Genomic DNA, 144,179 nt, shown 5'->3' on the forward strand with positions numbered 1-144,179 from the left:
GGACCATCTTTAGTCATCATCATTCTCTTCGTTTTCAAGTTTTCTTAGCTGAGAAAGTGACCAGAAACCATGATGATATCTTTAAAAGAATATTTCAAAGGGAAGGAGTGGAAAAGATAGTGTGTAAGGACTCATAGCATGAATTACTAGAAGACATCATGTACATAAAATACAGGGCTGGGTCTTGCATCTCTAGATGCTCCACTCCTTGAGCCTGTTTCAGTTACCCTCTTTGACATCCTGAGTTGAGCGTCTGCCCTCTGGTGGTCAGTGCGTATCATAGTGACTGGTTGTTCTGGTCGTTCTGCTGTAATGGTAATTTAGGCTTTTATTATATAGACTAGAGGCCCGGTGCACAAAAATTTGTGCACTCGGGGGGGTGAGGGGGGTCCCTCAGCCCGGCCTGTGCCCTCTCGCAGTCTGGGACCCCTCGGGAGATAACGACCTGCTGGCTTAGGCCTGCTCCCGGGTGGCAGAGGGCAGGCCCAATCCCTAGGTGCAGCCCCTGGTCGGGCTCAGAGCAGGGATGATTGGGGAGTTGGGGCACCGCCCCCTGTCATGAACAGAGCAGGGCGGATGGGGAGGTTGCGATGCCACCCTCAGTCACGCTCAGTGTAGGGCTGATTGGGGGGTTGGGGCACGGCCCCCTCTCACACTCAAGGCAGGGTCGATGGGGAGGTTGCAGCGCCACTCCCTGTCAGGCACAGAGCAGGGCTGATCAGGGGTTTGGGGCACCGCCACTCTCACTCTCAGGGCAGGGCCGATGGGGAAGTTATGGCTCTACCCCATCATACACAGAGCAGGGCCGATCAGGGGGTTAGGGTGCTGCCCCCTGTCACACACAGAGCAGGGCGGATAGAGAGGTTGTGGCCCCGCTCCCTGTCACACACAGAGCCGCAGGGCGATCGGGGGGTTTGGGCGCTGCCCCCTGTCACACTGTTCCTGATGCCAGGAGGCCTCTCATCTCTGCTGATCCCAGTGCTGGGAGGCATATTACCCTTTTACTATATAGGATAGAGGCCTGGTGCATGGGTGGGTGCCAGCTGGTTTGCCCTGAAGGGTGTCCTGGATCAGGGTGGGGGTCCCCACTGGGGTGCCTGGACAGCCTGGATGAGGGGATGATGGCTGTTTGCAGCTGGTCACACCCCCTTCAGGGTGGGGGTCCCCACTGGGGTGCCTGGCCAGTCTGGGTGAGGGACTGAGGGCTGTTTTCAGGCTGGTGGGTGACTGAAGCTCCCAACTGCTCCTTTTTTTCTTTTTTTTTTTATTCTGGGCCAGCTTTAGCTTTGAGGCTTGGCTCCAGCTCTTAGGCCTCCGCTGCTGAAAGCAGGTTTCTGGCCTTTGTTTACCTTCTGTATTTGAAACAATGTTGCGATCCTGCTGGCTGAAGCCTGGTGGACTAAAGCAGGTTTCTGGGCTTTTGTTTAGCTTCTATATTTGTAACATAGTTGCTTAGAGTTGCAGCTTAGAGGCCGGCAGCGGCAATTGAGCGGGGAACGTTGGAGTCCTCTGTCACTGAAGCAAGCAAGCTTCATGTTAGTTTCAAGCTGCCTGGCTGCCAGCCGCCATCTTGGCTGGCAGTTAATTTGTATATTGCCCTGATTAGCCAATGGGAAGGGTAGCAGTCATACACTAGTTACCATGTTTCTCTTTTATTAGATAGGATTAGAGGTTCCATGCATGAAAATTCATGTAAGAGTTGCCCTTCCTTTCCCTGGCTAGCAGCACCAGCTTCCCTCCAGCACTGGCTTCCCTCAATCACCTGGGACCCAGGCTTCTCTCCTCCAGCTACCAGCAGGCACCCAGGACCCGGGCTGCTTCCCTCAGGCTGCCTGCTGTCTCCTGGGACCCTGGTTGGCTTCCCTTTGGCCCTGGCTTTGTCAGGAAAGACATCCAGAATGCTGTCCGAAAGATGTCCAGTCTAATTAGCATATTACCCTTTTATTATTATAGACTCGAGGCCTGGTGCATGAAAATTTGTGCAATCTGATGGGGGGATTCCCCAGCCCGGCCTGCACCCTCTCACAGTCCGGGAACCCTCAGGGGATGTTCTACTGAAGACTTAGCCACAGTCTGGCCTCCCTCTGCAGGAGGTGACCAGGCAAGCCGATCAGGGGATGGCGGCGCCCTCATCATCCCATCACCACCCCCATCACCCTGCCACTGTCGCTGCTGCCGCCATTGGTAGCCTATCTCTGCAGGAGGTGACTGGGCAGGCGATCAGGGGATGTCACTGCCCCCATCACACCACCGCTACCACCGCTGGTGGTCTCCCTCTGTGTGAGGTGACCAGGCTGATCAGGGGAAGGTTCCACCCCCATCACCCTGCCGCTGCTGCTGATGGCATACCTCTGTGGGAGATGACCTGGAGGCTGATCCGGGGATGGCGCTGGCTGGCATGGCCCCGCCCCCATCACATCTCCACCACCATTGGTCCCTGCTGCCTTCCCCTCCCCCATTGCTATCCCCTCCCTCTGCCCACTTGCATGGCCTTGGCTGGCCTGGCACCGCCTGCTCGTCAGCCCTGCCCACCACTGACTGGTTGTTCAGCCATTTGGTCAATTTGCATATAACACTTTTATTATATAGGATGTTATTTCAGGTCTGCTACAAAGAATCATGAGGAGGAAGAATTAACTTGTTCTATATATGCTGGACAGCCACTTGGTAGCAATGCTGTACCAAGAATGTAGGCTTCTATTAGCAAGAATATTCTGCCATATGACTTTATTTAAAAAAAAAATCTTTATAGTTGAAAGTATTACATATGTCCCCTTTGTTCCCCCTCATTGACCTCTTCTAGCTCACCCCCACCCCCACCCCCACCCCAGGCCTCCATCACCCTATTGTCTGTGTCCATAGGTTATGCATATATTCTTGCAAGTTCTTTGGTTGGTCTCTCCCCACTCACCCAGAGACATAGAAGAATGCCAGATGACTTTTAAAGGTATTTTGGTTTCTATTCATGTTCCCACATTAAAAAAAAAAAAAAATTCTCCAGGCCAAATTCTAGTTCTACAGTACTGAGAGGTAAAAAAAAAAAAAAAAAAAAAAATATTATGGCAAAGACAAATGCAAAAAAGAATTCCTCACACTGTAATTGAGAATATTTAGTTCCCTTTCTTTATATTCCATAACAAAACCTTCAGTGGGAGGAAATAGTACTGGAAAAGCAGCTATGAATTTGTCTTCTGGATTATTCTTGCAATAAAGAGCAGTGAATCTTCAGCATGTTCTTTATTTTTACTTAATTATTATTTCTGTTCTTTTTCTCTTTTTCCATTTCTTTTTAAAGTACCCAAATAAGTGAGTGGTAATTTTTAAGATTCATGTCTGTGAAACTGCAATATTATCAGCTAAATGCAATCAATTTCACAGTTAATAGTACACTAATTAGCATTTCAGTATATTAAACATATTCTTAGAACATTTCTTAATGCTGTGAGGCCAGAAAATTAGGAAAGTACTTGGCTGTTCAGTGAACTGTTAATGTCTCTCCTTAAAGTACACAGATCCTGAAAAATGGAGCCTGAAGCTTCATATGTAAAAATATGGAAGAAATGTTATGTTTCTGTAAGTGGAAAGAGCAATGTAAGTATAATGGAGGTAAGGCATCTTTTTTTACAAAAATCCTCACCTGAGGATATGTTTTTATTGATTTGAGAGAGGGGAAGGGAGAGAGAAACATCCATGTGAGAGAAGTACGGATCAGTTGCCTCTCATTCATGCCCTGTCTGGGGAGCGAACCCAAAACCTAGGTCCTGCTCTGATCAGAAACAGAACCCACAACTTTTTGTACACTGGATCATACTCCAATCTACCAAGCCACCCAGCTAGGACAGGCAAAGCATCCATTTTTAAATACAATCCAATTTTATAAAATTGAACTTGGCACAATACAAAAGATACTAAACTTGTCATTAACCTTCTTTATATTTGGCATTCCAGAATTTACTCATCAGAATGAGCTTTGAATATTCTTGTTTTCAGTTTCAGTATCTTCAAAAATGTAATAATCTTTATGTCAACTATTAAAACAGAATTTACTATAAAAATATAAATAAATATTGTGAGTGTATAATGATTTTATATAAAATTAATTTTAGGAATTAGATTTTCTTCTAAGAAAAATATTACAGGCTGGGAATATGTAACAAGACTTGTGAAATTGAAAAGCAAGTTTTGTTGGGAACAATTACACAAAAAATTAGTGATGTGTAAAAAATATATCACTTTCCAAGCTTTCATAGTCGAAAGAATTATCTAATTTTGAAACCAGGAAGTAATAAATTTTAATTAAATATTCTAAATTTAGTACCAGTAAACTGTTTTCATAAAAGTCATGATAAGCCTTTGGAAAGAGTCCTTGATATATGATTTTAAAAATCACAATAAAACAATAAGGCCATAAGAATGACATCTGAAGAATAGAATATTCATATATTGTTCTGATTTTGTAGAAAAATCAAAGAATTTTATATAAAAAATTGGCTCTTGGAGAAAATTGTAGCAAGCCAATTCCATTCTATATTTAGAGAGGTGAATTCCAAATCAATAACTAATCTTTATAGAAGTAATAGAAAGTATTGGATCATCAAAAACAATGCATAATTGAGCATTTCTATATCTCCAATAAGTCTAAACTTTTAAAAATATTCTACCTGATTAATAAAATGTGCTTTTTTAAAAACAAGAAATTAAACAATAAAGTCATGGTTACATAAGTACATATCTTCCCAAAATATGGAACATTTCCTAAGCAATGCTATTATATACACAAATAGGTTTCTTTCTTAATTTTCTTCTTTTATAGTCAGATACAATATATTTGTGTCCAATACATAATTTAATTCTAAGTGGCATTTTGAATCTTAAAGAATGCCTATTAACAATTTAGATCAATTTTGAAATTGAAATTTTTCATCAAATTTATTAGACTAACCTTTGGCAAATAATGTGTATGTGCCATTGTAAATGGAAAATGTATTTTAAGATATTCTTTTTATTAATTTTTAGAGAGAAGGGGAGAAAAAGAGAGAAAGAGAGAGAGAGAGAGAGAGAGAGAGAGAGAGAGAGAGAGAGAGAGGGAGAGAGACATTGATATGAGAGCAAACATCCATCAGCTGTCTCCTACACATCCCTTACTGGGGATTGAGCCTGCAACCAGGGCCTGTGCCCGGATCAGGAATGGAGTGGTAAGTGCTTTTAGTGTGCAACTTGTATAAAGTGGAGAATAAACTTTCTAGAAATTCCTTCCTTATATCATTCTAAGTTATACATGGTCACAGTAGAAACTATTGAGAGGACTTGTTTATGCCAAACATGAAAAAATTGCCTGGTGCACTCTAGAATGTTCTCTCTCTATGACTCTCTGGTGAGAAGCTATTTTCTCTACTGTTGGTCCTGCTAATCAAAAGCAGTTATACCTTCTCTGGAAGCTTGGTTTTAGACACACTGAGGCAAAATATAATATTTTCCCACAGATGAACCCACAAACTCCAATTCCCACTTGTACTTCAGCTATTGTATATGAATAACTTCTCAGATTGGTTGGATGGTAACTCATACTGGGATACTTTCTGATTCTTCCCTTCCTCAGTGTCTCCTTCAGTTTTATGAATTAATCCATACAGTAAACCTCATATTATATAACACTCCTATTGATTATGATTCTTTTCTCCTGGTGAAACCTGATAAACACACCAAGAGGTAAATGCCATTATTGTCATTATTTTGCAAATGGAGAAACTAGGAGCAAAGATAACCAAGTGATAGAGCCAGAATTCAAACTCAAGTAATCTTGCAAATGGAAGTCTGCAATTCAACATGAGTCTGTTAAAAGACAGGTCACACTATGGAAAGGGAAGTGTGGTAACTGTGTGTAAAATGACATGGCCAATTTAAGTCCTAGTTTTACTACTAATTAGTAAGACCTAAACCCATTTAGCTATTTCTAGTATTATTTCTCTCATCTGTATAATAATTGGAGGGAGAGTAATTAGGTGATCTTTAATATTTCCTTCATCTTAAAAATCCCATAAATGTACTTCTCCAGCCTAGTACAATTTATTCCAAAAATTGCACCTCTTTCCACAGTAATTTCTAAGGGTTACTGGTATCTAGAGAGACTTGGGTATACGGACTCTGAAGTCACAGTTGAATCCAGACTTTACTACATGTGTGTGGTAGGCAGAATAATGATCACCACTGATGTGCTTTTCTAATTCTTGTGTATATGCTCTATGGTAAAATGAACTTTGTTTATGTGATTAAGTTAAAGATCTTGATATGAGAAGATGATCCCCGTTTATCCAAAGGAGCCCAGTGAAATGAAAGGGGACTTGATGAGAGAAAGAGGGAGGCAGGACACTGAGCATCCAGATCAGAAAAGGAAATGTGATGAAGTAAGCACAGGTAGGAGTGATGCAAGGTCAAGAGCCAAGGAATGTAAGCAGCCTGTGAAAGCTGCAAAAGAGAAGGAAATAGTTCTCTACGAAAGACCCTGGAAGCCCTAATGACCCATTTTATAGACTCTGACTTCCAAAATTTTAAGATAATAAATTTGTATTGTTTTAAGGTGTTAAGTTTGTGGTGATTTGTTATTGCTGCAATAGAAAGCTAATACAATGTCTAACATGATACTGCCCTATGACTCATTTGGGACCTTCTTCTCTTTTCTGTCTATACATTTCCCCCAAGTTATTGCACCAACTATAACTATCAATTCCATTTATATGAAGTTAAACTCCCCCCAGATCTTATTTTTACTGAATTTAACCTCATATATACAACTATCTAATTTATATCTCATCTTTAATGTCTAAGACACAAGTTAAATTTTATATGGCCCAAATTCTCTCTCAGGCCTCCTTGGGTCAGAAAATGAAACTGCTGTCTTCTCCATTGTTCAAGACAGATAGTTGGAAATTATCCATAATTCTACTCTTTCCAAACATCCAATAGCTAACTGAATTACCAAGTTCTATAATGTTATCTCCAAAATGTCTTCTTTTCATATTCCTATGATAAGCTATAATTATTTGTTACCTAAATTATCACAGCAGCCTCCTAACAGATTTCCTTGCTTCCTCCCTTGTTCCACTCTGATCCATTCCTGATATAGTGCCCTAAGTGACCTTTATTAATTTTTAATGTTATGCCAGCTTATGGCACAGCTATGCTTAAAATTACCAATGGCTTTCTATGGTGTTAAAATAAACCCACATCCCTTACCTGGTATATCTGGATCTATTCTAATTATCTTACCTTTTTTTTCATACCACTCCATTCTCAAGCATCATACTGTAGACACACTGGCCTTCTTTATGTCTCTGGAACACAATACATTTATTCCTACTTAGGGTCCTTGTGTTGCTCTTTCTCTATTGAAAGGACATTTCACCTATTCTGAAAATGTAGCTTTTTTCTTTTTAGTCATTCATTTATTAGCTTACATATTCTTCTTTCATACATATGGAAATTTATAATTTCATTTAGGTTCATTGACTATTGAAGGGCTATGCTCTTTGCTGGTGACTTCCCTTCTATTTCTTTAGACAAACATTTATAACACTGTTGTTGTTTTTGTTTTTATTTGTGTGTGGGTTTTTTGTTTTCTACTAGCAAACAGCCCTTAGCATCTTCTCTGAGTTGGGTTTTGTTTATCCAAGTGAAATATATTCCTGAAGATTGAACATGTCTGAAAATAGTCCTTACTTTAGGAATAGAGCAAACAAATCAACATTTTCTAGATCTCAATATCCATATTTTCTCTCCCAAAGATATTCTACTCTCCTGTTGCCTCTCCCCCAAATATTAACCACTATCTGGTATTTCCTTTGTATACTATCTTAATTGTCCATCTCACCCTCATTCTGTTACAATAACAAGCTCCAGGAAGTAAGGCCATTGTCCTTCTGTTCTGTTCTCTGTGCTTAGTGCAGTGCCTAGAATATTAAGTATTTGTTAATTAAATGTATATTTCAATTTAGATGGTGATTAAACCTCCCATGATTCAAGTTGCATCAGAATTTTCACCTGAGAGAGGATGAGAAAGCTATTTTGCCTGCAGGTGGCTGACTAAAAACCTTGGAGAGACGGGGTCCAATAGTTTTCTCAGTAATTAAGTCTTCAGCCAAGCTTTATAGAAATTGTGTACAATCTCTAAAGGGAGAAGAAGGTGCATGAAGTAAATGAATAAATTATTTTGTGTGGGTGTGTAGGGAAGGGGAGTCAATTGTAACCTGTGAAGCAAAGAGGCAAAACAATGTTAATTTGGTGTGCAATTTAACATAAAAGTGGGAATAGACATTCTCCTTGTGTCTAAGTTGAAAAACTTGGTAAGGTGAGCATTTTAATAGTTGCTCTTTTGGTAAAATCTGGAGAAATCATATTTGCAGTGATTGCCAGCATTGACACTGATGAGCACTTCTAAGAGCAGAGTGCAGCTTTATCTGACGGTCATGTTGTGAGGAGCAAGGAAGTACAGGTGAAAGGGGACAAGACGGTCACATATATGAGTATGTAGATAGAAGGCTGAATGATCAACTGAAATGCATTGATGTGCCAGCAGGTTTTAAAATGGTATCTAACTCTCTGATATCTGCTCTTGATTTCAATGCCTGTAGATGAAGGGCATAATAGTTCCTTTTCCTTGATGCCATCACTCTAAATTCCAAGCATTATTGTGCAGTGTGATAATTTATATTTCAGTATTGAAGATGTTTGAATAGATGAAAGGAGTTAATTGTTGATTCTTATTAATTTTCTGCCTCTGCAGGATGCTTTTATGCTCTACGTAAATGATTGACTTGCATAATTGCATGCATGTCTAAGTGCTTTTTTTTGAGAGATGACATCAGTGAGTGTATTTTAGATTGTCTTTAATTTTTTTTCAGATAGTTTCTTATATATAATTAATTCTGTTTATGCTAAACAAAAGTGAGTCAATTTTATGCTAAGTCTTATGACATTTTATTTATTTTGTATACTATCTCAATTGTCTATCTCACCCTCACTCTGTTACACTATATACTGCCATAAAGCATTTCTAATGTCTGGGTATCTAGACATTTTCATCATCATTTTATTTGGGGGGGAGATAATGCATTATTCTATACACTCATCAATCTAACCATCCACCTACCAACCCACCCATTTATTCATCCATAATTTTTGGAGAATTCCCTTTGTAGCAGACACTGAGGTTTTCCCTAGTGATACCAATTATGAATAACATATGGTCTCTTCATTAGAAAGGTCAGCGGCAGTAGAAATGTGAGACAAACAAATCAATAACTTGAAAACAATATGATAATCATTACAACTATATTATATACACAGTATATCACCAAGTGCTCTTGCTTTTACTAATGCTTGTAAAGCTTTATACAAAATGTGGTGCCCTTGATGTTAGATGTTAATCAGAGATTCTGGAAGACTAGGGCATATTAAATAATTAAAAGAAAGTAAAACAGAAAGTTCAATTTATGTTTATTAAAATGGTCATTAACATTTGCCAACAAAAATGGAAGTTTATTATCTTGCACAACACTATTGTAAGGGTTCATGAGATATGCCTTACTCTCTAAGACCATTATAATGAGAAAGAGAAAGTAAGGCAAGATTCATCTAATGGAGGGAAAGAGATTGAAAAAAATGTGACACTAAAATATATATTAAAAAGGAAATACAACTGAATATAGATGAACTCTATAAGTAATGAGAAAAATGATAGCTTTCCAGCTTAATTTACTTTGGCAAACACTTGCATGTATGCAATGGGAATATAATCTAAACACCTTATTAGAATATGTGTCTCTTTGCTTTAGCTTGCTCTATCATACCAATAGATATATAATGCTTTCAAGAGTAATTTGTGTTTTGCTAGCTGTTTCCAAGAAAACTGAAGGAAGAAATATATTAGCCAAAGTACATAGAATATGACTCTTAAAAAATTATACTCATATTTAGGAGACCCACACTGATAATTTACATTACTAATGTCTATCAATATCATATGTGGTGAAAGCAAATGAAATGATTTCTACAGCAAGTTATAAATAATAATTAAATAAATTTTGTCAGATGTATCACATCACATTAGAAAATAGTTAAGGTATTTATGCAAATTGAAAAATTGTGTGATTATGAACATTAGCCATATTGATAATATAGTTAAAATTACATTATGATCTTCATGTTATTTAAAATGGAAAGGAACTAATAAAATATTCTATTTCATTACTCATTAGGAAAATAAATCTTAATAAAACAATGTAAAAATACATTATACAAAAATTGATTTAAATATTCATGTACATGAAATTCAACTATACGGAGATACTGATTCACTTGCCACGACAGAGGCAGCCTTCAAGATTAACACACTAGCCCAACCGGTGTGGCTCAGTGGTTGAGCATCAACCTGTGAATCTGGGGGTCATGGTTTGATTCCAAGTCAGGGCATAGGCCTGGGTTTCAGCTCAATTCCCAGTGGGGGCATGTAGGAGGCAGCCAATCAGTGATTATCTCTCATCATTGATGTTTCTATCTTTATCACTCTCTCCCTTACTCTAAAATTCATAAAAATAATGACAGTACATCTGGATGTTGACAGTTTTTCATCTCAACTACATGTGGGCTGGGACTAACTTTGCCCTAGAAACCTCCATGCAATGGTATTGTGTCTCAAGTCAGTATAGACAACCTTCTTTCTTGGTATGCCCCATTTCAGAAATTTTTAACTCTTTCTTGCTAACTCCCACCCATTGAAGCTACCTCAGTTTGTCAGAGTTTTCAGTAATAACATTAAAGCTTAAAAGGAAGTTGATCTTCAGCATCCTCTGAGACAGCTCCCTGGCCCCTGTGAAAATCTGCTCATCTCCTCAGTGAACTGCTCTGCACAGACTGGGTGATAGTTGGTAAATTCACAAGAGGTTCTGATACTCCTTTTCCTTAGGGCTACTATGGCAACTACTGTTTACCGTTGCAAGATTAAAAGTTGCTTTACAGAAAACTAGTTTAAAAATTCCAGTGGAGCTTTGTCCACATAAACCAAAACCCATCTGGAAGCATCTTTGGAAAAAAAATTGTTTTATCTGTGATTCAAGCTACATATAGAAGATATAATTATTTCATATTTCATATAATCTTAAAAACCCATATATGAAGTTTGCTTTTTTCCTATGAAATAATAGACATAAATTAATAAAAAAACACATTGGTTTATGCAAAATTGACTCTCCAATAGTAGTAAAAATTTTATGATTCACAAGTTTAATCAAAATTTATAATTAAATTCTTCTTTGAAGTTAGTACATTGCATAACTGAAATATCTACATGAGATAAAGCTGATATATCACATTGTTCCTGAGTATTTTATACTTTACATTATACACTGATACTTTCATGGGTTAAATTTATTCTGACCTGTGATTACTGCCTTTACCTAAGCCAGTCACCCTCAGTTTTACATCAGTTGAGACCCCAGGCATCTCTATATATAAAAGCCTAACTGATCATTATGACTGAATGACCAGAATGATGGATTGACTGGTTTCTATGACACCCACTGACCACCAGGGGTCATATGCTCAATGCAGAAGCTGCCCCCTGGTGGTCAGTGCACTCCCACAGCAGGAGCGCCACTCAGCTGACCAACCAGTCCCGGCAGCCCACCAGCCTGGAGGCTGCCACTCACTCCCTCAGTAGTTCTGTAGGTCCAATCTCTGGAGAACGGGGCCAGGAACTGATGGACCAGTGCCATCCGCACTACCCCGACAGTCCTGCTGGACTCCTGGAAGTCAGCCTCAAGCACTGTGACCACTTCCCCACCCTATAAAAGTGGCCACCAGGTGGCTCCCGACACCCATCAGGAACGTCAGCAGGATGGATCCATCCCAGTCTGGCACAGCATCCCACCACCCGCCCAGAAGGCCAATCATGTCCCAGCCTCCCCAACCCCACTGGGGACCCCACCCATGCACAGATTCATGCACCAGGCCTCTAGTGATTAAATAATCACTAAAAATTTTGTGTGGAACATTAAGCCATGGTTTTCAAACTCCAAAAACATCTTTCTTCACTCTGCTTTGTCATACTGGTACTGGAGTCTGCAAGTGCTATATCTTCTTCGTCAGTTGGCTCTCTTTTAGGGTTTGCCAGTCCAGGGCAGGGGCTGAGATTTTGAAGGCTGGAAAAATGAAGGAGGATTTTCTCCCTCTTCATGTCTTCTGTGGCCACTGTCACTGCCAGAGCAAAAATGCTTCCCCCTGACAATGGTCTGTCCCACCATCCAGCTCCTTTCCCCGCCTACAGAGCCGGTGACCTTGTCTCCTTGAACTCCCCAGCTGGGCAGTGGTGCCACTTAGAGGCCTAATTCCCAGCACTGCTGGCCCCTTTCTCCAAGCTCCAGAGACAGCGACACAGAGCCCCTTCCCTGAAGTCTGATTCCCAACTCTACAGGGTCTGTTCTCTAGACTTTTAGTTTCCAATAACAACCTCAACTCCTCTGCTCTCCCAGACCTGTGGGAAATTGCTGCTTTTTTACTAACACTGTAAATTCAGTTTTCCCCTCTGGTCTTAAGTTTTCCATCTTCTGCCTAATAAATTCCTATTATTATATTCTCTTAATTGAAATACCTATTGTGGTTTATTTCTCCCTTGCTGAATCCTGAGCAATAAGAAAATACCTTTAGCTGTAAGTCTCATTAATATCTATATACCCTACCACAGTGAAAGCCAAACTTTGCAAAAAGTAGGAAGTCATGTGGTTAGACATAAATTAGTCGTGAGATACTTTCATAAAACCTTTCATATAAATCAAGTGGTGATGAAGAGGAAATATTCTTAAACAACTTTAACTTTTTTCTGTTTAAATCAGTGGTTCTCAAACTTCTGGCCCTTTAAATACAGTTCCTCATGTTGTGACCCAACCATAAAATTATTTTCGTTGCTACTTCATAACTGTAATGTTGCTACTGTTATGAATCGTAATGTAAATATCTGATACGCAGGATGATTTAGGCGACCCCTGTGAAAGGGTCGTTTGACCGCCAAAGGGGTAGTGACCCACAGGTTAAGAACTGTTGGTTTAAATGGACTATCTGTTTTCTTACTTTGCCCTCTCTTCTTTGGGAAGCATTGTGCAAATTATTTCAAAAATGGCAGTAGCTTGTTTATTAATATTTTATTGAGAAAACTAACACTTGTCAAGTTAACAAGATCTTATCATTTAGGATTACATGCAAAAATAGAATAATTTTTAATTCTAGTTTATAAATTGAAAAAGTTTTTTCTCCTATTTTAAGGTCAGTAACGGCAAGTGTCTTGTGAAATTTTAAAAAGTTTAATTCAATCCATAATTGTAATGGAACCCAGCATTTTCCTGATTATATTCACTTAACATTCAAATAAGCCACACAGATTGAATTAGAAAGAATTCAGCAATACCAATCAAGGTTTTTCTGTTTAATAACAAGAAGATATTATTGAGTGTGAATGATGACACTCAACAGTAATCACCTGCTAAGTATGAGGCAACAATTCCTGCCTTAATTATTAAAAACACATTAAACAAACAACAAAAAAACACTTTAGTGCCTGACTTGCATTTTTACTATGATAGACAATAAAGATAAAGAAGTAAATATTTTTTGCCAATGAGAAGTTTAAAATATAGTCAGAAGGACAAAAACATATAAATGTATTAAAGACAACAATATTATAGTAAAAATTGTAATGACAATGGTTACCAAAAAGCTTAATAAAATTTAGAGAATGGGTAAGGAGTGATAGAAGATAAAGACAAATAATTGAAATAGAATATATGCTGAAATATATATTGTATTACATTTTGTCCATAAAAATTCCCAAGGAAAAACTACTGAAAGATGTTAGAAGTGATAAAAATAAAAACTTGGAAACAAATTGAAAAGAGAATTATGAGATATAAAGGATAGTAAACAGTGTGAATTAATGGCAAAGAGTATATTAAAATCAAGAGAACCACGACCAATGAGAATATGACTTTGGAAAGTTTATGAATCCTATAACATCTCAAATTGAGCTAGAACCTAATAATGAAAAATACCTGGTGGCAATTTTGGTATGTTCAAATTAAAAGTTTAAAATTAATGTGCAGCATAGAAATAAAATCTCTAAAGAAATGTTAATTGAAGAGAAAACGATTGATAAATTGGAATTTTCCCTCAGTTTTTGTTAAAAAATTAAGAGATGTAGGGAAACACTGATTATACATATAAATTGTCAATACAGATATATTAAATTACAAAATTATTATTTTCTATATGGCTCATTTTTTCTAGTCAAACTATATAAGTATACAAGAGGTTGATGTGATGACTTAAAAAAAATCAAGCTCAAATATATAATATTACATCTAAATTTCTATATTTATACTTTCCACAGTTTAATATATAGGATATGATGAGACTCATAGTGAGCACAGAAATAAGCACAAATTATGTGTATGTATATGTATATATACATACATATGTATATATACTATTATGTAAACAGGTATATATAATATGCACATGTGTATATATTATGTATACACACAGACACTATATTATATACATATATGCACAAACACACATAATGTCAGCTCTAAGAAAAGATTAAAACAAAAAGAGATGACAAGAACATGGCAGAGTAATGGAATGGAAAGGCTAGACAATCCAGGTTAGTTGTTTTGCAAATAAACACATAACTTATTTCAGATATTTCTGGCACCAGAATGTAAAAATAATTCTCTTTATTTAAGACAAATATATTTAAATAAATAGACCTATAAAATGTGGCTTTAATATAGTTATCAATTTTTATTCAGATAATATCTTACATTCTTATTTTTTAGTCAATTAAATTATATTGTAAATTATACAGAAAGAAAATTTAAAATTAGAGTAATTTAGGAATGATAAATTTTTTCTTATTATTATTTTTAATATTACTTCTAAGTAAACTTTAAACTATCAAATTGAGTTTTTGTTTTGTTTGTTTTTTTGCTTATAAAAGTAATTGCAGTCCTATTTTCAATCTATTGCCAAAGACAAAAAAATTTTAGGTCAACTTTTTTATAGTTTCATTACCAAACTAGAGGCCCAGTGCATGAAAGGCGTGCACAGGTAGGATCCCTGGGCATAGCAGGTGATCGGGGCTGATATGTGGGGTGACCAGCTGGCACCCGGCTTGGCCAGACTGGAGGCAGCTATTGTGTTGAGCATCTGACCCCTGGTGGTCAGTACACATCATAGTGACTGGTTGTCCCACCGGTCATTCTGCTGTTCGGTTGATTTGCATATTAGGCTTTTATTATATAGGACTAGGCGCCAGGTACACAAAATTTGTGCACTGGGTGTGTGGGGGGGGTGTCCCTCAGCCCAGCCTGCCCCCTCTCACATACTGGGAGCCCTCAGGCGTTGACCCCCATCACCCTCCAATCGCAGGATCGGCCCCTTGCCCAGGCCTGACGCCTCTGACAGAGGTGTCAGGCCTGGGCAGGGGACCCTCATTTCCCCCCATCACTGGTTCTGCCCCCAGCCCAGGCCTGATGCCTCTGGCCCAGGTATCAGGCCTGGGCAGGGGACCCCCAGACCCCTCCGATTGCTGGCTCTACCCCTTGCCCAGGCCTGATGCCTCGGCCAGAGTCGTAGACCCCCATCACCCTCTGATCGCCTGATAAGCCCCTTGCCCAGGCCTGACCCCTCGCCAGAGGTGTCAGGCTTGGACAGGGGACCCCCATATCCCCCTGATCACTGGCTCTGACCCCCGCCCAGGCCTGAGGCCTCTGGCCCAGGAATCATGCCTGGGCAGGGGACCTCCAGCTCCCTCTGATCGCTTGCTCCACCCCCCCCCCAAAGCCTAACGCCTCTGAGCCAGGCTTCAGGCCTGGGCAAGGGGACCATCATATCCCTCCAATCCCCAGCTCCGCCCCCCACCCAGGCCTGATGCCTCGGCCAGAGGAGTTGACCCTCATCACCCTCCGATCACCAGTCACCGGATCGGCCCCTTGACCAGGCCTGAGGCCTCCGGCAGAGGTGTCAGGACTGGATAGGGGATCCCCAGCTCCCCTCAGTTGCAGACTCCGCCCCTGCCCAGGCCTAACGCCTCTGGCAGAAGCGTTAGGCCTGGGCAGGGGACCCCCAGCTCCCCGCAATCTCCCGCTCTGCCCCTGCCCAGGCCTAACGCCTCTGGCCGAGGCATTAGTCCTGGGCAGGGGACCCCCAGCTCCCTGTGGTTGCAGGCTCTGCCCCTGCCCAAGCCTAAGGCCTCTGGCTGAGGCGTCCAGCCCGGGCAGCGGGGACCCATAGCGGCAGCAGCGCTGCGATCACCCACTCTGCCCCTGCCCAGGCCTAATGCCTCTGGCTGAGGCGTCCGGCTCAGGCAGTGGGGACCCGCAGCTTCAGCGGCCCCGCGATCGTGGGCTCCGCTTTAGGCCCTGGCAAGGGACCCCTAGCTCCCAGAACTGCCAACTTCGACCGTGCCCAGCTCCCATCGCTGGCTCCACCCCTACTTCCTGCTATCACTGGCCAGGGAGGCAAAGGCACCTGATTCTCCGCCTTTGCCCTGCCCCCCAGCTCTTAGCTCCCCGCTGGGTTTCCGATCACTGTCAGTGGCAGGGGGCTTCTTCCTGCTTTCCCTTTTGCCTCCTTGCATTGTGCCTACATATGCAAATTAGCTGCCATCTTTGTTGGCAGTTAACTGCCATCTTAATTGGGAATTAATTTGCATATAGCCATGATTAGCCAATGAAAAGGGTTGCACCGTACGCCAATTACCAGTTTTCTCTTTTATTAGTGTAGATTACCAATAATTTATCACTAACTCACCATTTTTAATATTTTCTCTTTTTTTATGTCCCTGATTCTATTATGATCACCAGATTATTTATTCACTTGATTCTTAGATTCACTTGTTGATAGATGCATGTTTGTTGTTCATAATTTGTATCTTTACCTTTTTCTTCTTCTTCCTCTTCTTAAAGGATACCTTTCAGCATATCATATAATCCTGGTTTGGTGGTGATGAACTCCTTTAGCTTTTCCTTATCTGTGAAGCTCTTTATCTGACCTTCAGTTCTGAATGATAGCTTTGCTGGAAAAAGTAATCTTGGTTGTAGGTTCTTGGTATTCATCACTTTGAATATATCTTGCCCTTCCCTTCTGGCCTGCAAAGTTTCTGTTGAGAAATCAGCTGGCAGTCGTATGGGTATTCCCTTGTAGGTAACTGAGTTTCTTTCTCTTGCTGCTTTTAAGATTCTCTCTTTGTCTTTTGCTCTTGGCATTTTAATGATGATGTGTCTTGGTGTGGTCCTCTTTGGATTCCTTTTTGTTTGGGGTTCTCTGCGCTTCCTCGACCTGTAAGTCTATTTCTTTCACCAGGTGGGGGAAGTTTTCTGTCATTATTTCTTCAAATAGGTTTTCAATATCTTGGTCTCTCTCATCTTCTGGCACCCCTATAATTCTGATGTTGGTACGCTTGAAGCTGTCCCAGAGGCTCCTTACACTATCTTCGTATTTTCGGATTCTTTTTCATTTTGCTTTTCGTGTTGGGTGTTTTTTGCTTCTTCGCATTTCCAATCTTTGCCTTGATTCTTGTGCTCCTCTGGTCTGCTGTCGTGAGTCTGTATAGTATTCGTTATTTCAGTCCGTGTATGCTTAATTTCTAGTTGGTTCTTTATCATAACATCGAGGGTCTCATTAGATTTCTTGAGGATCTCACTACATTTATCAGCGGCTTCTAGACAGTTCTTAAGAGACCTTAAAAGTGTGGTTCTGAACTCAATATCCTCCATTGACAGTTTTGTCCTTTTTCTTTGTCTCCGCATTTTTTATGCCTTCTTGGTGCACCCCCTAGTGGTCTTTGTGCACAGTCTTGTTGTAGTTAAGCCTTGATTGTTGTCGGCAATACCGGGGGTGATTTGACCTCCAGGCTAACTGGCTATGAGAGTCAGTATTTTCTTATTAGAAATAAAAAAAAGCTGGCCTAAAATATGTTATCTTGGGCAACAGAATGACAAATTGGTCTGCAAGTAATTATCTTTTTAATTTATTTTTATTTAATTTATTGGAGTGACATTGGTTAACACAATTACATAGGTTTCAGGCATACAATTCTATAATACATCATCTGTATATTGTATTGTGTGTTCACAGCCCCAAGTCAAGTCTCCTTCCCATCACTCTTCATTCCCCCTTTACCCTCTTCTACTTCCCCCTACCATCACTTTTCCCTGACAATTACCATACTGTTGTCTGTGTCTGGCATATTATATTATAGGCATAGAAATTTCTGATATCCTGAGTTGATACAGAAATAATGTATGAAACTCTGGATAAATAAAGTGAAAGTATGTCACTTATACAATTTTAATATAAATGGTTTCAGTCAAGCTTAGGAGTATTAGTAGGTAATATAGAATAGCAAGCAGGGGATTGAAAATAAAAGTATATGCTTTATACATTAGTTACAGAGTTAACCATAATGTCATTTTTTATATATAATTAATCTTTCAAATATTATTCTGAATAAAAATGAATATATGGTAGTTACATAAAACAGAAACTTTATATTGAACAAATAATACTACCCCTTCCAAATACAGATTTTATTCATCCACTTATAAGTTCCAAAAAAAGTAAATCCTAGCATTTGGACATGTAAATATGATTTCAAGTTAAGAATAAAGCAAATGATATTCATAAAGAACAGTGGCTGTCTTTAGGATAGAGAGAGGGGATTTTATTGGGGAGATTATTGAAAGTCCTTTGTAATCCTGGGAATATGCTCTTTCTGGACAAAGCCAAAGGCTACCACCAGTATTTATAATTATTTCTAATCATTTTTGCATTATATTTATGTATGTTATATAAGTTTTAAGGAAGAAAAATAAAGTTTTTATTATATTCTCTGCACAAATGTTGAACAGAATTGTTTCACAGCAAAGCCAAGGCTTTTCTACTAAGGCTTTTATGATCTATTCAAGTTTTGGAACATATACTCAAGTCAAACTCCAGACATCTTCTTCAGGATATACAGAGGAGAGTATATGGACTGAGAAAACATTAATGGAATTTGATGCCAAAGCTCAGGTAGAACTCCTAAAAATAATGTTAATATGATGTTAATGTAAGCATAATTTTTTGTATGCAAGTTTATCTATACTTTAAAATGTATATAACTTCATAAAATATGTTTTAAATGATCATTTAGATGTCTCAGAATGTCAGAAAGAGCAGTGATTTATATTTTAGAAATGCTGATATTAAGCTATTCTACTTGGTATTGTTTGACTGAAGACAACAAAAAAATAAAACTGTTTCCTGAAGGCAATTACAGACTATATCACAATAAATATGCTGTTGTTCTTCCCTTTTATAAAACTATGCAGAAAAGTGAGAACACAGCTTATCTAAATTGTGAAACTATGTCCTTGGGCATAGGCCTATATTTTTTTTTTGTTGCATTTAATAGAGAAAATTTTAATCCATGTGACATACTTAATTTATCAAGATGTTAGAAAAATGTTTCTGGTCCAGCCAACGTGGCTCAGTGATTGAGTGTCAACCTATGAACAGGAGATTATGTTCAATTCCCTGTCAGGGCACATGCCTGGCTTACAGGTTCTATCTCTAGTATGGGGCTTGCAGGAGGCAATCAATGATTCATTGATGTTTCTATCTCTCCTCTCTTTCTCTCAAAAAAAAATTTTTTTTAAATATTTCTGAAAAAAAAATTAAAGTTTTTGCTTTATATATCTCCACGATGTATTCTGGTTTATAAGTGGTTACAATCAAAGAAATAATAATAATAATATAAAGCCAATACATGTTGTAAAGAGTTTAAAGTGTTCCAATAGGCTTCTTGATTAGGTGTAACTGAGCATAGCAATAGTCAATTATGAAAACAGTGCAACCAGAACTACCTCTTCCCCAGTTATTAAAGACTCAGCCATGCAGTTTATTGAGAAAAGTCAGCATAGTGATTTGAATGGATATAAATTATTTGCAAATCTTCCATATGTGCATCTGTGTGTGTATCACACTCACTATATTTCAGATTTTAGAAAAACATTCATATTATTTCTCAACCCTAAAAATTTTGTCTCAAGCATAACATTCATTAGTAGGGAAAAGTAATTGAATTGACTTAAATTATTTTATGAAATTTAAATGCTGTTTATGACAAATTGCTCTCGACAAAGGAAATACTATTTATACCTCAAATCTTGTCTAATTTATTGATTGATAAGATTTAAATGTGATATTTCCCTTAGAAAATTCCTTTTTTTAAATATTTTAAAACCTAAAATTTCTATTATTATTTTTTATTCAGGAAAAATAACCTAATAACAATTTCATAACTATTACGAGGTCATATTTTAACCACTTGACTTTTAAATTTAATTGTACACATTGTGATTATATGTTTCATATTTTATTTGATAGTTTATGTTGTTTAGTAAAATAAAAGCATTACATAGATGCTTCTGGTTGCTTTCAACCAGCATTTTAAAAAACAAAATATTCATACTTCTTCCATCTATTTAAACCTTATATTTCTTTATATATGCCTTCATTTGACAAATTTTGAAATTATTAGTAGTTCTTTCATGTACTATTGAATGAACACGCATACCAGGTGTACCAGTTAATAATGTGGATTTTTTTCAATAGTAGGAGTTACACATATGTTGATATATATACGATTTGATATGTATGCCATTGTGTTGTATTGACAACAAGCTTCAAAACTTCATATGTCAAATTTTCTGAAGGTGTTAACATCATAGACATTTTTACATTTAAAAATGTTAAATTTTGTGCCTTATTATAAAAGAGCATTTGCGGAAAGTTTTAATTCATTACTTTATTTTGAAGAAAAGTGCTGCTGAAAGTTATCGTATACTTCAGGAAGCTTATGGTGAACATGCTCCATCTCAAGATGCTTGTGAACACTGGTTTAAACACTTTAAACGTTATGATTTCGATGTGAAAGATAAAGAATGTCCAGGTCAACTGAAAAAATTTGAAGACCAACAATTACAAGTATTATTGGATGAAGATGCATGTCAAAGTCAAAAACAACTTGCAGAAAAATTAAACGTTGCTCAGCACACAATTTCTGATCATTTACAAGCAACGGGAAATATTTTAAAGGAAGGAAAGTGGGTGCCACATCAACTGAACAAAAGACAAATGGAAAACCGAAAAGTCATCTGTAAAACGTTGCTTCAATGGCATGAAAGAGAAAGTCTTTTTTTGCATCGAATTGCGACTGGTGATGAAAAGTGGATTTATTTTGAGAATCCCAAATGCACAAAATCATGGGTTGATCCAGGTCAACCATCAACATTGACTGCAAGGCCAAATAGCTTAGGAAAGAAGACAATGCTCTGCATTTGGTGGGATCAGGAAGGTGTGGTGTATGATGAGCTTCTAAAACCAGGTGAAACCACTAATTCTGATCATTACCAACAACAAATAATCAATTTGAATCATGTTTTGATTGTAAAATGACCAGAATGGGCTAGAAGACGCAGCACAGTAATTTTGCTTCATGATACGCACCATCACACACTTCAAAACCAGTTAAAGACACATTAAAAGATCTTGCCTGGGAAGTATTAACCCCCCAGCTGTATTCACCAGACCTTGCTCCTTCAGATTACCACTTGTTCTGATCTATGGCACACACATTTTCTGAAGAAGTAGAAAATTGGGTTTCTGAATGGTTTGCCTCAAAACAAGAAAAGTTCTATTGGGTCAGTATCCACAAATTACCTGAAAGATGGGGGAAATGTGTAGGTAGTGATGGACATTACTTTGAATGAAGCACTTTTGATGTTTCTCTTGAAATTATTGTGTTACCTTTGATTACAAAATCGGCATTATTAACTGGTACAATTGTCAATGTTCATTAGTAATTGTTATTTGGAACAGTTTATCATACTTATGAAATAAGTTTATCATACTTATGAAATAAATATTCTTTAAATTCTGTCATAATATGAATATGTTCTAAGTTACATTGGCTCTGTATTAATCATGAAATGAATGAAGTTTCTGAATAACTAACTCTAGATATGATAATACAAGAGAATATTGGTTTAATAGAAATCTTTGAAAATGGAAGTTCAAATAAAATCTATGTGAGTCACACATATGGAGCTGTGTGTATGGAGTTCACCAAACTCCACAATATAGGGTGAATATTAAGCTAAGTGGACCTCCATGCTTCCCTGATAACTTCATCTCAACATTCTTTGTCATCACTAAATGTTGCAAGTTACTACTAGAGGAATATGGAAATAGTTAATAGATAATTATAATAATTACTTTAATATTATTGGATTTAGTAATCACATATTATTCTTACATTAATAATGGTTATACAGTTGTAATCTGTTAAGTGTAGATTGAAAACCAGGGTATTTCTGGGTGTGGAGATAATGAGAGAGGAAATCAGGATGGATGTATTAAAAAGCCAGTGATTTCTATAGTTTGATTACTGTAGTAAACTAGTAAATGGCATTGATGAAGAGAGGAAAGAGGTCTATCACTAGGCAGAAACAGTGAGATGAGACGCTTGGGTGAGAGAGACTGAACAATGCTATATGTTACGGGTAACAAATTTCTTTTTAGGACACTGAGATAGAGGATTTCTACTTCTTAGCAAGATAATTGAAATTCTGGACTTGTGGGCATGGATGTCTGCTTTTTATCCCCTGGATTGTTGGTAGACTCCATAAATATATAGGCACAAGACAGTCTAACAACCAATCTTAAGTGGTCAAAAGCAAAGACATACATTCATAAGGAAAACTTAATACTGTGAAACACAGAGAACAAGCTTAAAAAATGAAGAATACACAAAAATTAAAGAGTAATAACTTGTATGAATATATGCATAACCTATGGACACAGACAATAGGGTGGTAAAGGTGGGGGGTGGGTTGGAGAGGGCTAGAAAGGGTCAAAGGGGACATATGTAATACTCGATCCCCAGTGAAGGGAGTGCAGAAGGCAGCTCATCAGTGATACTCTTTCATCATTGATGTTTCTATCTCTCTCTTCTCCTCCCTTCCTCTCTGAAATCAATAAACATATATTTAAAAAATAACTTAAAAAAATAAAGATATATATTAGACTTGTTCCAGAAGAATAGGTACATATTGAAACAAAGAATTTATGTATGTAAAAGAACAAACTAGAGAACATAAAAATTAGATACCCAATTCATAAATTTATGTGTAAATTTATAAAATTATCAAAATCACTCATCAGCCTAATAGATAAAGCTGATGTGAAGATATCAGCGGTTCTCAACCTGTGGGTCGTGACCCCTATGGGGGTTGAACGACCCTTTCACAGGGGTCACCTAAGACCATCGGAAAACACATACATAATTACATATTTTTTTTGTGATTAATCACCCTGCTTTAATTATGTTTAATTTGTAACAATGAAATTGGGGGTCACCACAACATGAGGAACTATATTAAAGCGTCGTGGCATTAGGAAGGTTGAGAACCACTGGGTTAGATGAAGGAAAAGCCTGAGAAAGCAGCACAAAAGAAAGCATAGAAGAAGAAAAAGAAAAGGTTTTAAAGAAGAGGTAAGAGACAAATATTTGGCATCTCTGAAGATGCCCAATAATTAGCTTGCCTTTTCTCTACCTCTCAGTATGAAACAATTTAGAAATAAAATAAGGACTAAAATATATGAAGGACAAATTGTCACTGTTTTTGTTGATAATATCTGGATTGTGTATGGAGTTTTATGTTCAGGTTGCTATTGATTTGAGAACATCAATCAGACAACTTAATCTGCCCAGTGGCCATCTCCTGTAAACACAACTTTTTTGACAGTTTATGGTATGGCCATGAGTATCAGAGAACATATGGTATTTTCTGTGGGCAAATTAGATGCCAAGTAGAAAAAAGAGAGATAATGGTCTTTTTCCAAAATTCACAAAACAAGTAAGTTACTTTTGAGAGAAGCGATGAAAGCATCCAATCACTTTCTAAAAATGCAGTTTCTTCAACATGTAAATATGTATCAACATTTTTAAAAAACATTTTTCCCAATCAACATATACTAGATGTTTAAAAATAGTGGCATCTATCCTATAAGAGCTCCAGAAGAGACAATATAGAGACTAGATGAAAAATAATATTTGAGTAAGTAATAGTCAAGTATATTTAGGCTCCAAAGGAAAAAAAATATAAGCATACCTTGCAGATATTCTGGGTTTGGTTCCAGACCACCACAATAAAGCAGATATCATGATAAAGAAAGTCACACTTTTTAGAAAATTTCCCAGTGCATATAAAGGTTTTGTTTGCACAATACTGTATAGTCTATTAAGTGTGAAAGGCACTAGGTCTAAAACAACAATGTATGTACATTAATTTAAAAAAATACTTGATTGCTAAAAATATTAACCATCATCTGAACCTTCACAAAGTTGTAATCTTCTGGTTGGTAAAGGGTCTTGCTTCAATGTTGGTGGGTGCTGAATGATCAGAGTGGTGGTTGCTAAAGATGGGGTGGCTGTGACAATTTCAAAAATAAGACAATAATGAAATTTGTAACATTAATAGATCTTCATTTCATGAATGACTTGTTGAAAGTATGTGATGCTGTTTGATAGCATTTTACCATAATACAACTTATTTCAAATCCTGCCACAGTTTTATCAAATAAGTTTATTTGATATTTTAAATCCTTTGTTGTCATTTCAACAGTCTTTGCAGCATCTTCGTCAGGAGTAGACTCCATCTCAAGAAACCATTTTCTTTGCTCACCCATAAGAAGCAACTTCTCTTCCATTCAGTTATAACATGAGATTGCAGAAATTCAGTCACATCTTCAGGCTCCACTTTTCATTTTAGTTTTCTTGATATTTTCATAAAATCTGAATTTTCTTCCTCCACTAAAGTCTTGAGTCACCCAAACTCATCCATGAGGGCTGGAATCAACTTCTTCCAAAGTCTTGTTAATGTTAATATTTTGACCTCATCCCATGAACCGTGAATGTTCTTAATGGCATCTAGAATGGTGAATCCTTTCTAGAGCTTTTCAATTTATTTTGCCCAGATCCATCAGAGGAATCATTATCTATGGCAGGTCTAAGCTTGTGAAATATATTTTCTAAATAATAAGGTTTGAAAGTCAAAATTACTCCTTGATCCATGGACTGCAGAATGGATGTTTTGTTAGGCATGAAAACAACATTAATCTAGTTGTATATCTCCATCAGAGCTTTTGTGCAACCTAATTTTTTTTTTAAGGAGTAGGCTTCAACAATGGGCTTAAAATATTCAGTGAACCACGTTATAAACTGATGTGCTGTCACCCAGGCTTTGTTGTTCCATTTAGAGAGTACAGGCAAAGTAGATTTCATTCTTAAGAACCCTAGGATTTTTCAAATGGTAAATGAGCATTGGCTTCAACTGCAAGTCCCCAAATTCATTAGCCCCTAACAAGGGAGTCCGTCAGCTTGTCGTTTGAAGCCAGGTTTTGGCTTCTCTCTAGCTCTAAAAGTCCTCTATGGCATCTTCTTCCAATATAAGGCTGTTTTGTCTCATTGAAAATCTGTCCTTAAGTGACACCACATTAATTAACTAGCTTAGTAGTTCTTCTGAATAATTTGTTGTAGCATCTATTTCGGAACTTGTTGCTTTACTGACACTTTTATGTTATATGGAGATGGCTTCTTTCCTTAAACCTCATGAAGCAACCCTCTAGCATGAAACTCTTCTTCGGCAGCTTTCTTACCTCTCTCGGGCTTGATAGAATTGAAGAGAATTAGTACCATGCTCTGAGTTTAAGAGAATGTTGCGGTTTGATCTTCTATCCAGACCACTGAAACTTCCTTCATATCAGCAATAAGGTTGTTTTGCTTTCTAACCAGTCGTGTGTTCAATAGGGTAGCACTTTTAATTTCCTTTAAGGACTTTTTCTTTGCATTGGCAACTTGGTTAATAGTTTGGCATAAGGTGCCTAGATTTGGCCCTATGTAACCTTTTGACATGCCTTCCTCACTTAGCCTAATTATTTCTAGCTGTGATTTAAAGTAAGAGACTGTCTTTTACTTGAACATTTAGAGGCCATTGTAGGGTTACTAAATGGCCAAATCTTAACATTGTTGTGTTTTAGGGAATAAGGATGTCCAAGGAGAGAAAAAGAAAGAGAGATGGGGGAGTAGCAGGTCAGTGGAGTTGTCAGAACAAACACACTATTTATTAACTTTGCCATCTTATATGGGTATGGTCTGTGGGACCCCAAAACAATTACAATAGTAACATCAAAGATCACTGATCACAGATAATCATAACAAATATAACAATAATGAAATAGTTTAAAATGTTGCTAGAATTACCAAAATGTGACACAGATACACAAAGTGAGCAAATACTGTTAAAAATACGGTACCAATAGATTTGCTTGACACAGGATTGCCATAAACCTTTAAAATACAGTATCTTTGAAGCACAATAAAGTGAAGCAGGGAAGATGAAGCATGACTACACTGAAGGTATATGCAAATACACATCCACATGCTTGTACATATGATATACAATCACATATACTCCTGCCATATGCACATATACACACATACATGTATATACCTATACTGCATGACAATTCAATATCAGGTCATCAAGAAAAAAAACCAAAGTACTAATATTACCAGAGAAATTAATGTGGGGGAAGACTGCCTAAAATATATGACAACAGACTTCATTATCAAGTAATGGCATGATAGAAGAATGGAATAACATCTTCAAAGTTCTGAGGGGAGATAATGTTGAGCATAGACAGCTAAAACTAAAAAAAAGGAGAAAAAAAAGAAAAAGTCCTCACTGTAATATGAGGATAAAATGATGGTACTTTTATAGAAACTGGTAATCAAAGAGAATGTGATCTGCAATCCTTATTTGGAAAAATTATTAGAAAATATTCTCCAGCAAAAGAGAAAAATGACCAAAGTCATAAAAAGCTATCTATTGAGCATCTTCTCAAATGCACTATTAGAATGGAAAAGTTCATAGTTTTTCAAAATGATGTGAACTTGAAGTTTGCAGAACATTTTACTACCTTGGTCTCTATATTTCTGGGAGTATAAATTGCCTTATTAACAAATTTAAATTAAATTTTCTGCTGTCAAGGTCACATTTTCTCTCATAAATAGGATTGTGTTCATTCTACATCATTGTAGTTAGATTAATGAATTTTTCTTAGTACTAAGTATTAAAAAGTGTAAAAGAAAGTATATTAAGAAATAAAAATTCACATTCTAAATAAGATATTTCTTAACATCTGATAAATAAGCCATCAATGTATAGTAGGCAACATTTAATAATATAGAGTGCGTGTTTTTCTTGCTCTGGAACATATTCATAAAATAGTTTCACACCTATTTATATTTTATTAATATTGCATTGGGAACCAATATCACACAATGGTTATGGCATTGTTTTAATGATAGGCATATCTGAGTTTAACTTAAATTTTCACCTTGGGAAAGTAATTTAACCTTATTGAGTTCAATGCTTTCTACTCAGAAAGTTATTTCCTGAGCATCAACTCTAATATACATCGCCAATTTTATACCAATTTCACTATACTTTACCCTACTTTTTTTTTCTGGTTAATAATTATCACTATTAAACACTTTAATACATACTTATTATGTTATTTTTAGTCTGTCTTCCCACTAGAATGTAAATTCCATAGAGTTGTGGGCATTTTCATACTCATTTCTGTATCCCAGGAACAATCAGTGGCTGAAGCATAGAAACCACTCACTAATTATTTAGTAAAAGAATGAATGAATGCATAGATGTATAAATGGCCTTAAAAGGGGTTTTGAGAAATTGTTTTCACCTGTTCTTAGTTAGAAATTACATCTGCAACAAGCACACAATGTTGATAATTTCTTATTGTAGCACTTTAAAACTAATCCTCCAGACAGTAAACACAGTACATCTGAATGGTGATATTACATGTTTTACCTAATATGACCTCATGACACAGGGTATGGGGTAGAAAGCAATTATAATATACTTTTACTTTGTAGAAACTGATTCTTAGAAAGGTAGATAGGTATGTGCGTAAGTGTGTGTGTGCGTGTGTGTATAGATAGATACAGGCGTTGATAAATATATAGAGATTCAGGAAGAGTTGGGCCCAGAACTGAATACTAAGACTCTTGATTTTTAACACTGCTTAATTTGTGAAAATAGAAATATTAGATAAGTTTTCCAGGCAGCAGCTGAAGTCAAAGCAGGAAGGGCATTACCTTAATTACACCACTGGTCTGACTGGTAGAGACCAGTAGTGACTATGAGCTATTGGTTATGCCATTTCCCAAGCCATCTGTGTACTAATGAGGGTGATGATGCCAGGGCCAAGCTAATGGTAATCAGAGTTCTGCAAGTAATAGCATTTTGGAATGATCTTTAGGATAGAGTTATTCACAGAATATGCAAATTGAAAAATACTTAATTAGCATTCTCAAATTTTCCTTTCTTCCTCTAATCAGTCAGCATCATTGTTCCCTCTTGAATATTAACATACACTTCTTGCATTTTTTTTCCCAAAAACAACTCCAAAAGAAAATTATCTTTAGGGTTCTTAATTATGGAAGGATTTTACTTTTTTTTTTGTGATTGCACAAATGACACCAACAGGGCAAACACTCCAAAGCAACTGCTTTCAAGCAGCATGTCAGAAGATTTAGGGCGAATGCGTTTGATAATGAAAGATTTTCTAATTTACAAATCATTTGCTAAATTGACAATCTCTAGGAGGTTTGCTATTATTGCTGCTCTTCTCTCCATGTCTTAGTTTTTTGGGTTTTGTGTTTTTTTTTGTTTTTTTTTTAGCAATTAACCTTGTTTTGTAAATTTAAAGGTAAAAGTCAATCTGTAAGTTCCTCATGCTTCTACTATTGGAGGCAGGGAGGAAAGGTTTAGGGGGATTTTTAAATATTGGATTCCTGCACAAAAACAAAAGAGACTTGTTTTGTCTGGAATCTTAAGATAAATTCCAGAAATCTAAAAATTATCATAATAATTTTATTACAATAAATGTATGACCAATATTTAGTCCTGTGTTAAATAGAATCAAAAAAAGAAATAGAAGGCATTGGATATAAAGACTATAAGCAATAGTATTTAACCTGTCCATTAAATACATTGAATAGAGTCTCATAATAATTAGAGTCATTTTATATAAAGGGGATTATTTAAATTTTTAATTTACATTTCAAAGTTCAAATTAATTTTTACTGAAATGAATAATATCAATGATAGCATAAAATTACATTTTGGCTGTAAGCCATGGAAACTTTTTCAGGCCATGAAAGAAACATTTAGCAAAGAGCATTGACTGAAAGAAATACAGAAATAACCCATTTGGGAAGCAAAATTGTTTACATGTACAATTATTTGTAAAATCATGCCCTCTCTTTTGCAATTTAAGTCATTACATATAATCAGGGAAACGTTTGATTAGCTTTTTAAACATTGCTTATAGCTTTTTAAACATTCAGCAACTTATATTAATGTCATCTTTCATTCAAACTAAACTATTTCTCTCTGTAGCTTTCCCCTAGAGGGTGTCCATGCCCTCTTCCCAGTTTTTCTGGTATTAGCAATTGTTTTTATCAGTCACCATCAGAATATGATGCATTTCTTGTTCATTTTTTTTCCCCTTTAATATTGCTATTTCAGCCTTACTCCATGGATCCTAAAGTTAAAAAGTACTTTGTAGTAAATTTGTTTCTTAAAGCAGTGTGACACTTTGAAATGTGAATGTTCTGATTTTTAAGTAACTTAATTTTCTTATACTCTTCAGAATGTAGTTCTTTAATGTCATACTTTGACAGAGATTTAAGAAATATACTTTAAACTATTCTTGGTTGCTTTTCTATAATAAAATAATCATATTCTTCTTTATTCAAATCTATCATGGTACACCGCAAATATTCCCTCTCTATTAGTTCTGTAAAATAAGTTTCATAAAAGTCTTTATTTTCTATATTTGGGGATATTAGTATATTTTTTCAAGTTTATTTTAGAGTTTTTGGCTTATAATAAAAATTAAATTTTAAGCAATAGTGAATATGCTCATGCTAAATAAGTCATATACTATTTCATTCAAGGATGTTTCATACTATTCTATGCAAGGATATATGCGTTCTATAACCTTGATTTTCTAGTTAATGTTTCACTTTTAAATATTCTCAGTCTATCATTATCTCCCTCAACATTGTCCACATTAAGGAAATCATTGCCATACTATAATATTAGACTTCATTCTATCATAATGAATATGCTTGTCAACATTAATAATCATCTCATACAACTTTAGAAAGAAGAATTACCAGCAGAAAATATTTCTTAGTTTTCAAACTTGTTTTTATATTTGACACATTTGTGACAATGTATAAGAAAGTTTGAATCTATCCTCCAGTAGATTATCTGTAGAATCTGCAGTGGATATTGCTGACCTTGGAAAACTGGTTAAGAACAAAGAGAAACTAGTGATTATTGATGTAAGCATGACCTGTCATCAGATATATGAATGACATACCTAGCTGATACCATTGCCTGCCACAGGATAGGTTCCCTGTGCTCCTTAGAGGTTTGTTTTCAAACTCCTCCCGACTAAAATTTACATTGTTAGCCCTGTATCCACACGTCTACGAGAGCGCTTCAGAGAAGACGCACAGGGCAAATAATTGCTCCATGCAGTTTGTTGGATGCATCAGAAAAGTCCATTCAATGCATCTGCTCCCTTTTCCTTTTGCCCTGTGTAGTGGTATTTGGTTTGATTTATATAAGAAATAAATTATTTTCTGTGCTTCTGTTTAGGCTTATCATTGATTCTGCTTATTTAGTAAATTCATTTGAAGATTAATGAGGGAATCTTTGCAGCTTCATAGGAATAAGAAATATCTAGAAATATCTAGTTATAACTCATTAAGGGTTATACAGTACTTAAGGAATTTTATACTGAGCCACTTTACTTACACACACACACATACACACACACACACACACAAATTAAAACAATGACTGAAAATTGTTTGCTAATCTTATGGTAAGCTTTTCCATGAATGCTGCCATGTATTAATGGTGACTGACACTATAAAGAGTCCAGTTATATTAAAAGGCATTCTTTTATTCTGTTGCCTCATTTATAACACTTTGAAAGGCCTTATTAGTACAGATGGAGTAACCTTAATGTCTTATAAATTACAACTTTTAAATTCCCATAATTATATGATAAAAAAACTGAAATAGATTTTTAGGTACTTAACAGATACAAAAAATTATATTGACATAAATTATTGAATTTCACATTATGAAAGATGCTAACATTTAACCAAATAAATGTTGTCATAGATTTTGACAATAAAAAAAAATATTTAGGCCACCTGGAATGAGAATTACACGTTTAAATATTGAGGGGTTTTTTAAAAATATATTTTTATTGATTTTAGAGAGGAAGAGAGAGAGATAGAGAGATAAAAACATCAATGATGAGAAAGAATCACTGATCAGCTGCCTCCTGCACGCCCCCTACTGGGGATCAAGCCCGCAACCCAGGCATATGCCCTTGGCCAGAATCAAATCTGGGACCCTTCAGTCCGCAGGCCAACGCTCTATCCACTGAGCCAAACCAGCTAGTGCTAAATTTTGAGTTTTTAAATTGCAGTCATAAAAATAATATAACTAGTGCTGAAAGATCTATTATATTTAATAATAGTATGCCTTTCTTAGTTAAGATAGTGTTATTTATAAAAATTATATAATAATTCCAGATAATTTCAAACTTGAACAACTGAAGTAAATCAATGTATTTATGTTAAATTAATAAATAAATATACACTGAGTGGCCAGGTTATTATGACCAACCAGATTATTATGACCACTCCATCAGTACTTCGTTGGGCCACCTTTTGCCTTCAATACTGCGCTATTCTTCTTGGCACTGACTCCACGAGATGTCGAAAGGTGATGCGAGGAATCTGACACCATGCCTGATGAATAGCACTGTCCAGTTCTGTGAGATTTGATGGTTGTTGAATCAGCTGCCTGATGGCTCTTTTAACTTCATCCCACAGATGCTCAATTAGATTGAGATTTGGTGATTGTGGGGGTCACCTAAGCAAGGTAAAGTTTCCCTCATGTTCTTGAAACTACTCCTGCACAATATGAGCACCATGGCATGGCACATTGTCTTGTTGGAAGAAGCCATCTCCATTGGGATATGCCATCAACATGATAGGATGAACTTGATCAGCAACAATACTTAGGTATGTTGTGCTATTCAGACGTTTATAATGGTCTGGCCCTCTAGCAACTTCAGTGTAAAATTATAGCTAATTTGCCTACAAATGTCAGATGGTCATAATAATCTGGCCACTCAGTGTATTTTAATAGGTACACACACAGAGATTTTTTGGCGATTTTTTTTTCCATGAACTCTCAAACAATTTTGATTTTTCTTAAAAAGGCAAATTACTTGAAGTTTTCCCAGAAATAATCAGCAAAATCTACATATAGGGCCCATGTATACATACATTTCAAATAGCTTCCTAGATGATTTTCTTTTGTACATTGTAAGTTTGAAAATGACTTCATTGAGTTATTTCTGTGTTCTTTATAAAGGGTGGGCCAAAAGTAGTTTTATAGTTGTTCATATGGAAAATAATGCAATCCTATATAATAAAGAGGTAATATGAAAATTGACCATCACGCCCTCACACAAGATGGCCACCCCATGTGGTCACAAGATGACCGCCACAAGATGGCCGGCAGGGGAGGGCAGTTGTGGGCAATCAGGCCAGCAGGGGAGGGCAGTTGAGGGTGACTAGGCTGGCAGGGGAGGACAGTTGGGGGCAATCGGGCCTACAGGGGAGCAGTTAGGTCAGGGGTGGGCAAACTTTTTGACTTGAGGGCCACAATGGGTTCTTAAACTGGACTGGAGGGCCAGAACAAAAGCATGGATGGAGTGTTTGTGTGAACTAATATAAATTCAAAGTAAACATCATTACATAAAAGGGTACAGTCTTTTTTTTTTAAATTTTATTCATTTCAAACAGGCCGGATCTGGCCCGCGGGCAGTAGTTTGCCCACGGCTGAGTTAGGCATTGATCAGGCTGGGAGTGGAGTGGCTAGGGTCAATCAGGCATGCAGGCAGGCGAGCGGTTGGGAGCCAGCATTTCCGCATTGTGAGAGGGATCCCAGATTGGAGAGGATGCAGACTGGGCTGAGGGACACCCCCCCACCCCCCCCCCCTGCACAAATTTTGTGCACTGGGCCTCTAGTAATAGATAAATAATAATACAAGAATAAACTGTTTCAAGTACTCACTACCATAAACCTACTTTTGCCCCACCCTGTATTCTTTTAATTGTCACATATATGTACTTACATTGAAATAGGTTTGATTTACATAAAAGTAAATTAAATTATGATTTCATTCATTAATCAGAAACAATTAGAACAGTTGGTATGTATTAGTTGTATAACTGAGCTCAATGCTCTACATATATTATCTATATTAATAAGGAGCTAATATGCTAATGGTCGATTAGCATATTAGCCGGGGCATTGCTCTGGAGATGGGGCAGAAGTGGGGAGGCGCCCAGAGGAGGCGGGGCCATCTCATCCCTGGAAGGTCAGGGGTGAGAGCCCATAGCGCCCCCCTCACCAGTCCTTCGCCACCCACTGCTCGCACTCTGAGTGCTGCGCAGCTCCCCTGCCAGGGGAAGGAGCACAGCGCAGCAGGTGGGAAGCTTCCACACTCTCCTCTAGCAGAGCCATCACATTTTTCCAGAGACAGGGTGGAAGCAAGGAAGCGCCCAGAGAAAGCAGGACCAGCCAGAGGCAACTCGAGGGACTGAGGGCGGGGCTTGAAGCAGCCAGAGAAGACCAGAGGGTTTGGGCCAGGTGCGCTGGAGCTCTCCAAGGCAGGGCTACAGGTGGGTGGGCCGTGCTGCACGATTTTGAATCTCACACTGGGCTCCTAGTCTTTAATAACCACAAAAAATTGTAAAAGCTAAAGGGGTTTACAAACAAAGCCCATGGACACATGGAAATACAGGGTGACCTCAAATAAAAGCTAAACGTATTTTCTATTTCCTAAATCCTTAATATAAAATTAATTTTCAAATGCCCTCTCTTCCAGTATCACATAACACACTACAGTGTACCTTTTTTCAATTTAATTTCTTCTTTGAATATTTTTTATTAATGTGAGATTTTCTTCTCTATAACCCCCATAACTTCTTGATTATAACATAATTAATTTCATAAATTATGCATCAGTTTGGATCATTCAATAAAGCAGACACCAAGATGATATTAGACATGTACAATATTTAATGAAATAATTTTCTTTGAAAAACAAAAAGGAGGGGGCAAATAATTAGGCAGGAAATACCTTTAGACAGTATTGGGAGGAAGGAAGAAAGGAAAGAAGGAAGGAAGGAAGGAAGGAAGGAAGGAAGGAAGGAAGGAAGGAAGGAAGGAAGGAAGGAAGGAAAGGAAGGAAGGAAAAATAGTAAGATTACCTTACTCTGTAGTGCAACTCTGTGCAACTTATTTCTAGGCACATGGAGAGCGCCCCCCCCCCCCAAGATTTCCCATCAGATAATTCCCACATTCAGCAGGAATAGCCTAGTTCTATTAATCCCACCATGATTATTCATTGGCTGGGTGTATCCAATGAATGGGAGCCAAATGTATTTTCTATTTCTCAGATTCTTAATATAAAATTACATTAACGGGAGACTATAGCCTAAGCATGAACATTGTAGTGGATCCAAATGTACAATAGATAGTTGAAGGCTATGTGCCAACTACCCGCCTCACAGCTGGTTCCCTCGATGAGAAGGATGAGTGGTACACCTCCATGACCTCATATGTTCTGAAAGATTCTTCACTACATTACACTTTGACATACTCAAGTGTATAAACAAACTTGTATGTCTTTTGCACTTTCGGAGCCTACTAAATAAATATCAGGGATAGCTTTGGCAAATATATATATATATATATATATATATATATATATATATATATATATATATATATATATTCAAATACATATTTATTTATAGAAAGAAGATTTGAAATAGAAATATTGTTTTACTTATGTAAGGCAGACTCAATTTTAAAATCACATAAGGAATAAACTAAATTAAACATAAATAATCAGGAAATAGAAGAAAATATTACTAAGTATTGATTTAAAAAGAAAGAAGGGAATCTAAAAAATATATTTTATACATAAAATGGCTCAATTTCTCATTCTGTTATTCATTAGAATTGGAGAATAAATTTTAAAAGATTCTTGATTATTAAGATTATTGGTGTGTTTTTCCATCAAGAATAAGGAAATAAATACAATATATAGTCACCTCTAAAGAAAATCATCACTTTTTTAAAAAGGATACATATCTCCTCAATGCAATTACACTATCTAATTTTTACCATATGAATTAAGTTTCAAATGATTATAATAAATACTGAAACAGTATTCATATTATGAAAAACACTAGAGATGTGGATAAAACATTGTTGGGATAACTGAAATTTTTCATGAACCAACAGGTTCTAGAACAATGTTCTATAGCCCAAACCACTGCTAATTTCTTCCTTTGTTACTTCTTCATTTTATGTTTGACATGTTCAAAAAATATGTTGACACATGACTAGCTCATAGCAGTAGGTAAACAAAATGAGGTTATAAAGTTTCTCTAAGTTAATAAAACTCAATAAAAAATACTCAAGTAGCCAGGAGTGAAACCATTATTCTGTTAATCTGAGCATTATATCAAATTTAAAAAATTAAGCACCATTAAGTTCCAAATTTTTTAAGTATAACAACATATCTCAAAAACATAATCTAAAATGTTAATGTGCATGTATAAAATCTTACATATACATGTATTGCCAAAAACATTGATTGGCATCCATTGAAGTTCATAAAGTTGCTGGCAATATTATAAATGATAATTACAAAATAATTTAAGTAGTTTTTAAAAAATACAATTGAAGTAATTTAGGAAAAAATAATCCTATGGAGAATTGAAACTTGAAATTGAGAGGAGTTAGAAACAGGATTAGCTAGACAAGGTCAAGGGCAAAAGAAGGAAGAAATCTGGATGTGAATTGGAGCCAGCTAAAACCACCGGAATGCAGGTCTTGCAGAAAAACAGAATGCACAAGACAAGAATGCTTATATTGCACATGCATAGGTTATGAGAGATGGGGAGCAAGAGGAAAAAGAAGAGGGGGAATACCAGGTGGATTTTAAAATTGTTGCTGGACAAAAAAAATGATAGAGGAACCAATCAAAAAAGTGACCAGGTAGACAAAGAACAGACTTGGTAAATATAAACACCTAGACCAGTAAGCTTCGGTGAAAACCCATTCTTGGGCACCCTCCCCATAAGGGGAGTTTGTATCCACTTACAATAAATGTCCTCACTTTTACTTAAATCTTCTGGTCTGTGATTTTCTACTTCAACTTCATGAGGCATGATCTGGGAAGAACATCGGCTTGTCGTTTTGGTATCAAAATCATTTAAACTAAAATCTAATCTAATAAAAGAGAAACATGCAAATTGACTGCACCTCCACTATGCCCCAAGCCACACCCACCAGCCAATCAGAGTGACTGTATGCAAATTAACCCAACCCAGATGGCATCCAGCAGCCACAGAGCTGGAGCAAGCAGGAGGCTTGGTAGCCCCGGCAACAGAGGAAGCCAAGTTTCCCGCCTGCCCTGGCTGGCTATGGCCTCCACTCAAGGCTACAAAGTTTTAATTATATAAGATAAATAAATCCCAGATACCTGCTTCCAGCCAGCCTCCACTGGGAGCTTGGGTGGTTGAGGGCCGTGGCCAGCCTGCAAACAGCCATCAGCCCCTCACCCAGGATGGCCACACTTTCATGGGGTGAGGGTCCCTGCTGGAGAGCTTGGCCAGCCTGCAAACAGACATTAGCCCCTCACCCAGACCGGCCAGACACCCCAGCAGGACCCCCCACCCTGAAAGGGGTGTGGCCAGCCTGCAAACAGCCATCAGCCCCTCACCCAGGCTGGCCAGGCACCCCAGTGGGGACCCCTCTCCCTAAAGAGGGTGTGGCCAGCCTGAAAACGGCCCTCAGCCCTTCACCCAGGCTGGCCAGGCAACCCAGCAGGACCCCCACCCTGATCCGGGACACCCTTCAGGGCAAACCAGCTGGCCCAGACCCAAGCACCAGGCCTCTATCCTATATAATAAAAGGGTAATATATAAATTGATCCTAACAGCAGAATGACTGGGAATGACTGGTCACTATGACACACACTGACCACCAAGGGACAGATGCTCAATGCAGGAGCTGCCCCCTGGTGGTCAGTGTGCTCCCACAGGGGGAGCTCTGCTCAGCCACAAGCCAGGCTGATGGCTGCCAGTACAGCAGTGGTGGTGGGAGCCTCTCCTGCCTCAGCAGTGCTAAGGATGTCCACCTGCAGCTTAGGTCTGCTCCCTGCTGGCAAGTGGACATCCCCCGAGGGCTGCCGGGTTGCCAGAGGGATGTCTGACTGCCAGCTTAGGCCCAATCCCCCAGGGAGCAGGCCTAAGCCATCAGGTGGTCATTCCCCAAGTGGTCCCAGACTGGGAGAGGGCACAGGCCCGGCGACGGGACCCCCTTGAGTGCACAAATTTTTGTGCACCAGGCCTCTAGTAATATATAAATTTACATAAATGTTAATATTCACTTAGCTATGGTATATGGAAATGAGCAACAAACCTTATTATATATTCTGTTGTTTAGTTTATCTAGAACAGAACTAAGATGCATTTTAACTTAAAAGAAAAATAAATTATATTTTTTGTAGAATAGTGGAGAAGAATGTCATTCTATAAATTATCTTCCTATTAATTTTAGACTTAATAAATCATAACCTTAATAAATCATAGCTATGGTCTGAACTAGAATCCATCTTATAACAATGGTAATCATGTGTATCTTGAAACAAGTTTACTATACTAACAAGATCTGAACCCTTGCCTGTTTCATATTTTTTTTTCACATGACCTATACAATAACAATATTGCTTTCTGTATACTTAAAAAATAATGCATTCTGTATACTTTAAAAAAATATTGCATTCTGTATACTTTAAAAAATTAATGAGAACATTGCCTATTTCTCCTACTTCAGAAAATGCAGAAATTCCCAGAAGAGAAAAGAAGTAAACTTGGTATTTATATTTGTTTTATAGTGTCTATGTAACTACTGGTAACTCTTCAAGAGCATCTCTACCTAGTTTATTTTTCTAGCCCTGGAAATTATATACATATGTATATATAATTTTCTTAGTATAACACCAATAAGAATGTATATATATTTTGATTCTAAATGTTGAGAACCAATAGTGCTACAGGCAGAGGTCTTAGCTCATGAAAGTCTACAGAGAAAGAGTGACCCTCCCTTCCTATACTTTTTTGTTCTAGTTAATACCTCAATTGATTGGAGGATACCCTGAGGGCCAACCACATTGAAGAGGGCAATCTGCTTTCATTCCAAGGTCTTTTGATTCAAATGCTAAACTTTTCCAGAAACACCTTCATGGACACACCCATAAATAATGTTTAACAACTTATCTGGATATCCTGTGATCTAGTTGACATATAAAATTACCCATGACAGGAAGAATGGGACAAAGGCATGGGGAAATTTATTTTTTCTCAAGCTTCTTTGAGAATGACTTGCAAAAATCAAACATGATAGCTGAAATTAACAAAAGTAGTAAACTTCTTAAAAGTTATATTCCACATTTTTGCAAACATAGAAGAGGATTACACTACAAATGCATCTTAACTAACTCTAACTAAAATGAAGATAATGTGGGCTAAACATTATTACAATGCAATGTTTTGGAATTACTCCAAAAGGAAAAATAAAATGGGGGATTATTATACCAAATAAATGCTGCCAATAAAATATTTGTGGACCAAAGGAGAAACATGGTAACCTGACAAGCTCAGGGAAGGCCTGCATGGCAGTCTTGCAAAGTCAAAGACCCAAAGTACCCATGAAGGATGGTCTTAAATTAAACTTTAACTAAAAGCAGTTATGGTGGGTAGTCACTTCCAAGGCCAGTATCTTCTCCGACAAGGTCAATCTTTACCTTAACCAAGCCTATTGTCTTTTTTCATCTACTATAGCATATTGTTGAAATGTCAGGGAACCTTGTAACTTCCCTTTTTTCTGGACCCCTCAGGGCACAACCAATGCAGCTTGGCTTCAGGGGGGAGACCACAAATTCCCTCATTGTTATTGTTATCTTATTAATGGTTAATAATGTGTCTATCATTTTACTTTATATCCAATCCCAGAGATGTCCCCGGCTTTGCTTTCTCCTGCCTCTCTATCACCAATGGGTTTCATGTAACCCACTATGTCTTCTCCTTTGATTGTAATATATAAAAGAAGGTGAAAAATTGCCATTCTCTGGAGCATTACCCCAATATGTTGAGATTCTGCTTCTTGGCAATTGTCAACAGTTTGGTTCAAATAAACTCACAAAAATTCTTCCAGGTTTGAATATTTTTTAAGTTAACATAGTGAAAGAAAAAAATGTTTGAAGAAAGCAAGCAAACGGTATCTACTTTATCAGGGAAGAGAAGGTTGGGAATTAATTGCTTAAATGTAGGGACCCGACAAGAAGGAAACATATAAATATGTGAGGTAGGAAGTTAGACCTGAGTGGCTGGAGTGGGGCCTGCCCTGGGGTCCTGAACAGGGGTGGGACCAACATTGCCTTCAGACCGCCTCTCTATGGGTGGCCCAGCAGCCAGCAGAGCACCAGTGTTCAGAACCAGCTAGTTCTTGGCACAAGCTCAGAGGAAAAGGACATGACATGAATATGACCTCACTAGGGCCCTGGACTAATTAAAATAAGACCTGCATTGCAGTTTTGACCCCTCTCCCTCCTTTGGGTTTTTCTGTATGCATTTTGAGTAAGGTCATATGCAGAAGAAATATAGTTATATAACCCTTTTCTGTCAGTCATCCCTGAATGTAAATGAAAGTCTCCACCCAGAAAATCTCTCATTTAAACCATATAGCCCAGGAGGTCAGACCATTGTCTCTCTTGACTGGCCAGCTCCTCACTCGGAGTATATCTTCATTAAATCCCACTTTAATTTATTTGCATTTTCGTTGATCTTAAAATCTTTTCTGTGTTGACTAGAAGAACTGAGGCCCCAGTTGGTAACCCCAATGGGTAAAAATATGTCTCAGCAAATGAAATTTCAGAATACTTCCAAAAGGGAGAGCATATTGAAACCAAATTTTTGGACTGGAACCCGGATTCTTTGTCCGCCAGAATCAAAGAATGAGTTCACGGACAGAAATTGGTATAGCAAAGATGGAGATTAATTGAGGAACAAGTACAGAGTCCCATGTGGGGAGAGGGAAGAGTCCCACAGAACTGACTCCCATGTAAGGAGGGGGAAAAGGGTCCCATTGGGTTCCCTTTCCCTATGGCTTATATAGGCTGCAGATCCTGGTGCCTGATATCCCCTCTCACTGATCAATATTCTCCTTCGAGTTGGTTACTATAGTAACTCCTGGGCTCAAAGGTTGAACCTCACATGAGACATGTGAGGTTCTCTCCCCTCCTTCCCCATTGTTCCCCTATTTCCTCTGGGCTTTCTTCTCTTTATTTTGTAAATATAGATCTTTCCTGGCTACTTCCAGTTCCCTTGTCTTATGGAGATGTAACTGCACCTGGCTTCCTTGTTTTATGGAAATGTACCTTCTCCCAGTCTGCAGCCCCTCCCTGCGCTTTTACATGGACCCCAATTCTAAAAACCCTAAGCCTGCCTATATCCCCTTAAAATTCCTGCTTCAATATGAAAATAGCAAGGTAGATGGAAACTTGTTTGAGCACCAGTTAGAATTCAATCTGCATTTCCACATTTTCTCCCTGCAGCCTGCTCCCTTACCATACTGGAAGATAGAGAAAATATCTTCTCTTATCTAGCTAAATAGACAGACTTTATATGTTGTGAGAGAACAGAGAAGGATGGAGGTAATGGAAGAACAATTGATTAAAAGTCAGAATGAAGTAATGATACTCTCCCAACTTGCATGGCCTACTCTGTAAATTTCCAGAGCACTGACAGCCAAGCTTGTACTCTCAGGCAGGAGCACATACTCATGCTTTTATATCATTGTTAAACTTTATTGATAAAACAGAACAGCATATTAAATGGTAAGCCAAAACTAGAGAGAATTGTTTGGGGACATGTTAACACTGTGAAAAAAGTTATTTCAGATATTTCAAACTACAGAAGATGTCATTTTGGAGGGAGTTCTTTTTGATAGGTCCTCCCTTCCCCCAGCTGGTGGGCCGAGTATGACATAACCTGCAGCCCAGAAATACCTGAGTGAGTAACCAGGTACCTTATATGGACTATACATTGGACCACCAATCCACACCTGCCAAATACCCTAAGCCCTTGTCCTATATGGACAATACAGTAAGCCACCAATCAGCGTGCGCCGAGTACACTAAGCCCCCCACCCCTTCCCATTCCGCCCCTCAAAAGGCATGCCCACCCCTGCACGTGTTGCTGTCCTCCCCTTGCGAGACAGCCCGGCAGGAGCTTCTCCTCTAATAAAGCCTGTAGTCCTGGTTTAAGCCTCCGTCTGATCTTTCACTTTTGTGCATTGATTTATTCACTTATTAATTTAAACAACACTTCCTGTTACAGAAGACCAAAGAAATACCAAGCACGCTTTCTAGGGAAAGGGAGAGACCCCGTTTATTAACACTAGTGGACTCTGGGAATAATTTCCAAACCAGAGTGAAGAAACATGCAGAGAGCCTGTCTATATATATATCCCACTGGGGTCTGTCTTGCAGATATGCCCCCTGCCCCCTTCGTGGCCCTGCAGGAGGGCCCCCAGGTGTCAGGCCACATCCCATGGTCTGTCCTGGCACCAGCATAACAACCTTCCCCCCCCCCCCCCCCCCGGGGCAGTGCATTGTTCACAGTTCCATGGCCTCTGCATTTAGATAACGAGTTCTGGAGGACCAGTTTCCTCCTCATTCCCCCACCTTGTCCCACAAGCTTCTTTTAGCCTTGTGGAGCAACGAATCTGCAGAGGGTGTTTCTGGTATCCAGGTGTTCGGTCCTGCAACCTTGAGAGCGGTTGGGTGGTCAGGATGACCGTATGTGGTCCCCTCCAGGTAGGAGTCAGCCTTTGGGTGGTCTTTACCCAAACAGAGTCACCAGGTTGGAATGCAGAACGTCTCGGACGTGCTTCTGGATTGCTTTCTGGGTAGACGGTAAAGCATGTAAGAACTTGAGTAAAAATTAGTTATGGATTTCAGCCTTTACCCACCAGAATCTGTAAGGGCCCCACTGGTTTCCAGGGCAGCCTTCCGGGCCGCTTCACCTGCGGCCCGGTTCCCTCTTGCCTCTGTGGAGTCCCCATACCCTGCAACAGCACTCTGCACGTGAGCTGTTGCAATTGCATACCCACCATCAGCACAAATTGTCACTGATTCTTCTCTTGCCCACCAGAGAGCCTGAATAAGGGCAATCAACTCAGCCTTCTGTGCTGAAATCTGCAGGCAAGCGCCTGAGATCAGATGGTTCGGTACAAAGCAACCACCACCGCCGCCGCATACCTGATTCCTCCCTGGACAGAACTGCTCCTGTCCATGAATAGTACCTCATCTGGTGATGCCAGTGGGGTGTCAGTGAGGCCCAGGTGGGCTGTCTTTACAAAGTCATCGACCTCCAAACAGTTATGTAGAGGTTCCTCAGGGTCATCCTCAGGAAGGAGGCTGGTAGCAGAAGAGCCTGAAACTGGATGACTGAGCATTTCACATCCAGCGCCCCACTGTGCTCCCGAGCAAAGCTTTGACCGCATAGATGTAGCCACTACTGCCCGGAGGCAAGCAAGCTAACGGAATGCAACAGGGTTGAGTCTCTTGGACAAGTAGGCTACTGGTCTTTACCAAGGCACAAGACTTTGGCCGAGGACCCCTTTGGCTACGCCCCTTGTCTCACATACACATCTGGTATTGCCAGTTGGCCCAGCATCTTGCTCCGCTCATGTCTGTCTTACTGCCTAATATATTACCTCAATGATCCTGGCTCTGAATTCTTTCAGGGAAAATGGGCGTTGAAATTCTCTTCTGTAATTACTTCCATGCTTAGATTGGTCAGAAGTTTCTCTCAGAGCCAAGAGATCCTTGCTGTCTGTCAGAGGGATGGTGAGGCCTGGGCACAGAAGGAGGTGGGCTTGTGACCTGGCAGAGACAAACTGTAGAAATTAGAATAGTAAGAGTCATAACATCCTTGTCTCTCTGGAGCCATGTCCATTAAGACGCAGGCATCTTCTAAGTATATTATACAGTTTTCTGCAGGCCACTGTCAGGGCTGTGAGTGGCAGCTGGTTCCTCTTTCCAGCCACAAACACAATCTGTCCAATTCCCTGAAATGTATTCTGGCACAGGAGAAAGTTGCTTCGCTGTACACAGGTAGCTTAACCCCTATACAACTGGGCTTGGACCTCAGCCTAGCAAACTGCAGTCTACAAGTTCAATATGCAGCCTCTGGTCCTCCCAACCCAATGGGGGTCTCGGCCAGTTCCTCAGTCAGACTTATCCTCTCTTGGAGAATCTCAAAGTCCTGAAGGCTCCCTTCCAGGTCCAGGGAGGGTGCCTTTCCTTTGCCCTTTTGTTAACCCTGTTTACTAGTTACAGGGTCCTGCCATAAGCTGCCAGTCCAAAACAGTCAGAGCTGCAGTTAGAAACAGCCCTGCATATTACAAAGTGCTCCTGTGGCAGTGGGTTGGGTACCAGGCCCCTGCCTTCATACCCATCCCCTGTGGCAGAGCAGCGATCAAGCCTCTACCAAGGGAGTGCACTAGAAGGGGATATCAGCCCCTCGTCTGCTAACAGCAACAGGTACCAAACCCTTTCAGTATATTTGACCAGATTCATTCCCAGCCACTTTTACAGATTCCAGGGCCCGTTGTGTTCTTTTAACCAGCAAGCCAAATGAAACTGGCCTGTATTATTTCCTATTGTGAGTTAGAGGAAGACAATTCCTATGGAGGAAAATGACTCTTAGTCAGCCTGGAAAAGAAGGCAGAGGATGACAAGGGTGCAGGGAAATTTTACTAAAAGCCTGGAGGGTCTCCTGAAAGAAAAGATCCTTAATTCAACACAGGCAGTGGGCAGGGCCTGTAAAATCTCTCCGCTCTGCGGAGCTGTGAGCCCCGCCCCTGAAAGTCCCAGTCAGACAAGAAAAGCCACAAATACCTTTAAATCTACCCCAGAATTACAAAAGTTCAACCTAACACAGCAAAATCACAGAGCAAACCAAAGTCCCTAGTACACAAACATAGACAGAAATTCTTACTAAGTAGGCTGATTCCTCCCGTGATAGAGAGCAAATGTCTCTGAGAAAACTAACTCAACAGTGCCACTTGAGACTTTTGCAGACCATCATGGGTTCAGCCTTCAGCAAATCAAACGTTTTAACCAGATGAGCAAACAGAAAATCAAAGTAGCTTTCGCTTTCACACAGACCAGTTAATCAGCAGATAATTATGCCAAGACAGACAAACATCCGTACTCACACTCTCTCAGACTAACCCACACTGGAAGTGAGCAGATAATGCCTAACTCCCCAGATGGGCATAGGGGCACTCCCAGGACCCATGCCCCAGACCAGAATTCTCGACAAACACTCGGTGAGAACCTACCGGAGGAGTTAAGGCTGTATCCAGCCCCCCTTCTCGGTAGCAAATTGGCTAGTCCCACACAAAAACAAACTGAAGAGTGAACCCATAATTCCTTAATCAAATCTGAATTCACTCACCTCCGGAGTCCTGACTCCTGATTAGCTGACAAAGTCCTATGACTTCTGGGGAGGTGATCAAGCTCCCCCTTCTACTTACTTGGAGTAGGCCTGACTGACTGGAGCCCCTACCTTACAGATTCTGTCAACAGGTCCAAAGATGTCCATCCACTTTCTCCAGATGCTGGCCGGGTCCTGGGCTGAGGTCCGGGAGCACCTGGAGTTCCCCCCGGTTCAATTATGCTAAAATCAGCAGTGCACACCTCCCAGAGGCCTATCCCGCACCCCTGGGCCCCAAACCCTGTCCACTCACCAGAGGCTAAACAAAGCCAAAATGCGGTTAGCTTCTCGGTCAGGGGACCATATGTTGCAGAAGACCAAAGAAATACCAAGCACACTTCCTACAGAAAGGGAGGGGCCCCATTTATTAACACTAGTGGACTCCGGGAATAATTTCCAAATCAGAGTGAAGAAATATGCAGAGAGTCTGTCTATATATATATCCCGCTGGGGTCTTTGTCTTACAGATATGCCCCCTGCCCCCTTCATGGCCCTGCAGGAAGGCCCCCAGGCGTCAGGTCACATCCCATGGTCTGTCCTGGCACCAGCATAACAACCTTCCCCCCCCCCCCCAGGGCATTGCATTGTGCACAGTTCCATGGCCTCTGCATTTAGATAACAAGTTCTGCAAGACCAGTTTCCTCCTCATTACCTTCACCTATTTTTCAGACATAATTATTCTTGCTTTTAGAATTGGAACCTAATGATGTATTATAATGAAGAATCATATAGCATTTTATATAAAATGCAGTTGGAGCACAGATCTTCTTAGATAGTCAGGGACTCTATGTCTTGGAATTTGGTGAATATAAATTCTACCCTCAAGCCAGTTAGGAGTAGGAGATAATGTAAATTAAATGCGAATTAATAAATGAGAGGAAAGGTGGGTTTGCTTCTTCAACCAATGTAGATAAAACTGAACATTTTATTATCACAGGATTCAAGTCCTTTCAGATTTATTATCAAATGGACAACCTCATTAATTATTAAGAACCAATTTTTGTTAAGGATAGGCCCACTGTTTCATTAGAGAAACCAAAGTGCAAAGCCTAAGTGCAGTTAGAAATTGAGTTCAGATAAAAAGCTCTGGATGAAAAATAGGGTAGCTTAAAAAGGGCTCTAATCAAAGTCTGACTGTCAAGCTATAGCTAGATATGTGGGAGGGTAGAGTTCTGAGACTAGTAGAAGTGTCTTGGTGTATTCTATAACAGGTTAGAACTAGCTCAAGAAATCTTTACTGAGGAAATGGGAGTATATAACCTATATTACCTAGCTAATATTGCTGCACTCAAATGTCCACTCAATTTGTTCAGTCCATATATTTCTCCGTGATATTGAGAGGGTAAACTTGAAATGCAGGCAGATAGGCAGGGGTCCAGTGGAAACAAAGGCAGGTGGAACATAGGCAGGGGCAGACATGGCAGTTTGAGCAGCTTAACCACAGGATCCAACCAAGCAGAAATAATAAAATGCTTCTGGACTCAAAGTGGGAGGCATGGGAAACCAAGGGAGGGCCTGCAACAATAAGGTGCACTGACACATAGAAATACAGAAAGTTGAGAGGACTCTCATAGCCAGTTAGCCTGGAGGTCAAATCACCCCCGGTATTGCCGACAACAATCAAGGCTTAACTACAACAAGACTGCGCACAAAGACCACTAGGGGGTGCACCAAACAGGCATAAGAAATGCGGAGACAAAGAAACAGGACAAAACTGTCAATGGAGGATATTGAGTTCAGAACCACACTTTTAAGGTCTCTTAAGAACTGTCTAGAAGCCGCCGATAAATGTAGTGAGATCCTCAAGAAATCTAATGAGACCTTCGATGTTATGATAAAGAACCAACTAGAAATTAAGCATACACGGACTGAAATAATGAATACTATACAGACTCCCAACAGCAGACCAGAGGAGCGCAAGAATCAAGGCAAAGATTTGAAATGCGAAGAAGCAAAAAACACCCAACACGAAAAACAAAATGAAAAAAGAATCCGAAAATACGAAGATAGTGTAAGGAGCCTCTGGGACAGCTTCAAGCGTACCAACATCAGAATTATAGGGGTGCCAGAAGATGAGAGGGAGCAAGACATTGAAAACCTATTTGAAGAAATAATGACAGAAAACTTCCCCTACCTGGTGAAAGAAATAGACTTACAGGTCCAGGAAGCGCAGAGAACCCCAAACCAAAGGAATCCAAAGAGGACCACATCAAGACACATCATAATTAAAATGCCAAGAGCAAAAGACAAAGAGAGAATCTTAAAAGCAGCAAGAGAAAGAAACTCAGTTACCTACAAGGGAATACCCATATGACTGTCAGCTGATTTCTCAACAGAAACTTTGCAGGCCAAAAGGGAATGGCAAGAAATATTCAAAGTGATGAATACCAAGAACCTACAACCAAGATTACTTTTTCCAGCAAAGCTATCATTCAGAACTGAAGGTCAGATAAAGAGCTTCACAGATAAGGAAAAGCTAAAGGAGTTCATCACCACCAAACCAGTATTATATGAAATGCTGAAAGGTATCCTTTAAGAAGAGGAAGAAGAAGAAAAAGGTAAAGATACAAATTATGAACAACAAACATGCATCTATCAACAAGTGAATCTAAGAATCAAGTGAATAAATAATCTGGTGATCATAATAGAATCAGGGACATAGAAAAGGAATGGACTGACTATTCTTGGGGGGGAAAGGGGTGTGGAAGATGCAGGAAGAGACTGGACAAATATCGTGCACCTATGGATGAGGACAGTGGGTGGGGAGTGAGGGCGGAGGGTGGGGCGGGAACTGGGAGGAGGGGAGTTATGGGGGGGAAAAAGAGGAACAAATGTAATAATCTGAACAATAAAGATTTAATTAAAAAATAATAAGAGATATGGAAAGAGACTTAAGTATAATTATATGGCTTTAACCCCTATTCATTTACTGTAACCTGGGTAAAGACAAAGACCATTTCAGCTTTAACTATTTTGGTATTACATTTCTTTAAGAGAATAAATGGGGAAATGTCAACCTGTAAAAAAAAAAAAAAAAAAAAAGAAAGAAAGAAAGAAAGAAATACAGAAATTTAAGCACAGGGACACAGAAAGAGCACATAGAAACAGGGAAAGTTCAGGTCTGTTGCTGGGCAAGAACAATGTGGGAATCAATCAGGTGATGATACAGGTAGACACAGAGCAGGCTTGTAGCAAACATATACCCCTGGACTACAAGGCTTTAACAGGCAGCCCATTATTGGGTCCCTCTCCTCTTACAGGGAGTCTGAATCTGCTTGTAATACATTTTCCACACTTTTGCTTAAATCCTCTGGTCCTTGGAGCTCATTCTTCCATGTCACAAGACACAACCTTGGGAAAAATACCTCGGCTCACTGTTCCGGTTATCAGTATTAAAAGTTATTGAACTTCTATATATATTTTAAGAAATATAGTCACAGAGATAAAATAAATGGTAAGAAGATATTCAGAGCCTGAATATATATTAGACTGTTTTCTATCCCTTGAGTAAATTCCCCTTTGTCATACTCTTTTCTGTCAAAATGCACTTTTTTTTTCATTTATAGCACTTTAAAAAATATTATCCTCTATTCAAATTAATTTAGTAACTCCATCCAATTATATTTCCTTTTTTTTCCATATTTAATTTTTCAATCGAATTTGTTGCATTGTAGATTGTTATATGTTATTTGTTAAATTTTTATTGTCTTTTTTCTCTAACACTTAAATTCACAAGGAAGGGACATTTTGTTTTATTCACATCTCTGTTTTATTCACATCTCTAGATAAGTGTGTGTTGAATGAAATGAGTTACAGTATTTTTTCAATGGATTGAGGGAATAAACCCTTTAATTTAAGAACCATTATTTAACATCAGTTTTTACCTGTAGAAGGCTAGTTCTATAACAATAGTGTTGTTAATATGTTTCATTTATCATTGTTTAACCAGGGTATATCAGAGACTTAGAAACATTATAGATAATATTTTCATTATAGAATGAATGAATAAGTGTTTGAAGATCTAATGTGTTTGAACATTTTTGTTAGGACTTGAAAAAAGTTATGCATTTATAAAGGACTATGAGATTTGGGGGTTCAAACCATAATGCCACAGATCATGGGGTACAAGTTGTGATGGAATGGAGAGAAGATGATTTTCTACTCCTCAACATCCAAGTTTTTGAACAGTGCAGATTTATAATATGAGAATTTAGAAGTAATGTTTTCTGACAGAGTAATCTTTTTACACTTGGCATGGTCAGAAGAAACACTGATGGGAGACTTGAATTAAGTATTGAATCTCCTCCAGAGTGAAGGTGCTGAGCTAATTATTACTAATAGGAAGGGGCAGAGGGGAAGGCCAGACCTTATAAGTATGGTCATTTGGGCAGCTTCATTAGGAAGCTGCAATTTCACACTCCCAGGGAACTATTGGCCCATTCCCTGCAGACCATTGGGAAAAGGGACTGGACAAAGGGGGAAATGCAGTAAAGTCAGGGTAACACAGGGAAGGAGCCTGTCAGTTAAAACTGGGAACAAAGATCATTTGTTAGAGGGGGCAGGGCCATGGCAAGCCCACAAAAATTTGGAAATACATAATCTGCCAGACAAATGAACTCAGTCATGGCTCTCTTGGCTTTCTGGTTCCTTTGGCTTTGCTTCTGCTCGTGTTCCCTCCACAGCCAAGTGGCCCTGTAGGCCCCACATGCAATGGACTAGTGGACTGCAGTGGGGAACACAAACTAAACCAGCCTGATTCTGGACAGGACCTGTGCTCCAACGTGGAACACAGCTCTGGACACCGACTTTGACCTTAGCCCCGAAGAAAGCAAAATGGGACATCTTCCTTGGAGGATGGCAGGAAAGGAGCCTTTGGAAACTCGAGGGTTTGATTCCACAGAAATAAAGCTTTCTACAATACCTCATCCTCCCATGGGGGTGAGAAGGCTAACCCCTATTTTGTAAAACTACTGTTTGAAATTCTCTGCTATTTAGATAGGTCCTTATTCTGTAAAGTCAACTCTGCTATTTTTCAGACCGCCCCTTATTCTGAAAAAAATAACTTTGCTTTCTAGCCTGCTTGAATAATAAGGAAGATAAACTTAGCTATCTGACTTTGTAGGCCAGAGACTAGATACTCCCATGCTCATGCCAGATGTATTGTTTAACTGAATAGAACTGTGTTATTTTCAAGGCCACAGGCTTCCAGCGAGATAACTACTAACCACTCATAGGACTGGCTCTTTAATAAAAAGAAAACTCCTGCTTGTTGCTTTGTTCAGAATTTGAAAAACTTTTTCTCTGAGCCCGCCGGTGTAATAATAATAAAGTGGAACTCCATTTCTCTAAGTGTCGCTTGGTTCTTCTCCGGTCTTCTGCAACACTATCGGTCCCCTGCCCAGGAACCAACCACACTGGCATTTTGGCCTCCGGTGAGTGGACCAGGTTTGGGGCCCGGGGGCACCGGACAGGCCTCCAGGAGGAGCACAGGCTGCTGATCTTAGCAGAATTGAACCAGAGGACTCGGCTTCTGGACCTCAGCCCAGGACCTGGCCAGAATCTGGAGAGAGTGGACAGACACTTCTGGACCTGATGACAGAATTGGTAAGGTAGGGGCCCCAGTCAGGCAGGCCCACTCCAAGTGAGTGAAAGGGGGAGCCTGATCACCTCCCCGGAAGTCATACGACTCCCTCAGGCAATTAGTCAGGAATCGGGTGGATTGTTTAAACTCTGAGTAAATGTCTGGTGAAAGTGTGTGAGTGGAAGGAAAGGGCCTGCTCTCTCTTCTCCTTTGGGTGGCTCCATGACTTTGGTTACAGAATCCGAGTGGGCCCTAACCTGTGGTTCTGCTATTCATCACATAGCATAACGGTGACTCACCCCCACTCAGAGGTGACCAGGCCCGGAGTTTATATGGGTGCACCTTAGCTAAGACGAATCTAAGCTCCCAAGAGATGCGGCCAGGTGTGCATCTGAGTGAGGATCTGTGAAAACAGGTCATCCCCTCCCTTGTCTGTCTCATGCCACCAATCATCATGGGGTCAGGTCAGAGTAAACCCACTGTTCTCAATTGCATGTTGAAAAATGTTAAAAAGGGTTTCAATGAGGATTATGGCATTAAAATGAATCCTGAAACACTGAGGAAATTGGAATGGCCAGCCTTTAGGGTTGACTGGCCATCAGAAGGCTCTTTAGATGAAACACTGGTCAGGGCAGTCTGGAATGTAGAAATTGCTCAAACCTTGCTGCCTTGGGTCCGGTTCTGCGTGTGTAAGAAGGGAAAGAGTAAGGTTTTAGTAGCAGGAATAAAGAGGCAGGGAAAAAAAAAAAAGCAGGCAGGGCAGGAGCAGGCAAAGGAAAGCAGGCAGGAGAAAAGAAGCAGGTCCCTCAGGAGGAAGCTCAGCCCCCTATTCTACAGGACTCTCCCCCACCCTAGGAAGTCCAGCCAGTTTTACCACCTCCATATGTGCCACAAGCAGCACCAAGTGCTCCCCCTGTTAGCCTGGAAGGTCCGGAAAGTCTGGAAACACTGCCCTCTTTCATCTCTCCTTAACCAGGCTCTCCAGAGACAGTTGGGTGGTGCTTGTGTTCAACCAACCAAGGGCCCAAACCACAACCGGCATGTCAGATGCCTCTTAGGGAGATTTGGGTGCCCAAGTGCTTGGCGAAGATGGGACCTTACAGGAAGGAAGGCCGGTCTATTATTATCAGCCCTTTACCACAAGTGACATTCTGAATTGGAAGCAACACACCCCAGCTTATTCTGAAAAACCTCAGGCCATGGTAGATCTCCTAGAAATGATTTTCCAGACCCAGAAGCCCACCTGGGTGGACTGCAAGTGGATCCTTTTCACACTCTTTAACACTGAGGAGCGCATGAGAGTAATGACAGAGGCTCAGAAGTGGCTCCAGACCCAGGCCCCAGCAGGGACATTAGATACAGACAGATGGGCAAGGGAGGTCCTCCCAGATGAGGAACCTGATTGGTCCCTGAACTCAGAAGACTGGAAGACCAGGTTAGAAAGATATCGGCTGGCTTCCCTCCAGGGGGTCAGGGCCAGAGCCAAGAAGCTCACCAACATGGCTAAAATTTCCGAGATTTTCCAGAAGCCCAATGAAAGTCCAGCAGCTTTCTATGAGAGACTGTGTGAGGCATACCGATCTACACCCCCTTTAACCTTGAGGCCCTGGACACTCAAACCATGGCAATGCCACTTTTTCAGGCCAAGCCCAGCCTGAAATCAGGAGAAAATTACAGAAGCTGGAAGGGTTTGCAGAAAAAAATGCTACTGAGTTGCTAGAGCTAGCAAATAAGGTTTTCATCAACCGAGACAGGGCCCATAAAAAAGGAGGAAGAGAAAGAAAATACAAAGAAGGGCCAATGTAATAGCAGCGGCTTTTAGAGGTTCAGGCCCCAGACAGCCCAGGAATACAGGTCCACTTAGACCAGCTGCTTCGGTGGGGACTCCTTAAAAGATGCCAGTCACCTTAGAACACTCCCCTCTTGCCTGTCAAAAAGCCTGGGACTAATGACTACCACCTGATGCAGGACCTGCGGGCTGTTAATGAGGCTGTTATAACCTTGCATTCGGCGCTGCCAAACCCCTACACGCTTCTAGGACTCATTCCATCAGAGGTGGAATGGTTTACATGTCTAAATCTGAAAGATGCCTTTTTCTTCCTCCAGTTTGCCCCCTTCAGTCAGCCTCTTTTCACTTTTGAGTGGGAAAACCCAACTACAGAGGCCAAGGAACAGTTCACCTGGACCAGACTGCCACAAGGATTCAACAACTCCCCTACTCTCTTTAGTGGAGCCCTAGCATCTGATCTAAGTTCCCAGGACAGGACTTAGGGTGCGTTCTAGTTCAACATGTAGATGACCTCCTACTAGCCAGTTCCACAGGAGCTCAGTGCTGGGAGGGGACGTGAGCCCTCCTGAGACAGTTAACTGAACAGGTTACAGAGTGTCCAAGAAAAAGGCACAGATTTGTCAGAAAGAAGTCAAGTATCTAGGCTTCTGAATCACCCAAGGGAAACGAAGGCTAGGGACTGAAAGAAAGCAGACAGTATGTGCCATCCCAGTCCCTAGCACCCAGTGGCAGATTTGGGAATTCCTGGGAGCAGCAGGGTTCTGTCGAATTTGGATCCCAGGGTTTTCAGACCTGGCCAAGCCTCTCAATGAAGCTTTGAAAGGGGAAGAGAAGGCAACCATTGACTGGGGTCCTGAGCAGGAGAAAGCCTTCATCACCATAAAGGAAAAGCTCACGGAGGCCCCAGCACTAGGGCTACCAGATGTGATGTGGGACTTTAACCTCTTTGTGCATGAGAACAGCGGGGTAGCCCTAGGAGTTCTAACCCAGGAGTTTGGACCTTGGCAAGACCAGTAGCCTATCTCTCCAAGCAGATTAACCCAGTTGTCTCCGGGTGGCCCCCATGGCTCAGGGCCCTTGCAGCCATGGCATTATTAGTCAAAGAAGCAGATAAGCTTACCCTAGGACAAAATTTAAGTGTAAAAGTACCTCATTCTGTTATTACCCTAATGGAAGCTAGGAGGCAGCACTGGCTAACTCATGCTCAGATGACCCAATACCAAGGGCTCTTATGTGAAAACCCAAGGGTACAACAAGAAGCAGTAAGAACTCTTAATCCTGCCACCTTTTTACCCATTGCTGAGGGGGCCCCTGAGCATGATTGCCTGGAAGTCCTAGAGGAGGTTTATTCCAGTCGGCCAGATCTAATGGATAAGCCCCTACAAAATCCAGAGTTGGTATTGTTCATAGATAGCAGCAGCTTCTTAGGTAAAGGAAAAAGATGAGCCGGATAAGCAGTGGTATCAAACTTTGAGACAATTGAGGCACAGGTCCTGCCTGAGAACTCAGTAAGGATAAGTGTGCCAACATCTACACTGACTTGTGCTATGCCTTTGCTACCCTGAATATTCATGGGGCTATATACAAGGAAAGGGGGCTCCTGATGGCCAGAGGAAAAGGAATCAAAAATCAAAATGAGATTTTAAAGTTACTAGAAGCAGTTTGGGAGCCCAAGGAAATAGCCATCATCCATTGTAAAGGTCACCAGAAAGGGAAAGGTCACCAGAAAGAAGGAAAGCAACATACTGACGCCACAGCCGAGCAGGCTGCTAAAGAGCAAGCAGCTCCAGCATGGATCATCCCGAATTACCTGAACTTCCAAAATACACTCCTCTGGAAGAGGAATGGGCTCAGCAAGAAGGGGGCAAGAGAACAAAGGAAGGCTGGTGGTTACTCCCAGATCATAGGGACTATGTCCCAGAACAGTTAGCCAGAAGATAGTCCTCCAGCAGCATGAACTTACTCATTTAGGAAAGACTGCCCTAGAAGCTTTGTTAGGCAGATACTACCTGATTGCCTGTATTCCTTCCTTGTGTGCCTCAGTCTCTCAGTGTCACCTCCTCTGTGCTCAGAACAACGCCAAACAGGGTCCTGTAGGACCGATAGGAGTTCGGCGCTGTGGGAAAGATCCCTTTGAGGACTTAGAAATAGACTTTACAGAAGTAGGGCCTAGCAGAGGAAATAAATACCTACTAATATTTATTTGCAACTTTTCAGGATAGGTTGATGCATTTCCCACTTGCATGGAAAAGGCAAGGGAAGTCACAAAGGCATTATTAAAGGACATAATTCTGCATTATGGAATGCCTCTGACCATAGGGTCTGATAATGGCCCAGCCTTTGTAGCAGAAATAGTACAACAGGTAGCCAAGATTTTAGGAATTAAATGGAATCTACATACAGCTTACAGGCCTCAGAGTTCAGGGAAAGTGGAGCGCATGAACCAGACTCTCAAGCAAGGCATAGCTAAGCTATGCCAAGAGACAAGCCGACCCTGGACAGATATCTTGCCTCTTATACTCCTGTGGGTATGCTGTGCCCTGAGGGCCAGGGTAGGTTTCTCTCTCTTTTAAATTCTATATGGCAAACCCCCTCCCTTTATTTGGCCAAAGGGAGATTTGGGGGACATAGGAAACAGAAATCCAGAAACAACTACAAGGACTTGGAAAAACTGTCTTTGAGGTCCCAGATAGGTTACTGACCAACTACCCATCTCTCTAGGAACAGTTGTACATCCTTATAAAACTGGAGACGAGGTTTGGGTAAAAGACTGGAAAAAAGAGCCCTTTAAGCCAATTTGGAAGGGACCCTATCCAGTCATACTAACCACTGTACTGAGCTGTTGTATTGAGACAGTTTATATTAACAGTCACTCAAAAGGTCCTTTGTTTTCATTCTGAATTTACATACCACTAGGGGTCCAGTGCACAAATTTGTGTACCTTGAAAGAAACTGTGGGCCATGAGGCTGTGGTGGGCACAGGGATGGGTCTCAGCCCATCCTCTGCACCCCTGCCTGGCCCATCCTGCAGCAGCCCCCTGTCCCCTGTCGGCAGCCACACTCCTGCTGGCAGCCCCGATCCTGCCAACACTGCTCCTACCCACTGATGGTATGGAGATATTGGGGCCAGTGCCAACAGCAGGTGTGAGCAGGGCCGGCTCTGTAAGCGGGTGCGAGTGTCAGCCGCTGCCCCAATTGCCCCTCAGGAGCAGGGGGAGGTGGAGAAACCCTCAGGGGGTATCAGGGCCAGCAGCTGCCGCTAGCAGCCACTGATGGCATCGAGCTATTGGGACTGGCGCCAGGCGCCAGCAGCAGGTGCGAGCGGGGCCGGTGCCGGCAGTGGGTGCAAGTGGCAGCTCCAGCACTTGGCAGCAGGTGCTAGTGGGACCAGCATCAGCAGCAATTGCTGGGCAGGACCATGGTGAGCTGTAAGAAGGTCTAGTCCTCTTCGATTCTGGAGAGTAATGGCTGCCAGTGAGTCAATCTGATCCTGTACTGCAATAATACATTGGGCTATTTTTTCTAAGCAGTCAGCAGGGTCTTGCCCTGATGACAGTGACCGGCACCCTGCCTTGGTCTGGTGCCCCCATTCACCTCCTCCACCATCCCTCTCACAGTCCAGGAACCTTTGGGGGATGTCAGACTGATGGCTTAGCGCTTCCGTGGATGTGAGAGAGGCTCCTGCCACTGCCGCTGCACTCATCAGCTGTGAGCCCGGCTTCTGGCTGAGTGGCACTCCCCCTGTGGGAGTGCACTGACCACCAGGGGGCAGCTCCTGCGGTGAGCATCTGCCCCCTGGTGGTCAGTTCATGTCATAGCAACTAATTGTCCCGCCATTTGGTCGATTTGCATATTAGCCTTTTATTATATAGGATTAGAGAGGCTCTCTGCTTCCCAAAGACACTGCTTCATTCTTTTATCTAGATTACAAGGATAGTACCTCCTTTTATTGTCTTTTATTTTATCACTAGTGGCCTGGTGCACAAAATTCGTGCACGGGGGCGGTGTCCCTCAGCCCGGCCTGCACCCTCTCCAATCTGGGACCCCTCAGGGGATGTCTGACTGCCGGTTTAAGCCCAATCCCTCTCACAATCTGGGACCACTGGCTCCTAACCGCTCACCTGCCTGCCTACCTGATTGCCCCTAACCACTCTGCCTGCCAGCCTGGTCACCCACAACTGCCCCCCCACCAACCTTCTCACCCCAACTGCCCCCCCTTAATGGTCTGATTGCCCCCAACTGCCTCCCCACCAGCCTGATCGCCCCCAACTTCCCCCCCCACCAGCCTGCTTGGCCCCAACTGCTCCCCCCGGCTGGCATCCTTGCCCCAAAATGCCCCCCTGCTGGCCTGCTCACCCCAAACTGCACCCCCTTGCTGGCCTGATCACCCCCAACTGCCCCTGCTGCCAACATGCATGCCGCTACTGCCCTCCTGCTAGCCTGCTCGCCCCCTACTGCCTGCCTCGCCAGCCTGCTCAGCCCCAACTGCCACCCCCAACCGGCCTGCTCATCCCCAACTAACCCCCCTGCCTGCATGCTTGCCCCAAACTGCCTCTCCCACTGGCCTTATCACACCCAACTTCCCCCCACTGCCGGCCTGCTTGCCCCCTATTGCCCCCCCCTTGTCAGCCTGCTTGGCCCAACTGACACCCCCCTGCTGGCCTGCTCACCCCAAACTGCCCCCCCTGCTGTCCTGCTTGCCCCCAACTGGCACCTCCTGCCAGCCTGCTTGCCCCCAACTTTCCCCACCACCAGCCGATCACCCCCAACTGCCCTCCCCTCCTGGCCTGATTGCCCCTAGCCCCATTCCTGGGTTGCTCCCAGGACACCAAGCCTTCCCGCCCACTCTCTGGCTGGCTCCATGGCTCTGGCCGGACCGCCATCTTTGTTGCATCAATTTGCATATTCCCATCTTATTGGCTGTGGGCTCCGTCATCTTTATCGTAAAGTGATGGTTAATTTGCATATTACTCTTTTATTAGTTAGGACTAGAGGCCCTGTGCAGGAAATTCGTGCATGGGGGGGGGGGTCCCTCAGCCCAGCCTGTACCCTCTCTAAGCCAGGACCCCTCAGGGGATGTCCGACTGCCGGTTTAGGCCCAATCACACAGGGATTAGGCCTAAACTGGCAGTCAGACATCTCTCTCGCAATCTGGGACCACTGGCTCCTAACAGCTCACCTGCCTGCCTACCTGATCACCCCTAACCACTCTGCCTGCCTGCCTGCTGACCTGATCGCCCCTAGCCACCTCTGCCTTGGCCCCCGTGGCTTTGTTCGGAAGGATATCTGGAAGACATCTGGTCTATCTGGTCTAATTAGCATATTACCCTTTTATTAGTATAGATGCTTTGCAGCTCTTGCTCTTTTTTTTTTAAATCAAATTGAAGAATTATGGCAACTTTGTGTTAAGCATGTCTTTTGGTAGCATTTTTCTAACAGCATCTGCTCACTTTTTATCTCCATGCCAAATTTTGGTTATTGCTGCAATATTTCAAATTTTTTTATCGGTGTGATCACATCAAATAATATGAATGTTATCTTCTCAACACAGAGAAGCTAGTAAAATAAATTATAATAATCAAAATTTGGGGAAATTATAAAATCTATAACAAAGACAATTTTTTTTTGTTTTACTGGCATAATTGAACACATTTAACTATATTTATTTTTCATATTTAAAAAAAATTCCACTATTTGATATCTGAGTCATACATCTCTTTGCCAATAGTTTACCATTATTTCTTATGCTGGGTCACTCACTTCTATCTTATTTTGAAATAAATAAATTATCTTCACTGCTATCCAATTGATTCTTGCTCAAAATACTTTAATTCAGAGTCCATAATTATTTTATAAAATTTTCACAGTATCAAATCAGGATATTGGGTCTAATGGATTTTAAGATATAGGCAGAGCAAAATGAACTGGTAGTGAATTAATACATGAGCATGTGAAAAAACATTTATCATTACAAAGGAAAAATCGTTTTAAGTGTGTCTAAATAATATTTTTGGCAATTTTTCAGTAAATATGATGTTTTACTGACTTATTATATTTTCTAATTTGAAGCAAATAGAATACCTGAGCATAAATTATAACCTCTGAAAATGAAATTATGAAAAAAAAAAGTTTTCATATCTTTGCAAATTATCGTATAACATTTGCATTGCTTTAGTAAAAGCCCTTTGTACAGTTGGGGAGAAGATTAGGCAAAATAGAAAAAATAAATATCAGTTAGCTTGATAATAATCCTTTGTTTTATTTTCATAAACTACTCAGTAAAATAAATAATCTATGTGCTATATACTGCTAAGGTGGTCATTGCAGTGGAAAATTAAAAATTCTTTTAAAAATTAATTTAATACTCATTGAATAAAACTCAGCTCTTTGTTATTTCATTCACTTAGCATTGGGGTTGCATTATCTTTCCTTACTATTGTGTAAATAAAGCACAATTAACAATCTGCACACAATTCCTCAGCTTACTCCTCTCACATTTATCAATACCAAGTCTTTATTTTGGAAAATGTATCACCTCTATAAATTAAATATTGTTATTTATTTATCACAGAGTATCATATATATGTTCCATGGTACAAGGATGCATTTTTACAGTGTTTACTACTTTCAAAAATGACAGAAAAATAAAATCTAAAATAATCTACAACTTGACAGCAGAGGGCACCCATTTCCTGCTATGAAGAAAAGCTGAAATAGTCCTACATACATTTTTCCATTATTGTGTACTGTTTGTCAGTTTACTTAGAAAATGTACTTTGCCCACCAAAAGCAGAAATTGAACTGAGAAATATTTGAAGTGGAATCAGTTATGAAAGAAAATTAGAGAAAATAGATGTAGAATAATCTGTCTTCCTATCTGTATCTCTCTCAATCTATCATCTACAAGTTATCTGCCAATCATTTTGTATCTATATGTATAACTATGTACTTTTAACCAGTTACTTATGTTTATCACAATTAATATTTATCTTCTGTGTATAATTATTGATAACAATCTTTGTAATTATTTAACATAACTGAAATAAATGACTTTTTTAATTTTAAAAATTACACTTATCTACTGAGCACAGATAAAGCTGTGTGTGTATGTCCGTGCATGTGTATGAGAGAGAAGGGCAGAGAGAATTTTGAAGATGTAAATAACTTTTGATGTGAAGGATATTATTGGACTTTTCTTAAGACATACTTAAAAGAGAAGAATAGAACCTTAAGTGAAAATTATTTTTCAACAAACTATTAAAACCAAGATTTTGAATTTAATATGAAGTTTGATAAGGATTTGCACATTTATTTTAGCTTTAAATAACTGCTTTTGGTCAATGTTATATATATTTTTTCATCTAATAAAGAAATGGAGTGAATACTATTGATCTGTCAATCATAAGGCTTATATCATGTGAATCATTTCAGTCTCTGAGGGTTTTGGATTTTGCTGTTATCTTTTTGTAATGAAACTGTGCTTTAATTGGTGAGTGCAGAGAATATTATTTTAATAAATATTTAATGAAAAAATATGTTTATCTATTTATATGATTTGAGAGTGATGTATATTCATCAGAAGATACGAGTATTTAATATTCTTTGGTTACAACAGATCTCATGGAAAAATAAATGAATATATAAGTTTTAACCTTCACACTTCAGCAGTTTTAGCAATAATGAGTAAGCCATCCTTTAATACTTCTGTTTCATGTTGATTTTTCAATAAAGAAAATAAGTTCACCATTAGGGGTAGTCATAGATAATATATAATCGGAAATATGTTGGAGAGGGTTTTCCCTTAAAGTTTAACATTTAAATTAAAAGTGTTATAGATAATATATGTAATCTAGAACGTTTTGATTTCTAAAGAATTAAATAACTACAGACATCTACAGAACAACAAAGATTGGCTTTAATTGAAAATTTATTTAAGACATATTTTAAATTTGAAATTAATCTTTTAATTTAATTCTATGGGAACATAGAGAAGCAAAATATATACAAAGTTAAGTATGAATCAATAGTTAAATATTTTTTAATATTGTGTACTAAAATTTTCTTTTGCTCATTTCCACTGATTTTTTGTTACATTGAGTATTTCAACATTTAAAAATCACTTATGACTAATGTGTGTCATATTTCTCAATTATTATTATGGTAATAGGATTTATGGTTTTTCTTTACTTAAAATATTAATGATTCAGTGACTGTCATTATTAAATATATAATTTTTGATGCAAACATCTGAAACATTCAAAAAATTTAATTATATAGCTAATTCATTCTTTCTACAATGTTAACAATGTTGATGATTATTCAATCAAAACATTTGTGGAAATACTTTATTTAGAAAAATAAGTGAAAGATTTACTATTTTGATTTTTTCCTGTTATAAATAGAGATGTGTTAATAAAATCAAAGAAAATAATTTCTATTGGTGATGAAATATCTAGTTATTTTTAAAATGTTAATAATAGCACTTAAGGTATAGCTCACATTGCTGCTGTCAGAGGTATATTTTATTATTTAATGATAAATAAGAAGTTAACACATTCTGAATAAAAATTAATAAATTATGTACTATAGTTCTGCACACAAAATCCTTTTTACCTATGAAACTTAACCTAAAATATCTGATAAATGTATTCTTATTTCTCATAATAAACAATGGAAAGAATTAAGATATCAACCTAAGTTTTCTGAAAATTTAGTTTTGAACTTTAGCCATTATACAGAAAAATTATTTTCTGTACATTAGAATTAAGACATACATTAAGACATGTATTTAAGTAGAATATGAGTTTAATTTAGTAAGTAAAAAAGACAACCACAACTATGATTTTTCCTTCAACAATTTTAAACATTTTGGGTTTCATAATTGACAAGTCTTATTTCTGTATATTTCACTGCATATTTTCTGTGGAGCTCTATGTTTCTAAATACCTTTCATTATTATTATCATCTAGCCCCATGTTTCCAGAACTATTATTTTAAACATATTATATTCAAATTCCCTGACCAGTGTAATAGGCTTAGCATGAAAGTGTATTTAAGAGTCATAATAATGTTGATAAAGTAGTGATATTATTTTCTTTTGTTCATAGATATTATCTTTTTCATTCCTTGATTTGTTTTTGTTTTACTCTTTTCTCTACGTAAAAGAAAGTTGCTTTTAATCATAGAGGTTTTGACAATGGTTTACAATTCAAAATGATTCGATTTAAATTGTCAGTAGTCTTACCAATCAATGCAGATGGGACACGATTGATCTGGTTATTGCAATCAGTAGAGATTTTGAACAAAGCATCAGCTGTGCCACAATCTATTTGGCCCAAGAAACTGCATTTTTTTCTAGGTCCTACCTTTTAGAAGGAGAGGTGTTGGATTGAATACAAATTCACAAAAAAGTCATTTAATCAATAGAGCAGAAGGCAATGAATGACAAGTAAACCTATGGGGACAGAGCAAGCCAACTGCTCTCTATGGTAGGAATCATGGGACAAAAAATTGAAAGGTTGTAATAAAAACAATTCTGTGTTTGAATAAAATTACTTAGTTAATTAGAAAAAAGATTACAAAGTCTATATAAAGATAGTATATGGTAAGAACTAACAATGCAAAATGTTTGAAGAATAGGTGTAGATTTTTAGTTCCATGTTTAGCTCTGTATCTTATCACCCTTTTTCTCTTCCAGGTTTTTCTGTTTCTGTTAAGAGCTCAATCACAGAATGAAAACTTGAATCACATTCAATTTATTCTTTCTTTTGCCTCTCCCATTCAATTAATCTGTCATCAGACACTCATCTACTACATTTACCACTACCCCTTAAAATACATTATATTAAGAACTTTTCACACAGTATCTCATTTCATTCTTCAAAGTCTATGAGATAATTCTTGGTCTCAGATGAGAAAAATAAAAGGTAAAGGTCACACAGAGAATAAATAAAAAGCAAGGCCCTGAATGCCAGCCAACATGCTTCCAGGATGGTGTTAAGTATTATGTGATACTATACTCAAGGGATTCTATCAGAACAATTCTCTTCCATCTATCAATGCTTCTCCATTCTTTTTTCCATTTTAAAATTATTTCTCTATCTCTAGTTTTATTCTTGTAATCCATCTTAGTAAATGCTGTTGGAATAACCTTTCTATATCTTATTTCTGTGAAAAAAAAAAAAACCCACAAAACAACTTTAAGAATTGTCCTTCCATATTGAGTGAAGTGCAAATGTGTTTCAGGAGCCACATTTAATCAGTTCTTTCCTGCCATAACACTATATATCCTGAGACTACATAAACAAAGTTGAACCAGTCACCTTTCCCCAACTTTGACCTATTTTTTTCTCACCCTCATAGTGAAACCAAAATGTGGTGTCCAGTTCCGAGTTCGTTGTCTCACAAAATCCAAGGTTAGTGGAAGAAAAGTTTATTGAGAAAAGCCAGTCCTGGGACAGATGCAGCTGGGGCTCCAAAAGCAGCCCAGTTCCATGTTGCAGCCAATGTAGTTCAGCATCCAAGCTAATTAAAGTCCATGTGTGGAGGCCCACATGGCCATAAGCCACATGGGCACAGGGGAGCACGTCTCCTGCCATAGGAGCCCAGAGCTTGCGTGTGTGTGTGTGTGTGTGTGTGTGTGTGTGTGTGTGTGTGTGAGAGAGAGAGAGAGAGAGAGAGAGAGAGAGAGAGAGATTCTTTGTCTAGGGGTAGATACATGCTTGCTAGCTTATGATTGGTTCTTTCAAAGAATTCTGCCTTAGTAACATCCTTGGGATTAGTTATACCTCACTGCCTTGTAATTGGTTATCTTCAAGCTGCCTGTCTTAGCAACATCCATACATTATAAAGCTCATGTCTCCCTAATGCCCCTTCTTCCCCCTCGTCTTAGTGACTCCCCTCAGGTGGGTTCAGTTCTAGGCCATTTTGTCTGTCTCTGTGATTTTTCTCAGGACATGGTCAGCAAGCTGTATCCTGTTCATGTCTGTAAGGTCCTGTTATTCTAGGACTTCCCCACTCTCCTCCCTCTCCAAGGTCCTGTCCTTGACTGCCTAGCACTTCTGTCTCCTCATTAGCTTTGTTTAATCTATTGCTTCTTTCTGGAAGATTTCTCTTATTTACTTTGGTTTGTAAGAATACAGTTTATCCTCTAAGCCCCACTTCAAATGCTGTCTCATCTATAAAACATACCAAAACATCTCCCAGAGGTATATGCCTTTCATGTTTATAAATACCGTGTATATGTTACATATATGTATGTATAATCTATATTATGTATCTTCCATATTTCAATTAATATAAAATAACTATATTTTCTAAGGTTCTGATCATTATACTCATCATAAATGTGTATCTATTAAAAGAATAATTATTCAGTGGACATAAAAACATAATTTTCATAAAACTCAAATTCATCTTCTCAGCACAAGTAATAGTTCCTTACTTAGAATATAACTTTTCTATGAGCAGATGTCATATTCTCATTTTTGTATTTCTAGCACCTAGCATAGATGAACGATGGATGAAAAATATTAAACATTTTAAATATTTTCTATTACTGTATTATAATTTTTTTACTAAGTAATAGAATTATGGCTTAATCAACTCTGGTATCCACAGCATCAAATGCAATATCAAAATAATAGTTTATACTTTATTAGTTTTTACATGCTTATAAGTAATGATAGCTAAAAAATTAAAACTATTGATAATCACAGAAAAAATAAATAAAATTTCCTTCGGTTAAAAATCAGTTTTTATTATTAGAAGATAAATATTATCAAAGTGATTGATATTTCAGAATTAATATCTAAACTACTTTTTCTCTTGTAAGATGCTTAACTATATATATTTCTGAACTAGGTTTAAGTTCTAGCAAATACTTTTGTAATTTTTTTTAAATTAAGAATTCTTTTTCAATGTTGATACAGGGTTTTTAGACTAGAACACCTAGTGATCCCCTGGGCAGGATTGCTTCCCCAGATTCTTTGTCCATCAGAGTCAAAGAATGAATCCACGGACAGAAGATAGTACAGCAAAAGTGGAAATTTATTGAAGAACAAGTACAGACTCCCACATGGGGAGAGGGAAAGCATCCCACTGAGTTTCTTTTTCCCCGTTTATAAAGGCTGCAGTTTTTGTGCCTTGATATTCCTTCTGATTGGTCAATATTCCCTTTGATTTGGTCACTATAGCAACTCCTGAGCTCAAATGTCAAACTTTACATGGGACATGTGAGGCCTTCCTTTTTTTTTTTTTGTAAATATAGACCTTTGATTACTCCTAGTTCCCTTATCTTATAGAAATGTAACTTCTGCTTCCCCTAACTCCCTTGTCTTATAGAAATGTAACTTTTTGCGGCTCTGTAGCCTGTGCTTTTTCTATGGACCCTTTTAATTTTTAATAATTCCTTAAACCTGCCTATTTCACCCCTAAAAATTCCTATTTCAATATGATATAGACACTGGAGAGAAAATGTAGCTCTCTAATCTGGCATTGAATAAGTGAACCAAAAGAAAAATTCCCTATCATTTACATTTCAAACCAGGTGTTATATAAGAAGAAGGTTTCTATTTTAAAAATGCTTGATATAAATAAGTTTAAAGTAGTTTGACTCAACTTTTATGATTATCAAATTATAATATCAAAATATTGACTTTTTTTAAATAGCTCTCTTTTGTAGGAAAAATTATTTACTGTCTTCTCTTAAGTCTTGATGTTTTAGATAGTTTGGTCAAAATAATTTCATAAATTATCATTATGATAGTAAGTTTTTTCTCTATAAGCTTATACATATTATAAACTTTAAAAATAATTAGGCAGTGTCAAAATTTCACTTCTTTTGGGGTATAGGAAATGGACTTTCACATGAATAATGCCATAATTTGAATAAGTGGGCTATGACATTTGAATTAAAAAAGAGTACATATTAAAATACCAAATAACCAATAACCACTGTTTAGTCAGATGGGGAGAATTATCTTGGATTATTCAAGCAAGTTATTAAGGTAATAATAACAAGGCTCCTCATGAGACAGCAGAAGATCAGAGTGTATCATAGGAGATGTGACAACATAAGTAAATGTTCTATGTGACAGGCTTTGAAGATGAAAAAATGAGCCACAGGCCAAGGAATATAGGTTAGAAAAAGCAAGGAAAAAGATTCCCTCTGGAGTCTTGAGACGGAATCAGCCCAGCTGAGCCCTTGACTTTTGCTCAGTTAAACAGATTTCAGATTCAGATGTCTGGCCTCTAGAGATATAAGAGAATAAATTTGTGTAGTTTTAATCCACTAATTTTATGACTATTTGTTACAGCAGCAATGAGAAACTAATATATCCTCTGACTGAGACTGAAGTCTTTTGAATTTGTAAGACACATCTTCTATAAGACAGTTCTCAAATTTGGGGGAATCAGTGATCCCCTGATCAATTTGATAAGACTAATTGACATTCTAAGAAAATTCTGAACATGTAGATAAGCACAAATGTTTGCATTCAATTTCATAGGTTAACGTACCCCCAATGTTACCCATTTAGGGACTTCTTAGAGTTCAATGGATTTCAGATGCTATGTCTATATTTGGGTTGGTTACCGTTATCCAGTGAATCATGAAATATATTTCTCTATCAATAAATATTGATATTGCCTATCTGATTTTCTATCTCTTGCCTCGTCTAGATAAAAAAACAAAAACATGAAAATATGGGATTGGTCTTTTTTGTCTAGTAGTCAATATGTAGCCTCCAACCTATAGATATTTAATAATTCTTTGGTGAAATCTTAGGTTAATGAGAAAAAATAGAGATGTTTTGGACTTCTCTGTGTATGCTTTAAGGACCCCTACAAATTTATTAAGAAGGGATTGAGCTAAGCTGCTTAGTATTTTAGGAAGATAACTTTGACTGCAGTGTAGAGTAGAAAACAAATTAAAAGCACAATGAAAGGAAGTCATGTAGTAAAAATATATGTGAAAATAAATTTAAAACTGTTAGGATTTTAAGCAATGCAAATTTAATTAGTTGTTTATCATAGCTTGTTTTTTTTTTTTTTGTTTTTTTTTTTCCTTCTCAACAAAACAGCCTCAGAGTGAAGTTCCCCAGACAATGCTAATAAAAATTTGATCTGGGAAGATTTTAAAAGAGTTTTTTAAATAGATACATTTTCAACAAAGTCCCCAAGTCTTCATTTTAAAAACTTACCAGAGTTGTGGTTTTTTTTTTGCCAACAGATTTGAGAAGCGATGTTTTAATGCTCATTTCCCTTCTCTTTCAACACCTTTCTAATCATTAGGGACCAAAGAAACAACAATACAAGTAATCATTATATATTTCTTCTAAATTTATCAGAGCCTAAGACTTACCTGGGAAAATTTTTCCAAATATAGGAGCAAAATCCCACCTTGAGATATTTCTGTGCAGTACATCTAAAGTAGAACCCATAAATAAGAAATTTTAGTATAAATCTTAGGAATTTATAATGGCCCAGAAACTTGGGGAATCCTACGCTAACTAGCATTTTTAAAATGATATAGTTGGTGTATATAACTACATTCCTCACTCTGACTTGACATTGGTAATATGCATGACAAGGCATGTCTTTGTTCAGTTTTAAGACCATAGAGGCTAAACATTTTCAACTACGCCATCATTTCTAAGTAACAGAATATTTAATTTTCTACTAAACAGTAATTGAATGTGAACCTTTTTCCTGTTGTGTACACATACATACACACATGCACATACGTATGTTGTTTTTAAATCAAGGCTTTATTCTTTTTTCCAATGAAATATTTAAAAAGAAAATCACCAGCATCTCTCAACTTAGTATGAAAAAGTTCCAGATTCTATTTAAAATAAATGGAAATTACTATATAAAATAAAAAGTAGGCAGCACCTGAAAACTTTTAGCATTCAGTAAGTGTTAGCAATTGACCATTAACGAAGTGCCTTGCACATAAAATTACAGTTAAATGAGAAAAAAGTTAATGTTAATTTGAAATACTACTCAGCTCTTTTCTTCTGGTTAACCTCCTTCTAGATCTTTATTCTTACCTTTTAGCAAATTAACTTGAAGATTGGCATTATTTAATGTCAGCGCAGTATAGCTTCGTATGGTAATAGCCAGAGAAAGTTTTGCCTATTTGTCCGTATTGCAGTAAGCTGCATGTCTATGTAGATTTGGCAGAAATAAAATTTAAAAAAATGAAAAAACTTAACAATTATTGGGTGAAACCAGGTAACTATTCTTTCATTCAAGTGAAATTAAGCTTTCCAGCCATGTGTGTTTGAGGGAGAGAGAGAGTATATATCTAGCACTCATGTCTCCAAACTTATTTACGTATATACTTTATATTTATATAATCATTAATCTATTGCATATACAATTATATATTTATTTGACAGACTATATTTAGGTTATTTGAAAGGTATAATCTTATATTCCTCTTATCCTACTGTATTTATAATTTTGTTATTAAAATTTGACCTCAATATATTTTCTGTTATGCCTTTGTTATGTTAACTAATAATTTTTAAATTTTGTATACTTCTATATACATCTTATTCCAGTAATGTGAGAAAATTTTAAATGTAAGATATCATGTATTTCAATTTCTAGTAGTTAATACAAACCCTGGGTATGAGAGGAGCTTTAAAAATGTTTCAGAATATATAAATTAATTCCTGATTGCTATTCTTTACTTTCCGCATATTCGGTACGTTTAGCAGCTCTGTAGGTTTTAAAACTTTATCTCCTCAGTACCCAATGTTGTGAAATAGTCATTGATTGTATGCTCTCACAGAACTAATTTCCTGATATTTTACACTTTTATCTTTTTCCCCCTTTGCTGAAATGGACAGTCTTTGGAAATGACACTATTAAATATATGATGCACAAATAATGGAATCACTGGAGTATAGTGAAGTATTCTAACTAGGCACTTTATGCTGTAAAGAATGGATAGTTGCTAAGGTAACTTCTATTGCCGTGAGTTTATTAGGACAGTAAAAAAAAGGAGAGAGAGAGAGAGAGAGAGAGAGAGAGAGAGAGAGAGAGAGAGAACTATCTGCATTGCCTCCGAGGGAAGCAGAGGGCAGAGGAACAGTAGTGGACGTCATATTCTAGAAGCTCGGCTGCCCTACTGCAACAAGGAACTACTTCCCTCTTTGCTACAGTGCTCCTTCTTGAGATGTCTAAGCTACATGTATCTTTGCTTTACTGCTCTGTGTGTCTTCTCTTTTCTCCCCTAGGCTTCTGCTTACTTCTGCATTCTTGTATCTTGAGCTTTTATTTTGTGCATTATGCTCTTTCATACAACTGTGCCATGAGAGAGTGACAAGTAGGCACCAGCCTCCATCACAGGAAGCTACTCCTTACCATGTGTCCCTACAGTAAGAAGCCTGGTCAGGGCAGTGGCAGCTTGATGTTGAAAACACAGGAGACTGCGTGAGCAATCCCTTAGTCAGGCTGTGAGCATGACCAGAGCTTGCATTTCTTCAGACAGATAAACATAACTAGGAAACATGCTGCGCAGCTCTCCGGAGCATTCAGCATAGCGTTCTCTGCATTTTTCCTGAAAAAGTATGCCAGGAGATAAATCAATTGAAGTACTTTTTATACAAAAGCATTAATGCAGAAATCACACCTGCATGCATACTACACAGAATGACATTTTACCAAATGGAAAGAAAGGCCTTATCATATTGGTGATCAAGTATGATGATTAGAACTAGCCATGTGATATCTACTTTCATAATTTAATAACATACAGGAAATCATGCTAAGCTTCTCTGAAAATAAAATTTTGATTAGATATTTGGAAAATGCTATTTTAAATGCACAGTATAATAAGTATCACATGATTTCACTCATATGTGGAATTTAATGAACAAAATAAGCTGATGAACAAAATAGATCCAGAGACAAGGAGCATGGGTGAGGAGTGATTAACTGGGGTGGAGGGGGTCAATGGGAAACAAACAAACAAACAAAGGGAACATCTGTAAAACTTTCAACAATAAAGAAAAAGAAAAAACAAAATAAATAAATAAATAAATAAAAATGCACAGTGTAACATAAGGCGACTGTCCTACATGTGGCCCTCTGAGATTTATATACAAGGAGGTCTGTGCAGTATTGACTTGCCAGAGACAAGCTAAATTGTTGGCGATTTCATTACTCCAGGGACTGCAAAGGTGACTTGTAGTTTGCCTCCAGTGACAGGTGCTATCCCTTTATTATAATTTGACCCTCCAGGTGCTAAAACATTCATGACTTTTCTATTAGCAAATCTGCATACTCCCCCATCATGTTTATTCATAATCCTGTGATGAGTTGCAGACAGGCTCACAGAGAACTTAAGGCTTTGGCATTTTATTCAGAAATTACTTCTCTCACCCATGAACACAAAAGGCTAGGCTGATTTGCATTTATAGTAGAAAATTCATTAAATATCTGCATGTTAGTATTTTGGATCTTTTGAAATCAAATACATTGTTATTTGTTGCAATTATTAATGGGATTTTTAACAATTAATGCTTAGAAAATATGAAAAGCATGTGTTAGAGTGTTTTTTAAAATGTATGCACACAAGAGGGCATCATAGGTTTTATTCAAAGCAGTTTATTTTTTTTCAAAATTCATTTTAAAATGAGTTTTATTTTTTTAAACTTTTTTTAATATTTATTACTCCTCTTTTGCTTTGATACTTATGATATTCTACTCAACCATGGATATTGAACAAACAGGAATATTAAAATTAAAAGAGAAAGTTAAATCAAGCCAGCCATTTTAATGATTTTCTTACTAGTATCTTAGATTTTTTCATGTGTTTGACCTTTTTTCTCCTACCTCAGGACAATCTCTAATATATGTATTTTTCTATGTCCTTTCTCAAGATAATGTATAAATTGCTCCCTTGCTATCCTTGATTTTTCTTAAACCTCCTTTGTACTCTAGCTATTCAGGGAAAATTCCCCTCCTTGTAAACAAGCTCCATTTGGTTGATTCATTCAAAAAACCTTTATTTAATGTCAAAGGTAGAGGACTCAGACGCAGATTTCCTGGAGCTCACTTTGTTGTAGGGAGACAATGGGAATACATAGGAGCGTGGTTTAATGTGGCAAGCACAGCGGCCCAAAGTGCTGACTGAGCTCCCAGCTACGTCCCTGCTGCCTCAGGAGAGTGCGGTGGTACGGACAAACCGTTAAAGCTGGGCAAAAATGTAAAGAACAGTTAAAAAGTTAATCAGACACTATGATTAGACTTCCTATTTGTATAGTTATTTTGAAATAAAATAAAGAGTTGTTCATATGTAAGAATAGATAATTGGGATAAAGGAAAGGTTGTCTCCTTTTGTGGATTTTGTGAAAATGGTGCAAAAATACGTATAATCAAATAAAAGGCTATAAAAACTTCTGAAACCATACAATTTTATTAGATTTTTAAAATGATTCTACAAGATGTGATTGTAGCTTTTAATTGGTACAATTAAACCCCTAGTTGATTATATCTTCAGCATGAAATATAATAGTATTTATGGCAACAGCAAAAAGGGCTAAGGGCTAACGTGAGTGGGAGCACAGCTATATAAGAGTAACATAATCTTAGAAGAAAGTTCAAGTAGCCCAATAAGTTATAATAAGCTTTTGTCAAGGACAAGAAAAGTTTATTTTAAAAACATATCTCAAAACAATTCACCTAGGAAATCTTTTTCAGTTGTCTTTTTAAATTGAATTTATTGGGATGTTATTGGTTAATAAAATTATATAGGTTTCAGGTGTACAATTCTATAATATATCATTGGTACATTGTATTGTGTGTTAACCACCTAAAGTCAAGTCTCCTTTCATTATCATTTACACCCCCTCTGCCCTCTTCTAACTGCCCCAAACCACTTCCCCTGTGATAATCACCATAGTGTCAGTGCTGAAAAAATTTTTTTGCTTGATCTCTTTACCTTTTAACCCAGCCCCCAAGTCCCCCCCATCTGACAGCTGTAAGTCTGTTCTCTATCTATGAGCCTGTTGCTATTTTGTTTGTTAGTTTATTTTGTTCATTAGTTTCCGCATATGAGTAAGATCATGTGATACTTGTCTTTCTCTGACTGGCTTATTTCACTTAGCACAATACTTTCCAGGTCCCTCCATGCTGTCACAAAAGTGTCTTTCCTCTTATAGAATGGTATGACTATTTTATAATCCTGCTCATATATCCTTATTTTTATACTAAATGATGAGCTACATGAAAGTACTAATTTATGAATATATCTCTCACAGTATTTAGGTTGATGCTTTTAACAAAATAGCAGTTCAATAACTATGCATGATGCTTAACTTGCAAAGTATCTTTAGACATTAATATGAGAATTAAACAAACTTCCATTTATTATTTATTTATTTATTTTATTGTATAAGTATTACATATGTCTCCTTTTTCCCCGATTGATCTCCCTGCTCCATCACTCCCTCCCTCCAGGACAAGCCCCCACTGCCCCAGTGTCCATGTCCATTGGATATGCTAATATGCATGCATATAAGACCTTTGGTTAATCTCTTACCTCCCCCCCCCCCGTCTTCTCCTGAGGTTGGACTGTCTATTCAATGTTTCTTAATCTCTAGATCAACTTTTGTTCATCAGTTTATGTTGATGAACTGTTTATATCCCACATATCAGTGAGATCATTGATATTTATCTTTCTCCAACTGGCTTATTTCACTTATCAAAATGCTCTCCAGGTTCATCCATGCTGTTACAAATGGTAAAAGTTCCTTCATTTTTTATAGCAGCGTAGTATTCCATTATGTAGATGTACCATTGTTTTTTAATCCACTCAGCTGTTGATGGGCACTTAGGCTGTTTCCAAATCTTAGCTATTGTAAATTGTGCTGCTATGAACGGGTGAATATTTCCTTTCTGATTGTTGTTTCTAGTTTCTTGGGACATATTCCCAGAAGTGGGATCACTGGGTCAAATGGGAATTCCAGTTTTACTTTTTTTGAGGAAACTCCATACTGTTTTCCACAGTGGCTGCACCAGTCTACATTCCCACCAGCAGTGCACGAGAGTTCCTTTTTCTCCACATCCTTGCCAGCACTTCTTGTTTGTTGCTTTGTTGATGATATACATTCTGGCAGATGTGAGGAAATACCTCATTGTTGTTTTGATTTGTATCTCTTGGATATTTAGTGACTTTGAGCATGTTTTCATGTCTCTCGGCCTCCTGTATGTCCTCTTTTGAAAAGTGTCTATTTAGGTCTTTTGCCCATTTTTCTTACTGGATTGTTTGTCTTCCTTTTGTTAAGTTGCATGTGCTCCTTATAATATGGAGATTAAACCCTTATTGGATATAATATTGGCAAACATGTTCTCCCATGCAGTGGGCTTTCTTGTTGTTTTGTTTATGGTTTCATTTGCAATGCAGAAGCTTTTTATTTTTATGTAGTCCCATTTGTTTATTTTCTCCTTAGTTTCCATTGCCCTAGGACTTGTATTGGTAAAGATATTGCTACGACATATGTCTGATATTTTGCTGCCTATGGAGTCTTCTAAGGTTTTTATGGTTTTCCATCTTACATTAAGTCCTTTAACCATTTTGAGTTTATTTTAACAAACTTCCATTTAAAATGATAAATTTCTATGTGTTAGAAGCAGTATTTCTAATCCAAGTTTTGTTGTTAATTAGCTTTGTTACTTTAATTAAAAAATTTAATATTACTATGCCCCACTTCACTCATTTTTTTCTGTAAAACAATGGAGTTGAACTTTAAAAAAATATATATTATATTGATTTTTTACAGAGAGGAAGGGAGAGGGATAGAGAGTCAGAAACATCGATGAAAGAGAAACATCGATCAGTTGCCTCCTGCACACCCCCTACTGGGGATGTGCCCGCAACCAAGGTACATGCCCTTGACCAGAATCGAACCTGGGACCTTTCAGTCCGCAGGCAGATGCTCTATCCACTGAGCCAAACCAGTGAGGGCTGGAGTTGAACTTTTAATAACATATTTGTTCAGTTAATGTGTCCCAGGCACTGGGATAGGGCATTTGTATACATTATCTAAATTGCTCTTCATAACAACCCTTATGAGATGGTATGGCAATATTTATTTGCATTTTTTCCAGGAGCCCTTGAGTTACCTGAATTATAGTGTCAAGTAACTTGCTGCACACCACAAAGCTCACTATAATGCTCTCCCACCTCTGAAATGCTACAGTGCTCTATCTATCTACCTTTTTAAGATTTAACACTTAACTAGCCTATAATTTTAAAAAAGCTTTAATCATTTACACTATAAGAGTTGAATAGAATAAATATTCACAAATAATCTGTACATTGGACTAGCAAGTGCCTTATCTTAAAGATTCTTTATCATTACCTTCAAGAGGAGAATAAGAGAGTCTCCTTACTGATTCATTTTATAAAATGTTGTCATTGCCCTTCATGAAGAGGGAAAAAGGATGTATGTAAAAGCCATGAACACTATTCAAACTCATTGCCTCTTTCAGGTGTTTGTAATTGAGCTGCCTCAAGATCAATATGAAACTTCCTAGGATACAGAAAGTCAACAGCTCCTTTCAAAGTCAGGTCTTCTAGTTTAGGTATCTGTAAGAGCAAAACCTCCAGGTGCTGCTTTGGAGCAAATCTAAATCTCCATAACAAATCATGGAGGTGAATTCCACAAAGCAGGAACTCCCTAAATATTTTACAAAGAAGTTTACGGAGACCCTGTTGAGAAACTACCTTTACTTTGATATTCTCTGAACCATGGAATGACACTGAATGAGTCACTATTCATTTTGAATACTCATTTAAAATCAGATTTTGAAAACAAGGTCTTTGTCCAAGATTGTCATTCTAATGCTCCTAAAAAAATACCTTAAATTATCTATATTTATAAAAGCCCAGAAACTTTTATGGCAGAATGACCAGAGCGACTGGTGGCTATGACACACACTTCAGGCAACCGGCCTGATCCGGGCCCCAGTTGCCCCCACCCCCAGCTGGCCTGGCTCCGGCTAGGCCCCCAACACCTTTCTTGTGAGCCTTTTTGTGAGCCAAATTAATAAATGCCCATTGATTTGATTAGTGAGTCAACATTCAGGTTGAGTCACCTACTGACTCAGTAAACCTTGCCAAAGGAAGGAGGGAAGGAGAAAGGGGGTGGGAAGGAGGAAGGGGCAGGGGAACGAGGCAGTAACCGACACAGCAGCACAAAGATAGGAGCCCTAAACATCCGAGTGAGTTTGCCAAGCCCAAATCAAAAGCACATGAATGAAGTCAAGGAGTGACAGGAAAACCCAGGTTCAGTCTCAGAAAGTAGAGATAACATTAAGAGAATCACACCAACCGAGTGGGGGCGGGTCTGGCCAGCCAACTGCCCATGGCTCCTTTCCCCAGTGGGCCCTGCCCCTGATCAACCCTTGCCACCCTGATTGGGGTCAGGCCGGCCGGCCAACCTGCAGAGGCCCCTCCCCCAGCCAGCTGGACCCAATGGACCCCCATCAGTGTGGGCCAGCTGGACCCTACCCATGAATGAATTTGTGCACCAGGCCTCTAGTTATCTAATAATAATTTAAAAAATTGCAATAATAAAAAAAATCATAAAAAATAATTTACTTTTATCTTACTCTAGCACTGAAATTATGCATAATAATGTAACCTTTATTTTTTTATATTTTTCCTAATATTTATATTTATTGTTTTAATCTTTATTTTTGAAAGTATTACATATGTCCCCTTTTTCAATTGTTGACTTCTGTCAGCCTGCCCTCTCCTCCCACCCCAGGCCTTCCCCACCCTATTGTCTGTGTCCATGGGTTATGCATATATGCATACAAGTTCTTTGGTTGATCTCTTCCCACCGATGTGCCCAATCCTGCTATTCTGTGGTTTGACCCTCTGTTCCATGCTTCTAAGTCTCTGGATTTATTTTTGTTCATCAGTTTATGTTGTTGATTAGATTCCACATATGAGTGAGATCATGTGGTACTTATCTGTCTCTGAATGTCTTCTGTTGGTTAGCATAATACTCTCCAGGCCCAGCCATGCTGTTGCATATGGTAAGAGTTCTTTCTTTTTGACAGCTGCACAAGGGAAATTTTCAAAGACAGACCACATGTTGGGACACTGGGAATGTGTTGGTATTGCTGTCAATCTCTCCCTTGATATCTTTGAGGAGTTTTTTTATGTATTTGGGTGCTCCTGTATTGGGTGCATATATGTTTACCAGAGGTGTATCCTCTTGTTGAATTTCTCCCTTTAGTATTATGAAGTGGCTTTCCTTATCGCTTGTTATGCCTTCACTTTGAAGTCTAATTCATCAGATATAAGTATTGTTATCTCAGCTTTTTTTTCATTTCCATTCACCTGAATTTTTCCCCCCATCCATTCACTATCAGTCTGTGTGAGTCCTGTGTTTTAAGTTGTGTCTCTTGTAGACAGAAGATATATGGGTCATGTGTTCTTATCCAGTCAGCTAACCTATGTCTTTTGATTGGAGCATTTAATCCAATTACAAGTGAGGTTATTATTGGTAGGTACTTGTTTTTCACCATTTTTATTCTTTTTAAAAAATATATTTTATTGATTTTTACAGAGAGGAAGGGAGAGGGATAGAGAGTTAGAAACATCAATGAGAGAGAAACATCGATCAGCTGTATCCTGCACACCCCTTACTGGGGATGTGTCCACAACCAAGGTACATGCCCTTGACCAGAATCGAACCTGAGACCCTTCAGTCCGCAGGCTGATGCTCTTTCCACTGAGCCAAACCGGTTAGGGCCCACTTTTATTCTTTATGCCTGTGTTCCTTCTGCCCTTCCTATTTCTTCTTTTAACAGCAGTACCTTTAGATATTTTTTCATTGCTGGTTTGGTGGTAATAAACTCCCTTAGCCCTTTTTTTTGTCCGTGAAGCTCCTGAATTCACCCTCAATTTTTAATGATATCCTTGCTGGGTATAGTATTCTTGGATTCAGTCCCTTGCTTTACATCACTTTGTATATTTCATTCCATTCCCTTCCGGCCTGATGCTTTTCTGTTGAGAAATCAGTTGATAGTCTCATGGGAGATTCCTTATAGGTAACTTTCAGTCTCTCTCTGGCAGCCTTTAAGATTCTTACTTTGTCTTTGGTGTTTGCCAATTTAATTATAATGTGTCTTGGTGTTGGTCTTTTTGGGTTCATCTTGTTTGGGACTCTTTGTGCTTCTTGGACTTGCATAGTTTTTTTCTTGCCAATATCAGGGAAGTTTTCTGTCATTATCTCTTCAAACAGGTTTTCTATTCCTTGTTTCTCTTCCTCTCCTTCTGGTACCCCTATTATGCAAATGTTGTTTCATTTTGTGTTGTCCCAAAGCTTCTTTAGGTTTTCCTCCTGTTTGTTAAGTTTTTTTTTTTTTTCCTGTTGCTGCTCTGCTTGGGTGTTTTTTCCTACCTTGTCTTCTAGCTCACTGATGCGGTCCTCAGCTATTTCTAGCCTATTGTTGATGCTTTCTATTGTGTTCTCTTTTGGAGCTATGTCATTCTTCGTTTCTTCTTGGTTCTTCATCATTTCTTCATTGTTCTTACACATGTTGTTGAATTTGTCTTCCACCCTTTTCAGCATCCTTCTGACCATTGCTCTCAATTCTTTCTGTGACAAATTGCTAGCCTCTATTTCATTTACTTCCTTTTGCAGTGATTCCTTCTTTCCCTTCATATGGGGGCTGTTTCTTTGTCCCCCCATTTTCGGTCCTCTCAAGGTGTCGAGTTATGTGGCTCACTTTCTACTGCATTGACCAAAAGGCACAAAATACAACTCGATAAGACACAACACAGAGGAAACAAAACATAAATGTACTCATGATACCAATAACCCCAAATAAAGTGACCACCATAGAAAAGAGAATTAAGGGTGAGAAAAGAGTGCAAAAATGATATTAAGAAAAGGAAAAAGAGGTAAGATTGAAAAGAAAAAGAAGAAAAATGAAGGGGAAAGAAATATACATACATGGGGAGAAAAATCCACAAAAAAAATAACTAATCCAAAAAATGCAAACAATGAACACCCAGAAAAAAAGGTGGAGAGCTGAATCTGAAGAGGCAGAGCTTATTTCCAGAAGGTAAGGTAAAGGAATTGAATGAATGGGGGAATGGTCACCATTCAGTATAGAGGATGTAGAAAGAGAATGAGTGTATAAGAAGAAAAGTAGGAGAACCAAGATGGCGGCATAGGTTAACGCCGTAGATTGCTACCTTGAACAACCAATCAAGGGTACACCTAAAAGACGGAACGGACATCATCCAGAACCACAGGAAGGCTGGCTGAGTGGAAATTCTACAACTAGGAAGAAAGAGAATATCATACCCAGACTCAGAGGAGGTGCAGTGCTGAAGTGAAATACTCAGGTGTGGAGTGAGCGCACGGAGCGGGCTGGCGGCGGAGGGTGCGGTTGTTGTTTTCAATCGGGAGGGAGTTTCATACTCTGAGCTCCAGATCCGGGCGAGTCTCTAGGGACCCAGACTCAAATGGGAGAAGCGGGACTGTCTGGCTTCAGTCAGAAATGGAAGGCAGCTTTCTCTCCGAGGTTTGCAGCAGTTGCTGGGACTCTGTGAGGCAGAGCCCCTAGGGACGGAATTGAGAGCAGCCATAACTGTTCGCTCAGCCCGCCCTGTTTGATCCCGTGCGACCCGCCCCGCCCAGCCCAGCCCAAGCCCTGCACAGAGCCATTTGCCAGATAGCCTCAGGCAAAGGCTAGATTAGCACCTCCCCAGAGGACAGAAGTTTTCCCACTGCAGACACAGCTGACTCTCACAGCCACTTTGCCTGCAGGTCAAATCCCCCCAGTATTAACTACAACAATCAAGGCTTAACTACAACAAGACTGGGCACAAAGACCACTAGGGGGTGCACCAAGAAGGCATAAAAAAAATGCGGAGACAAAGAAACAGGACAAAATTGTCAATGGAAGATATAGAGTTCAGAACCACACTTTTAAGGTCTCTCAAGAACTGTCTAGAAGCTGCCGATAAACTTAATGAGATCTACAAGAAATCTAATGAGACCCTCGATGTTATGATAAAGAACCAACTAGAAATTAAGCATACACGGACTGAAATAAAGAATACTATACAGACTCCCAACCAGCAGACCAGAGGAGTGCAAGAATCAAGTCAAAGATTTGAAATGCGAAGAAGCAAAAAACACCCAACTGGAAAAGCAAAATGAAAAAAGAATCTGAAAATACGAAGATAGTGTAAGGAGCCTCTGGGACAGCTTCAAGCGTACCAACATCAGAATTATAGGGGTGCCAGAAGATGAGAGGGAGCAAGACATTGAAAACCTATTTGAAGAAATAATGACAGAAAACTTCCCCCACCTGGTGAAAGAAATAGACTTACAGGTGGAGGAAGCCCAGAGAACCCCAAACAAAAGGAATCCAAAGAGGACCACACCAAGACACATCATAATTAAAATGCCAAGAGCAAAAGACAAAGAGAGAATCTTAAAAGCAGCAAGAGAAAGAAACTCAGTTACCTACAAGGGAATACCCATACGACTGTCAGCTGATTTCTCAACAGAAACTTTGCAGGCCAGAAGGGAATGGCAAGAAATATTCAAAGTGATGAATACCAAGAACCTACAACCAAGATTACTTTTTCCAGCAAAGCTATCATTCAGAACTGAAGGTCAGATAAAGAGCTTCACAGATAAGGAAAAGCTAAAGGAGTTCATCACCACCAAACCAGTATTATATGAAATGCTGAAAGGTATCCTTTAAGAAAAGGAAGAAGAAGAAAAAGGTAAAGATACAAACTATGAACAACAAACATGCATCTATCAACAAGTGAATCTAAGAATCAAGTGAACAAATAATCTGGTGATCATAATAGAATCAGGGACATAGAAAGGGAATGGACTGACTATTCTTGGTGGGGAAAGGGGTGTGGGAGATGTGGGAAGAGACTGGACAAAAATCGTGCACCTATGTATGAGGACAGTGGGTAGGGAGTGAGGGCGGAGGGTGGGGCGGGAACTGGGAGGAGGGGAGTTATGGGGGGAAAAAAGAGGAACAAATGTAATAATCTGAACAATAAAGATTTAATTAAAAAAAAGAAAAGTAAAATAAAATACGCAATAATAAATAATAATTGTTAAAAATAATAATAATTAAATATATATTAAAATATGTGTATAAAAGAAAATTTATGTATATATAAATTTTATATATATGTATGTATATATATGTGTATATATATTTATTTATATATATATAAATAAATTTTATTTATATATATATAAATAAATTTATATATATGTATGTATATATATGTGTATATATATTTATTTATATATATATAAATAAATTTTCCCTTTCTTTAATCTATCTATGTATATATTCATCTATTTTTGGAAAAAGAGTATAGAGAGCAGATAAGCCTTAGTTTGGTGAGTGAAACTAATTGTGCTATTAGTAGAAAAAGGGAACAAGTGAGGAGAGGAAAAACTAAAGAATAAAATAAAAAAACAAAAATAAACTAATACACAATCAAATAAGCAACAATAATCAGAAAAAAATTGGCTAGCGAAGAAAGAGAAAAGAGAAGGGTGTATGGACTTGAAGCAGGGGAAAGGAAATTAGATATATGAGTAAGCCAATAGAAACTACTATAATAGTAATGCGTCAATAAAGCAGATAAAGAAATTCAATTTTTAACAAGGAGTAAAAAGAAAAACTAAAGCAGAAACAGGAGAAGAGAAACAGGATTAAAAAATGGAGAACTGCCGAAGCCGGTTTGGCTCAGTGGATGGAGCGTCGGCCTGTGGACTGAAGGGTCCCAAGTTCGATTCCGGTCAAGGGCATGTACCTGGGTTGTGGGCACATCCCCGTTGGGGGATGTGCAGGTGGCGGCTGGTCGATGTTCCTCCCTCATCGATGTTTCTGACTCTCTATCTCTCTTCCTTTCTCTCTGTAGAAAATCAATAAAATATATTTAAAAAAAAAATGGAGAAGTGAGGAAGAAAGGGTTGGCATAAAGGAAAAAATGAGATAGAGTAAAATAATAATAAAAATAAAAATAGAATGTAGAACACTAATTCAAAAAAATTAAAAAATGAAAGGTTAAAAAAATAATAATAAATAAATAATAATAAAATAAAGAAAAGAGGAAAAAAACATTTTTTTTGTTTCATAAATAAAAAATAAAAAAAGTGAAGTGGTAAAGTTCATTCGCTTCAGCTTGGTTTTAATGTCCCATGGGGACTGATTTAAGAGCCCTCTCTATTGTTCTGCCTGCCATGTCTCAGTTTCCTGTTAGGTAGTCAACACCATGTTGAATTTCACAGTGATCTACCACTCCTCTGTGTCAGACGCCACAACCTTGGTTTCAGGCAGGGGGATCAATCTGCCCACTTTGTTTTTCTGCCTGCTTTCAGTCGTATTTACACACACATCTATTTCCAATATGGCCTCTAGGTGGTGGTGTTTCTGTATTAGTTTCTGGGACCAAATGGCCCCTCAACCCAGTCCCCAAGGACTCCCTGGGGGTATTTAGAATCTTTGTTTCCCTGCAGAGCTCAAGGCTGGGTGTGGCTGCACTGCTAGGAAGGGTCTGATCTTCAGGAGAAAAATGTCTGTTCAGGGTTGGAGGGATCAGAATGTCTCAGAGCTGCCTTCTTAATCATCTCTCCCTACTGTGCTCTCCAGCTTCCACAAAACCACCTTCCCCTGCACCACAGCCTCAGTGAGTGTTTATAATTGAAAGATCAGATGCACTGGGTTTAGCAAATAAAAGCAAGGAAAATATAAAGACAGCAATTGCACCGCTGTACATCTCTCTCCCCCCAGCACTGTGTGGCCAGTGCAGAACTTCAGGCTGCCTTTCTGGGCACAGCCTCCCAAGGCTTTGGGCTTAGGTCTAGAGTCACCCACTGCCAGCAGCCCTGTGGACCCCCCTCCACATTCAATTGCTACACTGTCCCCAAGCGCCGTGGATTTGGTGGCATGCAGTCTCCCTCTGGGACTCTAGTCCCATCTGCATGCATTTCTCCCCCCAGCCCAGATCCCCTATCCCACCTCTTTCCAGGCAACCTCTACTCTTTCCGTCCATGGATTGTCTCACCAGCTGTGTTTAATTCACCAGTTCTAGGTGGATGTTATTTGATTCAGCTGTTTCTTCTATCTGCTTCATGAGAAGGCACAGGACCTGTCTGTCTATTCAGCCTCCACCTTGTCTCCCACTAGACAAACTTTTTAGGAGCCCGTGGCCAGGGAAGCTGGAGTCTCGGGGTTTGTGGGTTCACAGCCGAGGCAGCAGGTCCCTGACTGGTGTGGCTGTAGGGTTTCAGGTGGTGTCGAGGTCTCCCTGGGTGGAGGTGAAGCTGGGCTCCCAGTTACAGCCACTCTCCCCTTCAAGATGGTGCGGTCTCCCCAGGAGAGATTGCAGCAGTAGTAGAGGCTGCCCAGCTAGAGGAGCCTGGTCGGCCAGCCCCCAACAGTTCTGTGGAATATAACTGTCCCTCACTCACATGTACACACACTCCCCTTTCACTCTCTCAGTCACTCACACTCTTGTCCTCACTGCCATCTGTCGGCTGCCATTTGGATCTCTTCACCCTGTATTCTAACTTGCTTATTTGGTCCTCAGCTTCTTCTAGTCTACTGTTGGAACCTTCAGTTGTGTTCTTTACTGTAGCTATGTCATTATTCTTTTCCTCTTGATTCTTAGCTGTGTATTTCTCATTCAGCCCCTTATAATTCTCATTGAGTTGCTAGTAATTATCAGACAGATGTTTGAGCATCCTTATAACCATTACTTTGAATTATTTATCTAACAAATGACTTGGCTCCATTTCAATTAGTTCCTTTTCTGGAGATTTCTCCTTTTCTTTCCTTTGGAGATTGTTTCTTTATCTCCCCATATTTGCTGTCCCTCTTTATTTATTTCTATGTCTTAATTCAAACTGTTATGCCAACTAGATTTTGGGGGGGTGATCCTATGTAATAGGGGTTTTGTGGGACCCAGTGTTGCAGTCTCTCATATCTCCTGAGTTGGGTGTTGTAAGAAAGCCCCTTTATTTAAGTTATTTGTGTTCTCCTGATGTAGTTGGGTCTTGAGTTTTATTGTCCCATTTGTGGATGGAGTCTCCTCACAGGTTGTCTGCCTATGTGGCTCAACCCGGATCTCGTCGTGCAAACTATTATGGATTTGCTTGGGTTCCCAGCTACTGTGGCGAAGGTCACCTGCAAGGTCCCACTGGTTTGCAACTCACTGCAGGGTCCTAGAACCACAGCTGGGATTGTGTGTGTGACTCTGACTCTCAGTGGGGTCCTAAACCCACAGCAGGGGCTCTTTGGCGGTTCCCACTAGCATGCAGCTTACTGTGTGGGTCAGGGGTGGTGTCAAAGGCCAGTCTGGTGGTGGAGAGGCTTCAAATTTGCTTGGTTTCCCATAATGTCTCCTTGATTAATTAAATTTGGAATTGAATGTGGTAAGAGCATATTTACAAAGATACAACATTGAATTTTATAACCTTCCAGAAAACACTGACCATTTTTCTGAGTGAAATATATTTTCACCTTCCTCAACAAAGTAGTTGCTTAGTGTGCCAACTAAAGAACTCCATTTGGGCCCAGCTGGTGTTGCTCAGTGGTTGAGCATTGACCTATGATCCAGGAGGTCATGGTTTGATTCCTATTCAGGGCACATGCTCCAGTTGCTGGCTGGGTTCCTAGCTGGATTCCCAGTAGAGTGCATGCAGGAGGCAGCTGATTGATATTTCTATCTCCCAGCTCTCTCTCTCTACAAAATAAATAAAAACATACATTTTTTTTTAAAAAAAATAGCTCCATTTGAGAATCAATTGTTGAAATTTTTGACTTAATAAATCCCAATCCTACTTCATGCTAATGGCCACTGCAACCCCACATTGTCCTGTGTAAGGAATGGTGGCAGGAGTATTGCCAGTACTGCTTCCTCTGTGGTGTCCCAGACACTTTGTTCACAGAACCAATCTTAAATCCACATGGCCCAGCTGAGTCAAGCCTTTATGAAAGGCAAAGAAAATACTGTGCAGTGACAGTATAATATCATGCACTAACACTCTCTATTATACTTTTTGAAGGCTTATCTTTCTCTAATCCCTCACCTGCATTTATATGATATTGGGAAGATATCACTGTGTATTTTTAAAAAGATTCTCTGAAAGACACAGGAGTACTTGAGTACTATTATCTTACTTTCCATATTCTGTGTTTTTTAAAGAATAACTGACAGAATTTCCTCCTCACTTAGTCTTTCTTCAATTCTCCTCAAAATTGCCCACAGTATGCACTACTGTGAGAGTTGTATATATCTCCATGTGGTGCTATGTGTGTGCAGTACAGGATGGAGTGGATAGGAAATTTCTACAGAGAACAGACTGACAGCTGTCAGAGGGGTGAGGGCTGGGTGAAAGAGGTGAGGGAATTAAGCAAAAACAAAAAAAAATACCTCATAGACAGACAATAGTATGATGATTGCCAGAGGGGAATGGGGATAAGGGAATAAATGGTGACAGAATTAGACTTGACTTAGAGTAGTGAACACACAATACAGTGTAATGATGATGTATTATAGAATTGTACACCTGAAAACTATGTAATTTTTTAATTGATGTCACCCCAATACATTCAATACAAATTTTAAAGAGTAAATATCTATACAATGATCTTATAGTTGCCATGATTATCTGGTTCTTTTTATTAGTCAGTTAAAGTCATTTGATTCTTAACAATAAGATCTTTAAACAATGCTATTTGAAAGCTGGGGCACATTTTCATTTGGTGTATAGACTTGGACAAAAAGGAAAGAAAAGAAAAAGCTATTTTATTAATTAAACTTTCCTTAAATCACTTCAAACATCTATCTCTATTTTTCTGATTCAAAGAAAATATTTTCTACATGGCAGTTGTTTCATTTGATATGTGCTGGTTTATTATTTTGAGTCCACCTTTCTACTTTTTATGTTCACTGTAAATTCCTACAAAAGTGGACACAGATATATATACCCCTCACTGCCTGAGTTGAATTTCCTCATCTATGAAATTAAAAAACTAACTAACAGGGTTGTTGTGAGGTTTGAAAATTATAACATACACTAAATGCTGGTTTCAGTGTCTGGAACAAAATAGGTGATGAATAACCATTTTTGAGTGAATATAATTAAAGAAATATATTGAAACAGCATTGTGACCCCTGCTGCTTTTATACCACTTGCATTCTTTAGTTGATGGTTATGCTGATTTCCTTTTGTGTGTGTGAATTTAACATGTAAAAATGAAATCAGAAAATTATTTCTTACATTTGCAGGATTTTAATAGTAAAAAATATTAGAGCACTTTTGTAATAAGACTTACAGGATTCTTTTTCTATCACTTATGCCTGGAGGTAAAGAAAGCACATCAGATATTCTGAGGGATCTGTCTGCTTTATAGTGTTAAAATAAAATAACAAAAACCTTTTTATTTCTTTCTTTCTTTCTTGGAAAGAATGAAATCAAATGTGGATGATAGGGTATCTAATTTTTATTGCTATATGTGCATCTACTACTTAAATTAAAACAAAAAATCTGAAATCACTTTATTAGCTGTACTGAAATTTCTTAATGAAATAATTTTTCTCCTGAGTTTTTCTCATAATAAAAGGGGAATATTTTTTAAAATGTGATGCTTTGTTTTAAGAACTACATTTCTAATGGGAATAAAAAAGATCCTCTAATGAAGAGTTTTAAAACATGATAGTGTGCTAGAACCACAGTTATGGGATGTGCCATAACCACAACCCTATTTAACAAATTTTGCTTTATCATAACTACTCCTGAGTTAATAGAATTGTATTTCCACATACTATGCTACAAACCTGCTATCACAGTGATGAAGAGTAAATTCATGAGAAATCTTATGTGCAATAGCACCACTAATACATGAATGGTGAAAAGACCTATTGGAAATGGGTGTCTAGTTTTGTTCTGTGTTCCAGAACATCTTTGGTTTTAATAAGCTATAGTTCTAGCTACCAGAATGTCTTCTCTGAAATGTAATATGTCATTTATTGGGTTCCTCTGCACATGCATTATCTCATCTAACTCAAGAAAATTTATGAGTTACACAAAAGAGTATATCCTAAAACAAATCCTATATTTGACTTTAGTTAGATGCTTTCAGCAGACTGCTATTTTTATATAATAGATTAATTAAAAACATGTTATTAAATAACTTTTAAAGCATTGTAATAACATATGGGCAGCACATGTATTTATGTTTCAAAACAAGAATTTAGGATACAATTATAATTCTTCCAAACATTTTCTAGTTTTTATTAAATTATTTAATTTAAATATTTAAAGTTTAAAATTTAAATATTTAAAATTTTTAGTTTTCACAAGTGTATGCAAATATAAAGAAACCCATCATTTTTTTAAAAAATATATTTTATTGATTTTTTACAAAGAGGAAGGGAGAGGGATATAGAGTTAGAAACATTGATCAGCTGCCTCCTGCACACTTCCCACTGGGGATGTGCCCGCAACCAAGGTACATGTCCTTGACGGGAATCGAACCTGGGACCCTTCAGTCCGCAGGCCGATGCTCTATCCACTGAGCCAAACCAGTTAGGGCAAATCCATCTTTTATAATATTATTCTTTATTCTTCTTTGCTTTGCTTTTTACCAATACAGAATACCTTGGAGTCTAAATTATCTTAATTAAATGTGATAAAAATAGATTGCTTTATTTGTTAATTAACAAACCTGGGAGTTAACAGTACTACAATAAGCATCATATTGTTTCTTTTATGGGAATTTATTATACTTTTTACATTATTTCCTAAATCTCATTTACTATTACTGTAATTCCCTTGAATTTCAACCTACTCTGTTTTTCCAATCCATATTTTAGCAAAAGGCATACAGACTTTTCTTTACCCCCAAATGAATTTTGGTTGACATTGCACCAAATCACCTGCTTTAGAAGATGTTTTGAGAAAATGCTACATACAGGTATGGTACATACTGGTGTTTGAAATGTTGTTTGAATATAATCAATATCCCAAAGACTTGCATTGCAATTTAGATCAACAATCTGTCAGAAACCTATATTAGGTCTCTTCAGCCTTGGTCTTAATACACCTTTCCCCATATTCCATTTTATGGCAAAGTTCATGTCATTGGCCTGAAATAGGCAACATAGGACCCCTGGACTTCAGTGACAGCAGGACTGCAATGGTGGTGGAGAAGAATAGCTTCATCATTGGTTTCATATTAAGAATTGTATATCTCATAACTTTCTCTTCTATCTCTGCATTTGTAATTCTTATACAAATTTCTCTGATTTGATTTATTCTATTTATACTAAAACAGGTGAGCATTTCTAAAGCATATAATAAAATTCTTGCCTTGAAGCTATTTATTGACTTTATCGTGATAATGCTTACATGCACACAGCTCTTGGGGAATAGTATAGTCTTTTCACTGATCTTGTTGCCACCTATCTCTCATTGCCTGGATCCTTTTTTCCATTCTTACCACAAAATTTATCTTTTTAAATACACCTTTCTTCCTGTCATTTCTCTCTTCAGAAGCCTTCAGTCATTCTGCAGTGCCTGAAGCAGTTACTCCCTTGAGTGTTACAAGAGATTATAAATCCGTGTAGACACCACACACGGATGGCACACTAAATAAATATCTTGCACAAATAGTACCTCTACGTTCCAAATGTGTAAGGTGCTGTTAATTAAATATTACTTTCAAATACTACTTGATTTTTAAGTTTTAGAAATTATATATATTTCTCAATAGCCCATCCCGATATTATTGAGGTTTTATTTTGTGCCAGTCAGCTTTGTGTAGAGTGATCTCATTTATTCCTACACACACACACACACACACACACACACACACACACACACACACACACATTCAAACACATGCCTACACTGACATGAGAACATACATAAGAATGAGAAATATGATTGCTATCTTTAATTTGCAGCTGACAAGGAAAACTAAGAGAAGACATGTACAAAGGCACAGGTCTTGTAAGTAGCAAATTGGGATTTAAAAACAGAAATTTCATCCCAGCTATGAATACTTTCAATCACATAACTAATACAGCTACTATTTTATTGGGTTCCAGGCAATTTTTTATTATTAAAAATATTCTTATACTTGGAAAGTGTGGAAGTCCAGACCATAGAAAATTAAGCACTTAATTACCTTTAGTATGGCATTAAAAGTTATGCTACAATAATTTCCCAAATTGAATTTAAATAGTGTTATTTCAAATATTAATAAAAATGCAATAAAGAGTTGTTTTATAGCCATTTAATTCTACAAAAAAAAACCTGAAATATTTATTTCCACAGTAGAGATCCACAATGTATGTCAGTAAATTACATTCTCTGAGAAGTTCAGCATGAATAAAACTGTTCACCATTTCCCAATTTCAGGATTTTTTTTCACAGTATAGTGAATTTATTCATTACATTTATTGTTATTTTGTTAAATAGTTTTGTATGGTAGAACGTTTGGGGGAAACAAGAATCCAAAAGATCAATTTTCCAGCCTTACTTTCCAAAAGAACCCCAAATTTAATCTTGATCATACTTCATTTTTACATCTGTGCCTTTCTTCACTCTGCTAGCCACTCAATGTATTCTTCACTCCCCATTTAAAATTTACCATTGTTTAAGGTCCTGCTGACTTTCCACATTTTTCCGGGATATTTGACAAAGAACTCTCCATCTCTTATTTTTTCAACTAATATGCAAGGAATCACACATTGCCTTTGACATTTCTTAGAATTTTTGTTTCTGCTTTATCACACAAGTCATAGTGATAGGCTCTGTATGCAAATATGGATGCTTATACATTTTGTATAACAAATTTTGACTGATATTTTGCTCATTGTTGTCCCCCAAATATTTACTGTTATATTGGTGAATGTAACCAAATATTATTTGATATTAAAGCCATTTAAACTTTGTGTGGCCAGGAAAAAGAAAGATTTATATAAGAAATGAAAGTACATATTGGTTGTTATAGCATAGTCATGGGCATGTAAAGTACAGCATAGGGAGCATAGTCAATAGCATTCTAGTAACTAGGCATGGTGCTGAATGGGTGTGGATTTATAGACATGATCATATATTAAGTTATGTAATAGCTGGGCACTGGGGTGTGCAAAAAATACATAATAAGCAAAAAAAAAGGTGACTAATTTGGTTATTAGCTCTAAACCAGGTTAACATTTTTCACCTAACCTTTCGACTGGATTTGATGAAATTATCTTGAATAAATATTCTCTTTGGTTACTTGGGGGCAGGGAAGAGCTGTCTTTTGTCTGTATTAGTCAGTTATTCTAGAATCATGTGGTCACAAACAACCCTAAACCTCAAAAGCTTTCAAGAAAATGATTTGTTTCTCCTGGATAAGCACTGTTTCTACTATAGTTTTTCACTATTTGGAGGCTGACTAAAGAAATACCCAGTGTCTGGGGCACTGCATGTGTCGTGCTCAGTGAAGAGAAATTACTGGAACTAAGTGACAGATCTGAAAGCTTCTACTCAGAATTGGCATATCACTACAGATTACATCTGTGGCCAAGCTTGACATGAATGAGATGATGAACACCATTATTTCATAAGAAAAGGAAGGGAATATTCAAAACAACACAACCTACCACAATAACCCAATTCAGATTATAAGTGATTGCTTTTAATAATTGTTTTATTTAAAAGAAGTTGGGTGAGTGTATTTTCTGTATAATAAATGGTGCATATAAAAGCCAAATAGAGATATATTTCCAGGTTATTTAATTCAAAACATGGAAACTTATTGGTGCAAATGAATTAATACAGAGGGTTAAACTATTTTGCCTAAAAGCTTTCTTTTAAGGCTAATTGGTAATTTAGGAGTAACACATATTTATTCCTGCTTGTGTCCATTACTGTGACAGGTCAGGTATGGTGGAATTAAAAATTTTGTAGGTTTGTCCTCAGTTGATAGAGCATCAACCCATGGACTGAGGGGTCCCAGGTTCAATTCTCGTCAAGGGCACATACCTCGGTTGCAGGTTCAGTCCTCAGCTCTGGTCATGGCACATGTGGAAGGTAACCAATTGATGTGTCTCTCTCACATTGATGTTTCTCTCTCTGTGTCTCTCCCCCTCCTTTCTACTCTCTCTTTAAAAAATCAATGGAAAAATATCCTTAGGTAAGGATTAACAAAAATAAATTAAAAAATAATTTTGTAGGTTGGTATTCATTTTTAATGAAGTATACATCTCTGGTAGAGTTAATGGTGAGAATATCTATAATAATAAAAGGGTAATATACTAATTAGATGGGAGAGATGAAAAGCCTTCCAGATGTCCTTCAAGATGACTTTCTGGACGAAACTGGGGATGCAAGGACTGAGGCGAGCTGCTGCTGCTGCAAGGGCCAAGCCCCTTGCACAAATTTTGTGCATTGGGCCACTAGTTTATTGTAAAAATAAATAATTGTTTGAAGTTTTAAGTAAAATATTTAAATTAAATAAAATATTGATTAGTAAGATACTCATTCTATGGAAAGCCCACAACTGCTTTTTCATAATGTGCAATAACACATACACACACATACACATATACACATATTCAAGATTTATTTGTGTTCTATACGTATAAAACCTGGAAGTTCACATATGCTACCTCCTAGTGATTTTTGGGGGGTAAAAACTAAAAATTAAGAACGTTTAGAAAGGTGCTTAAATAATGACACTGAAGGATGGTGAGAAGGTGCATTTTTAAAATGTGTTACTTTAAACACAGAACAGGGAAATAAAAGAGGATGGAAATAGTTTCATAAGTCAGTGGTGGATGAATTGGCTGGTCTAACACTGATCATCCAACAGATGAATTGGAAATATGGTAGTTGGGGATGTGCATGTAAACAATATGAGGATGATGTTGGCATTTTTAAACACAAGGCAATTGCATTAGCTCAAGTATTCCCAGATATCACTTATTTAGAGAAATCACCATGGCTTCCTTAATGTTAACAATAGATGAATGAATTATTTAAAAAATTAACATTAGCCATTAGTTAGCTGTGTGACCATGGCAATTTATTTTACCTCAGACATCTCATGTATGAAATGAAAAGAATGTTTTATTTTGAGGTATTATTAATACTAATGAGTTTAGGTAAATATTTAATAATATCCTTAGTTGTTTCTAGTAGTATTAATATAATTTTTATTTCATACATATTCCAAAAAGTAATTTTATAAAAGTTGATTAAGACCTCTTAATATATTTCTTGTATAAATCACAGTGTGTTTACCTTTTTAAAAAGCAATAGTACATTATAGTCATAAATTTGAATGAAAATTATTAAATAGGTAATTACTTATTAGTATTGTACATACTGATATATTGTCCAAGCCTTTTTGAAAATAATTTAAAGTCACTCTTAAAATTGTACATAAAATATATCATTTAAAATTAAATTATGGAATGGATATTCAGGTTATGCAATGAATGTATATTAGGTAAATTCTTCTACACTAAAACCAGTTGATTTTTTTTGACATAATACATATTTAGAAATGTCTCAAGCAGAAATGCTGCTAGAATTAGTCAGAAGTGTTATGACCTCTCAAAAATTATTTACTAATAAAGATGAAAATAATACATGCTTAATTTCCTAAAATCAATTTCTTTCTGCTCTGAATTCAATGGCACCAGCATTTTTCTGATTTCATTTGTCTTGCTGCCTGAAGTCTTTTGACTTTAGTGATGGAAATCAAACCCAATTAGGCATGACAACCAACTTGATAAGAGTGTAAATCATTGTAGAAAATGTGAAAAAAGCTTGATATTTTTTGTTGTTTAATTGAATGATATGTAGTTTTAGGTTATTTTTTTATCTGTTTTTGTTTTTGCTTCAAATAAATTCCTACCCACCCACAATTATTGAATAATTTTTAGTAAACATAATTTATTTTTCTTAAACAAACATTTATAAGTCATTTGGAACCTTTCCCTTTGTTATTACAATGCTCAAATCAGAACCTTTTGATGTTTAAATAAAACTAAATCCAATAAATGATCACTTCCTTTCCTGATTAATAATAGGGCTTTAAACGAGAGGGAAAATGCCACCTACATTCTATTGTCTTTTACTTACAGCCTAATCACTCACTTGTATTGTCTTTCTTGATTGATTTGTCATTTGGTGGCAGCTGAACTGTATGTTTGAAGATCTTTTGTAAAGATTTAATCAGGAGATGGGAATCACGTCTTTTTGGGGGCACTAATAATTTATAATTAGTTACTCAGGCTAGAACAGCTGCATCTCTTTAAGTTTCTGGAAAAGAAAAGTCCTTCTACAGTTCTCTTACCTTTTCATGTCAGATCAACTTAGGCAGGTAGTCATGATGGAATAATGTATATTAGAATTAAATATATTGCCCTATAAATTTAGAATAAGGTATATTGCACTATAAATTTTAAAAAAGAGAGTAACACCTTTTCCTGTTTGTGCTTTAGTGTACCTTACATAACTCCATGAGAAACTGTAAAAGGAAAATCTAAAAGATGGTGTTGAGATGCATATTACTAAAGAATATTTGCCTTGATATACAGTATGAGTATGATTTTAATAATAATAATAATAATTTTAAATTATTCTAAAAAATAATAAAAGAACATCACATATCATAGAGTTGTTGTTTGTGTGTGTGTATGTGTGTGTGTGTTATATGTGTGTTATTAAAGGATAAGATTTTATTTAATTTGTGATCTCCTAATAAAATGCAGAGAAAATGTAAATGTGCTCTCCCAAAACTATTGAAAATTAATGTGCAAATACCATAGATTTTGATACCATGTGTAATGAAACTGTCTACTAATTGTTTTGCCATCTTCAGTAACATTTTTTGCTTAGTTATTGCCTTCATTTGTTTACTTTCTTATTTTTTACTAGAGGCCTGATGCACGAAATTCATGCATGAGTAGGCCTTCCATCTCCTGGCTGCTGACACCAGTTTCCCTCTGGCACCTGGGACCAGGGCTTCCCTCACAGGCCCAGCTTTGTCCAGAGGTTGTCCAGAGGATGTCCAAGGGACATCCAGTCTAATTAGCATATTACTCTTTTATTATTATAGGTTTACTAGAGGCCCGGTGCACAAAATTTGTTCATGGGCATGGGGGGTTCCTCAGCCTGGCCTGAACCCTCTGGCAATTGGGCCTAAACTAGCAGTCGGACATCCTTCTCACAATCGGGGACTGCTGGTTCCTAACCACTCGCCTGCCTGCCTGATCGCCCCTAACCGCCTCTGCCTCAGCCCCCGCCACCACAGCTTCATCCAGAAGGATGTCTGGAATGACATCTGGAAGGTTGTTCAGCTGTCCTGTCTAATTAGCATATTATGCTTTTATTATTTATTTTTTTGTTAATCCTTACCTGAGGATATTTTTTCCATTGATTTCCAGAGAGATTGGAAGGGTGGGAGAGAAAGAGAGAGATAAAAAAAATCACTGTCAGAGAGACACATCAACTGTTGCCTCCTGCATGTGCTCCCACCCAGGGCAGGGAGTGAATCCATACCCGAGATAAGTGCCCTTGACCGGGAATCATGCCTGCGACTTTTGGGTGTGTGGCCTGATGCCTTAACCACTGAGAACACTGGCCGGAGCTGTTTACTCTCTTTTAATTATAGACTTATTTGCAAATTGTACAGTGTATAAATTTTTTTCTTTATTTTTTAAATATATTTTATTGAATTTTTACAGAGAGAAAGGGAGAGGGATAGAGACTTAGAAACATTGATGAGAGAGAAACATCAATTCAGCTGCCTCCTGCACACTCCCTACTGAGGATGTGCCTGCAACCAAGCTATAGGCCCTTGACCGGAATCCAACCTGGGACTCTTCAGTCCACAGGCCAACGCTCTATCCACTGAGCCAAACCAGTTAGGGCCAGTGTATAAATTTGATTGTATATTGAATTGCATTAGATTAGTACATGCATATCTGTGCATACAGAGAGGTGTATATATCAGTATTCATTGCATATATGTTTACACCAATTGCAAGTCTGAGGCCACTGGCCTTTAATTTTCTCTATTTGAGAATCTATTAAGGGGAATTTTCTGCAAATATTCTTGCCAAGCTTTCTTCCAAACCTAATAATTGCTTGGGGAAAATGATAGCCTGTGGATGAATTTTTTTTTTCTGGGCCAAATTTACATTAAATATTATATTTAAAATAAAATAACCTCTTCTTTTCATCTCTTAATCCTTCCCTTAAAATAATTCTTTCCTGTCTTAATTCTAGTAGAAGTTTCATATATATAATGCATTCTCTCTAGATTTGTAGATATTTTAATGAATATCTAATATTCTACTTAGGGATCAAGTCCATGTCTGATTCTTATTTGTCTCTCTGGCATAACATAACAATGTGCTCTGAACAAAATATGGCATAAATAAATCAGGAACTACATGAAGGTAGTGATTCTGGAAATTGTATATAATCCTCCAGAGTTATGAATTATCAAAGTGGCTAAAATCATTAGAAAGTCCCCTGGAATAAAGAAAATATTATCTGAGTAAAAAGCTGCTTGTCAGATATTATAAATTACTTGCCCAAATATAATTTAGGAGGAAGGGTATTATAAGATAACGAGAGGCCTGTTGCACGAAAAGATTCGTGCAATAGGCCTTCCCTCTCCCTGTCTGCCTGCACCCGGTTTTCCTTCGGCACCAGGGACCCAGGCCTTCGCTCTGGCCAGAGCCGCATTCAAAGCCTTCGCTGCTCCAGCCAGAGCCGCTTTGATCGCTGCTCTGGCCGGAGCCACCTTCAGTCTTCGCTCCGCTTGCTTTGTGCCTACATATGCAAATTAACCGCCATCTTTGTTGGCAGTTAATTTGCATATCTTGCTGATTAGCCAATGGGAAGCATAGCGAAGGTATGGTCAATTACCCTGTTTGTCTATTATTAGATAGGACTAGAGGCCTGGCACATGTAATTTTTGCTCTCAGGGGGGTCTCTCAACCTGGCCTGCACCCTCTCGCAGTCCAGGAGGCCACGGGGAGGGGGCCTAAGCTGTCAGTCAGACATCCTTAGTTCTGCCATGGAGGTGGGAGAGGCTCCCACCACCACCGCTGCGCTTGCCAGCTGTGAGCCCGGTTTCTGGCTGAGCGGCGCTCCCCCTGTGGGAGTGCACTGACCACTAGTGAGTGTCTGTCCCTTGATGGTCAGTCCATGTCATAGCGACCAGTGGTTCCACCGTTCAGTCTATTTGCATATTAGCCTTTTATTATATAAGATAATTATATTTTATACTTATAATTTAGCTATTTGAATATATTAGTAAGCATATGAAGGGTGTTCTCCCTAATATGGAAATTCAAGTCTGCCTTGTTATTTTAGTTGTTGGTGTTAAAGAGCTGGATGATTGTCTTCTGAGCACTCATGGGACATGAAGCGGTTTAGGGTGTCAATGTTCATATAGCTTATTGAATTATTATGCATTATAGATAGAAAAAAATATAAAGAAGATAAGTCATATTTTTTGCAACAATACACAGAGTCACATTGCAAATTTTATAATGAAGCAGTTTTACCTAAAACATTACAGACTATATGAGGTAGTTATCATTTCAGCCCTTTATTTTCTTGTGTTCTTTCAAGTTCTTCATTTCTATATTTTTCATGTAAGTATACTTTGCTCTTGAAAATAACATTTTCACTTGAGAGGCTAGGAAAGTCTGAGTTTATGTTTAATTTATAAAACTGCCTCAATTCAACAAATGTTTGGACTTATGAAAATTATACTTAAGTCTCCAGGCATCTTTCCACAGGGATTTGGAATAGAATCTTTAAGTTCTTTGTGTAAAATCAATAGCTTTAGCAGTTTCATGCCAACATACGGAATAATTTTCATTTCACACATGAAGGATATTAAGCTGGTGCTTTAAAGTTATAAAATAAAAACAGAAAAGTATAAAAAATTCATGAAAAATATGAGTGGTGAATGTATATTACTCCATCAATTATCATAAAGCATTCTGTTGTAAGAAATGAAACAGATATTGCCTTTATTCTTCTTTACTTCAGATATTATTCTTTACTCAGTTTTCTCCAGTGGTACCATTTGACAAAACTATAGTGAGATATCACAAGGATACTGGCTTTGAAACAATCTAAACACAGAATAGACCATCATCACAAGAATTTCTCCTGCTGCTGTTTCATAGGCATAACCACCACCCGCCCTTTCTTTCTAACCTTGGCACAACTACCCTGTTCTCCATTTCTAAAATTTTGTCATCTATACTAATAAAAAGGTAAAATGTTAATTAGACCGGACATCTTCTGGATGTCCTTCTGGACAAAGCCACAGTGGCAGGACCAAGGCAGAGGTGGTTAGGGGCCATCAGGCTGGCAGGGGAGAGCAGTTAGGGGGATTAGGTTGGCAGGGGAGATCAGTTAGGGTTGATCAGGCTGGCAGGGAAGCAGTTAGGGGCAATCAGGCAGGCAGGCAGGCAGGTGAGCGGTTAGAAGCCAGTGGTCCGGGATTGTGAGAGGGATGTCCGACTCCTGGATTGGAGAGGGTGCAGGCCTGGCTGAGGGACCCCCCCCATGCACGAATTTTGTGCACCAGGCCTCTAGTTTTGATAATATTACACCAATGGAAACAAAGAGTAAGTAACTTTTTCTTTTTAGAATAATTAACTGGAGATTCATTCAAGTTGTTACATGTTTTACAGATTGTTCCTTCTAATTGATAATTGTGGTATGGACATACCAAAGTTTGTAAACCATTCACTCATTGAAGTATATATGGTCTATTTCCAGTTATTAGCTCTTATTTATAAAGGTATCTCTTTTCTTGCCTTTCTATGGTTTCTAGAGTATTTTGGGGAACTCTCTCTTGAGAGTAACATAGTTTCTTTAGTGGTTGCTCTCTGCATTGCAATATACATAAGCCATTAATCAGTCAATAGGTATCAACATTTTATCATTGTTAGTGAAGTGTCAAAATCTTATATTTAGATCTATGTACCCTCTCCACTATTAAACACAATTATCTTGATATTGAATGGTGTTACAATTTTGTTTTAATCATCACATATCATTTTAAATATGAATGAGAATAATAGTCTATTGTACTTACACATATTTATGCTGATTAAATTTTTTTTTCTTTCTGATTTTCTCAAGACATCTTCTTTTATCATTTATTTTCTGTTTTAAAACCTCCCTTTAGCCATTCTTTAAGGTTAGGTAGGCTAGTGGCAAGTTTTTTGAGTTTTCTTTTTCCTGTGGAAATGCTATTATTTTCCCTTGATTCCTGAAGGCTAGTTTTGCCAGCTCTAGAATCCAAAATTGATCATTCATTACTTTGAGCACTAAAAAATATTTTGCCATTTTCTTTTAATTTGTGTTGAGAAGCATGCTGTCATTAGGATTGGTGTTTCTCTATAGATAATGTGTTGTTTCTCTGCTTTCAAAAATTTTTTTCTTTGTCTTTATTTTCAGAAGGTCAATTATAATATTACTTTGTGTGTATTTCCCTGCATTCATTTTGTTTCAGATTTTCTCAGTTTGTTGCATATATGGGTTTATGTCTCTCACTGAATTGACAAGTTTTTATCCATTATTTTCTTTCAGCACACTTTCATGTCCTACTCCCTTTTTCCTTTCCTTCTGGGATTCTGATGCTATAAATTTGTTATAGTCCTATAAGTCCTTGACCATCTTTATTTGTTTGTTTGTTTGTTTGTTTGGAAAATGTAGTACATGGTAGGTATATGCTTAGCATTCAAATGTGTTATGGAAAAGTGGAAAAACAGATACTAAAGAAAAATTATCAATCTTCCAGGGAATTTATAGTGTTTCATAATTTGCACAACCTACATCTTTTCTACATTCCTACTCTGAGGACCAATTAAATACAGGCAAAGAAGATATCCATAACCTATCCATTTAGGTAGAAGCAACAATGCTTTTTATTCATTTATTATATACACACCAATTGCATTCTATTATAGGAATAGCAACAATACTTCTTAGAATATATGTTAATTTTTGTACAGATTGCTTTCTTTGACCTCACATCCACAGTTTGTTTATGTAATCATGAGAGCCTTGTTCACAGTGTCTGCAAATAATTGTTTTAAGCCACAATATGCAGAATCCCAAGAGCGTACTGTTTTCAATACCCAACCCAACTAACTTAGGACCTAGTATATAGCCTTATTTATTTTGGATATGTAGTGAAGATATTTTGGTCCTTTTATAAATTATAGAATTCTGACTATGTTGCTGTATTAAAAACAACTCCAAGCTTAGTTGCTAAAAAATAATAATTTAATGTTATCTTTCATATTTCTGTGAATTGAAGGGATTAAGTACAACAGATTTTTCTTAAGGTCTATAATGTGTTTTCTGTCAGATGGTGGCTAAACCTTCAGTCATCTGAAGGCTCAACTTGGCTAGGTAGATAATATAGTTTACATATAAACATACTTATGAGTCCTGTCCCTCAGATAATATAATATTTAGACAAGTAATCCTCCCTGCCAAAACAAAACAATCAAACAAACTAAACCGAATAAAAACAAGATATCTACACCCTGGAACATCCTATATAATAAACGGCTAATATGCAAATGGTCATCATGCCCTCACGCCCTCATGCCCTCGTGCCCTCGTGCTCTCATGCCCTTATGCCAGAACTGCTCAGACAGTCAACACTGGGGAGAGAGGAATGAGGACCAGCTAGGCACAAATGAGCTCATGAGAGAGGAATAGGGACCAGCCAGGCTGCGGCCTGAGAGAGGGACAAGCCACCCACCCCATGGTCATGGTCCCCTGAAGCTGCAGCCAGCCTGGGCAAAGCCAGACCAGGTCCTGGGTGCCTGCGGCCAGCCAGAGGGAGAGAAGCCCAGGTCCCAGGTGCAGGGCAAGGTAGAGGTGGTTAGGGGCAATCAGGCCAGCAGGGGAGCAGTTAGGGGCGATCAGGCAGGCAGAGGTAGTTAGGGGCAATCAGGCAGGCAGAGGTGGGTAGGGGCAATCAGGCAGGCAGGCAGGCAAGCGATTAAGAGCCAGTGGTTCCGGATTTTGAGAGGCAGCTGGACATCTCCCGAGGGGTCCTGGATTGGAGAGGGTGCAGGCTAGGCTGAGGGACCCCTGCCCCCATGCATGAATTTCGTGCACCAGGCCTCTAGTATTAATATATTACAAAAGGGCTTTTCATATGTGGTTTACTTAAGGATCTTGAGTTGGTGAAGAATATGAAGAATATCCTGGATTACCTGGGTGGGCCCAATGTAATCACTGAGTTCTTAAAAGATGGAGGCAATGCAGAGTGAGGGGGGGAAAGGATGTGACAAGGAAGCAGAGGTTGAAATGGTGATATTGTGAGAAAATGTCCAGGAGCCAAAAAATGCAGGCAGTCTGGAAACAAATTCATCCCTCAGAGATGCCAGAAGGAACCAATGTTACTGACATCTTGAGTTCAGCCTGCTGCTACTAATTTTCACTTTTTGATCTAAACTGTAAGTCAATAAGTTGTGTTGTTTTAAGCTACTAAGTTTATAGTCATTTATTACAGCAGCATAAGAAATTAATACCAATGTGATTGGTGAAACAATTGAGGATTGGCTAGATCTCTCTTTCTATCCATAGAGCCTTTCTATATTATAATGGATCCCATTTTGTTGACATTAAACAAAGATTTCTCCTTTTAATATGATTTTTAAAAAACATTTTAATCTATTACACAATTGGAATTTATTTTTATATAAGATATGAAATCTTAAGATATGTAATTTGTCCAGATGGCTACCTAGTTGTCTAAATTTTAGTTATTGTATAATCTCTCTTTTCTCATCCATGTAGCAGTACCACACCAGGTAACACTACATATTTGCTAGAGCACATTAGCCTTCAGAAGGTAATGTTGATTCTGAAGGGAAACAATTCTCCAGAAGAGGCAGTAATCTTCATTTAGCTATTGTCATTATTGGCTAAGCACTTTGTGGATAAACATTTCCCACCCTGTATTAATTTCCTAGGCCTATAGCCATAAAATACCACAAACTGGGTGTCTTAAAGACAAAAACAAACCAAAACAAAAACCCACACCGTAAATGTACTTTCTCAAAATTGTGGGAGCTAGAAGTTCAAAATCAAAGTATCCACAGGGTCATGATCCTTAATAAACCTGCAGTAGAATTCTTCATTGTGTCTTTCTTGCTTTTGATGGTTTACTAGCACTCTGTCATTCATTGACTTGCTGTAAAACTTTACCTCTGACTTTGTTGTCACATGGGGTTCTTACTGTGTGCTTCTGTCCTCACATGACCACATGGCCATCTTTTGTGTAAAGATACCAGTGATGTTGGATTAGGGCACCGTTCTACTCCATCATGACCTTATTTTAACTAATAACATGAACAATTCCTCTATTTCAAAGTTAGGTTACATTCTGAATTACTGGGGATTAGGACTTTAATACAACTTTTTGGAGAGCTAGGACACAGTTCAATATATAACAATTTCTGGAGCTTGTATCTTCCTTGGATAATTTTCTTGATCTTCTACTTAGCATCCTGACTTCATTGAATTATTTCTGTACTACTGGATTGGGCTTCCAGGTATATAAATCTTACACAGTGAGCCATCATTTGCTAAGTAGAATATCATGTGTGCATCAATTTTTTCTTTTATTGATAAATATCTATATTTGTTAATAATTAGCAGTGCATCAGATTCTTATAATTTGTAGACAATTATATTTAAATGATCTGACACAATTGACATAACACATCTAAACTTATCCTGTATAATAAAAGCCTAATCTGCAAATCAACTGAATGGTGGAATGAACAGCGGAATGACCAGTCACTATGACATGCACTGACCACCAGAGGGCAGGTGCTCAATGCAGGAGCTACCCCCAGATCACAGGCACCAGGCTGGCCAAGGCAGGTGCCAGTGGGGGGCCCCCAATCACCCTGCTGGTTACCCCACAGATCAGCCCTGATTGCCAGCCAGGCCTAGGTACCCCACCCGTGCACGAATTTCATGCACTGGGCCTCTAGTTACTGATAATGTCTTTGGTCAATACTACAGCTCTTAATCTTATAGTGATGTTTAAATTGTGTTTGGATATTGTTGTATCGATTAGTCCTTTGATCATTTTTAATAGTCCTTGTTTAATCAATGCACCAAACCAAGTTTGAAGAAGAACTACCTTTAGAGAATAGGGATATTCAGTGTGGGTCTCTCAAGGATGAAACCAAATTTGGTACTGACATCTACGTCAAGGGAATAAAGACTGGGAATCGGCAGACACGGGTTCTGAGAACCAAAGAGCTTATTCCATGTTAATATGTGAATAGTTGGCAGGTAAACACCATCTGTATGCAATGTTTTTCAGGGCAGTCTGGTCCTATGTTTACAAATCAACATCGTAAAGAAAATTCTGACTCCACAATCTATTGCTCTCAGGAGGTAGAAGCACTTTATATCTAGCACGAACAATCTGGTTATCAGAAAGCTATATATCTCCCTTTAATATCCAAGTTGACATTATTTTAGATTTCTTGAATAAGTGGGATTTGGAATAAGTTTTGGAATCTGCGACATGGTCAGAGGAATAGGGAGGTACACTTTGGTGCATGATGAGCACACTGAGAAATTGACCTCTATTAGGCCCTTAGTGGAATCATTGGCTTTTTCAGCTACCCCATTTATTTGATCCTTATCAAGCTTTAATGACAGCATTTAAAAATTTTGTCATATTTTACTAGGGTGACCCAAAATAAATGGGAATAAAACAAGAGTGCTAAGCTTTGTTACTGGTTGAAATTTGAATTTAAATTTGTAATATGTAGGAATTTGAAATATATAAGAGTGTGTTCATGTCTTTTAATAGATAAAGAAAGATTGAGTTAATTTTTACCTATTTGAAAAGGAACCTATTTGTTTTGTGTTACATTCACTGAAGTGGAAAATTAGCATGAGGTTATGAAAAGAAATTTTTTTAAAAAACCTCATTATGAACTAGACTGAAAAGAAAAGTAATTACTTGGTGCACTTTCAACTGCTCTTAAGAAAGACAATGCACAAAGACAAAAAAGGAATTAAGACCGTGAAAAAAAACCTAAACAGCAAAGGTCAAAAGTGCAAATTTTATTGAGAGCAATGCTTTAGATCAAGTGATTTGGACAATGCAGTCATCTTCAAGTTATGCAAATCTGGACTAGAATTTTATTTCCTTCTTTAAAGTATTTTTACAAATTCTTAAATAAACGTGTTCTGAGAGTACTTCTAAGTAAAATAAAAGATCAATAGATAATATTGCACTGTTACTCAGGTGAGTGGAAAGGCTACTTGATAAGCCATAGCTGTTATTCCTTTTGTTCTTGAACTGTAAATAAAGTAACTCTTGGTCATTGTGATGGTTAATTTTAAGTGTCAACTTGTTGAGACAGTCCCAGATATTTAGTTAAACAAACATTACCCTGGACAGTTCTATGAGGAGGTGTTTAGATAAGATTTACATTTAAATCTGTGGACTTTGAGTAAAGCAGGTTTCCCTTTATAAGGAACTATAGTACTTCTCTCTATAAGTACGTACTTAGATCTCATCCAACCATTCCAGGCCTGAATAGAACAAAAGCAAGAGGGGCCTTCATCTGCAACCTTGGCTCTACCTGGCTTTCCAGCAGATGGCCTTGCATACAACTGCAACTCTTTCCTGAGTCTCCATCCTGTCAGCCTCTACCACCATCAGATTTTGGATTTGTCAAGCACCCACACTTACATCAGACTAAACTGGCCTAAATTATTTAAGATATTAAATTCAGAAAATTTTGAGAAATCTGAATAAATTCTATTTCTTGACTTTCTGGTTGGAGGTATAGTGACCTCTGACATATTGAGGGAACAGAAAGAAGCTAGGTAGATAGGGGTGGGACCATAGTAGAGTGTAGAATTGGGGAACCCAACCAGGTGAAGTTACCACGACACCCCAACTGGTGGGGAAGGAAGGGTGCATGAGGGAGACATGAGCTTTTAAATGTATGAATGTTGCTAAAACAGTCAGCTTGCAGATAACCAATCACAAGATAGTAAGGCATATAAACCAATCCCAAGGATGTTGCTAAGGCAGAATTCTTTGAAAAGTCCAGTCAGGAGCTAACAAGGCTGTTTCCATCCCTTGAATTAAAAGTGCTCACGCTTCCTCCTCTCCCACTCCTCAGTGCTACAATGATGGGTTAATGTCAGGAGATGTATTCCCCTGTGCCCATGTGGCTTATGGCTATATGGGCCTCCACCCATGGACTAACAGACTTTAATTAGCCTGGATGCTGAACTACTCCCGACTATGAAATGAAAAAGAAGCTCTGGACACTGGTCTGGTCCTGGAACCCCAGCTGTAGCTTTTCCAGGACTGGCTTCACTTAATAAACTTTGGTTCCACTAACCGTTTTTTGTCCAGGACTTCATTCTTCTATTTCGTGAGACAATGAACTCGGACTCAAAAAACCCCACATTTTGGTTTCATTATTATGACCCTTTCCTGGTTATGACTTCTAAACCTTCAAGAGACAATATCAAGCATTTAGTTATATTAAAATATTTTAACGTTAAAAATGTGCTGATTGTACCCTGGACAGTGTTGCCAAATGGTTGGAGCCTCAGCCCATGCACCAAAGGGTTGCAAGTTCTATTCCCAGCCCCAGTCAAGGTTCATGCTTCAAGAGGCAACAAATCTATGTATCTCTCTTACCTCTCTCTCTCTCTCTCTCTCTCTCTCTCTCTCTCTCTCTCTCTTTCTCTCTATCTCTCCCTCTCTCTCCCTCTCTCTCCTTTCCTCCCTTCTACTCTCTCTAGGAAAAAATATCTTCGGGTGAGGATTAACAACAACAAAAATGTGCTGATTGCAACTGCTTAAATCTTTTCTCCCAGGTCAACCAAATTTGACATACATGAAGATTTGAAAAGGCATTAAAAGAACTAAGATTGTAAAGCCTATTTGTTAAAAGTTGAAAGTCCCATTAAGTTGTCTTTAGATTTTGTGTGAGGACCATTGCAAATAACTTACTCCTGTTCTGTTTTGGGAACTCAGTCAGGAAACACAGAACAATGAGCACCAAGTCTCCAGACAGCTCATTGGTTTGGAGATCACACTTAATCCTGGTAGAAGAAAAAGCCTGGCACTTGCATGTTATTTTTCTACCAGTACTATAATAAGTTTGCAAGACTGTAATAACTTAAAAAAACAAATTTACCTTACAGATTGGTAGGTTACCATCTTATATGGATCCCATTGGGCTACAATCATTGACTAGATATATGAACACATACCAAAATATAAAAGGTGGTTATCTCTATGTCTGTGATGTAAAGGTGTAAGTGATGCGTCATATATATATATATATATATATATATATATATATATATATATATATATATATATGGTTTTAACTGAATTTATTAATATTGATTTAGAAATAAAAATAGAAAAACTAAACTTTTGAAAGAGAGCAACATGCATTTAATATAACATTACTTAAGAACAAATACTTAATGTATAGAAATTCAATGTTAATTTCTAATCCATTTTCAGTATAAACTGAATAAAAATCTGAGCTAGAGAAAGACAAATAACCTTAAATTTATTGGCGTTGTTATTATTAAAATCTCCTTATTAAGATTTATTTGTATACTGACAGATAACAAAGAAATATGCAGAATCGTCTTCAAATCCCACATGAGGAATAATGGACTCTTCAAATTGATATATAGGAGGATGGATTATTTTAAGAGCTTTATATTACCTGGGACAAATAGCTTTATACATAAAGTCATTTATTGTTTTTCTCCCTAAAAATAGTCCCATGAGGAGATTACATCAGGCATTTAATGACTCCTCTCTTCTTTACCTCTTACACAGTTATCAAATGCATTTGACACTGCTGTTCTCAACTTTCTTTGTCTGGAAACACTCATTTCTCCTTGACCTCTCAATAGTATTCAACTTTGTTGGCCCCAAAGGAGACATGAAAATCTCTACATATAGATGATTTGCAGCTAGATTGTAAGAGCTCCATTTGTTAACAGTTAGTAAACCCCTTCTCTAGATTAGTTCAATCACAGAAGGATTTAAGAGAAGTGTCTAGAAATATCGGTGCTTTCTGTTTTCTATTCTTCTCTCACCCAGAGTAAATGACATTAATAAGTGTGCACTGACACATTTTCCTGCAGCTGCTAGATCATTTTACACTTAGTCAAAGATTGGTGTTCTTTGTTATTTAATGTAAGTTTATTTCCTTAATTTTGAATAATTAAGTTAAACACTATTTTAAAAATGTTGAAATCATATATATATATATATATATATATATATTAGTATGCAATTGGAAGTCAGATTTATTTTTATATTAGTTCATATTTTCAGCACAGCCTAAGTTTTCTTTTTTATGTTCTGCCTTAAATGAAGTAAATTTTAACAAGAATTCTGTGTCATAAAATAGAAAACTTATAAACACAAATATGCAAATTATATTTCTTTATAATAACATTACTGAGATATAATTCATACCATGGCATTTATTCATTTAAAGTATACAATCAATAGCTTTTTGTATATTATCAGAGATGTGGAACTGTTATCACAAGTTTCAATTAGCGGTCTGACCTATATCCCTAAAGCCCTTTTCCTCTTGTCCTACACAACCACAAATGTACTTCTGTATCTAGTGTGGATGAAAAGGGGCCAATGTTAACCTGCCTAACTCAGGGAAGGCCTGCCTGGCAGCCTTACAAACACCCCTGTAGGGTTGTCTGGCAGTGGTACTCTGGATATTTGTGTTCTACATATTAGGAGTTTATGAATTATTTCCAATGCTCAATGCACACTTCTGATAAGCCATGTGCAATGTTTTAAAATCTTACATATTGCCCAGCTGGTGTGGCTCACCACACACACACACCTGCAGCCTCAGGGTCTCAGTCTTGAAAGCATCTGCACCTGCCTTGGCGAGTGATCCTGCCCCACTGGCAACCTCAGAGAGTCAGCCTCAGAACTTCCCTTGCCCCCAGCTGAGTGATTAGAGCGGTAAAGGGGGGAGGGGAGAGTATCTGGGCAAAGCTGCCCAGCAAACTTTTCCCATTGGGCAGAAACTTGTGACTGGGTTAGGGAGGTAAGTGGGTTTTGTTTAAAATCTTTACAAACCACAAAGGAAATGTCTGAGGTAGGGTTTCACATCGGAAGTAACTTATAACCAATTTCTGAAGGCAAACTGCGACATTGCGGTTACATTACTAGAGAGTATCCCATGGTCCGGAGGTCTCCACAGCTGCGGTGCGGGCACACCCGCCCTGGTTCCTCAGCACTTTAGGCTGGGCTTGAGCCCACCCAGGAAGGCTTTTTTCCCTACAGTTTTCACCAAGGCAGGCAGGTTCTGTAGACATGAATATGAAGTGTCCACGCACAAGTCCTGAAGATGCCGGGCTCGGCAGAAATGACAAACAAACGGGGAAAAGAGCAAAACCAGAAACACCACCGATCCCAACATAGATCATCTTTTTCTTCAGATGACGTGTGTTTCCATTTTCATTTTCTGGAAGCAAGACAGATTCAAGTACTGATGATTCTACCAACAAAAAAGTTAAGAGAAAGAGATAACAGAAAAGGAATAAAAGAAAAAAAGAAAGGACAAAAGATGAAACATCAAGAAAAATAAAGATAAGGAAAAAAGGAGGAAACAACCACATGATATCACCTTCCCAAGGTCTCATGAAACTCCTGTTTAAGGAGTTTATTTTATGACACTTTTAGTTTGCGTTTACATTTTTACTGGTTTGTCAAGACCATGGCAGGTCCAGTGTCCAACATGTTAAAGAAAAAAAACCCTATCTAATAAAGAGGGAATACGCAGGGGAGGGCAGTTGGGGGCGATCGGGCCAGCAGGGGAGCAGTTAGGCATCGATCTGTCTGGCAGTAGAGTGGTTAGGGGGTGATCAGAGGGCAGGCAGAATTGGTTAGGGGCAATCAGGCAGGCAGTCAGGTGAGTGGTTGGGAGAAAGCAGTCCCAAAGTGTGAGAGGGATGTCCGACTGCCAGTTAAGGCCCAATCCCTATGGGGTCCCAGATTGGAGAGGGTGCAGGTTGGGCTGAGGGAATCTCCCCACCGTGCACAAATTTCATGCACTGGGCCTCTAGTATATAGATAAAAGACTAAGTTGACTCATGCATGTACGATACATATAAAACTCTCACTGGCACCAATCACACATGTGTGTTTCGATAGGTCATTGTCAATCAGAAATTTGGTTGACACTTCTATTATAGAGAAAGGGCAAGTAGTGATATTAAAGTATTTCTTCTAATTAATTTCCTTTCAATGTGCATGAATATGTGCACCAGGCCACTAGTATTTTTATATTTTCAAATGTATACTCCAAGCACAAATCAAAGCCACTTCTTCAAACCTCAATTTCCAATCCTATCTAATAAAAGAGAAACATGGTAATTAGCCGAACCTCTGCAACCCTTCCCATTGGCTAATCAGGGCGATATGGAAATTAACTGCCAGCCAAAATGGAGGCCGGCGGCCAGACAGCTTGAAGCGAACATGCATGCTTGCTTCAGTGATGGAGGACTCCAACGTTCCCCGCCTGCCACTGCCGGCCTCTGAACTTGAAGTTTGAAACATTGTTACAAATATAGAAGCTAAACAAAACCCCAGTAACCTGCTTTCAGCCAGCCAGGATCTCAGAGCTGGAGTTGAAACAGTGTTTCGATTATAGAACCCAAGCAAACCAGATACCTGCTTTCAGCAGCAGAGGCCTAAGAGCTGGAGCCAAGCCTCAGAGCTAAAGCTGGCCCAGAATAAAAAAAAAAAAGAGAAAAGGAGCGGTTGGGAGCTCCAGTCACCCGCCAGCCAGAAAACAGCCCTCAGCCCCTCACCCGGACTGGCCAGGCACCCCAGTGGGGAATCCCACCCTGAAGGGTGTGTGACCAGCTGCAAACAGCCATCATCCCCTCACCCAGGCTGGCCAGGCACCCCAGTGGGGACCCCCACCCTGATCCAGGACACCCTTCAGGGCAAACCAGCCGGCCCCCACCCGTGCACCAGGCCTCTATCCTATATAGTAAAAGCGTAATATGCCTCCCAGCACTGGGATCAGCGGAGCCTGGAGGCCTCCCGGCACTGGGATCAGCGTGACAGGGGGCAGCACTGAAACCCCCTGATCGCCCTGTGGCTCTGTGTGTGATGGGGGCAGGGCCACAACCTCCCTATCTGCCCTGCTCTGTTCATGACAGGGGAAGGCGCCCCAACCCCCTGATCAGCCTGGCTCTATGCCTGATAGGGGGGAGCTCCTCAACCCCTTGATCGCCCTGCGGCTCTGTGTGTGATAGGGTCCAGTGCCCCAACCCCCTGATCAGCCCTGCTCTGTGCGTGACAGGGGGGAGCTCCCCAACCCCCTGATCGACCATGCTCTGTGCATGACAGGGTAAGGAGCCTCAACCCCCCTGATGGGCCCTGCTCTCTGAGTGACACGGGGCAGCGCCCCAACCCCCTGATTGGCCCTGCTCTGTGGGTGACAGGGGGTGACGCCACAACCTCCCCATCAACCCTGCCTTGAGTGTGACAGGAGGCGGTGCCCCAACCCCCCTATCGGCCCTACCCTGAGCATGTCTGAGGGTGGCATCGCAACCTCCCGATCAGTCCTGCTCTGTGCATGACAGGGGGTGGCGCCCCAACTCCCCAATCAGCCCTGCTCTGAGCCCGACCAGGGGCTGCACCTAGGGGTTGGGCCTGCCCTCTGCCACCCGGGAGAAGGCCTAAGCCAGCAGGTCGTTATCTCCCGAGGGGTCCCAGACTGTGAGAGGGCAGAGGCCGGGCTGAGGGACCCCTTCTCCCCTCCGAGTGCACAAATTTTTGTGCACCAGGCCTCTAGTTAGTTATAATAAATTACATTGCATGGGAATGCACTAGACCCAGAATACCAAAAGGAAAACTCTTAAAGATAAATTTAAAAATAAGGAAGAAAAAATCATGGAGAGTTATAACTATATTTATATTTAATATAGCTAACTCTAATATGGAGAAAAAATAGTAGTTGGGGGCAGCAGACTTGATTTTTAGATTACATCCTTTTGCAATTAATTAGATAAGCAGCTTAAGATAAAATACTAATCTAAGTCTCTAAAGTTTATTTCCACTATTCTATTTATGCTTTTGAAAAAAAGTTATAATTCTGTGACCAACAGAGTAGATTACTGTAATATTCTTTCTGTAGAGTTTAAAGTTTAATTTATATTTTTTAAATTTCTAACTTTATTTTAACTTTCTCATACAATGGGATTATTTATATTTTCACTTTCTTATTAAAATTACTGTAAAGTTTTAAAAAATGAAAAAAAAAATAACTTTACATATTGATTCATAACTTGAGGGATGTTCATTTATTTGTTAATATACATAAATACTAGAGGCCCAGTACATGAAATTCATTCCGGGGGGGGGGGGTTCCCCTCAGCCCAGCCTGCACCCTCTCCAATCTGGGACCCCTCGGGGGATGTTCCTCAGGATCGGGCCTAAACTGGCAGTCGGACATCCCTCTCACAATCAGGGACCACTGGGTCCTAAATGCTCACCTGCCTGCCTGCCTGATTGCCCCTAACTGCCCCCCTGCTGGCCTGTAACCCCCTACTTCCCCCCCTGCTGACCTAGTTGCCCCCAACTGCCCTCCCCGCCAGCCTGGTTGCCCCTAATTTCCCCCTCACTGGCCTGGTCACCCCTTACTGCCCCCCCGATGGCCTGGTCACCCCATGTGCCCCGTCCCCGCCAGCCTGGTCGCCCCTCACTGCCACACCCCCTGCTGGCCTTGTTGCCCCCAACTGCCCCTCCTGTGGGCCTGGTTGCCCCACACAGCCTGCTGTTTGGTTGTTTGGTTGCCCCTCACTAACCCCCTGCTGGCCTGGTCACCCTATGCAGCCTGCTGCTTGGTCATTTGGTTGCCCTTCACTAAACCCCCTGCCGGCCTGGTCACCCCATGCAGCCTACTGCTCAGTGGTTTGGTTGCCCCTCACTAACTCCCCTGCCAACCTGTTGACCCCACAAAGCCTGTTCAGTAGTCCATTCCGTTGTGATAGTTGCTTAGGCTTTTATTATTATAGATGTTTATAAACAGTATTAAACTTTCCTATATAATATGCATTTTACCATTCAAATATACCATATATAACAGTACATTGTGGTCTTTGTTAATATATACCTTGATTAATTATGTATGTATTAGTTATAATGAAACATGAATAAATGCATTATGAATTATCTTATAAATTTTTAAATCATTAGCATGTTATCTGTATTGTTAGTATTATAAACAAATATCTGTCTATAATCTTAAGATCAGTATTAGAAGTATAATTGGTATATGAAAATGTATGTAAATAATTGAAGAGTTACTATGTGTAGAAATTTATATTTGGAGTTTATTTATTAAAATATTATCATTCAAAATGTTTTAAAAATATTATAAAATACTTCCTACTAACCATAAATTAGAGTCCTAATTTCTCTCAGAACACTGCTGTCACCAGCACATAATCATGCTTGTTACTTTTTGCCAAGCAAGAAATAAAAGCTTGCTATAACTCACTATTGTTTAACTTAATTTTATTTAATTATATTTTATGAGATTTTCATATGTTTTTTATATACTTACACTTCATCTTCTGTTGTCATCTTATACTTTACTGCATTTTATCTTGTCACAAAAACTCACATTAACTTTTAGGGTTGTCCTAAATTTATAATACCCCAGTATAATGTGGACTGTTTTTAAGCTCCGAAGTCATACCTTCCTCATATCTTTGACAACTTTTTCTGCCTTCATCACACTCTTGTGTTTGATCCCTTCTTGATTTATGATAAAAATGAATATTTATATTAATTCATATGAAAGTATATACTTATATTTGTGTGGACGATTGATATATATTACTTTATGTCTCATTTAATAATTTATTTATATGGCCTAATTGGATATTTTTGAAATAATATCTTCAAGACATATTGATTCTATCACTGGATTATAATTTATAGAGGTTTTATAAATTATGAATTAATTTAGTCTCAGTATCTATATTATGGAGTTAACAAAGTATAATTTATACACTCTATGGGCTTCCCAAATACAAACTTGTCAGATTTTTTATTATTTCACCAATTATGCATTTCAGTAATTTGAAGATTTGGAAATCTAGATTTATGAAAATGGTAATTCTCTTTTTAGATATATTATGAAAGATATAAATCAAGATTTTTCTTATTATTCTTATATTATTTTTATAAATCCATTTGATGTGATTTTTATTTACCTTGCCAGCTGTTTTAGATGGCTGTGTGGGACCCCCTTTACTCAGGGATTGCTGGAGAGTCAATTGCAGTAACATCAATAAGACTATATTGCCTAAAAGTCACAGAGTGAAAGAAAGATTATGAATAGTGGTGAGGCTGAACCCAGGTTGATCTGGGAAGAAAATGCCATTTCATGTAGGAAGGGAAGATAACAAGGAGCAGCAAGGTTGAGAATATTCAGATGAAATGAGACAATACATTTTAAAAAATGAGTCAATATAAACAAGCACTGCTGTTGCGAGTTGTTGTCAGTAGATCCACTTTAATTGTTGTTTTTGGTATTTTACAGGAGACCAATGATAGTTGCCTCAATGAAATTGAAGTTCTACATTTAAAAAAATCTAATGCAGTAACAAAATATAACTTATAAACATTATTTCATATCTAATAGCTTTTGCTATAGAAAGTTGTTTACAAAGATCATTTAAAATTGAAGTAATGTTCATTGATTCTCCTTGAATTAAATGATGATGGGAAATGTAACATTTATTTTAGAAGGAAAAATGCTTTATTTTCATATTTAAGTGGATATAATGAGTTCCATAAAAATTTTCAATTTTGTTTAATATTGGTCATGTTGAATTAGCAGAATAAGAAATGTAAACAAATATTCATCATTGATTTGTATGCAAGTTCAGAACAAAAGATAATATTTTAAATGTAATTGAATAAAATGTCTACTTTATATAATAAATATAATGCATTGATAATTTGGTAAGTTCAAAAAATATTACATAAAAACAAAATGAATTAATGTTTATATTTATGCATGCCTGCAAAAATCAGTTGGGATTTATAATGTGTCAATTTAAACATTGGAATTTTAATATATAGGATATTGACTTTTTTTTAAATATTTGGGTGTATAGCAAAATGCAGTATAGAATTACAACTTCTCAAAATAGTTTAGAGATATGCTTTGCTGCTTAGTTTTTTCTCTGGATCCACATACTTCATTCTCAATTTAATATACATTAAATATTATATTATGCGACATTAGTATTTTTCATATATATAAGTTTGTATGTGATTTTTTTAAGAAGCAAATCATCACTGTTTTTAGCTCAGCATAATGGCACATATAATATTTACACAAAACTGGGTGGTTAAACAACATAAAAGCATATTTCCCCAGCTTTTAATCACTAATTGGTTGTGAAAGACTTTTGAATCTAAAAAATCTGACTCTCAATATTTCTGGGAAAGTCTGAAGTGTTCTTGCTTTGGGTAATAAAATTATCTGATTCCACCAGAACTCCAGTACTCCACCAGTCAAGTATGGTTTTCTACTCTCTGCAGTGAACACCACCCCTGCTGTGGAGTGTCTGGCATGGTGGGATTCATGTTGTTCTGACTACAGTCTGTGCCCAAGTTAGCTGTGACTTCTTCTCCAGGCCCTCATGTCTTTGGGAAAGTCTATGTGTCTGGTGGGAAGACAGATCAATAGTGGCTTCTTCTTTATTTTATAATTGGTTAGGGGGATCTCAATACTCTTAAATACCTGTTTGATATTTGCACCTTTTCCATTTTTCTTTTTCTTTAGGTCTTTTTCTCACAAATTGGCCAATGCCATTTAAAAATATCTTGATGGTAAATTATAGAATGACATTTTAAATTTGAATGACAATAAAAGGAAATGCTTTCCATAGGAAAAAATATGTATCATAATTTACAGATTATTTAAATATTCCACAACGTAAGTCAGAGAATCAATTATTAAAAAATCACTTTTCTTTTACTGGCCACTTTTATTAAACGATTAGAGGTCCCAAGTTAAAAAGTCTATGCTTTGGCAATAGTTATAATGAGCCATGTGTTTTATGTTTATTATCTAATATTCCATTCACTACTTAATTGAATGACAAAATCTGATATTATTTCAGGAGAAGCTATAACTTGTTCAAGGTCAGATATCTATTAAATGGTAAAGCCAAAAATGTAAACATAGATCTGACATTATAAAGTTTTTCTCTTCCCACAATGATAGGATGCTTCCCTTCAGAAAATATAGCTCCTGGCCAAATTTCTACAATATCAGCATTCAATTTAATTAGTAAAATTTTACCTGTTTTTGAATAAAAAAGATGCAATATTTTTCATAGTAAAAAGAAATTAAATGGATGCTTCTATGAGCAATGTTAGATATACCCCTAAAAGTTATTAAGTATCTACACTAATAAAAGAGAAAAATGGTAATTGGCGTACGAGCTACCCTTTTCATTGGCTAATCAGGGCTATATGCAAATTAACTGCCAACTAAGATTGGCAGTTAACTGCCAACAAGATGGCGGTTAATTTGCATATGTAGGCACAATGCAGGGAGGCGAAAGGGAAAGCAGGAAGAAGCCCCCTGCCACTGACAGTGATCGGAAACCCAGGGGGGAGCTAAGAGCTGGGGGGCAGGGCAAAGGCGGCCCTGGGGCCGCCTTTGCCCTGCTCCCCAGCCATGATCGGAGAATCAGGCTCCTTTGCCGCCCTGGCCAGTGATAGCAGGAAGTAGGTGTGGAGCCAGCGATGGGAGCTGGGTAAGGTCGAAGCTGGCAGTCCCGGGAGCTAGGGGTCCCTTGCCTGGGCCTAAAGCGAAGCCCACGATCGCGGGGCCGCTGCAGCTGTGGGTCCCCCGCTGCCCGGGCCAGACGCCTCAGCCAGAGGCATCCTGCAGGGGCAGGGGCGGAGCCCACGCGATTGCGGCGCCCCCCCCCCCTGCTGCCACTGCAGGTCCCCGCTGCCCAGGCCAGACGCCTAGGCCAGAGGCGTTAGGCCTGGGCAGGGGCGGAGCCTGCGATTGGAGGGTGATGGGGGTCAACGCCTGAGGGCTCCCAGTATGTGAGAGGGGGCAGGCTGGGCTGAGGGACACTCCCCCCAACACACACACACACCCAGTGCACGAATTTCGTGCACCGGGCCCCTAGTCTATAGATATAAACAGATAATATGCAAATTAGCCAGGTGTCACAACCAGCTCCAGGAGGCTGCATAACGTCCACTCAGGAGGAGCTAAGCGCGCAGATGGCCTGAAGAGGACTGCATGACGCCTCCAGCCCCAGCAGACACACACACACACCAGGGGTGGGAGCGTGCTCTGAGCTGCGACACACACACATACCAGGGGTGGGGGACGTGCTCTGAGCATCCGCGTGGAGTGGCTCAGAACATGCCCCCTGTGGGTGAAGGCAGTGCCTGGAGTGAAGTAGCACAGGTCCTGGGTGCTGGAGGAAAACTGGTGCTGGCAACCAGGGGAAGGAAGGCCTATTCTTGCATGAATCTTCGTGCATGGCGCCTCTAATCTATACGTATAAAAGGGTAATATGCTAATTAGACCAGAAAGACCAGACATCTTCTGGATTTCTTTCTGGACAAAGCTGCAGCTGCTGAGAGGGCTGAGGGCGGCACAAGAGAGGAGGCAGCGTGGGAGAGGTGATGGCATGGGCCAGTCCAGTGCCAGTACCTCTTCCACAGAGGCTGTGGGAGAGGGGACTGTGTGGTCCCAGTCCCAGTGCTGCCCCTTCTGCAGAGACAGCCACAGAGTCAGGGGCTTGGGACTGGTCCTGGCGCCACACCTCCACAGAGGCTGGAGGGAGTGCAACCTGCTGTTTCTCAACCTCCCACAGCCCCTCCCCCAGCTGGCCTGGCCCCAGATCGACCCCCACCCACCAGTGGGCAGGGAGCTGGGCCAGAGGTAAGAAGTGAGGGCCGAGGTCTGGCAGCCACGGCAGCTGAAAGTGGCAGCAGCAGGGGTGATGGGGGCGGCAAATTCCCCTGATCGGCCAGGTCACCTCCAACACAGGGAGGCCACACTGGCTTAGGCCCTCTCCCTGTAGGGAGCAGGCCTCAGGTGTCAGTAGGACAACCCCTGAGGGCTCCCGGGCTGTAAGAGGGGGCAGCTCAGGCTGAGGGGCCCTCTCCCCCAGACCAGTTCATGAATTTTTGTGCACTAGGCCTCTAGTATATAATAATAGTTTAACAAATAATTGTTCTCTTGGTAGAAAATATATTAAAAATATCACTTGAATATTATCAACCTTTTTGTCATATTTATCCTATATAATCACAAAGTAAAAAATATTATTTGGTTTGGGGGAAACAGAATGAAAACTTATAAAAACATTTTTTTCTTCATTTAACCCTAATCCATTTGAAAAATATCTTTAATATAATTGTGTCATTAAATCACAAAAATGGAAATTATGTTAACAGCAGGATGTTATCTTTTATTGAGGGCAAGCATCAGGGTTGCTGCTAATGAGAACTTCATCAACATATCAGCAAGGGTCAGTCTACGGAGCTCTCTACCCAACATATTCCCAAGTAGTCTTTTTCCCCTTTGATGGCATATCACAATGAAAAGATAGACTTACATGTGGCTATATTATTATAAATCACTCTACTTGACAAGAAATATATAATTTTAGCATGTCCATTGAAGTTGGCACATATTTAGAAGTTAATTTCTTTAGCTAAGAAGAATATTTGGCTCACTTTGTTGACTTTTTGTCATGGCTACTGTTTGTTTTTAATCTTTTGATATTATCTTTAAATTAGAGGCCTGATGCACAAAATTTCTGCAAAGGGCTCGGCCCTTGAAGCTGGGGCGGCTTGCTTTGGCCCTCGCAACCCCGGCTTCATCCAGAAGATAGTCCAAAAGGTCTTTCGGCTGTCTGGTCTAATTAGTATATTACGCTTTTATTATTATAGACTAGAGGCCCGGTGCATAAAAATTTGTGCACTCAGGGGGGAGAGGGGGTCCCTCAGCCCAGCCTGTGCCCTCTCACAGTCTGGGACCCCTCGGGAGATAACGACCTGCTGGCTTAGGCCTGCTCCCGGGTGGCAGAGGGTAGGCACAATCACTAGGTGCAGCCCCTGGTCGGGCTCAGAGCAGTACTGATTGGGGAGTTGGGGCGCCGCCCCCTGTCATGCGCAGAGCAGGGCGATCAGGAGGTTGTGATGCCACCCTCAGTCATGCTCAGGGTAGGGCCGATTGGGGCGTTGGGACACCGCCCCCTGTCACACTCAAGGCAGGGTCGATGGGGAGGTTGCGGTGCCACCCCCTGTCAAGCACAGAGCAGAGCCAATCAGGGGGTTGGGGCACCACCTCCTGTCACACACAGAGCAGGGCGGATCAGGGGGTTGGGGCGCCACACCCTGTCACACTCAGGGCAGGGCCGATGGGGAGGTTGGCTCTACCCCGTCACACACAGGGCAGGGCCCATGGGGGGGGTTGGGGCGCAACTCTCTATCACCCACAGTGCAGGGCCAATCAGGGGTTGGGGCACCGTAGCCTGTCACACACAGAGCCGCAGGGTGATCAGGGGTTGGGGAGCTCCCCCCTATCAGGCACAGAGCAGGGCTGATCAGAGGGTTGGGGCACCTTCCATGTCACGAACAGAGCAGGGCAGATAAGGAGATTGTGGCCCCGCCCCCTGTCACACACAGAGCCGCAGGGCAATCAAGAGGTTTGGGCTCTGCCCCCTGTCACGCTGATCCCGGTGCCGGGAGGCATATTACCGTATTACTATATAGGATAGAGGCCTGGTGCATGGGTGGGGGCTGGCTGGTTTGCCCTGAAGGGTGTCCTGGATCAGGGTGGGGGGTCCCCACTGGGGTGCCTGGCCAGCCTGGGTGAGGGGATGATGGCTGTTTGCAGCTGGTCACACACCCTTCAGGGTGGGGTTCCCCACTGGGGTGCCTGGCCAGTCTGGGTGAGGGGCTGAGGGCTCTTTTCAGGCTGGCGGGTGACTGAAGCTCCCAACCGCTCCTTTTTTTCTTTTTTCTTTTTTATTCTTGGCCAGCTTTAGCTCTGAGGCTTGGCTCCAGCTCTTAGGCCTCTGCTGCTGAAAGCAGGTATCTGGTTTGTTTGGGTTCTATAATCGAAACACTGTTTCAACTCCAGCTCTGAGATCCCGGCTGGCTGAAAGCAGGTTACTGGGGTTTTGTTTAGCTTCTATATTTGTAACAATGTTTAAACAGCAAGCTCAGAGGCCGGCAGCGGCAGGCGGGGAACGTTGGAGTCCTCCGTCACTGAAGCAAGCAAGCCTCATGTTCGCTTCAAGCTGTCTGGCTGCCGGCCGCCTTCTTGGCTGGCAGTTAATTTGCATATCGCCCTTATTAGCCAATGGGAAGGGTAGCGGAGGTTCGGCTAATTACCATGTTTCTCTTTTATTAGATAGGATGGGTCCTTCATTTAAGAACTTGGGGCAAAGGCATTTTAAACATTGGTTAGGGCATGGGCTTGGATAAAGATAGGGCTTCATACAAACTGATCTGATTCATATTCTTATTATACTAGAGGCCTGATGCATGAAATTCATGCAATGGTAGGCTTTCCTTACCCCAGATGCTGGCACTGGCTTCCCTCTGGCACTCGGGATCCAGGCTTCCTTCCAGCCGCTGACCCCCAAGATGCGGGCTTCCATTGCAGAGGGATGCCCTGCCCACCCACTGCAGCCTGGTGGTCAGTGGCCTGAGCCTCCCTCTGCAGAGCGATCATGGGGGGATGGCCGGGTCTCTGACCAATAGCATTGCACCCGCCTTGGCTGGCCTGGCACCAGTGTGTGTCATAGCATGGTCATCTGGAAGGTTGTTCAGTTTAAATATCATATTATGCTTTTATTATTATAGACTAGGGGCCTGGTGCACGAAATTCGTGCATTGGGTCTGGGGCAGGGGAGTGTCCCTCAGCCCAGCCTGCCCCCTCTCACATATTGGGAGCCCTCAGGCGTAGACCCCCATCACCCTCCGATCGCCTGATCGGCCCCTTGCCCAGGCCTGACGCCTCCGCCAGAGGTTTCAGGCTTGGACAGGGGACCCCCATCTCCCCCCAATCACTGGCTCTGGTCCCCGCCCAGGCCTGAGGCCTCTGGCCCAGGAATCATGCCTGGGCAGGGGACCCCCATCTCCCTCTGATCGCTTGCTCCACCCCCTGCCCAAGCCTGACACCTCTGACCCAGGTTTCAGGCCTGGGCAAGGAGACCATCATACCCCCCCAATCCCCGGCTCCGCCCCCCACCCAGGCCTGATGCCTCGGCCAGAGGAGTTGACCCTCATCACCCTCTGAGACCAATCACTGGATCGGCCCCTTGACCAGGCCTGAGGCCTCCAGCAGAGGTGTCAGGCCTGGGCAGGGGACCCCCAGCTCCCCGCAGTTGCAGGCTCTGCCCCTGCCCAGGCCTAATGCCTCTGGCCTAGGAGTCCGGCCCGGGCAGCGGGGACCCACAGCTGCAGCGGACCCACGATCGTGGGCTCCGCTTTAGGCCCAGGCAAGGGACCCCTAGCTCCCGGGACTGCCAGCTTTGACTGTGCCCAGCTCCCATCGCTGGCTCCACCCCTACTTCCTGCTATCACTGGCCAGGGCGGAAATGGCACCTGATTCTCCGATCATGGCTAGGGGGTAGGGCAAAGGCGGCCCCAGGGCCGCCTTTGCCCTGCCCCCCAGCTCTTAGCTGCCCCCTGGGTTTCCGATCACTGTCAGTGGCAGGGTGCTTCTTCCTGCTTTCCCTTTCGCCTCCCTGCATTGTGCCTACATATGCAAATTAACCGCCATCTTGTTGGCAGTTAACTGCCAATCTTAGTTGGCAGTTAATTTGCATATAGCCCTGATTAGCCAATGAAAAGGGTAGCGTCGTACGCCAATTACCATTTTTCTCTTTTATTAGTGTAGATTACTTTCCCACTCTACAAACATAAAAACAATGTAGTAATTAAAATAACAATATTATTTATTGTGAGGTTATTTCTTCCATATACTAGGCCAAATGTTTTATAAGTACCCTTTGTTTTATATGCAAAGCAAGCTTATAACAATTATAATGATTAGTTTTCATTTGCTTTTCTGCAGATTTTTGAGGACCCTCTTGGAGTGCATAAGAGTTCACTGAAGCCCTAGCCAGTTTGCCTCAGTGGATAGAGTGTTGTGCTGTGGACTGAAGGGCCCCATGTTCGATTCTGGCCAAGGGCACATGTCTGGCTTGTGGGCTCGATCCCCAGTAGTGGGCGTGCAGGAGGCAGCTGATCAATGATTCTCTCTCATCATTAATGTGTCTATATCTCTCTATCCCTCTCCTTTCCTCTCTAAAATCAATAAAAATATATTTACAAATAAAAGAGTTCACTGAATATATTATTAGAATTGCTTTACTGGTGATATGTATTACTTAGACTTTCAAATATAAGAAAATAGGAAGTTCTTGATTATATCATCTGAGAGCCCATGTTTAACCAGCAACATATAGCAAATAATTTCTCAATTTAGCAATAATAATAACACTAAAATTAACCACTGATTCTCCATTAGGGGCTAAAGGTAAGAGGCTTGATTTCAGGCATATCATTTTTCCAAACTGGATCTTTCTATTGATTTTGTTTTAAAAAGAATGAACCCAAAGAATTGGTCAAGAGATTAACTGAAGAACCTAACCTAATTCAAACCTTCTTCAAACCTAGTTTGTGATAATTATATTGGTAAATATCTGGGTAAGCCATGGAACCCAGATTTTTAATTGAACAGTCATTGATAAGTAGCTCTAAAGTATTTGTAGATGATATTAAAATTTAAAGTAGACTTTGATTAATGCAGACTACCCTCCATAATGTGGGTGCACTGCATTTAATCAGTCAAGGGCCTTAAAAGGAAACAGACTAATGCCTCTCTCTTTTAAAATTTGTTTTATTATTAAAGTACTAGTGGCCCAGTGCACGAATTCGTGCACATTGAAAGGAAATTAATTAGAAGAAATATTTTAATATCACATTCACATTTTCTCTATAATAGAATTTTCAACCAAATTTACAATTGACAATGACCAGTCAAAACACACACATGTGATTGGAGCCAGCGAGAGCTTTGTATGTATTGTGCATGCGCTAATCCACTTAGTCTTCTTTATATATAGGATAAACTTGCTTAATTAGACCTGCTTCTGATGTAGCTAAACTTTTTCCAGCTCAGTGAAGCACCCCCAACTTCTCTTTCAGGTAATTGTCAGCAACACAGCAGTAAATATCAACAGAAGCACATTATTATTGTAGATCATGCAGGGAGAACCAAGGATAAAATATTTAACTGCAGCAGTCTTTGACTATATTCTGTGCAGTGAGAAAACCTGAAGTCATTTTCAAGGTCCACCATTTCTTATTTCTTTTCTATGGGCCAAGTTTCTAAGCTTTCTAAATCTCTGTTTTCCAACTAATGTAAAGAAAATAGGATTCCACCGAGTCTCCTATCTACCTACTCCACAACTTCTGTGAAGTTCTAACGAGATGAGGCATGGGAAAATGCTTCACAGATACTTGGTTAAAGTGTGGAATGTTTGTACCTGACTATAAAGCAAGTCGTGTTCCTGGGCTGAAGAAACTCCAAGGAGGCTAGTCTCTGAGAAGAGAAATGATGCTATGTGACATCATTACATGGCACCCACAGCTAACATTTCTGGGCTGGTCTGGGCTGTGGGCCACATTTTGTGCCATTGGTTCTCAACAGCATTGGCTATGATTTGGTGGGGTGTTGTTCTGCGGTGGTGGCAAGGCCTGTGTCCCACTTTGGGAAAGCCAAGTGTTGCTTTGTGGCACAGATCCACAGTGCCAGTGCGTGTCACAGCAGCTCCTGTGTTGAGCGTCCACCCTCTGGTGGTCAGTGCACATCATAGCGACTGGTCAGATGGTTGGACACTTAACATATTAGCCTTTTATATATATATATATATATATATAGGTAGTTGGCATGCAGTATTATATTAGTTTCAAATAGTGATTCTATATTTAAATAGCTTACAATGAGATTCATCAATTCCATTTCTGGGTGCTTATCAGAAGAAATTGAAATTCTATGTTAAAAAGATATCTGCATCCAAGGTTCATTGATGCATTATTTACCATTGTGAAGACATAAAAATAACCTAAGTGTTCATCAATGTAGTATATATATATTCAGGAATAGTATTCAGCCATAAAAAGAAGGAAATCCTGTCATTTGCAACAACGTGGATGTACTTTGTGCACATTATGCTAAGTGAAATAAGGCAGACAGAAAACCACAAACACTTTAATGTCACTTAAATGTTGATTTATAAACACACCACACAGATACAGATAACAGATTGGTGGTTATCAGAGGTAGTGATTGTGGAATGGGTAAAGGTGGTTTAAAGGTACAAACTATAAGGTAAATAAGTACAGGGGATAAAATGGACAGCATGAGAACTGTAGTTAACAAAACTGTATTATATATTTGAAAGTTGCTGAAGAGTAGATCCTAAAATTTATCATAAAAATGTGTCACAATGGATGGTAAGCAAATTTATTGCGGTAATTGTTTAGGTATTGTTATACCTAAAACTAATATAATTTCATATGTAAATTATCTCTCAATTAAAAAAAAAACTACATACAGGATACTGAAAAGAGAGAGGGTAAGAAAATTCACATGTTGGTAAAAATATTATTAACTATATTAAGGAATATAAATCTCCCTAAAACACTATTTATAATTTTCACAATAATATCACATGGTGTGTATGCTTACTCAGAAAAAGACACTTAATAACATAATAAAATGGTCATACTGTTTTTCATAGTGGCTCCACCAATTTATATTTCTACCAACAAGGCACAAGGATCCCCTTTTCTCCACATCTTCACCAACACATGTTATGTTTTGTCTTTTTTATCATAGCCATCCTAACAAGTGTGAGTGATATATCATCATGGTTATGATTTGCATTTCCCTGTTCATTAATGACGTTGAGCACTTTTTTTAGATACCTATTGGCAACTGTGTGCCTTCTTTGGAAAAATGTCTATTCATATACTCAGCCCATTTTTAAATTGATTTGTTTGCTTTTAAGCTATTAATTTATATGAGCTCTTTATATATTTTGTATATTAATTCTGTATTAGTTTTATAATTTTCAAATATTTCATTTTATTGATGGTTTCCTTTGCTGTAAAGAAAATCTTTATTTTGACATAATCACATTTTTTTGTTGTTGTTGTTGTTGCCTTTGCTTTTCGTGTCAAATTCAAAAATATTATTGCCAAAACTGATGTCAAGAAGCTTACCCTGGATTCCAAAATGGTGGCAGAGTAAGTGGAAGCTACAATGACGATCTCTCAGGACAAAACTGGAAATACAACTAAAATAGAGAAATATGACCCTGAAAAATCAACTGGAGATAACCCTAATAACCAAGGATGGAAAGTGGAGACTGCATAGAGATTGATAAGTAGTGCAGAGGCGCAAAAGCACTGGCTGGGCTCTCACAAGAGAGCAGCTGGGGTTCTGGAGAGATCTCAGCTGTGGGAGGGTTTCACACTGAGAGTTCTGGGGTCTTAACTCTGAAGCTGGGCTCCCAAACCCAGAGCACCAGAACTGAGAAAGGTGCCCACAAAATATTTGGCTGTGAAAAGCAGCAGAGTTGCTGTCTACCAGCCAGATATGGCTGGAAATGCAGGCACCCTCTTAAAGGGCCAATGCACAAAATTTCATGTGCAGTCACTCACCGTGGGGCCCAGCAGAGGGACATCAGAGTGGACTGGAGATGTGTGAGCAGAAGCTAGGCTTGTGGCCCCTGGAGTTGGTGCTCAGAGGGCAACCATCTCAGTTTCCTGTGCTGAGTCATTCCCTCATACTACAAGAGTACATCTTTCTCCAGTGGCAGACCAGGCAGTTTGTGCCTGGGGGGCAGACATATGCCTCATCCTGTTGGAAGACTTGTCAGCCACATCCTTTGGTTGATAGTCTGAGGCTAATCAAGTCTGAGTGTCAATGGGACTGCAGGCAGAGGTGGCTTTGAGTCTTTGCCTGACCTAATACTGTGCCTGGGACTCAGAAAAGCACATCTTCGTGCACATCTTGGTCCTTCCCAAAGGCATCGAGCCCTAGCAGAGGGAGCCACAAACTGATTGTTGATAGTTCCAAGAGGATACTCAGGGCCAGTCACAAACAGAATTTGACATTGTCCTGTACTAGAGATTGGGACTCAGAGCAGATCTACCTAATACACAGACACAAACTAAAACAGGCAGCCAAAACAGGGAGACAGAAAACAAGTCCCACATGAAAGAGAATTCTCCAGAAGAATACCTAATAAAATACATATAAGAAATTTATCAGACATGGAGTTCAGAATAATGATGGCAAAAATGCTCAACACCTTAGGAAAAGATATAGTAACTATGAAGAATGACATAGCACTAATAAACAACATAGTGGAAGGAACACTAAGCAGATTAGGGGAAGCTAAGGATTGGATCAGTGAATTAGAAGACAGTGTAGAAAAATATCACTCAGAAAACCAAAAAAGAAAAAAATTAATAAAACAACTAAAATTAGGAGGACAGCTTAAGGGAGCTGTGGGACAACATGAAATGTAACAATATTCACACAATGGGTGTGCCATAAGAGGAAGAAAGTGAGCAACGGATAGAGAATATGTTTGAAGAAATAATGGGAGAAAACTTCACTAACCTGGTAATGGAAAAAGTCACACAAGTTCTGAAGGCACAGGGAGTCCCAAGCAAGAAGAATCCAAATAGGCCCATGCAAAGACACATTATTACTAAAATGCCAAAATTATAAACAAAGAGAGGACCTTAAAGGCAGCAAGAGAAAAGCAATTTGTTACCTACAAAGTAGCTCTCATAAGGCTGTCAGTTGATTTCCTGTCAGAAACTCCAAAGGCCAGAAGGGAATGGCATGAAATATTCAGGGTAATAAAAAGCAAGGATCAGAAATAAAGATTACTATATTCAGCAAGGCTAATATTCAAAATAGATTGTGAAATAAAGAACTTCCCAGACAAAAAAGGCTAAGGGAGCATATCACCAGCACTACAATAAATGCTAAAGGGACTGATGTAATGAGAAGTAGAAATATATGTGGAATAAAAGTAGGCATAAAGAATTAAAATGGAAATAAATAAGTACCTATCAATAATAACCTTAAATGTAAATGGATTTAATGTGCCAATCATAAGACATAGTGTAGCTGAATGGACATTAAAACATGACCCATAAATATGCTGTCTACAAAAAATCTACCTCAGAACAAAATGCTCTCACAGGATGACAGTGATGGGATGAAAAAAATTTCCATGCAAATGAAAAAGAAAAAAAATCTGGGTGGGCAATACTCATATCTGATAAAATAGAGTTCAAAATGAAGGCCATCATAAAGGACAATAAAGGTCACTACATAATACTAAAGGGATCGATCCAAAAGAGTATATAACCCAGGTAAACATATATGCACCCAATATAGGGACACGTACATATAAAAAAATATCTTCTAGAGGATAATAAGGGAGAGATTGACAATAAAGTCATAATAGGAGACTTTAACACTCTGCCTCAATTCACTGGATAGATCGCCTAGACAAACAATGAACAAGGAAACAGATACTCTAAATAATATACTGGATCAAATGAATTTAATTGATATTTATAGAACATTTCAACCCAAAGCTGCAAAATATACATTCTTCTCAAGTGCACATGGGTTATTATCAAAGATAGACCACATGTTAGGACAAAAAACAAGTCTCTACAAGTTCAAGAAGATTGAAATAATTTCAAGCATCTTCTCAGATCACAATGGCATGAAATAAGAAATCAACTGCAATAAAAACACTCTAAGATATTCAAACATGTGGACTCTAAATAGCATGTTATTAAACAATGAATGGGTTACCAATAAGATCAAGAAAGAAATGAAAAACTAACTGGAAACAAATGAAAATGAATACATAACAACTCTATGGGACACAGTGAAAGCAGTTCAAAGAGGGAAGTTCATAGCACCACAGGCCTACCTTAAAAAACAAGAAAAATTTGTCATAAACCATCTAACCCTACAACTGGGAGAATTAGAAAGAAAGTAACAAGAAAATCCCAGAGTAAGTTGAAGGAAGGAAATTATACAGATTTGAGCAGAAATAAATAACATTGAGGCAAACAACAACAGATCAAAGAAACCAAGAGTTGGTTCTTTGAACAGATAATGAAGATTAATGAACCAACTCCACTGTACGCTTTTCCCTCCTTTGTCAATATTAAGGTGTTGGGAAAATTGGACAGATACATGCAAAAAACTGAAACTAGACCACCAACTTACACCATACACAAAAATAAACTCAAAATGGATAAAGGACTTAAATGTAAGATGGGAAACCATAAAAATCTTAGAAGAAGCCATAGGCAGCAAAATAGCAGACATTTGTGAAAGCAATATCTTTACCAATGCAGCTCCTAGGGCAAGGGAAACTAAAGAGAAAATAAACAAATGGGACTACATCAAAATAAAAAGCTTCTGCACAGCAAAAGAAACCATCAACAGAACAACAAGAAAGCCCACTGCATGGGAGACCATATTTGCCAATGTTATCACCGATAAGGATCTAATCTCCAACATTTATAGGGAACTCATACAACTTAACAAAAGGAAGATAAACAATCCAAAGAAATGGGCAAAGGACCTAAATAGACACTTTCTGAAAGAGGACATACAGAAGGCCGAGAGACATATTAAAACATGCTCAAAGTCACTAATCATCTGAGAGATGCAAATCAAACAACAATGAAGTACCATCCCACACCTGTCAGAATGGGCATCATCAAAAAATCAACAAATGACAAGTGCTGGAGAGAATGTGGAGAAAAAGGAACCCTTGTGCACTGCTGGAGGGAATGCAGACTGGTGCAGCCACTGTGGAAAACAGTATGGCATTTCCTCAAAAAATTAAAAATGGAACTTCCATTTGACAGAAATCCCACTTCTAGGAAAATATCCCAAGAATCCAAAAACACCAGTCAGAAAGGATATATGCACCCCTATGTTCATAGCAGCACAATTAACAATAGCTAAGATTTGGAAACAGCCAAAGTGCCTGTCAGCAGATGAGTGGATTAGAAAACTGTAGTACATCTACACAATGGAATACTATGCTGCTGTAATAAAGAAGGAATTCTTACCATTTGCAACAGCATGGATGGAATTGGAGACCATTATGCTAAGCGAAATAAGCCAGTCAGAGAAAGATAAATATCACATGATCTCACTGATTTGTGGAATATAATAAAAAACGTAAACCGATGAACAAAAATAGACCAGAGTCATAGAAGCATCAAACAGACTATCCAACCTATGTTGGAAGACAGGGGGGAGGGGGGAGGGTGTGTGAGGGGATAAGAGATCAACCAAAGAATTTGTATGCATGCATATGAGCATAACCAATGGACAGAGACAGTAGGGGGATGAGAGCATGTGCTGTAGGGGTGGGGGTGGCCAGATAGAGGTCAATGGAGAAAAAAGGAGACTTATGTAATACTTTAAACAACACTAAAAAAAAAAAAAGATTAATGAACCAGCTCTAGCCAGTTGGGCTCAGTGGATAAAACATTGGTCTGCAGACTGAAGGGTACCGGGTTCCATTCTGGTCAAGGGCACATACCAAGTTTTGAGCTCTATCTTCAGTAGGGAAGTGCAGTAGGCAGCCAATCAATGACTCTCTCTCATCATTGATGTTTCTATTTCTTTCTCCCTCTCCCTTCCTCTCTGAAATCAATAAAATATATTGAAAAAAATATTGATGAACCATTGGCCAGTCTTATCAAGAAACAAAGAGAGTGTAACCCAAATAAATAAAATCAGAAATAAAAGCAGTGACACCACAGAAATACAAAATATTGTAAGAAAATATTATGAACAACTATATGCAAACAAGCTGGAAAAATTCCTAAAAAATATAATCTTCCAAAACTCAATCAGGAAGAATCAGAAAACCTGAATAGGCTAATAACAACTGAGGAAATAGAAGCAATAACCAAAAAAATTTCCAGCAAACAAAAGCCCTGGTCTGGATGGCTTCATAGGGAAGTTTTATCAAAACTTCAAAGAACAAATAACACCTATCTTCCTCAAAAACTATCCCATTTGCCATTGCAACAACAACAACAACAAAAAGTAAGACACTTAAGAATAAAGTTAGCCAAGGAGGTAAAAGATTGTACTGGAAAACTACTAGACTATGAAAAAAGATATAGAGGAAGATATAAACAAATCAGAGAATATACCTTGTTCATGGATTGGTAGAATTAACATCATTAAAGTTCCATACTACCCCAAGCAATCTATAGATTCAATACAATACTTATTAAAATAACAATAGCATATTTTACAGAACCAGAAAAAATACTCCAAAAATTTATTTGGAGACAAAAAAAGACCCTAAATAGCTCCAGCAATCTTAAGAAAGAAGATCAAAGTTGGAGAAATCAAAATACCAGATATCAAGCTATGCTACAAAGCTACTGTTCTCAAAACAGCCAGGTACTGGCACAGTAACAGGCATATAGATGGAACAGAATAGAGAACCCAGAAATTGACCCAAGCCATTATGCTCAATTAATATTTGACAAAGGAAGCAAGAAAATTCAATGGACTCAAGATAGTATCTTCAGTGTATGGTGTTTGGAAAATTAGACATATATGTGCAAAAAAATTAAACTAGATCAGCAACTGATATCATACATAAGAATAAACTTAAAATGTATAAAAGACTTAAATGTAAGTCATGAAGCTATAAAAATCCTAGAAGAATCCATAGGCTGAAAAATCTTACACATCTCTCATAGCAATATGTTTACAGATACCTCTCCCAGGGCAAAGAAAACTAAGGAGAAAAATAAATAAAAAGTTTCTGCACAGCAAAAGTAACCATCAACAAAATGAAAAGAGAGCCCACTGTATGGGAGAACATATTTGGCAATGATCCATCTGAAAAAGGGTTAATATCTAAAACATATAAGGAACTTGTACAAGTTAACAAAAGGAAGACAAGAAACCCAATTAAAAAACGTGCAAAGAACCTAAATAGACACTTCTCTAGAGTGGACGTACAGAAGGCCAAGAGGCATATGAGAGAATACTCAAAGTCACTGATCATCAGAGAGATGCAAATTATAACAACAATGAGGTATCTCCTCACACCTGTCAGAATGGCCATCATCAACAAGTCAACAAATGACAAGTGCTGGTGAGGATGTCTAGAAAAGGGAACCTTAGCACCCTGTTGGTGGGAATGCAGACTGGTGTAGCCACTGTGGAAAGCAGTATGGAGTTACCTCAAAAAATTAAAAATGGAAGTAATATCTGACCCAGTGATCCCACTTCTAGGAATTTATCCTAAGACCTGAAACACCAATCATAAAGAATACATACACCCCTATGTACAAGAGCTAATATCTGGAAACAGCCCAAGTGCCCATCAGTACATGAGTAGATAAAAAAGCAGTGGTACATTTACACCATGGAATACTATGCAGCAGTAAAAAAGAAGGAGGTCTTACCCTTTGAGGCAGCATGGAGGGGCCTGGAGAGTGTTATGCTAAGTGAAACCAGCCAGTCAGAGAAAGACAAATATCACAAGATCTCCCTCATATGTGGAATCTAATGAATAAAATAAACTGATGAACAAAATAGATGTAGAGACATAAAAGAAGGGAACAGACTGGAATCTCAGAGGGAAGGTGGGGGTGGATGAGTAGGTGGGAAGAGATCAAAGAACTTGTATGTATATATGTATAACCTATGGACTCTGACAATAGGGTGGTGAAAGCCTAGGGTATAATGAGGTTGGGCTAGAAGGGACATACATAATACTTTCAACAATAAAGATTTAATTTTTTAAATAAGCTTACCCTGTATGTTTACTTGTAGAGATTTTATGGTTTAAGATCTTATGTTCAAGTTTTTAACACATTTTAAATAGATTTTTGTGCATGGTGTAGTTTCATCATTTTGCATGTGGCTAGTTTTCTCAACTGCATTTATTAAAGAGACTATCCTTTTCCCATTGAATATCTTGACTACAATTGACCATATCAGCAAGGGTTTATTTCTGGACTCTGTATTCTGGTCCATTTATCTATATGTCTGTATTTGTGCCAATGCCGTACTGTTTGATTACTATAGTTTTATAAACTTATGCCATATGAGGTACATTTTATGAAAAGTAAAAGAGAACTCAACTGCTATATGCATAATAATGTGTTTAACTTTGATACCTAATCTCATTTATTTTCTTTAACTGTTTTAATTTCTGTACTGGCCAAAAGAAAAAATAATTAGCCTTCTCTATGATGAAAAATTTACTAAAACTGTAGGAAGTAATGTTAGAATCAGATTTTTTTTTTTGCACAGGAATACTAGAGTATATTCATTTCTGAAGTATTATTCTTTATATACTCGTTTGAAAGTTTATTGGTTCTCTTTCCCTTTATGATTCATAAATAATGAATACAGGCTTGAGGACTAAAACTTCTGACCTAATAGAATTATGTAGAAATTCTTTTTGGAAAATATTTTTTTTATAAACACTTTAAATAATATATTAGTTAAAATGAAATGATTTAAAAAAAAATTTGTGCCTAGGTTTTAGTCTGATTACTCAATATTGTTGACTACATCACATAGAAGTTATCACATGTCATGCTCCTTAAATCATAGATTTAAGATCTGGAGTGTGTCAAAGATTTCATTTTAGTGAAAGGTACTTAACCATCTAGAGATGACTACGTAAAAGTAGAGATACAGAAAACTGCATGTCTCAGAGCCTTGTGCACACATTTTCCTAGAAATGACTAAGACTGTAAAATTAGACGTAATTATTAAACTTTAGCAAAATGAAGATTGTCATATTTTGTTCTACAAGCAGCTTATTAAATCAATTACATAATGGGTCAATCTTTAATCTATGGCTCCTTTGCACTAATGATGTTTACCCTAGTACATTTTTTTCAAATACTTAATAGCCTATAATAGCTTAATCATACAACTCTGAAAAAATAACTTACAACTAGTAAAGCTTAGGGTAATTGAAATTGGAAATGTATTTCTAATTTAGTATATTGTCAATGTACATAAGTTTGGGCTGCTATAACAAATTACCGCAGATTGGATAGTTAATAAACAACATAAATTATTCCTCAGAGTTCTGGAAACTGAAATTCTGAGACCAAGGTGTCAGCGTGGTTGGGTGAGGACACTCTTCCAGAGGGCTGACTTCCCAGTGTGCCCTCACTTAGTGGAAGGTCTAGAGCAGTGATGGCGAACCTATGACACCTCTGACACGCGAACTCATTTTTTTTTTGGTTGATTTTTCTTTGTTAAATGGCATTTAAATATATAAAATAAATATCAAAAATATGTCTTTGTTTTACTATGGTTGCAAATATAAAAAAATTTCTATATGTGACATGGCACCAGAGTTAAGTTAGGGTTTTTCAAAATGCTGACACGCCAAGCTTAAAAGGTTCACCATCACTGGTCTAGAGAGCTTGTGAAACACCTGTAATAAGGACACTAATTCCACTAATGAGGACTCTGCCCTCATGAACCTAAGCACCTCTCAATGACTGCACCTCGTAATACCATTACAATGGGCATTAGGAGTTCAACTTATAAATTTTTGGAGGACAGGAACACTTAGACCATAGAAGTAGCTATATGCTGGGGTCCAACACCAGCAGGTCCAGGGGTCCCCAAAGGTGTGGACGGAGTTGGCGAAGAAGGAATGACATGGAGACAGCGTTCAGTTGATCAGCAGCCTAGCCAGGATCTCCAGCCAAGTTCTGGTCTCGATCTCCAGAGAGGTTCTGCTCTGGATCTCCAGCAAAGTTCTGGTTAGGATCTCCAGCCAGGTTCTGTGTCCATGTTCTCTTGCTAGGTTCTCCAGGTTCTCCAGCCAGGTTCTGTAGCCATGTTCCCTCGCTAGGTTCTCCAGCCAGGTTCTGTCCAGGTTCTCCAGCCAGGTTCAGTCACCAGGTTCTAGTCAGGTTCTCTTGCCAATTTCTGTAGTCAGGTTCAGTCCAGGATCTTTTGCCATGTTCTCTCCAGTGAAGTTCTTCTGTCTCTAGAGAACGTTCTGTGTAGGTTCTGTGTTCTTCTAAGTTCTGTCTCTTTCTGTCTTGTTACATCTGTATTTATACCAGTTGATTTAATCCTATCAATCTCTATTACAAAGGTTAGGGCGTTTATTATCTCCATTCCAGGGAGTAAAGATTATGTAGCTTAAGAATGATTGTTTGTAGTTAAAGTGATTAATTACCCTCCTGGCACTTAGTTGAGGGGTTTTATTCCCTCCCTAACTTCAGGGGAAAATCCCTACCTGGGGAAACAACCTTTCTCAGAGAGGAGACCTTGGTTAAAACACATAGTGCCAAGAAGGTGAGCAAACATATTAAGAACAGTATGCCATATATGCCAGGTCCCTTGAAACAGCAAGCATGGACCGGCTCCCGGCAGCTATAACTCTAATGTAGATATCAAGATCCATGTTTTCTAAAGTATGTCTCTATGAACTAACCCTTGTTAGATTTATAAAATAAGAAGACATGCTGGAGAATATTATGGAAAGTAACCGTCGAGTAACTAATGAACCCAATTTTAAAAACATTTCTCTGGTATGTAGCTACACTCTTTGCTCAATAAATGACAGTGTCCTCCCTCACAATCAGAGTGGCCTTCTTTGTCCCTCAGCTCTGGGTGTGGACATATGTGTACTTTTCTTAAGAGCCTGAAGCAGAAATAAAAGTTCTAATCCTAAACTTCAGGAGATTTTTGTGTGAGTCGAATTCCATGACAATGTTGTTTTGGCATGGCTTTGAAGATATGCTTAGGTTAATCCGCTGTCCTAGCAGGATGCATGTGGGAGAATTTAGTTTAGCTAGCTTCTCAAGATAACTTTCCCATGAAGTTTATTCTCCAAATTACAAATGGTATTCCCAAGTAATGCTTGTGCCTCAAGTAGCTGTAGCCAAGCCGTTGGTTTACTCAAAAGTGTACCACAGTAAGAAATTGGTATTCATACATGTAATCCAACATAAACAAAGCATGTTGAACAGTTTTGTCTACTCCTCCTTTTTGCCCATAGTATGGAATATAATCAGCTTTCTTCTAAACTGACTGCTTAAAAATAAAAATATATATATATAAAAATGAATGATGAATCTTTGGAAAGGCTATATTACCAACAGAGATTGGGTAGTATGATTCCCTGGATCTTCAGAACACATATTATTCAGATGAGCTTTTAGTTGAGTGTTTTGATCTTTAGCTAAAATTTCAGGCAGTTTTTCAAAGAAATACAGCTTGTCATAATCTTATTTTAAATATCATTATATATATATATATATATATATATATATATATATATATATATATATATATATACACTAGAGGCCCATTGAAGGAAGATTCCTGCAAGAATAGGGCTTCCTCGGGCCTATTCCTGGAAGAATAGGGCTTCCTGAGACCAGAGCAAAGCAGAGAAGGGAGCGAAGCCCACCGAGGCAGGCTTCACTCCCTTCTCCACTGCCTCACTCCCTCCCTTCGCCGCTTCACCCTCGGCTCCCTTCTGTCTCTGCCACCTCGGTGGCTCTCTCCCTTCTCTGGCGCTTTGCTCCCTCCCTTCTCCACTGCCTCGGCTCCCTCTCTTCTCTGCTGCCTCGTTCCCTTCCTTTTCCACTGCCTCGCTTCCTCCCGCATCTGCCTCTTCGCTCCCTCCCTTCCCTGCCTCCTAGGCTCCCTCCCTTCCCTGCTGCCTTTCTCCCTCCCTTCTCTACTACTTCGCTCCCTCCTGTGTCCGCTGCCTCAGCTCTGCTCCCGTCTCTGTTACCTCTGATCCGTTCCCTTCTCTGTCACTTGGCTCCCTTCTGCAGTGCTTGGCTTCCTTCTACACTGTCTTCAGTCTTTGCTGGGTGCCTGTGTATGCAAATTAACTACCATCTTTGTTGGGTTAATTTGCATACTCTTCTGATTGGCTGGTGGGCATGGTGAAGGTATGGTCAATTAGCATCTTTGTCTTTTATTAGTGTAGATTTTTATGTATGGGATGACCTTTTCCTCCTCATCTATATACATAAAAGCCTAAGCAACCGTTACAACTAGACAACCGGATGACCAGCTGGTAGCTGTAATGCACACTGGCCACCAGGAGGCAGGCGTTCAATGCAGGAGCTGCTCCTGGTGTTCAGTGCACTCCCACAGCCAACCACCCAAGGCTGGCCAACCTCCCATGGTCCCTACCTCCGGCCAGCCTGCCCCAGTAAGGACTGGATGAGATGGCCCCAATCGGCTCTGACTGCTGGCCAGGCTGAGTGACCCCACCTGTGCATGAATTCATGCACCAGGCCTCTAGTTAACACATAAAAGAAAAACAAACATTTAAACTTTCCACCTAAGGCAATGATTGCTACCTGCCAAGTGTCAACTCATTTGTCAGCTGTTTTACATGCTTGCCAAAATTACAGAGTTATTTTGGAATGCTTAGGAATTTTTCAGACATGATTCTTTACAATGCAGCTCAGTTGTCCCCTAAAAGAGACTTAATATATTAATATTGACTTTGATTTTTCTTCTTAATTTTTTCTTGATGAAAGGACAAATTTTACTCTGATGATTAGCCTTCAAATTATATTTTGCAGAGATAAAGTGTGTATGATATATCTAACATCAGATAATTATTTTAATTGGAAAAATAACTCTGTTTACATTTATATATATATTTTTTTAGCAATTTGGGCTATACATTATACAGGATAGGGCAAAAGTAAGTTTATAGTTGTTCATATGGAAAATAATTCAATAATTAATAAGTAATAAAACTGTGTTTCACAGACTCACAATTGTAAACCTACTTTTTCCCCCCACCCTGTATGGGCAAAAACCAGCAGCTGACCAGAAACAGATTCTGAGTAACCAAAACACTTCCACAAATGTATGTTGAATGCCAAGCACTGCTTTAGGTCAGCAATAAAGAGAACAAAGGCTCTCTCTTGGAAATTATAATCTGGTAAAAATTTCTGCAATTAGCAGCTAACTTTTTATAATTAATTAATCAATTAAGTTCCACAAGAACTTATTTGACTCATTTTTGAAAAGAAAGAGTGCATGTCCACATGCAGCACATTGATTTGGGATTTGGAAAACAGAGGCAGTAAATGAAGAACAACTGAGCAAGACAGTAGAGGTTGTGTTACGTTCAATTTTCAGAGAAAGGAGAAAGTAATTAGAAGTCATGTAGAGGATGATCTTTAGTGGCCTCTCTAAAGCAATGCCATGTGCGCTAAGACCAGAGAGATGAGAATGAGCAGAGCATACGGAGACTTGGAAAAACATTTCAGCAAATGCAAAGCATAGAAAACAAATGAACCATAAATATGTGAATTGATCTCCAAACACAAGAGTAATTAAGGAAGTAAAATTTAGCAACAATTAGGTATGATTTTATACATTGGCTTGGCAAATATTTTAAGGTCGACAATGTTTAAAGAAATGAGTACTCTTAGTGTTTGAGAAAGAAAGAGATAAGTAGAGACCAGTTAATAAATATTCACTAAATATAAAGCTGCCAAGTCCTGCGATGCAGCAGTTTTCCTTTTAAGCACACTGGAATAGTTTTACATATCTTCATTGATGGTGGCAGATACATAGGGTTTAGTTGCTAAAGAATTACAGGACCCAGAATGACAATGCTGACAAAGCTACAGTTCATTGCAGGAAAAGGAGTTGAAGTAAAGGTATACATCACAACCATCTTTAAGACATTAACAAAATACACTGTGGAGTAAAAGAAGGGGGAAAATAATGATGGGATGTGCAGTGATGAACCTAGAGTGATGGTCAGAGCAAGATTTTCCTGGATCTGTGCCAAGAAATACAATGTAGAGTCATTTAATATTTGAACTGGAGACCATCAGTAATCAGATTTGTGTGGTGCCAGAGAGAAGGATACTCCAAGAAGCAAAAGCTCACACAGTACCTACAACTTCCTATTGCAGAAAATACTGCACGTGCCCTTGTAGAGCAGTGACAAGCAAGTAGGTTTGCTTAGTGATTAATGGCTGATTTTTGATAGACAAATAGGAGAAAGCTTAAAAATAAGATTTCCATTTTTTTAACTTGAGACTTTTAGAAAGCTATTTAAACATTCTGAACTTTATTTTTAAAAATATGTTTTTATTTATTTTTTTAGAGAGAGAGGGAGGGAGAGGACGAGAGGGATAGAAACATGGATTGGCTGCAAGAACCCTACTGGAGATCAAGCCCCCAACCTGGGCATGTGCCCAGACTGAGAGTGGAACTGGTGACCTCTTAGTGCAGCGGTTCTCAACCTGTGGGTTGCGACCCCTTTGGGGGTCAAACGACCCTTTCACAGGGGTCACCCAAGACCATCAGGAAACACATATATAATTACCTATTGTTTTTGTGATGAATCACTATGCTTTAATTATGTTCAATTTGTAAAAATGAAAATACATCCTGCATATCAGATATTTACATTATGATTCATAATAGTAGCAAAATTACAGTTATGAAGTAGCAACGAAAATAATTTTATGGTTGGGGGTCACCACAACATGAGGAACTGTTATTAAAGGGTCACGGCATTAGGAAGGTTGAGAACCACTGTCGTAGTGCATGGGATGACACCCAACCAGCTGAGCCACACTGGCAGGGCTTTTTCTGCCCACAGACCCTGGTCAACTCATATCACTTCCGTTGCATGGATTTTCTCATGGATAAAGTGGAGCATCTGCCTCAAGTATTTTCTGTTTGTCCTTTTCCAGGACCTAGGTTAATTTGGTGGTGAGGGTGAGGGGCGGTAATTACTTGTGCTTTGACATAATTATATATATATATATCTTTTTAAATTAGCATTTTAAATATAATTTAGCCAAAATTTATCTTCTTTTTTAATATTGCTTGCTTTAAAAAATAACTAAATGTGTGTAACTCTGTCTACATCTGTCCATATGTATCTATATCTATATGTGTGACTAAAATCAGAGAGACAAATTTGAATTAATTAACTTTAGCATTTAAAATAATTTAGTATATTTTTCTGAAAATGAATAAATTATTCAATAGCTATACTTAAAACTATATCTGGCCCATATTAACTGTGAAATAAATGATTAAGTACTTATAACATTTAAACCTGCCAAGTTTTTATATGTCTATATTTGTGTTTTCTCTGTGTATACGAACTTACAGAAAGAGATGCTCATTGTTCATTAAAAGAAGTCTTACTTGAATTACTTACTTACTTACTTACATAACTGTGGAAATAAATATTCCATACTTTATTTAGTATCAGAGAAAACCAATTGGAAAAATATTACATTAATTGTAATTTTCAACATCCTAGAGATCCCATTATTTAAGTACAGAAGAGATAAAGTTGTAAGCGTATGGATTCACTTTCATCAAGGCACAACCGAAGTTTGGCTGCCTGAACTGGATAACCAGTCTGAGGGCCCGCGCTACCGTCCTTACCACTGTTAGCCCCTTTGCACCAGGTCATTCATAGTGTTTCAGTTTTCATCTCCTCCATAGGTTCCAACAAAGTCTGTCTATTGATTGAGAAGCATCATCCAAATTCAAGATATATTAATGAGACTGTGATATTAATGAGAGTGTGTGTGTGTGTGTGTGTGTGTGTGTGTGTGTGTGTCTGAAAGAGAGAGACAGAGACAAAAGCAAAAGAAATGGGGAGAGAGACAAAGGAAGTTATGAAAATGTCATTTACTATTCCCCTTTTCCCTTTTTGTTTTTTGATTATGACTTATGGCTACTGTTCAGCATAATCATACAGATGGTCAAACTTTTTCACATTTCACATATTTTGGGAGAGGATATTTGGGAGAGAATCACTCCTCTAGTGTGTAGTGATGATTTAAAAATGTCCTTTTTACACAAAGTGACTCATTTTTATAAGAATGACAAATGATATTTGTATATCATTTTACCATTTGAGGATAAAATTATATACAGATAATATAAATCATATAATCTAGTTTGGGGGGTTTATTTTAATTTAGCAAGAAAGTAGATCAAGACTATGAAATTGCACAATGTACTTAAAGAATTCAATGTAGTACCTGATAAAGAATTAATGCATAATTGTCATCTTCATGATGAAATAATTTGAATCTCTACTAGAAAGTTCCCGGAAATATTTACTACCCAGCACAATTGTTTATTGTACATCTGGATTAAGAAATTGATAGGTAAAACACATCAATATTGCCATCTTATATCTGTATGTTAACCATAAATTTGTATTCTCTTTCTTAAAAAAATATTTTAATTGATCTAAGAGAGTATGGGAGAGGGAGAGAGAGATAGAAACATCAATGAGGAGAGAACCATTATCGGCTGTCTCCTGCATACCCGCTACTGGGGTCGAGCCCGCAATCTGGGCAAGTGTCCTGACTGGGAACTGAACCATGACCTCCTGGTTCATAGGTTTAGGCTCAACTACTGAGACACACCAGCAAGGCTGTATTCTTTTTCAAGTGTTAATTTCAAATAATTGTACTTTAGAAAGTCCTTAATAACTATCTTCTCAATTATTCATTCATTAAATTCATTCAGCATATATTTATTTTGCATCTATATGTGTCAGGAACTTTACTAGGTGCTGCAAATGCAGCTGAGAATTAAATCCACACTTTCATGGAGTTAACATTCACCTGGGAGCAAACAGAACATAACAAGTCAATGTATATTGTAGAAGGGGTAATATGTGCTTTAAAGAATAATAAAGCTGCTTAATAGCATTGGAAATAGAGGGGTGGTGTGGGATACTATTTGAGGTAGGAAAGCATTTGGGCAGAGATCTGAATGAATGAATGAAACATTCAAATACATTAGGGAGAAAAGTCAAACCATAGGAAATATACATCAATGTAAAATATGTGAGTTGGAAGCAGGTTTGGCATATTAAAGGATGTGAAAGAAGACCTGTAACTGAGTGAAGAGACAGGAGGTATGGTATGAAGTGAAAGAGGTGGCCCTGAGAACAATCATGCAGGACACTGTATGCCAGGGTGAGGGGTCTGAGTGAATTGGGGACTTATGGGAGTACTGTGTGTGTGTGTGTGTGTTTTTACCAGAAGAGTAATATGATTTAGCATATGTAGCCATTTAAAAATGAACACTGCTATGCTGAAAATAGCCCTGCCATAAATTAACTTGAAAAAAAATTGATAATTGAGAAGGGTGTAATCCTATATAATAAAAGCTTAATATGCTAAGTGTCCAGTCGGATGGTCAGCTGTTCAACCAATCAAAGAGTAATATGCTAATGATATGCTAAGACCCCTCAAACGCTCGGGGCAGACAGTCTGGCCAGTAGGTTAGCTTGCTGCTGGGGTCCAGCCAATCAGGACTGAGTAAAATGGGCTGGACATGCCCTGGAGCCCTCCCGCAGTCCCTCCCCTGCTGTCCAACCTCCCATGTCCCTCCCTGGCCCTAATTTTGCACCAGTTCGGTCCCTCAGCCTGGCCTGCACCCTCTTGCAATCCAGGACCTCTCAGAGGATGTCAGAGAGCTGGTGTTGGCCCAATCCCACAGTCCAGGCTGAGGCACACCATTGGTGCATGAATTCGTGCACTTAGCCTCTAGCTCTAAAATAATATGTTAACTAGTGACTCATTCAAGTTATACATTTGCTTCATATCCAATCTATTAAGCAGAAAGTTATAGAACATAAATCACCATCTATCCATCTGTTTTTGTTTGTTTTCTGTATGCTTAAAGAATAGTTAATAATGGAAAAATGTCACATAATTTTTAGTCCCATAGTTTTTTAATGGGAATATCCTTATCGATATTTCAGTAATGTTGTTTAAAAATTAAAATAATGTCAATAAGTGAATTATAACTCAATAATGTTCTGTAACATGCTTTTTTTCTTTATTGATTAAGGTATTACATATGTGTCTTTATCCCTCGATTGCCCCCCTCACTTCCCCACTCATGCCCTCACCCCCCTGTTGTCTGTGTCCATTGGTTAGGTTTATATGCATGCATACAAGTCCTTTGGTTGATCTCTCCCCCTTACCCCACCCTCCTCTGCCTTCCCTCTGAGGTTTGATGGTCTGCCTGATGGTTATCTGTCTCTGGATCTGTTTCTGTTCATCAGTTTATGTTGTTCATTATATTCCACAAATGAGTAAGATCATGTGATATTTATCTTTTTCCGACTGACTTATTTCACTTAGCATAATGTTCTCCATGTCCATCCATGCTGTTGAAAATGGTAGGAGTTTCTTCCTTTTTTACAGCAGCATAGTGTTCCATTGTGTAGATGTACCACAGTTTTTTAATCCACTCATCTGCTGATGGGCACTTAGGCTATTTCCAAATCTTAGCTATTGTAAATTGTGCTGCTATGAACATAGGGGTGCATATATCCTTTCTGATTGCTGTTTCTAGTTTCTTGGGATATAATTCTAAAAGTGGGATCTCTGGGTCAAATAGGAGTTCCATTTTTAGTTTTTTGAGGAAACTCCATACTGTTCTCCATCAGTCTGCATTCCCATCAGCAGTGCACGAGGGTTCCTTTTTCTCCACATCCTCGCCAGCACTTGTCCTTTGCTGATTTGTTGATGATAGCCATTCTGACAGGTGTGAGATGGTACCTCATTGTTGTTTTGATTTGCATCTCTTGGATGATTAGTGTAACCATCTGTTTTATTAATGTCAGGAAATAATTTAATGCTTTACTTCTAGAACTTAGTAAAAGATAAACAACTATATATATTTTTAAAGTTGAAGTGAAGAACACTTACCAACATGTTTACTTTTTAATTATCATAGAATAATCAACATAACAAATGCATCTTGTAACTCTAGAAAATGCTTTTTTTTACACATGGATTCATTTTATGTCTTAGAGGAGAACTGTTGTGAATGCTTTTAAATTTATGTTTACTGCTATTATTTCTCCCTCTTTCATTTTTAAAATACTAAAAATTTCTATGTTTATTTTAGAATTGCCCCCCATTAATTTTGATTGTACCAAAGTGAAAATAAATAGGCACATAACATAGGCACAATAGTGTCAGCCATTCTTTCCCAGGCACAAAGCATCAAATAGAGCATAATCTTTCCTTTCAGTGTTCTACTGTTTAGTAGAAAAGAAAATATGTAATTGATAGTTATCATAACAGTATGTAAGCAGTGAAAAATGTAAGATAGAAAATTTCTTTGATTAAGTAGTAGTGGATATATTGAGATGGTTCTTACTTTAAAATAGATATATGTTTAGAACTATCCAATAAAATAATTTTTCATCTATCACTAAAAATAGTATATTTCTTCAGATATGTCATACACATACATATTATAAAATATGAATATATTAGAAAGCTACTCTTTAAATATACATATTTGTTAATTAAATGTTTGTTTTATTGGCATAATTCCAGGTTATGAGTGCTTATTTTTCAAGATAACTGAGCTCAGATGTGGAAAAGGGATAACAATCTCAATGAGTTTCTATCTGAATAAGGGAAGATATTGCTTACCAATTCAAGAATGTCAGAGAAAATTCCCTATAACAGGGAGGTTATTTAATAAATAAAATATGAAAAGAAGATCTAAGAAAGTAATCTTCTGCAACAACTTGAATTGTTTGCAATGTTGTTTGTTGTAAATCATACAGGCAAAAAAAACTATAATCAACGTATGTAACTAAGTAAATCAAAGAAGTTTTGTAGCATTTCCAAATACTTGTACTGTATTGAAAATTGATTCTTTTTTTTTCTTTTTTAATAGGTACTTGGTCAATTGGATATTTTTTAAAATATATTTTTATTGATTTCAGAGAGGAAGGGAGAGGGAGAGAAAGAGATAGAAATAATGAGAGAATAAATTGATTGGCTGCATCTTCCACACCCACCCCACATTGGGGATCGAGCCTGCAACCCAAGCATGTGCCCTGATCAGGAATTCAACCATGACCTCTTGGTTCATAGGTCAATGCTCAACCACTGACCACTGAGGCATGCTGGCCCTGTGTTTTTGTTTTTTTTTTTAAGAAAGCCTGAGTCCAGCTATTGCAGAATATACAATGTTTGTGTCTATATATTAATTTGTGTTTACTTAGTGCTATTACTATAAAGAGGAACATAATATTTTTTAAGTAAAACAAATCTAGGTATAAGAGGAATCTCTTATATAAGAAAGAATATGATCACATTTTTATCTCTGTGTGTGTTTACTCTGTTTTAAAGGATGCATTTATTGGCTTGCTTTTATTTGTATGAGTGTAAATCCTGTTTGATTTCACATTTGACTTCTTATTCACATGGCTCTGTAAGACTGCACAGAATAGACATAGCTATAATATACTTTGAATTATTTTAAAGATAAACAAAAATGTGGGAAAGCATGATATATTATTTCTCTATCTACACAGGGAAGTTGAGCTACCATTTTCCCCAAATTAAAATAATGAGTGAGCATATATTATTAGTTTATTACAATTTAGGCATTGGGCAAACATTTACATGCTTGAAATTAATACTCCCTCTAAATATATCAACTAAATAAATATTACTGTCATTTTCATTTTACCAATAGGAAGACTGAGGCTCAAAGAGGATGGGTCCTTTTCCATAGATTGCATAGCCATGAGGAGGTAAACATTCTATACCACTAACTGGTTTTGCATTTTCATGGAAGTATACCTGGTTTTCATTTTGAATAAAACCATATCCTTACTGAGTACTGGTGTCTCTGCTCTTTTAACCAAGTGTTTATACTTTTCAAGAGATAATATGTGGTCCTAGCTTGGCTGCCTTGGCTATTTGGCTGCCTTTTAGTGGTGCTGTTGGCATTCTTCTACAAGTCATCTCAGAAGTTGCTGACTTCCCTGAAATCTGGCCCCTATATTTTTTGTTAAAGTCTTACAGTGACTTTTGGTCTAATGTGTTGAGGTTGAGGTGACAGGTTTATTTCACTCAATATATGAGATACAGGCCAAAGATCTGAAGAGAAGCACTTGAATCTACCAACCAAATTTAAATTTTAATAGTGCTCTCTAATGATAGGCTTCTTTAAGTGGAAGACGGTTTGAATAGATTATTATTGATTTTTAAAGATCTCTTGTTTTAAGGTCCCAGCAGAAATATCTAAATGGTGGGAAAAAAGAAATGTTGAGCTTTGGAAATTTGGTCATAAACGCAACCATTATTTTGTGATAGGGATTACTATAAATAGTGCCTATTCTAGGGAATCTGTGGTTATCTAAAAAGGGGAAAAAATAGCAAGGAACCAAGTATTTAAAGATACAATTAAAAATCCAAAGTATCTGTATAAACCATAACGTGGAGCTGATCAGGGGAGACTGTATGAAGAAGAAAGCAGTCAGAATCATTTAAAAGTCAGGTAAATATTTATCCCTTGAACGCAGTAAAAGCTATAGATAATCTTAGTAAAAGCTGACCAGTCTAAAACATCAGGTAAAGTAAGTTGGAAGTGACTGTATGGTGATACCAGATACCAAAAACGCCTTAACAAATATTTAAGGTAAGTGCAAGAGGCCCAGTGCAAGAATTCATGCACGGGTGGGGTCCCTTGGCATGGCCGGCGATTGGGACCAACTGGCCAGGGGGAGGGACTGCGGAAGGGACTGTGGGAGCGCACTAACCACCAGGGGGCAGCTCCTGCATTGAGAATCTTCCCCCTGGTGGTCAGTGCACATCATAACTACTGGCTGATCTTCAGGTCATCCATTAGTAACAGTCACTTAGGCTTTTATGTATCCTATATAATAAAGAGGTAATATGCACATTGACCACCACTCCAACACACAAGATGCCCCTCCCCCATGTGGACACAAGATGGCTGCCACAGGATAGCCGGCAGAGGAGGGCAGTTGGGGTTGACCAGGCCTGCAGGGGAGGACAGTTGGGGGGGTGGGGGACAAGGCCAGCAGGGAAGGGCAGTTAGGGCAACCAGGCCAGCAAGGGAGGGCAGTCGGTGGCGACCAAGCCGACAGGAAAGGCCAGTTGGGAGGGACAAGGCCTGCAGGTGGGCAGTTGGGGACAACCAGACAAGCAAGGGAGGGCAGATAGGGGTGACCGGGCCGGCAGAGGGCAGTTGAGGTTGACCAGGCCTGCAGGGGAGGGCAGTTAGGGGTGATTGGGCTGGCAGGGGAGGACAGTTCGGGGGGACCAGGCCTGCAGGAGAGGACAGTTAGGTGTGACCAGCCTGCATGGGGAGGGCAGAGGGGGCGACCAGGCTGGCAGGGGAGTGCAGTTAGGGGTGACCAGGCCTGCAGGGGAAGGAAGTTGGTGGTGACCAGGGCTGCAGGGGAGGACAGCTGGGGGAAACCAGGCCTGCAGGGGAGGGCAGTTAGGGGTGACCAGGCCAGCAGAAAGGCCAGTTGGGAGGGACCAGGCCTCTAGGGGTAGGCAGTTTGGGGCAATCGGGCCAGCAGGGGAGCAGCTAGGTGTCAATCAGGTTGGCAGGGGAGTGGTTAGGGGGTGATCCGGATGGCAGGCAGAAGTGGTTAGGGGCAATCAGGCAGGCAGGCAGATGAGTGGTTGGGAGCCAGCAGTCCTGGATTGTGAGAGGGATGTCCAACTGCCTGTTTAGGCCCCATTCCACCAGGATCTGGCCTAAGGGGCAGTCGGACAACCCTCAAGGGGTCCCAGATTGGAGAGGGTGCAGGCTGGGCTGAGGGACACACCCGTCCTGTGCACCAATTTCATGCACTGAGCCTCTAGTCTACACTAATAAAAGAGAAAAATGCAAATTGGTGTCACTCTGCTATCCCCACCAGCCAATCAGAGCGACCATGCAAATTAACCCAACAAAGATGACAGTTAATTTGCATTCCCAGGCATGGAGCGAAGATTGAAGGCTCCTGCCGGAGTGAAGACTGAAGACTGAATACTAAAGAGGCTTGGCTTCTCCACTGCAGTCTATTTAAAAAAAATGGGAATGTAAGCTTTAAATTCAGTTACATGGTCCCTTTTGAGATAGAAGGGAATTAGGTTGAGTAGGGACACAAAGGTTATTTGATAAACTATGTTTATGTTCAGAACCATGATCCACAAAAGACTTAATGTTTGCATATAAAATAGAAAGTAGATGATTTTTAATGTAATATTTTGGAGTTGTTAATTAAAATGTAATGAATAAAGCAATTTGTAGCTTTTTCGTCTATTTTCTATAGACCACATTCACACCCTTCCATGAGGATAAGAAACTTAAGCAAAAATGTCCATCTTGTATCTTGACAATTCTACACAACCATGATTAAAAATATGATCTAGAATCCTATATAATAAAAGCACAATATGCAAATCGACCCAATGGCACAACAACTGGTTGCTATGATGCTCACTGACCATCAGGAGGCAGACACTCAATGCACAAGCTTCCCCCTTGTGGTCAGTGCACTCCCACAGAGGAAGTGCCACTCAGCCAGAAGCCAGGCTCATGGCTGGTGAGTGCAGTGGTGGTGGCAGCAGCCTCTCCCACCTGCGCTGCAGGTGGG

The sequence above is a fragment of the Myotis daubentonii genome, chromosome 3, assembly GCF_963259705.1.
Source record: "Myotis daubentonii chromosome 3, mMyoDau2.1, whole genome shotgun sequence".
In the NCBI taxonomy this organism is placed as follows: Eukaryota; Metazoa; Chordata; class Mammalia; order Chiroptera; family Vespertilionidae; genus Myotis; species Myotis daubentonii.